Below are 144,179 nucleotides of genomic sequence, written 5' to 3'. Positions count from 1 at the left end.
GTGTGAACTGAGTGAATGGAGGCTGAGGGTGGGCTAAGCTGTCTCCTCAGGACCTGGCTTTCTGCAGGTGCACCTGTCGGTATCACTGAATGTTTCTGTTCCAGCCCTTTCATTGTACTGCGAGACATCAAGCGCAGAGAGCATTTTAGCCACTTAGCTTAGCCACATCAGGCAAACGTCTGTTGTCTCTGCTCTGTCTCACTTCTGCTGTAGCGTACTTTCCACGGGGCACTCGAGGCCACCAATCTCCAGCACATCACTGCACTCCGTGCACATTAACCAATTCCCCAATTTTTCTCCATTCAAATCATAAGTGAATCCAGCTCTCCTCAGATGAACTCTGGATTCTCCGGATTCCCCCTGAGAGAAGCCTGCTCCTCGCTTTCCATCTCTCCCTCGCTGAAACACAACAGCACTGCGCATGGCTCAAGATCTGAAGCAGGGAGAAAATGGGCCAGAATCAGAAAGGTTCAAAAGGGGTGCCTCTGGAACCATGTGTGATGGAGTGTAAAAGCAGGAGGATTTATACGCTGGCAGAATGTTTGTGTTGTCTACCAGTGAGCTCTTCGTGCCAGTAGAGGAGATGATATCTACGACCAGACCTACAGGCTTTTAAAGCTCGCAGAGCTGAAGAAAAATCCAACAATCTGTTCCTTTAAATTAGCTGAAATACTTGTCACTCGTAGTATTTTACTGAGGGCTAGTCTGAAAATAGAACACAAACAGTAGGGCTGTTTAAATCATGCTGTGAAACCTGCACTACATTAAAGCTATGCTGTTAGAGGCACTTCAGCTTCTCAACACAGTTGTGATATGTGTATAACTTGGGTCAGTCTATCAGACAAACATTAAACTGTTAATTATAATTTCATAGAAAATCTCCAGTAAAAATACTGTCCAGTCCAAGACTATACATAATCCTTGTTTTGGAAACCAGCCCTTTCTGTAGGAAGTAAGGCTCTGTTCAGACTGTCAGGCCGAAGCTGATTTGTGGCATATTATAGATTATATGCAGTTTGTTTTTTAACCAGCTAATAGAGAACATTTAGAAAAGGTTCCAGGAAAGTTAGCCTGTAACATTACAGAAATAATGTCCCAGGAACATGTGACTTAAAAATGGTTTGCATCACAATGTTATTATAACGTTTCAGTTCCAGACCAGCAAGTTTGTGGGGCCAAAACAGAACCAACTTTTCTAGCCGAAAACCTGTGATTTTACAGTGTAAAAAGCACAGAATCATTCGGGAACTTGTTCCCGGTGGAATGCCTGTGGAAAAGCGCACACATTAAGAGTAACATTCCCAAAACTAAAAATAAAACACTGATACAATTAAAATTGCAGCAATGTTACCAGAACATTTAAAACGTTCAATATAAAGTTTGTATAGATTGAATGATTGAATGTTTTAAGTTGCGTGGACAGCACAAAAACATCAACATGAAATATGAAGTATTTTTTCAAATTGGATATATTTTGGATCCAAACCACATTTGGAGGTGACTTATTATTCTATTGTAATTAGATTTGTACAAATGCATCCTTGACTCTGACTAAAATGCTGTATCTGTATCTACTGGAGTTTTATTTTATTCTCCAGCTTCCACTTTTACTTCACTACTTATTTTTCAATTAGTTTAATCCTTTTACTTTGATACATTTTTATGTGCTGCATCATTACTTATTACAATTATGAAAAATTTTATTAATTATTCCAAACCGACATTATCACTTAAGCCAGAGCAGTAAATGATCTGCACTGTCACTGGGTTTGATGAAGCTCCTCATCATTGAGTGAATCGATCGATCTAGCTGATCTTGTAAGAAGACGTCGCTGCTCCTTTCCACTGCTTAATAATTACACAACACAGTGCTGTACTTTTACATTCAGTACCTGAGTGGTACAATTTACAATAAACTACATGCAATACTTAAATACAAACAATGTTGAAAACTTTAGTACTTCCACTTAAGTGTGGAGCTTAAATAACATTTCAGCTTCTACTTAAGTCACGTTTTTCATAGAGCACTAACAGTACTTTTATTCAAGTCCGAGTCTCTAGTACTTACTACATCTCTACAAATAATCACATCAATCCAGAATGAGGATTCAAGATGAGACCCAAGGTTTTTAAGTGATGATAGCCTCGTTAACAAAGCAACCAATCTGCAAATTTAACCTTATCACAATTATCTCAACAGATTTGATTTGAAAAACAGATCCAATTTACCTGCAGTCTAAACAGTCTGAACTAATTCCCAAAGTGAACAATAGTAAAAAAAAAAACAATAAAAACAGTGCTTTATTCTTCATCGGTATGAAAAATGTCTTCTTAATACGCAGTTAAACAGTTTTTTACCAAGATTCTGACATTCACCACTGTTTCCCTCAATGGGGTTTGTTCAGTTTACAAGAACAGTGGGATCCATCATTATAAGAGCAGAGCTGCAAACAATTTTGCGGTTTAAAAATAGGTCATGAATCTGACGCAGACTTTGTGCTAGGACCTTTCTCTAAAACAAATATAAGAGAAATCATAGGAAGAATTGGGTGGTGAATCTTCTGAGAGATAAAGTGAGCAGTCTGGAATGAAATAAACTGCCCTGTAACCAGAAGACTTTTTCACCTGTCTCCTTCTTCTCATGCAGTCTTCTGCCAGTTTACCAAGTGAGAAAGACTTACGATGACTGTATTCAGGACACGCAGTAGCCGACCCTGCTGGTTTGGGCCCTAAAAATATTGAATACATAATCCCACCCTGCAAAAGTTCGTTTTAGGAAGGTACCATGCCACCTCCACACCACAAATCATATAGCATTTACTTTATAGTTTTGTTCTGCAACCCTTCTAATATACAGCTCTGGAAAAAAATAAGAGACCTCTTCAGTTTCTGAATCAGTTTATCTGATTTTGCTATTTAAAGGTATATGTTTGACAAAAATAAAAAATAAAAACATTGTTGTTTTATTCTATAAACTATGGACAACGTCCCAAATTCCAAATAAAAATATTGTCATTTAGAGCATTTATATGCAGAAAATGAGAAATGGCTGAAATAACAAATAAAGATGCAGAACTTTCAGACCTTAAATACTGCAAAAACAAGTTCATATTTATTAAGTTGTAAGAGTTCAGAAATCAATATTTGGTAGAATAACCCTGGTTTTTAATCACAGTTTTCATGCATCTTGGCATGTCCTCTTCCACCAGTTTTACACAATGCTTTTGGATAACTTTATGCCATGTTTGTTGGCTTGTAATCATCAATCTTCCTCTTGATTATATTCCAGAGGTTTTCAATTTGAAAAATCAAAAAAACTCATCACTTTTAAGTGGTCTCCTATTTTCTTTTCCAGAGCTGTTTTACTGCAACTCATAGAAACAAAAGCATACAGCATATCCTTCCTTCTATATTTTTTTCATATGCGAGAAATTGTTTTTTTTAATCCAATTCAATTCAATTTTATTTATATAACAGAAGTTGTTACAAAGCAGCTTTACAGAGAAAAACAGGTCCACACCTCTTTTGAGTGAGCACCACAGAGATGCCAATGTGAAACTGTAATTTTTGTGATATTTTCAAGAAATATTTACTAACATTATATTTTAAGATACTATGTTATATAGTTCAACATATGTCATGCTTTCTGTACTTTTTTATAACTTTAAGTAAGTCCACATGAAGTCTGGCTCACTAATCCATAAGGATATTAATAGAGTAGCACAGCCAGCAGCATAGGATATATACGATTAACTATATCAGTGAAAGGATGATCCACTACTGTATTTTTACTTGAACATGCTTTACAGTCATTTACCCACCATGGTAATACAGGCTGGACTAGTGCATTTTTCTGTATTTGCTGTGTTTGAACTCTCTGCCATGGGTCTGCAGAACTACACTGATTCATCATGAAGAGAGACGTTGCCCATGTAGAACACTAGGTCTAGTGAGCAAAGATCAAAGACAGATCGATCAGAATGTGGTGCTCAGTAGACCAATCAGGATGCTCTGTCTGACAGTCTTGCTTGATATGTCTTTCATATGTCTGTCAAAAAGTTCCCAAAAAGTATGCAAGCAGTTTCTGGGAGCTGCTATTAATATGGGTGAGAATCACAGTGGCTGCTGGAGAGGTGGGATGTCTACATACTGTAACTTATTATAAATATTGTATACACTGTATAATAACCTCTCATATGGCTAGATGTTAAATTCTTCAACAGTTACTAAAATATTATCTTATCATATTTTATCTAACTGTTAGACAAGCCTGTTGATGTATGTTTTTTATTTTATTTTATCTTCTTTATCCAGAGCGACTTACAAGGTTTTTCCTATTTCAGAGGTGGGCCAATGTAGTGTTAGGAGTCTTGCCCAAGGACTCTTATTGGTGTAGCACAGCAAAGTCACATAGACCTGGAACTGAACCCCAGTCACATGAGGAAATGCACTAATTTAAATGTTCTTTTCACATACGGATCTCTTTCAAAATGTTTGTTCTTTAGGAAACCAAACTATTTTTTTATTGTGTAGAATTGATTAATGAAGCTAAAAGCACATTTTATTTAAGAGGGTACAGTGAAAACAGAAGGTACAGTTAATAAACTGTATATGGTCATTTTAGCTAAACCAGCATCTTCTGAAATTTGCCATTCTTCTGACAAGAAAATACACAGATGTTGTCCTGCATAGTTGTTCAGCCTGAAATGAGAATCACAAAAAAAGTCTTAAGCAAGCTTTAGCTTTATCTCAGTAATGGTAATAGTAAGACTTTTATAGAGACCATTCTTGAAGATCAGTACTGTCCTAATACATTTGTCCATATAGCAGCTACCAAGAAGCAGGTGCAGACAGGTTATAAGACTCGTATGCGTGTCAGGGTGAGCTCACAGGCCCTCCGTTATGCTCTTCCAGGCAGTCTACTGCAGCATTTGTAGAGCCAAGAAGCAGACCAGACATCAGACACACCAGCTCCTGCATCTTTTTTGACTTTTTGACTTTATGACAATTACAACAGTTTACAATAAACCCTTACCTTTTAAAAAGGTGCTAAAATACATCTGCTTAGCATTTTATGTAAATACAGATTTAAAAGCTTTAAAAACTGTAACATCAGGAAATTGCATGTCAATCTTTCACAATGATTGTTCTTTAGGGAAACTAATAAATTATGGTGTGAAATTGCTCAATAATGCTAAAAACATCTTTTATTTGAGAGGGTACAGTGAAAACAGAAGGTACAGTCAATAAACTGTAGCTTCTGTTCAGTTATATGGACTGGCACCATACATAATTTAAAAGAACAGAAAAAGAGGATAAATGTAGATGGACTAAATACAAGCAGCTTCATACTTGATTGCTAATTCATAGCTTTAGTAGTACATATGGAATGTTGGACTTGGACTAGGTATAATAGCAATGTATACTATATTTACTCAACAGAGTGATGCTATTTCGTCACTGTCTCTTGCTGAATTTTAGTTTACTACACAATTTGAACAAACAAACTGTCCCTTTCACTGTGCCAAAATTGATTGATTGAACGGACCAATAGAAATACTTAAAAATGACCTAAATAAACTCTTTTTACATTGAATTCCATTGAAGGTTTAGAAGGTTCTCTCTTCTATAAAGTTGCTGTTTTGGAGATACTTGGTTTTTATTGGACAGCGGCGATTTGCACTTTTCGGTAATTGACAATGATGTAATGGTAAAAGAGAAAGGCCTCTATGTCACAGTATTGTAAATTCTCTTGATCATCTGGCTGAATATTATTATTATTTCTATCTGAGAGTCTTATAAAGTCATCACTGTCATGTAAAAATATGCTATTTTTATAAAAGCAAAAAAAAAAAAAATTGAGGACGAGATTTTATTACAAGATTTTGGAGCATTTCTATTGGTCCATTCATCTTGACATTTCAACACAATTTTAAGAACAACTGCCAAATTAACATTTTGTCAAAAAGTCAAAAAGAAGCTTTTTGTGGGTCAGCAGTGAAGTTTTCTTGACTAGCCTGGTCAGATCTATTTAGATTCAACTCTTTGAGGGGTGTTAAAAAGTAAAGGTTAATACCCTCTGCATGGCAGACTAGGATATTATCTCTAGGCTAGTCTAGCACACCATGCTGAGAAATCACAATTCTTGGGCATACATTTGTTTATCTTTGCAACATAAACACCTCAGAAATACCTCAAAATAAGTGTTTAATTTTGCTGAACAGGTGAAAAGCTAAATGGTGGTAGGGGACTGCCACCTGCTGTGCAGTCCTGAAAAAGCAGAGATACTAGATCTACAAACACAGGGAAAAATCACAAAAGGTCAGAGCATTTGTTTAATAATCTTGTAATCGTTGATGTAATGATCATGTTATAATCCTTGCTGTCCAATAACAAAAATGTAGCTAAAAATGGTGATTACAGGAGAAGGCAAAAAATGTTCTTGTCTTTGCTGAAAATATTTAGAGCATTTCTACAGGTCTGTTGATACAGTATTATCTGCACACTGTACAAAACAGATACTGGATTCCAACTGATAGAAACAAAACAGAAAATGGACCATTTGAAAAAGACACGCTTTTATTATAAGGATGTACCATGAGAAGGTCAATCTCAGTCAGAAACTCAGTCTCTGCAGCACAAATTGCAACAATTTGTTGGGTTTGGTAACAAAAAAATAAATGAATTTAAGATTTTGCGAAATTAGTGCTTTCCAGCTCATTTCTCCGGTTATCTCTAGAAATAACGTCACAATGATATTCAGCAGACAGATATATTACACAATACTGCCACTTAGTGGATTTAGTGGAACAGGACAAATGCTAGCTAGACTCATCATGCTCTGTTCTGGGTCACTGTAGATTAGACTACATCACAGTGGAAGTATTTGCTTAGTATTAGACTTATTGAGAAGTGAAAAGGCACTGGTGCACCCAAAGGGGAAGGGTGAGTGTTTGATGGGACAGGGGGTTCATGGGGGGCAACCACTCCTGCTCTATTGCCTCCATGCCCTGAAGTACCCTCTATGGTAGCAAAAAAGTGCCCTGCTGGATGCTCTCCTGAATGCCCCCCTTGGAACCCCTTCATGCATTAAATAATGATGGTGTGCCCTCTATCTAAAGAAAATTTGATTGATCCTTAATAAGTGCAGATAATGGTGTCATCCTTATGGTGTCTTCTAAGCCACCGTCTATCTATAGGCTTCTCCTACAGATGAAAAAACGTAGTGCAGTGCCTGGGTAGGTGCCCTTCTAATAGAGAAGTGCCCCACCAGTAAGTCCTATTTTTTATTATTATTTCTAGTAGTTTTAAAGTTACACATTTCAATTGGGGTTTATAGTCTCTCTCTGTTATAAATGTGTATATTTGCATCAGCATTGACCCAGAATTTACTTTCTTGCTGTCTAGTTTTTTTTAGAGTGCAAAACAAAAGCTGGTTTATTGTCAGTAACATTGTTAAAAAACATTCTTAAATAATTTAGTGTGCTTGCTTTCCTGTCTGTATTGGCCTAAACATCAAACACCCCATGCTATTCATCCTACAGTATTCTAGACTAAAGATGGACTGGTAAAATGACACTGGCACAAAGATCTATAGAGGACAAACGTTTGGACCCCCTAGGGTGACATCATATTAAAAAAAAAATGATGCGTGGACATAACTTATTAAGGCATGGGAACGAGATTATAATGTATGGCCACAACTTATCAAGGCATGCGAACAAGATAATTAACTCATAAACAGACAATAATAAAGCTTGCTTTTCTGTAAATGAATGCCCATTAAGAAGACTAAATTTTGCATCAAAGCTCCAATCCAAGGATAATCTTGGTTTCTTTTTTTTTATTTTCATCTTGGTATGAATTATGGTGATATTTTGGAGTCTCTTGCAGTGAGACATGGAATAATTTTAGGTAAAAAACACGTAATTCTCATACTAAAAGCTCACAGATTCGGAGGCAGACAGTATGCAGATCTGCTTACCTTCCTCAGGCAGTCATATTGTGCACAACCCCTGAGAGCTGCTTGCTTTAAAACAAAAGGACCTTGTGGGCATGCTTTAATTGCTATGATTTAATTAACTCGTTCTCATGCCTTAATAAGTTGTGGACACACCTTAATTGTCTTGTTCCCACACCTTAATTATCTCGTTCCCATACATTAGGATCTTGTTTCCATGCCCTAATTATCTCGTTTAGATGCACTAGGTTCTTGCTCCCACACCTTAGGCCATGCCTTAGGATCTCATTCCCACACATTATTGAGTTGTGGCCATGCATATTTTTTTTTAAACATGATGTCCTCTTAGGTACAAACAAGCTATAAATCTAATAAAATTTAAAACAATACTGAGAATCCACATATAGGCCTAAACAATTTAGAACTACATAGAAAATATTATGAGGACACCTACTGATTGTTTCTTTTGAAACCAGGTGTATAAAATGAGCTCATCCTGTTTAAATGGAGTAACTGTTTCTACTCTCCAGAGAAGGTCTTCTACAAGGTTTTGGAGCACTGAGTGACCATTAAAAAAGCTGAATGCATTTATTAGAAAGGGTGTCCATGAACATCTAGACATGGTGTGCTTCTCTAAGGCAGAATGAATGCATGTTTCTCAGTCTACTCTTCTATATACAACTAGTTTTCACTGATGTATTGAACATGAATATTAAAGCTGATGTCTGTAAGTTTTGGGATTTAGGGCCCTCTCTGGTGAGAATGGGTAATAGCACAGAGCTTGTGGAATAATCGTTTTGAACTGGGCAGGTTATGTTTAGTCAGATTCTTCACTTGAATGAGCTACTGAGGTCTGAGTTTTCTCTTCTGAAGTCTCCTTTGCTCCACCAGCTGCTCGCGTTCAATAAAACTGAGCCAGATCCTCATTTAAAGGCTGTACGTGTGATGTAAGTACGTAAAGATGTGTGACGTGGCCAGAAGAACTCTCGCGAAAAGCAATCCAACACGCCAGTTTTTAGAATTAATATGTTAGGCTTAGCAGGGATGGTCGTTCCAGCACACTGATACCATTAAACACAATATTTTGTCCCTTATAAACTGCCCACTTTAAACAATGTGGACGGTCAATGTATTACTATTAACCAGTTATAAGGCTACTGTTGTTGATTAGCAAAACATGTCTTGATGAGCACACACTGCTCCTGCCAACCACAATGATTTTAATACCTGTGGTAACACTTTTTTCTCACTATTTAATCATCCTGTCAGCAACAAAAGATCATGCAAAGCTTAAATTTGAGGATTTTTGTAAGTAATAAAATGTATTTAGATCCAGGCCCCACCAGAGTCTTCCTATTAGGATATTTAATTTGTGATTTTAGGATTTTAGGTTTTGCTGTTGGAGGGATTCTGGCAGAACAGCCACTTTAAAGATGAACTTCTGTCAAGCTCATGTGATTGACTTGTTTTTCCATTAAGGAGCCTATTAAAGAGCATAAGATGTTCACTAGTGTTTTAAATGTTCTTTGTGGCTTGTACATTTGGTCTTTTAGAGCGGTGTGTGTTTTGTCAGTTTGACATTTGTGCTTGCATGTTGACTACATTTTGCTACTCAGCTTTATTCATAAAGAACTAACCACTGTAGCAGCTTCCCCTTGAGTATTTTTTGAAGTTGGAATAAAATCAAAAATACAATTAAAGGGAAAATAATTACCTATAAAAGCAAACCTTTCATGAAAAATGTAAAAGATTAATTTATACACAAGCCAATTATCAATACTTACACTTTGTATTATTGTATTTAATGGTGTATTGGTTTAAAAAACACATCAATCAATCTCAACAAACAAGGAAAAAACACTTGTTGGAAGCTCACCAAAGATAATGAACACCTGTTTATACGCACTAAGAGATTCTATGAAATAAATAAAGCAATATAAACAGAAGTATAAGAAATATTACACAGCTATAAGTCAGTCAGATTCAAATATTCTACTGCCATGTCCCACATTTCATAGTAGAATTTATATTTTGGGTTAAATGAATAGGACACCCATTCCATCAAAGCATTTTACATTAAATGTTTTTTTTTTTTTTCATACAGTTAAAGTGGGTGGCTGTGGCTACTTTCTGTGAAAGTAAAATTGTTTTCTAGCCTATTAATACATAAGATAAAATAATTTTAGCTACTACTTTACTAAGTTTACATACAGAGGTGTCACCTTAAATCATTAGTCTTGGAGAAAGTGGTATATTATTTGTGATTTTAGATAATTGTTCAGTAATATCCAGAAATGTAATACAAATGGGCATGACCATAACATATGGAGAAGTGACCCTTCTTCTTTTTTCACGTCTCCAACACAGATTTGACACATGACGTCCGTAAGCATGTTATTTCTGAGGAGTGTAATGTATTTTATGTAATATTTTAATTTAAATAGATCTTAACTTTATATCAGGAGTAGAACATTTTCTGCTGCTCCATACTAAGTTCTAAGCATTCATCATCTAAGAATTCATGAATATCATTTTTGTATACATTTCTAAGCTTATTATGTGATTTAAAGATTGGTCAATGGTAATCTCTCATTTTTAAATATAATTTGGATACAATGTAGAAAAGACACATTTAGTGGATTTAAGCCAAAAGTCATTATGGAGATGTTTAGTCACTCTGTGTTATGCTCATTTTTTACTTTCAACAGGAAGACTCATATATATTTCTCCATGTCATCGCTGTCCAATGAAAAACATTTATCTCCGAAACAACAACTTTACAGGAGAGAGAAAAGACCATCAATCTTCAATGGAAGTCAACGTAAAAAGAGTTTATTTCAGGTCATTTTAAAGAGTTTCTAATGGTCCATTCATCAAGATTTTTTGGCACAGTGTAAGGGACAGTTTGTCTGTTCACATTATGTAGTAAACTAAAAATCGACAAAAATGGAGATAAGTGTTTTTTATTGGACAGCGACAATATGTTTTCACACAGTATACATTTATGTAGTGCTTCCAACACTTAGTTTAAGAATTACAGTTCATTGGCAGCTCCTGAGCTTCCCTTAAGAATGATGTAACTTTTTTTATGTACGTGTGTATGACCAACAGTGTATGTGTATGTAATAATAATGATGTCCTCATAGGGGCGCTGCAGCATAGACAATGCATTTAAAACTGTTCTTCATTATCACGAATAAGGCAAAGGATATGGGTCCAGTTTCCTTAAAGCATTAAGATGTTAAGGTCATCTTTGTAGAGGGAGTGTTCAGTGTGATGGTTGATTTACCAAAAACAACAATAAATATAATTTCTATAATGCAGGCCTCCCCATCAAAAATACATTTCTTTATTTATTTTTTAATCAGCTGCTTTCTCTTTTTTATCATAAGGCAACCCCTCACTTTTTTTCTGATTTTTGTATTTAATCTACATTCTTATTTGGTTTGATTGGTATTGTTATTTTGTTTCTTTCATTTGGTGATGTTCATATCCCAGTTTATATCCCGCAAATCCTGATTAATATTCCAGCCTTTATGTCCACTCCATACAAAGTTTAAAATATTAATGGGAGACAAGCTTAGAACATTTTATTAGGAGGGAAATTAAGTCCTAATCACTAAAAAAAAAAGGGGGTATGATTAGTATCCCAGGTCATGCTGCTTGCCATCAGCAGCCAGAGTCAGAGAGAGCACAGTTGGCCTTGTTCTCTTTGGGAGAGTAAATATGGCACTCTCTCCCCTCATCACTCCCAGTGTGATGAACAAGCATCTGTTAGCTGCTGTATCAGAGCTGTGTCGCTGTGCTTTCCTCTAAGTGCACTGGCTACCGAGTGATGATACATAAGCATCACTTTCAAAAGAGGCGGTGGCTGATATACTTGCCTTTACGTCCATAAATTCTGGGTATGCTTCAGACCCACCACAACCCTGACCTGAAAAAAGTAATAGGTGGATGGATAGATTTCTTTTAAAAGTTATTTACTTTAAAATCTATTTTAAAAATATGGTTCTTTTAAAACAAGACTACAATTTTAACCATACTCGTACTGGGCACAGATGAATGTGACCTCTGCAATTTAACCTATCTGTGACGTCAACACATACACATACACACCAGTGAGGACACACACACACACATAGTGACATACAGTAAGCACACATGCCTGGAGCGGTGGGCACAATGAAGTTTAAGGGTCCAACAGTGGCAGCTTGTTAACTTGGGTATCGAAACCAAACCCAGGTTTTAAATCCAGCAACATTTATTGCATCACTTATAGAACCCTTTGTAGCACCTTTTATGAAGAGTATAAACAAGCAAAGTTATCAGTGTTTAATTCTCTTTCAACAGAAATACAGTAAGACATCTCTGCCAACTGGCCTGACATCTTTTATAGAAATCTGGAAAAAGAGAGCATTAAAAGGAGGAGTTAATTAAGTAAAATGTGGCAAATATACACATGAACAGACCTGAGGGAACATTGTACTTTAACGTCTTGTTTTTGTTAGGAATTAAAGGTTAATCCACAACTTTAAATATGAGCCACCTTTTTCCAAACCTGATTTTACGAGCAATGATACTGCCGGTATATGTTACCATGAGCAAGCCAGGTATTTTTTCAAAGTGAATCACCTAACAGGGTGACAAGTTTGGCTAGAAAACCCTTTCCCAGGGTTTGGGGTTAATTCCTGTTATTACTTGTTAAAGGATTCCAATAATTTTTATTCATCTTAAACATTACATTTTTATTTTGTCTATTATGTTCTATGAGCTTGATTAATGCTAATAAAAATGTTGACAATGTTTTAAATGGATCAAAAAATACAGAAGAAAAAAAGACGTGCAGAAAATCAAACAGATAGCACTAATCATAATCCTGATAAAGATCTGATAAACTCTACAACATCCACACGCAAAAACAAACTCAAAAAGAACTGATTATACAGCACTTTTCTTTATAATACTGAATTTCAAAGAGATGAAATCACAAGTGCTTTTTTGAGATTTCTTTGAAACTATTTCTGACTAGGCAGAAACCAACTACAAGCAGGAGTCATATGAGACTCCCTGTAATTGTGCAAGAGAACAGAGTTCCCCTCATTCCTCAGAGCCTTCAGTCAAATGGTGACAAAATGGGCGAGTAAGCACTTACTGCACAGCTGTCTAGACGTAGAACCTGTTGATCTTTTCAAAGAATCAAAAGTCAGATACCTTTCTTTACCATAGTTTTCATGTGTTCTTTTCACACTCTATCCAAACTAAGTGGCATTTATTTGCAAAGAACGACAACAAAATATACAAAATACACTGTTTTAAGGGCTCCAGGTGGTCTAGTGGACTCAGTTATGTTATGGTGCTGCCGCTATGATCTGTGGATCTCTGGTTCCAATCTTGGGTCATGCTGCTCACCAAAGGCAGCCAGAGCCTCAGCGAGCTCAACAGGCCTCGCTCTCATGAGGTGGGTAGATGGTGCTTCTAATGTAATGCAATGTCGGTCAGCACAGACCTCTGTTGGTATGGATTGGAGGTGGGCTACTGTACTTTTCTCCGAGTATCCTGGCTACTTGGTGATGGTGCATTAGTGACAGTTTAAAAAGAGGCAGTAGCTGACATCTACTATCAAGTATCGGAGGAGGCATTTCTTAGTCTTTACCCAGCTAGTGTTGGGGAAGGGCTGAAAATCAGGAGGACATTGGGATGTAGTTGGTCTTCCAAATTGGGGGGAAAAAGTTACTTCCCTGCAAACTGGCACATCCATGACTATTCAAAAAATGGTAAAAGCCAGCAGCACTTGTTGACTAGAGAATTTCCGATTTATTAGAGAGACAACAATAACCAATGTGTATCGGCACTCAAGCCTTCATAAGGGTTAAAAGACAAAAATGTATAACATTCCTGCTTTTAAATGATTGCACATGATTGCAAAACAACCAATGAAAACCCTCCAAGTATTGACGGCCACATACCCACCCAATGAGAGGCTGACACCTCAATTCCACATGAAAAGTACTCAAAAAACATATTTATGTAAGTACAGTATATACTATTTATGCAATAAAAGTACTTCTGTTAAAAAAAAACGAATTTATCCATTTTATGAAGAACAAAATTACATTTGCTCAAGAATACACACTGAGGAAAAAAACATAACCAAATTTTTGTCTCTTTAATAAATTAGGAATTCAACTGCAACTGTTTTTTGATCAGGGAATTCATTGCCAGGCACCTTGTTGTGCAGTGAAGTTGCACCAGATCCATCCACATCCATGACTATCTGCAGCTGTGAACAAAGAAATATATCTTGGATCTACTCAAAAAAAATCTACTGAAAAAGAAGGTATTTGAAACACACAGTGGTGAAAATGTTTCACAGAGCTCATGTGCGAGCAGCTAGCCAGACGCTTTTAATTCTGCTGGTATTAGCCACTGGCCTGGTCTGCTGGTCTGTGAGTAATTTGAGAACAACCGTTTTAGCATAGGGGCATTTTTAATAGTGCCTTTTAACTCATGTGCTTCACATTTGCATTCTTCTGGTTTACTTCACTTAGTAAAGTATCCTCATTCACTGCCATTGTGTTGTTGTCTTCAGTGGAAATTCTCTTAAACTCTGCAAATCTTTAGGCACTTTACCACAATTTATCTCAACAGTAACAAAATTTTGCTAGTAAAATATCATGTCACATTAGAAACGATGCCAGTAAATTAAAATACAGTAGAAAGTAACAAGAATTTATCATTTTAAGGAAAGTGATAGATATGTTGTGAGCTAGTTTAATGAATAAAGCCTCTATATTATAGATTTCTCTAGATTTCTTCTTTTTAGCATGTGGATTTATTAGATTCAGTTGTCAGCTCATCTGATATAACACACCTAAACATTAATTTGCCAAATAAGCTGGTAAATAGATGTTAACATATGATAACTATAAACAATAGTAAAATCACAAATCAAGGAGAGTGTCAGGTGTCAGCAGCAAGGGGAGGATGCGGAGAGCAAATGCAAGTAATATTTATTTATGTATATAATCCAAAAACAGGAATTCTGGGTACAAATAGAAACGTAAGCACAACCTGAAACAGATGCAAAGATCGTACGAGAAACACAGGGCTATAAATATATACACAAGGCAGAAAAGGAAACAGGGAACCCCTGGGGGAAGTTAACAAGGGGGCGGAGCTACAGATAAAACACAGGTGAAGGCACCAGATGGGGGTGGAGACACGGAAGAACACACAGCAGAGCACATAAGAGGATAAACAAATAGGAGAGCAGTAAGGACAGACACAGAACAGGGAACAGGGAACAGGGCCAGGACGTGACAGAGAGCTTTGAAAATGTGAGCTTTGAGTCAAGACTGATGGTACCTTAATACCAATACTTTTTTAATTAAGGATTATATTTGCTTATTCAAATATTTATTTTACTGAGTTTATAAACATTACAGCCCAGATAAGATGTGTTTATTACCAATTCGTAAAAAAGGGTAAATATATTAATAACTGACTAGGAACTAGTATCATGTCCTATGGCTTTTGCCATGTTCCATGGAAGCTAAAGAATGCTGCACTGTGGGATGTATAGTATGTGTAGGACCTGCTGTAATGAATGTGGATGTGATTTAGTTAACACACTCTCTTGTGCACTATTCCAGCAGGACCATGCTCATCCACATACCGTTGCCATCTCAAGAGCTTGCCTTGAGGACACAGATGTTATGCCATCTTCTGCTGCATCAAAATCAAAACACTTATCCCTGATTCAATTTGCTGTAAGGGAAAGAGAGAGAGAAAAAAAGAGAGAGATGGAATAAAAGAGCCAAACCACAGTATTTGCTTCCAAACCTTCACCATCAAACATCAGGCCTGAGGGTGACACTGTGAGATTTAGACAGAGAACGTTGTGTTTAGCTGTGGAGCTACAAAACTTCTCTCAGCTCACATTTCATTCCCAACCATCACTAAAGTGTTGACAGTAGTCAAGAGTGATGAGTGCTTAAAACTCAATACAGAGGAACTCAAACATTTGGACCTATCCACTGCTCTGCAAAACCTCACTCACATTCTTCCTTCCAGAAAGATCAGATACGGTGACTGCACACTTGATTCTGACTCAATTTGATAAGTGACAACCCGTGCAGTCCAAGCGAGAAGATGGAAGAAAAAATCTCATCATTTAGCAGCACACAGTAATATTTACTGCCAGCTGTGTGTTTGTGATGAAGTGTTACTCTACTATCAGTTTACACATTTAACCCCACGCCTCTACTACAGACAGACTGTGAATAAAGCTTCACTGGAGCACTATGTCAAGTGGACACCCGGGCTAAATTGAATGCTGACAAAAGGCAAGTGGAAATTATGAGGAAAACTTCTGGAATGCATTGCCTGCATTTACGCTCCTCACCACTGCACTGCATGTCTGGTGCCACGTTTCACACAGGCAACAAACAAAGGTCACATTTCATTTCTCTTCTGCTATTTTTCCTGGGCCACTCATCCTCTTTTTTCCTGTCTTTTGTATGCTGTATATTGCTTGCATCAATCATAGCACTAATGTAACTTCCTATGTTTTTTTGTATAGCAAGTAATATGATGTTGATTCTGTAATATATGTCCGAAACTATGACATACCAAGATAAGGAGGCTCAATAGCAGCCTATGAACCTTTTCAGGAATTGCATTAAAGGTTAACTAAACTCCAAACTCCACATTTTGTCTGACCTTAGCTCAAATTTGAAAAATGCTGAAGAATGGGTGGGGTAGTTTGGGAGGGGCACTGGATCATGTATGGGTTTTCTAGATTTCTAGAAGAGAAACAACTGTTGCAAGCTTTTGGGGCTTCTAAAATAATAGCAAATATGTATCAGATTAAAAATACACAGTACCAGGTAAACATTTTTTTAAATTATTTTAAACTTTTCTGCATTGTAGCTTAATATTAAAGTCATCCAAACTATAATAAAAAAAAAAACCTACGGAACTATTTAGTAAAAAAAATGTTATACAGACCAGAATATGTTTTATATTTTATATTTTTCAAAGTGGACACCTCTTTTTTAGATGACAGCTTTGCAGATCTTGGCTGGATTTTCTCAGTCAGTTTTACGTGGTAGAGTCACCTGGAATGGCTTTCAGTTAACAGCTGTGCTGACCTTAAATTTCTTGCTCTCTTAACGTGTTTGAGAGCATCAGTTTTAAAGTTGTGAAGAGGTAGAGTTACAGGTATACAGTAAAAAACTCAATTTAGGTAATGTTATAATCCATATTACTCTATTATAACTTTAAGGTTACATTATCCAGACATTTTTATCTTTTCAGTTTATCAGGCCCTTCTCTTATTTGCTTAAAAATAAAATGTTTTTTAGCAGAAAGAAGCTTAAATCCTAAAAAGAGATGCACATGGCTTCGAGTGGTCCAGCAGGCTAAGGAGCTGACACATTGATCCAAGGATTGCCGGTTTGAATCCCGGGTCATGCTGCTTGCCATCAGCAGCCAGAGTCCGAGAGAGCACAGAGTGTGCAGGCTGCCCAGTGAAAAAATTACTTCACATATCGTACCGGAAAAGGCATGTGCATATCTTCACCCCTTTACTGTTGGGATAATATAAGTTATAAGGCAATTCCTAATGAGTGTTTGGAGTAATTGGCTTTTTAAATTAGGGAAAAAAGGGATCCAATTAGAAATAATAGAAAAACAGGTCTGCACAGTGAAAAAGGTTAAGATCTTCTGTCATAGAAGAACCGTTTTGGTTCCAAAAAGAATCATAGGCCTTCACCAGCTTTCACCAGCTTATCAAGTGAAGGTTCTTTACAAACAAAAATGGTTCCTTAGCCACAAATCTCTATTATAAACACGGTTCTTATTTATGGCACTGCTCAAATCTACAATTCGTAATAAATTAATCTGGTCTCTTCAAGACTATTCAGTAAATACATTATTTGGTAAATACTGTGAACCTAATATGTATATAATGCAGATATAAGGCTGAACATCTGTGGTGTGGGTCCATATTACACATTACAGATCAGGACACGAGGGGTTAACACTTACAGTAGTGACAGGTGGCTGCATAAGAGACATGAAGTGCTTCAATTATGAAATGACATACATGTCTGGAGCGTATTCACGTCAGCAGTTCCACCGTTCCACATTTTATCACCTTGTCTAAGAGCATAAGAGTAATGACACAGATCAGTGCCCTGATCCTGTTTAATGGCACGCTTACTGTAGGGTTATTGACATAATACAATGCCGTCCAAACTGACTAATCATCGGAGGATTAGTCTAGACATCCGCCCATGAAAGTTTGTCACACAATAAACAACAGCTGTTTGAAGAGTGATAAGATATCTGCTGTGACATCATCACTTCACACAGATACATACAGATTCCTGTTCTGTACTGTTGGGACAAGCACAGCGTGTTGGATCCAAGAACTGCTTAAACAGAACGAGCCTTATCAACATGCCTACTGGAGCTGTGGGTTCCTTGCACATCTATATCTCCTTTTAATGTGTTTTTTTTTTTCTCCACACATTTTTTGGATGGTTACTCCGACTATCAATGAGACTTAAGAACTGCATGCACACCTAAATAGGCCCATGATCTCTCCCCTTAAAACATTAAGTCATAAAAACCCTGTGAAGCACTTCACAGACACGAAAGATGAAAAGATATAAATAAAAACTGGAATGAGGTTTTTTAAGGTTTTTAAGGTTTTTAAATGTTCCTCTCGTGCTGTTTCTAGGAATAAGCTGTAAGAAGGCGACACTCTTAAACTAGTTCAAACACTGAAGTGTGTGAAGCTTAGCGTCTGAAGCTCACATGCTGACACGCATATCAGAATTCAGCAAGGCTCGTGATCCAGCGAATAACTGTGTGCACTATGCTTTTTTGGTATTAGTCTTAAGCTGAAGTACAACCCCAATTCCAGCAGTGGGGTCGCTCGGTAAAATGTAAATAAGCACAATGTGAGATTTGAAAATCTCACACACCCATATTTAAATTTTTTTATTTAAAAAAATGAATACATATCAGATATTGAAAGTGATATATTTAGATTTGAGAAATTTAGATTTTACCGTAGAGCTTGATGGCAGAAACACAAGTCGGAAAAAAAAAATAAAGAGTAAATTTTTGCGTAGGCCAGACATCACTCCGAGAGACTCAAGAAGAAAGCAAAAATAAATCTTTTTACTAAGAAAAATAACAAAAATGTAACAAAGAGTCTAATTACTGGATTGCAAATACTCATTACTGAAAAAAGTGGTTAACGAGCATCACTGCTTGTATTAACCTGTAATTCTCTATTTTCTGTGTTTTTCTGAAGGAACACATGTCTAGAACAACCCAAAACAGCCGGTAGAGTCATTTTGTCCTGCATTTTCCGCTGAGAGAGCAAGTGTCAGCAACAGCACAAGGTCCACAGCTGCTAACAGGCTTGCTAACAATGTCTGCATTAGCTACCAAGCTTAGAATGTCTTCATGTTATGGGCTTAAAGTCTTTAAGCTGTGTGTGTCTATGTGTTTGAACACTGAAAACACTTTTCTCTCCTTTCATGGCTTAATCATGGCTTAATTTCTCATTGGCAAAATGCATTTTGAGGCACGGAATGAAAAGAAGTGTTAAGGCTGTAGACACTGGTGCAGTTATGCCCTTCATTTGGAGATGACACCACATTAGCTTTAACACAGTTATGCTCTCTTTAACTCATTTGCTTGAAGAACGTGGATTCCAGTTTAGAGTTTAAATGAAGCTTCATTTAGCCCACTTCATTATGACGGCTAGACAAGCTTCTGTGCTCTTAACAGCTCAACGCTGTTTACTGCGACTAAAGGACAGGTATGTCATGGCATGTGCTTTGGAATAACATGCATCTGATGCATTCTGACACACTTATTTAAGTTATATCACTGTTGCTGATAAGATGGTGTGCTGCCGTTTGTTACTTGTGGTTTTCAAGCAATGATTGTTTGGTCTTAATGAGCATGAAGTTTTCCCACACCATTACATCATCAGTAATCTGAATCTGATCAAACAAGTGCACACAGAGTTCTAGTACATCTGACACCACTGTTTCACTGAAATAAATAAGCAGCATGTTACTGCAAAGATTAGACCCAAATCACTCTCACCAGGGTGACAAGGCCAGACCATAGTCCAGTGAAGCATACTTTATTTAGACCAGGAGAGAGAGCATGAACGACTGTATTAAACGAGCAGTGGTTCTTTCATTAAATTATATAGCTTGTCAGTGGAGAGGCTTATCCACCCTTCAACCTAACAGCAAGAGTGTTTATAAGGATTCAAGGAGATTTTATTGTCATTCGTATCACATGTGGTACACGAGGTGGAACGAAATTGTGATCTCATTGTTTTATTGTTTTATTGTTTTATTGTTTTATTTGGATCCTCATTAGCTGCTATTGCAATAGCAACTATTCTTCCTGAGGTCCAACTCACATCTCACACATAAATATAAATCACACGTTATAGTTAAATACACATAACAAAAAAAGTTCTATACTAATAAATCAATTTTACAACACAATAAGCAATCAAAACAAAAAGAAAGACGAGTACAACATATATTTGTATACTAGGTGTACACAATTTCATAGACAATACATACACAAAATAATAATAGTAGGATTAAGAAACTTTTTAAGAAAATAAATAACTGATATGACTGATAATTGCTATTTTAAATCTATCCCTTATAGTTCACATTTGGACGGATATTCATGTAGCAGGTTGGGTTTGTTACCCCACCTATACTGCTGGTGAAGCTGTGTGGCTGCTTTAAATTACTGGGCGGCCCCTTTGTACTCTATATATGGGTAGGGGATGACTATTCATGGTGCACTTCCTGTTCGGTTTTAGTGTCCAGATTGTGCTGACTGATTCCAGCCTCCCCACAGTGCTGCTGTTTTGCCTGAGTTTATTTAGTTTTGTTTCATTAATTTTCATTTGCTCCTAGTTATTTTGAGTTTTTGTCTTGCTTTTCTTCATTTCATTTGTTAAATCAGCTTTGATTTGCCTTTAGTTATTTTGATATTTTGTTGTATTGATTTTCTTTTGTCTTTATTTTGAGTTAAGATTTGCTGGAGTTTATTCTTATGTATTTTTTTTCTTTATTGGATTAAAATTATATTTCTGCTTTATTTTTGATTTGCTGGTTTGGACCTTTGAGGTTTATTCTGGCTTATTAATTTGGGATTTGCTTTGACTTAATTTCAGGTTTATTCCTGATTTATTAATTTGGGTTTGCTTTTGATTGATTTCTTTTTGATTTATTTCTGATTTATTTTGTGGAGTTTTTTTATTGGATTAAATTAATATTTTTGCTTTATTTCTGATTTGCTGTTTTGGACCTTTGAGGTTTATTCTGGCTTATTAATTTGGGATTTGCTTTGACTTAATTTCGGGTTTATTCATGATTTACTAATTTGGGTTTGCTTTTGATTTCTTTTTGGTCTATTTCTGATTTATTGTGTGGAGTTGCTTTTTGACCTAACCTTTGTTTATTTAATTTTTTTGCTGAGTTTGCTTCTGATTTAATTTATTTTGCCAGATTGAACTTTCATTTGTCCATTTACTTTAACAAAGTTTAAGTTTGTTTCTGTGTTTTTTTGAATTAACAAAAACAAGAACAGTGGTTGTGGAATTCCCTTCTTGGCTGTGTGTTTGTCTTTTTAGTGTTGGAGTGGTATAAGGTGAGGTTGTAAGAGACCAGGGCCCATAAAAAGATAAGTACATTTCGAGCAATTGTAATTGGTCTCTCTCCCTTCACCGCTGGTAGCTTTTTATAATTGTTTTTTTTCTTTGTGTCTCTTAGTTGGACCGGAGCTGTGGGCCAAAGCGGCGGGTTCGGGGATGTGGAATGCTGTTCACCTTTCCTGTAGTGTAGAGCACGCTGGGTGTTGAAATGTGTGGTTTGTAGTGTTGACTATTTCCTCTTCCTGTACTTTCTTCTGCCGTGGTAAGCCCTCAGCCCAGTTCCTCCCTAAATTTGTTTTTAGTAAAGTAAATTCTACTATTTCTAGTTTTTATACTGTTGTCCAAGAGGGGAGTTTCTGGTCTGCCCTGTGTGTGTGTGGAAATATGTTTTAAAATAATTGTCAATAAATTTTCCTTAACTGATGGTACCCCGTCTCTGGCCTCCGAGTGTGTCGAACCTGGGTGTCTTATTCTCTCTTAGGCCTTAAGTGCCAGCCCTCTTTTCCTAGAGGTGAAATCACCTCTGGGTGGCGTAGTCGTGCATTATCAAAATTACTCCTCTCTGCCACATTTTGGCGTAGTCGGCAGGATCACTTTTGAGAGCCAGAGACGTGTGGTCCTTTAGTGACTAGATATTTTTAGATTAAATAATAGGCAAAACAGCAGCATTTGTTTAAGAGGTTTGTTTAATTGGAGTGCTTGTTTCATTGAGTTTTGTGCAGCTTGCCCTTTGTGGGGATGGAGGAGGAGATGCAGCAGCTTAGAGATCTAGTGTTGCAGCTTAAGGCTGACAATGAGCGGCTGCTTCAGGAAAGGGCTGCTGCTCCAACTAGCTCTGCTATAGGCACTGTTCCAGCTGTTCCTGTTGTGGTAAGTAATGTCCCATCTGCTGCTGCTAGTGCTGTTACAGAACGTCTTGTGGTAATTCCACGAGACCGTAAGTGTCCCTTATTTAATGGCAGAACAGGAATAGGTATAGTGGAATGGATTGAGGAGGTACAGGTTTGTATGCGGGTCCGTCACCTTTCTGCAGTTGATCAAGCTTTCTTTATCTTTGATCATTTAGAAGGGGAAGCCAGGGAAGAGATAAAGTACCGCCCTAGTGCAGAGAGAGGAGACCCAGATAGAATTTTTGCCATTTTAAGAGACCTTTATGGTTGCTCCCAATCTTATGTGACCTTGCAGCAGGCATTTTTTTCCAGAAAGCAACAGGAAGGAGAAACATTGCAGGAGTTTTCTTTGGCTTTAATGGCTATAATGGAGTCAGTTAAGCAGCATGCCCCTGAGGGAATGCTTAATGGGGAGGTTTTACTTAGGGACCAGTTCATAGAGCATGTGATAGATGGTGCTCTTCGAAGAGAGTTAAAGCAGCTTGTCCGTCGGCAGCCTACCGCTACACTGTTGGAGGTACGTGGGGAAGCGCTTCGCTGGGAGAGGGAGGGGTTACCAGGAGGTGCTCGGGGACGTAGTTTTTCCCTACCGTCAGCTTATGGGTTGCAGTATGGGGTACAGGGAAGTTCCTGCCCAGTCCCTTCAGTGGGCTCTCAGCCAGCAGAATTAGGGGAGTTGAAGGATATGCTGAAGCGTCAGCAAGAGCAGCTTAACCAGTTAACACGAACTGTTGCTTCTCTGCAGACTTCCTCTGGACCTAGTCGTCCTTATCAGGGGCGCATAGTTTGTCGACGATGCCAACAGCCAGGTCACTTTGCGAGGGAGTGTGACGGGGAACGTGTTTGTCCCCCTCCTAGGGCTCTGCCTCAGAATGCAGCCCAACCATCTCGCCCGTCTCAGCCGGAAAACTGAAGCCCACTGAGCTGCAGAGCCACAGTTCAGAGGGGGCATTTTTAGGCTCCAGGGCAGGTAATGTGTCTAGATTAATATCATCCTGTCCAGTCATTGATGTTTCAATTGGTGGTGTTATTGTTTCCTGCTTATTAGATACTGGTTCTATGGTATCTACCGTGACTGAGAGCTTCTTTTTGCAGCAGTTTGAACCTTGGGGCCATGACCGTCTTCAGTCCTGTCACTGGTTACAGCTGCGTGCAGCAAACGGGCTTGACATCCCTTATATAGGTTATTTGGAGCTGGAGGTTTTGCTGTGCAATAAAGTGATGCCTCGTTGTGGGATTCTGGTTGTGAAGGATCCCCCTGGTGCTTCTTCTACAGTCCCTGGTGTTTTGGGGATGAATATTATTAGCCGATGTTACCACGAACTGTTTGGGTTACATGGCTCTTCTTTTTTTCAGTTGCCCTCAGTGGCGCATGCTCCCAGCCCGGTTGTTGCAGCTTTGCAGCAGTGCCACCAGTCTGCAGCCCAAGTGCCTAGAGACCCAATGGGTACCGTTAAGGTTAGAGGAACCCGGGCAGTGCGTATACCTGGTGGCGTGATGAAATTAGTTGCCAGCACTTGTGCTGAATTACCATTGGGGCGTTCTGCTTTCTTTGAGCCATTGGAGGTGGGTCTGCCAGCAGGCCTCTTGGCTTCGCCCTGTCTTGTTCAGGTCAATAGAGGCACAGTCTATGTCCCGATAGTTAATGTCGGAATTGCAGAAGTCTTTCTTCATCCACATACTCATCTTGGCTCTCTAAGCATGGTACAGGTCGTAAGTTTACCTACAGGCATTACTGAGGTCCGGTCCACCACTGCCACTGTATCCTCCCAGGTAGTTGCTAGCTCTGCACCAAACGGAGTAGAGGCTGTAGATTTGTCAGCTTTGACAAATCAAGAACAGGGAGTGGTTAGGTCCCTCCTACAGAAGTATAATTCAGTCTTCTCAGCCCATGATGGTGACTTGGGCTGTACAAACCTCATAGAACATGAGATTCCTTTGTTGGATAATATTCCAGTACGGCAGAGGCATAGACGCATTCCTCCATCAGACTATGAACTGGTGAAAGCTCACATTGACCAGCTTCTAGAGGCCCAGGTAGTAAGGGAGAGTAGTAGTCCTTATGCCTCTCCAATCGTTCTTGTAAAAAAAAAAGATGGAAGTCTGCGCATGTGTGTGGATTACCGGTTGCTTAATAGCAAGACACGCAAAGATGCCTTCCCTCTGCCTCGCATTGAGGAAAGCCTGGATGCACTTTCTGGAGCCCGCTGGTTCTCTACTTTAGATCTGGCCAGTGGGTATAACCAGGTTCCAGTGGCTGAACAAGACAAGCCAAAAACTGCTTTTTGTACACCATTTGGCCTCTTCGAATGGAATAGGATGCCATTTGGACTTTGCAATGCTCCAAGTACGTTCCAGCGGTTGATGCAGCGCATGTTCGGGGATCAACAGTATCAGTCACTTCTCCTTTACCTTGATGATATTATTGTTTTCTCATCTTCTGTTTCACAGCACCTTCAACGACTGGAAGTGGTACTTGGACGCCTTCAAAAGGAGGGTCTGAAAGCCAAGTTGAGTAAATGTGTGTTCTTCAAACAGGAAGTTGGCTATTTGGGGCATGTGATCTCCAATAAGGGTGTCTCCACTGATCCAGCTAAGATCGAGGCGGTAGCACAGTGGCAGCGTCCTCGTACGGTATCAGAGCTGCGATCCTTTCTTGGATTTGCCAGTTACTACAGGCGTTTTGTAGAGGGTTTTGCTCAACTAGCAGGGCCCCTGCATAAGTTGGTGGCTGCACTTGTGGGCAGCAAGACCAAGAAGGGTTCAGGACAGGCTCTGGGGATGGCCTGGACTGCTCAGTGTGAGCAGAGTTTTGAGGCTTTGAAGGCAAGGTTGGTTTCCGCGCCAGTCTTGGCCTATGCAGATTTTTCGCTCCCTTTTATTTTGGAGATTGATGCAAGTTACAGTGGTCTCGGGGCTGTCCTCTCTCAAGAACATGACGGTGCTGTTCGGCCTGTAGCCTATGCCAGTCGAGGTCTTCGGCCTCCTGAGCGCAACATGGATAATTATAGTTCCATGAAGTTGGAATTTCTGGCCCTTAAATGGGCCATGACAGAAAAGTTCCGTGAATACCTCTTGGGACACAAGTGTGTGGTATATACGGATAACAATCCACTGAGCTATCTCCAGTCAGCAAAACTGGGGGCAATGGAGCATCGATGGGCTGCACAGCTGGCGGCTTTTGACTTTGAAATAAAGTATCGTTCTGGCCGTAGTAATAAAAATGCAGATGCGCTGTCTCGCCAGTATCAGTTAGGTCCCAGTGTGACAGAGTATGTACCAGGTACCCCAGTTCCGGAGCTAGTCCAACAGGCCTCCCCAGTGGTCCCCGCAACCCAGGCTTTAGTTTCTGTGCTTCCAGGCAGTTCACCCGTTGACATCCATTCTTTGCAGGATGCAGATCCTCTCCTTAGAGAGGTTTTGGTGTTTTGGCGGAAGCAGGTTCAGCCCACTTCTGCAGAAAAACGTCAGGTCTCGAGACCGGCCATGGCACTGCTGCGCCAATGGGACCGGTTGGTGGAAAGAGACGGGGTGTTATACCGCCGGGTGTTTCGGCCAGACGGGGGTGAGGAGAGTTTCCAGCTCCTCCTACCCGCAGTTCTTAAGCCAGAGGTACTGAAACAATTGCACCAGGATCATGGCCACCAGGGTATTGAGCGAACTTCTGAACTGGTAAGGCAGCGTTGCTATTGGCCAGGGATGTTCGCCGACATCAAACAGTGGTGCCGAGAGTGTGAGCGTTGTCAGGTTGCCAAAGACGCAGGACCGGTACCCCATAGTTTTATGGGCCATTTGCTGGCATCTAGGCCAAATGAGATTGTGGCTATTGACTTCACTGTGTTGGAGCCATCCCGTAATGGGTTAGAAAACGTTCTTGTAATGACTGATGTGTTCAGTAAATACACCATAGCAGTCCCCACTCGGGATCAGCGAGCTTCAACAGTGGCCCAGGTTCTGCTGAGGGAATGGTTTTATAAATTTGGCGTCCCTGGTCGTATCCACTCTGATCAGGGTAGAAGCTTTGAGAGCGCTCTCATACAGCAGTTTTGCCATTTATATGGGGTGGAAAGATCTCGGACCACCCCATATCATCCTGCTGGTAATGGGCAGTGTGAGCGCTTCAATAGAACACTTCACAACCTTCTACGTACTTTGCCAACTTCCCGGAAGCAGGACTGGGCATCCAACTTGCCACAGGTCATTTTTTGTTATAACACCACTCCTCATCAGGGCACTGGAGAGTCTCCTTATTATCTAATGTTTGGCCAGGAACCTAGACTCCCTGTAGATTTCCTGCTAGGTCAGGTACAGGAACCGGTACCAGGGGAGGTCCAAGACTGGGTGATTGAGCATCAGGCCAGGCTTAGATTGGCATTTGAAGGGGCTCGTGACCGGTTGCTTGTAGCTGCTGGTCGCCGGAAGGAACGGCATGATCAGCGAGTTAGGGAGGTCCCCCTACAGGAGGGTCAGTTGGTTTATCTCCGGGACCATAGTGCCCGGGGACGCCACAAGATCCAAGATGTTTGGAGCTCGGTAGTCCATCAGGTGCTGAGAACCCCTCCTGGGGAAGGAGCTGTTTATACAGTTGCCCCGGTAAGTGACCTAGGTAAGATCAAGCATGTGCATCGTAATATGTTGAAGGCTCAAGTACAGGTTCAAGGCCCTCTTCTTCCTCCTAGGGATTCCCCTCCACCAGTTCCAGTAGCACCTGTGGACACCTCCAGCGATTGTGATCTATGGCTGTTGGTATCAGAGACTATTTCCCCGGAGGTAGCTGTACCAAGCGGTTCTGGTACCACTGTGCCTCCTACAGTGCAACCAGCACAGGAGGGGATTTTAGATGCCACTACCGTACAAGGAGGGCGTCAGCCCTCGGATTCGTCCTTGTTTTTAACAGGGCAACCCTGCTCTGGTCTGTCCTCTGTGCGTCGCACGGCACGTGCTACAGCTGGCCAGCATTCTAATATTCACCGCCTTCCGCGTTCCGCTGGTAGTGTAGATAACGGGGTAGATGAACCATCAGGGTTAGTCAATACGCAGTCGGCTCTTTTTAGGCCTTGGTGTTGGCCCCCTTAGTTTGGTTCATCGTCGGGGCGACGATGCAAAATGGGGGGGTAGATTGTAGCAGGTTGGGTTTGTTACCCCACCTATACTGCTGGTGAAGCTGTGTGGCTGCTTTAAATTACTGGGCGGCCCCTTTGTACTCTATATATGGGTAGGGGATGACTATTCATGGTGCACTTCCTGTTCCCCCTCCTCATTGCTCCGGGCTCTGACTTCCGTGCCGGCAGCGTTCAGCGTGGAGTTTAGCGCGATTGTTTGGGTTACTTCTCAAGAGTTTCAGGTATCTGGTTACAGTATTATGGCATAATATGACAGTTTGGCTTAATTATTAACTCTCTTTATTCGCTTGTAGTTGCGGGCTCGTGGTGTTATTGCCAGTCCAGCGCGGCTGTGTGTCTCTGACTGTGTCAGTGCAGTTTCACTTTCACTAAGGTATGCCTGCTCCTCTTTGTGTATGTTTTGGCTGTGTATATGGCGTTTAGCTAACTTTTATTTCTTGGGTTGGGGGTTAGTGATGGTGACTGTGCTGCTTTGCTGTAGCCATTGTTCTGCTGGAGCTGCTGTTTGCCCTAGCCATTACCTGCTGCTGTGTGCTGTGGTCATTGTCTGCTATAGCTGCTGGGAGAAACTGATGCTCTATACTGGTTTTAGTGTCCAGATTGTGCTGACTGATTCCAGCCTCCCCACAGTGCTGCTGTTTTGCCTGAGTTTATTTAGTTTTGTTTCATTAATTTTCATTTGCTCCTAGTTATTTTGAGTTTTTGTCTTGCTTTTCTTCATTTCATTTGTTAAATCAGCTTTGATTTGCCTTTAGTTATTTTGATATTTTGTTGTATTGATTTTCTTTTGTCTTTATTTTGAGTTAAGATTTGCTGGAGTTTATTCTTATGTATTTTTTTTCTTTATTGGATTAAAATTATATTTCTGCTTTATTTTTGATTTGCTGGTTTGGACCTTTGAGGTTTATTCTGGCTTATTAATTTGGGATTTGCTTTGACTTAATTTCAGGTTTATTCCTGATTTATTAATTTGGGTTTGCTTTTGATTGATTTCTTTTTGATTTATTTCTGATTTATTTTGTGGAGTTTTTTTTATTGGATTAAATTAATATTTTTGCTTTATTTCTGATTTGCTGTTTTGGACCTTTGAGGTTTATTCTGGCTTATTAATTTGGGATTTGCTTTGACTTAATTTCGGGTTTATTCATGATTTACTAATTTGGGTTTGCTTTTGATTTCTTTTTGGTCTATTTCTGATTTATTGTGTGGAGTTGCTTTTTGACCTAACCTTTGTTTATTTAATTTTTTTGCTGAGTTTGCTTCTGATTTAATTTATTTTGCCAGATTGAACTTTCATTTGTCCATTTACTTTAACAAAGTTTAAGTTTGTTTCTGTGTTTTTTTGAATTAACAAAAACAAGAACAGTGGTTGTGGAATTCCCTTCTTGGCTGTGTGTTTGTCTTTTTAGTGTTGGAGTGGTATAAGGTGAGGTTGTAAGAGACCAGGGCCCATAAAAAGATAAGTACATTTCGAGCAATTGTAATTGGTCTCTCTCCCTTCACCGCTGGTAGCTTTTTATAATTGTTTTTTTTCTTTGTGTCTCTTAGTTGGACCGGAGCTGTGGGCCAAAGCGGCGGGTTCGGGGATGTGGAATGCTGTTCACCTTTCCTGTAGTGTAGAGCACGCTGGGTGTTGAAATGTGTGGTTTGTAGTGTTGACTATTTCCTCTTCCTGTACTTTCTTCTGCCGTGGTAAGCCCTCAGCCCAGTTCCTCCCTAAATTTGTTTTTAGTAAAGTAAATTCTACTATTTCTAGTTTTTATACTGTTGTCCAAGAGGGGAGTTTCTGGTCTGCCCTGTGTGTGTGTGGAAATATGTTTTAAAATAATTGTCAATAAATTTTCCTTAACTGATGGTACCCCGTCTCTGGCCTCCGAGTGTGTCGAACCTGGGTGTCTTATTCTCTCTTAGGCCTTAAGTGCCAGCCCTCTTTTCCTAGAGGTGAAATCACCTCTGGGTGGCGTAGTCGTGCATTATCAAAATTACTCCTCTCTGCCACATTCATATATCGTCCATGTCTTTTAGATAATGTTTTTTAATTCGTTTTTTGAACCTTGTTTTGCTATTAGCGTTCAGTAGTGAATCAGGTAAGCAGTTCCACTCTTTAATGGCTCTGTAAATTACTGTTTTACACATGTAATTGGTTTTAGCTCTTGGTGGTTTAAAGTAATTTTTTGTTGAGTATCTGGTAAGATTAGTTTCTCTCTGTGTTATTTTTTGTAATTGATCATAAAGGCCCACTGGATAGTTTAGATCAATAGTGTTCTTTATGAGTCCCACAAGGTTAGTTTTAAACCTATCTTCAACCTTCAGCCACTTTAGCTCCTTGTGCATTTTGTTTATGTTTGTTCTGTATGGAGACAATAAAGCCATTCTTGCTGCCTTATTCTGCATTATCTGTAATTTTGTTAAATGTTTTTTTGCTGCATTTAACCACACTGCTGCACAGTAATCTAGGTTGGATAAAACTAAGGATTGTATGACTATTTTTAATGTTTTCTTTGTAAAAAAATTGTGCACATCTTCTTATTACTGATACAGTTCTTCCCATTTTTGTTACAATGTTCTCAATTTGTTTTCCCCATGATAGTTTATTGTCTATTATAACTCCTAATAATTTAACATCTTGAACTTGTTCGATTGTTTCTCCATGTATTTTTAAATTTAACTTTGCTTCTCCAACAGATTTATGCCCAAATATAATGTTTTTTTGTTTTTGGTATATTTAGTATTAGTTGATTTTCACTGATTCATCTTGTTACTGATTTTAGTTCTTTATTCAACCTATTATAAAGATCATTAACTGTGGTAGCTGATGCATAAAGAGTAGTATCATCTGCATACATCTGTAGCCTGGCTTCATTCAATACTAAAGGCAAGTCATTTATGTATATCGAAAATAATAATGGCCCAAGACAACTTCCTTGTGGTACTCCCAGATTTACATTTTTACTCTCAGACAAACTTCCATTGTAGTAAACCCTCTGACTCCTATCCGAAAGATAGCTTTTAAACCATGCTATTACAGTTGGATTTATCCCATAACAGGCTAGTTTTTTTAATAGCAAATCGTGATTCAACACATCAAAAGCAGCACTTAGATCTAAAAGAACTGCTCCGACTAATTTTCTTCCTTCCAGTTCTTTTAGCCAATCATCGTTCATCTGAATTAATGCAGTGGCTGTTGAATGTCCTCTTCTATAAGCATGCTGAGAGTTAGTTAATAGGTTGTTCTCACATAAGTAATTTTGAACCCTAGATGTCATTACCTTCTCTAATAATTTGCCCAAGACTGGTAGTAAACGTATAGGTCTGCTGTTGGGTCCATTTAATGAACCTTTGCTGTCTTTAGGTAGAGGAATCACTTTTGCTTCCTTCCACAATGATGGGTATATACCCTTCTGTATACTTAAATTAAAAATATAGCAAACTGGTTTAGTTATGTATTTTATTGCCATTTTTAAAATTTTCCCCTCTAAATTATCAATTCCAAAAGTTCTTTCATTTTGTATCGTACTAATGAGTTTTTTCACCTCTTCCTCGCTTACTTTTCCGTTTTTAAATTGACAATTTTTCTCCTTCATAATTAACTCCCTTATCCTTCTACATGACTGTTCGCCATTTAATTTGCTCATCTTACTTTGAAGGATTTGTGTCTTTTTAATAAAATAGTCATTAAAATAAGTAGCAATTGATTCAGGTTTTGTTATAAATGATCCCTCTACCTCAATAGAAAATGGCGCCAAATTTCCCTTCCTACCCAAAATACTATTCACGGTCTTCCACAGTTCCTTTCCATTGTTGAGTGAAACCCCAATCCTATCTTTATAATATTCCTTTTTCTTTTTCCTATTAAGTTTACACACATAATTTCTCATTTTACAATATTCCTTCCATAAATTAGTACATCCATCTTTAACAGCTTCCTTTTTTGCCTTATTTCTTTGGACTATGATGTTTTTTAATTCTTCATCTATCCATGGGGCCTTTATGTTCTTCACTGTGGACTTTTTTAGTGGTGCATGTTTCTCTACTACTGGCATGAACAATTTCATAAATGTATCAAGTGCTGCATCTGGGTTTTTCTACTTATAGACTTGAGTCCAGCATATGGCTTCTATGTCTTTGATGAAACCGTCTAATATGAATTGTCTGTATCTACGCTTTTTAATCACTTGTGGTGCTGCTTTTGGAACTTTGGTTTTCCTGGTTATTGCCACTAAGTTGTGATCACTACAGCCAACTGGTACTGATATGGCATCTGAAAACTGATTTTTTGTAGAGGTTTTTATTCCCATCCTATTTATAACTGTTCTTGTTGGTACATTTACAACTTGTTTTATATCACATGTTTTTAATGTGTTTAACCACCTCTTTTTAACTGGACAAGACATTGACAGCCAGTCAATGTTTATATCACCAAGAAAATATATTTCCCTTCTTCCGTCTGATGCTCTATCTAACATATCTCCCATCGTACTTAAGTACCTACTCCCAGCACTAGGTGGTCTGTAGCAGCATCCAACAAGCACAGGTTGTATATGTGGTAGTTGAATTTCCAACCATAAGGCTTCTACTTCCCTAAAAGACAAATCAGTTCTGAGTTTTACAGCGATATGTGTTCTGATGTAGACTGCAACTCCACCTCCATATTTGTTTCTGTCTTTTCTATAAATATTAAAGCCTTGTATTGCCAATTCCCCATTATCAAAAGTACTGTCTAGGTGTGATTTTTGATACTGCTAAAACATGTATATCATATCTATCCAATATTTCTGATAATTCATGCACTTTATTTCTTAAACTACATATGTTAAGGTGTGCTATGTTTAGTCCACCTTTTGGTTGTTTAAAAGCATTATATGTTTATTTTCATGCTTGTTTTACATAACATCATGTTACTAGTCTACTTTTATCCATATTTATACCCATTATGTTTATGTTCTTGTGCGTGTACCTCTTGTTCTATGTTCTTTTTTTTCATCGTTTCCTTTTTTAGAGGGGACTGGATGGATTACAAGTCTATCATATCTTAGATATGCCACTTCACCTCTCTCTCTTGCAGCTTTCATGGCTGGAATTAGTTCTTTCCTTTTTTGCCGGACGGCTTCTGTGTAGTCCTCGCTGATGTATATGTTGCTTCCTTTTAGGTTTTTGGAATTTACTAAAGCAGTTGATTTGTCCTTGTATCTTAGAAATTTTACCACTATAGGACGTGATCTAGACATGTTATTTGCTGTTTTTCCTGTGCGATGAGCTCTTTCAATTTCAATCTTAGTGCTGTCCATGTTTAGCTTTTCTGCCATCAGTTTCTTTACTTTGTCTTCTGTTTCTGCCCAGTTCTCATTTGGAGATTCAGAAATGCCCTCTACTACTATATTATTTCTTCTTGACTGACCCTCCAGATAATCAATCTTTCCATTCAATGTCAGCATGGACTCACACATAGTGTTGGGATAGGGAGAAAACCGCTTTCTCGCTCGGCTCAGCCCTATGGCATTTCACGGTGCTTCCGTTCGGATTGTGTAACTCGTCGGCTACTTTTGAGCGTCTTATGGAGCGTGTTTTATGGTGGGTTCCGCGGTCGTGCTGCGTCGTTTATTTGGATGATGTCTTGGCGCACAGAACCGACTTCGACTCCGCACTGTCTCACCTTGAAATGGTGCTCGGTGCGATTCAGGCGACTAACCTGAAGCTCAATCCGGCAAAGTGTAATCTGCTAAGGCAGCGCGTGAGCTTCCTGGGCCATGTAGTGAGCGGTGCTGGCGTGGAAACCGATCCCAAAAAGACGGAGGCGGTCCGTGACTGGCCCACACCGCGAGACGCAAAAATGGTTCGCAGCTGCGTGGGGCTCGCCTCGTATTACAGGCGGTTTATTAGGGGGTTCGCGGACGTGGCAGCGCCGCTTCATGCTCTGACTAAGCCTAGTGTGAAATTCCGCTGGTCTGACGAGGCGGGCATTCGAGGAGCTAAAAAGCCACCTGTCCAATGCTCCGATTCTAGCGTATCCGAAGGTGTCTGAGAGTTTCATTGTGGATACTGATGCGAGCGACCACGGCCTCGGAGCAGTCCTGTCGCAGGTTCAGGACGGCTCTGAGCGCGTAATAGTGTACTATAGCCACCGCCTGGACAAGGCGGAGCGCAACTATTGCCTAACGCACCGGGAACTACTTGCGGTGGTCGAAAGCCTTAAACTTTTCCGAGCGTACGTGTATGGGGTGCCCTTTCTGCTGCGCACTGACCACGCCTCGCTACAGTGGCTCATGCGTTTCCGCGAGCCCGAGGGCCAACTCGCGCACTGGTTATCTAGACTCCAGGAGTTTCGTTTTGAGGTTGTGCACCGCCCGGGCCGTGGCCACAGTAACGCGGATGCTTTGTCGCGCCGGCCGTGTGTGGCCGCCGACTGCAAACATTGTGCTCGTGCTGAGGAGAAATCTGCTGAGACCGCACGCTGCGCTGCAATCTCCGGGGATGTTACTGGCGCTGTCTGGGTGTCTCAGGTGTCCGTAGAGCAGCTCCGCGATGCGCAACGGGCGGATCGCAAATTATCGTGGGCAGTACACGCGCTCAGTGCGAACGTCACACCGTCGTGGGGGGAGGTGGTGCCGCTGGGCCCGATTGCTAAGGCGTTGCGCTCTAACTGGGCTAGTTTTAGTTTGTCCGACGGCGTGCTGTGCCATACCTGGGAGGATCCGGCGAATGGGCGGCGCGCTTTTCAGGTGGTGGTACCGCGGGCGCTTAGGGGATCGGTCCTACGGGGAGTTCATGGGTCACCTGGGGCTGGACACTTTGGTGTCACCAAGACTCTGAAGCGCCTGAGGCAACGCTTCTATTGGCCTGGGTGTAGAACCGACGTGGAACTCTTCGTGCACTGCTGTGACATGTGCGCTGCCAAGAAGGGCCCCTCGAGGGCGCCCCGCAGCCCACTTCACCCTTACCAGTGCGGCAGCACGATGGAGCGGGTGGCCGTGGACGTGCTGGGCCCCTTTCCGGTGACGGACTCTGGAAATCGCTTTGTTCTGGTGGCGATGGACTATTTCACGAAGTGGCCAGAGGCCTACGCGGTGCCGGACCAAGGGGCGGTCACTACTGCGGATATCCTGGTGCGGGAGTTCTTTTGCAGATTCGGGGTTCCGGAAGAACTGCACAGCGACCAGGGGAGAAATTTCGAGTCGGAGGTCATAGCGGAGGTCTGCCGCATCCTGGGAATCCATAAGACCAGGACGACGCCCCTTCATCCGCAGAGTGACGGACTGGTGGAACGTTTTAACCGCACGCTGGCGGCGCAGTTGGCCATGGTGTCGGACAAGAACCAGCGTCACTGGGACAGGCACCTGCCGGTAGTGCTGCTGGCCTGTTGCTCCGCTGTGCAGGAGACGACGGGATTCACGCCGGCTCTGCTTATGTTCGGGCGCGAACTGAGGACGCCGATCTCCCTGGCTTTTGGGGCTGCCTGTAGGCATGTTTCTGTTCTCCTGTGTGCGAGGATGACAGGGGTGGGGCATCTCCCTTGGGAGGGGTTATGCAGAGAGGGTGGGCACCACTCTGGATCTGCCATCTGGGAGACACACAGCTGGGTTGGTGGCCTTGTAACCGCGGCGATGTAACAGCGGCCCTCAGCCGGTCCAGGTGCGAGCAGCGGTGCAGCAGCGGCCCAGGTGCAGAGCGCGAGAGGCGGTGTCTGCTGCTGCCCGAGCGGCGGTGCAGCAGCGGCCCAGGTGCAGAGCGCGAGCGGCGGTGTAACAGCGGCCAGGAGCAATTGTTAACATAGATAAATATAGATAAAATAAAAATAGAACACAATAAAATAGAATAGAACAAAATAGACATCAAGATAGAAACACAAAATACAGAGCAACATAAAGTTCCGAGTGCAAGTTTGCTATAATATATAATAGTGTGAATTAAGAGCATAAAGTGTCTCAGTGCAGTTTAAGGTGACAGTGTTGTAAACAGTAATTTGTCCTTGTAAAGTGACAGGGCAGTGTGTTGTTTAGGAGGAGTTTAGGAGTCTTACAGCTTCTGGAATGAAACTGTTTCTGAGGGTGCTTTTACACCTGCCTGGGGGCTCAAACCACGGTCCGGACCAAAGCACCAGATTTCCTCAGCAACGGGAGCAGAAGAAGAAAAATACCAGGAAAAGCAGGAAAAATGAGACGTGGATACAGTTGCTTCAGGACAAGCATGTTCGTTTGGTGTAAGCTGAATTAACCTAGAGTACTGTGCCTGAAGTTGCTGCTGCTGGTATAAAACCCCAATAGCAGCTCTAATATGGAGACTAAAGGCTTCTCGCCGAATGAACCACCCTGAATTGTCAACACACCAATGTCAGACGCACGTCCTTCTAAAACCAATCAGCGTTAAGTTAAGGAAAACGCATTGATACGTAAGTGATGATGAAAAGATGTAGGAGAATCACACAAAGGTATTTGGTGCGCTCCCTAAACTGCAGTGTGAAAACAAAAATGAACCTTGGTTCGGACCACGGTCCAGACTTTTAGGTGTGAAAGCACCCTGAGTCTGGTTGTTTTGCACTTGATGCTCCGTAGCCTCCTGCCTGAGGGAAGCGGGACAAAAAGTGCATGTGCTGGGTGGGTGGGGTCCTTCCTGAAGCAGGTGACCCTTTTCCTGCATCTGGAGGTGTAAATGTCTGTGGTGATCCGTGGTGCTCTCCATCAGTGAAACCAATCCTAATTACGTTTGCACTCCTAGAGCCATGTGTGTGGTTGCGTGGTTGGTTCATTTTGTCACATGACTGCAGATGTTCCTGCATAGTAAAATGCCATGACTCCAAAAAGCTCTGTTTTTCGCAGAGTGTTTGTTTCCAAGAAAAATAATGTAAAGCAGTAACCAGATGAATTTAGACCCGACCGTTTTGCAAATATGTGCACAAAAAAAAAAGACATTTGAAATTACTCATTCAATCAATAGTTTAATCGTAATTTCTCTATGTAAACAAAAAACTAGCACTAATGAGCCCTTCTCCCTGACAGGCCCAGGATTGACCCTGTCTTGGGTGCAGATATATACTGTGTTCATTTTCGTGGCATCGGAATTAAGTAGAATTCTTGACTGGGAAATTTCTTTTTTATTTGAGCATCCTTCCTTCCTAAATTGAGGTGATCATTTACCTTGTAACAAGATCCTTATGAACCTTATGGTTGTTTATACACACTATTTTAATCTATATTTCAATGTAGTTCTATCAATAGCAAATTCACTGCTAGTGCAGTTTCCCCAAGAAGCATGTAAAAATATGAATCTGGCATCTGCCACGTTTCAAAGAACTCGAACTTGACGTGCCTGTAATTTCCACTTCACAAATGGGAAGTACCATTGTCTGACTAGCACATGAGTGAGGCATTAGTATTCGAGACAAGTGTGAAAACACTTTGAGACCAGGGGTGGCACCAAAGATTTTGCAGGTTTTATGGGGTAGCTTGCCTTTTCATCAAAGGGCATCTATAATATAGGGTCTCTCATTTCTTCATTTACTAGTCAATACTGTTTAATTACTACTGCAACACTCATGGTGTACATTCATGCGCAGTACCCATTCTGCAATGCTTACAATTCCAGTTTATGTTGTTGACAGCACTCATGAGATACTGATGTATGGTTCACAAACCCACAAGTCAGCATACATAAACATATATACTGTATAATTTCACACTGTTATACTATGACCAATGTTTGCACACAAGTAACAAGCAACAGACACGCTGCATGCACATATACACCATATATTATAAAGCCACAAACTCACCCTTCCAGTTATAAACACCATTTCTGATGAAATAACATTATTTTATTCCATAGACCAAATGTTGTCCAATGTGTGCTGCACCCATTCAGATCACCTGTGTTTTGCCCTAAATAACTAGTTAGTTCTGTCAATTAATTTATTTTTACATTATGGTAGTCCCACACCAAAAATAAATGTAATACACAACTCTGGAAAAAATAAGAGACCACTTACAAATTATTTTATCAGATTGAAAACCTTTAGAATACATTCAAGAGAAAGATGGGTGATCGCAAGTCATCAAACCAAGCTGAACTGCTTGAATTTTTGCACCAGGAGTGAGTAGCATAAAGTTATCAAAAAGCAGTGTGTAAGATTGGTGCAGGAGAACATGCCAAGATGCACAAAAACTGTAATTAAAAAGCCAGGGTTATCCACCAAATGTTGGCCGTAGTTCATAGAATAAAACAACAATGTTAATTTTACTCAAACATATACCTATAAATAGCAAAATCAGAGAAAGTTACAGAGTTACAGGCCTTCTTGGCTGTTCTAGGGGTAGCAGCAACATCCCCAATTCCCTTCCTGGTGCTGTTCCTTCTTGAGAGCTTCACATCATTGGTACCATTTGTCTCTTAAACTTGTAAATACATTTGTATTTTTAAAAAGTGGTTTCTTATCAGTTCAGGGATAATGATTGAGAAAGCAAAGCCCATGTACCAGAAAAAACATTTGCACTCTGCACACCAAGGACAAGTGAACAAAATAACAAAATTACAGCTTTAAAATAAAGACATTGTGTTGATATTGGGTGTCTGACAGTAAATGACATGCACATACTAACAAAGTAATGAGTTCAGAGTCCTATTGTTTCCCACCATCACTTCACTGATCACTTCACTGTGTAAGAATGCAGAGCTTTGTTTCCCCCTCCGTGCGGCATTGTCATGGGAACTCACAGACGGGAAGCACTGAATCAAGTGACTGATAATCTGTTTTGTTTCCATCATTTTTGGTGACAGGGAAATTTCGGCTTCTTTCTGGATGTGTGTGAGAAACCGGGATGCTAATTGCAGGCTTCAGTGTTTACCTCAGAAAACTGAGCTGCTACTCAAGAACGAGATGAAAGGAGGACAAAGGTTCTCATGTCCCACTTCTGTCCCAGACTGGTTGGATTTGGATTGGCAAAAGCAAACAAGGTCTTAGTAAAATGGCCCAGTGAATGTCACATAACTGCAGTTGTTCATGTGAATCTGATCAAGCTGGTGCGGACACAGTCCTTAACACTTTCTCTTACATTCCTACAGTTTTGCAGGTGTTTTTTGAAAAATCTAAACTCCCTCAATCCTGGTGGAAGGTAGGATACACCCTGGACAGGACACCAATCAATCACAGTGCAGACAGACAGACAGACAGACAGTTACACCTAGGGACCCCACAAGGAAATCCACACAGACACTAAGAGAACTAACTAAGCAACAGCTCTTTCGCCGCTCAAAGGCGAGCATATCAGACTGCAGCTGGCGCATTTACTGTGTTAAAACAAGCTACGTGGGTCTTACGCTAGCGCTAGCACTTAGCTGTTAATTCTAATGCTGCTGCACCCAGCCTTTGAGGAAATCTGGAACTATAAGCTTACTGTTAAAAAAAATCAAAGCGTTTTACTCCCCTAAATAAGATTTCATGAGAGAAATCTGTGTAGATTAACATCCAGCACTTGTTTGACTTTAAAAGAAAATGTTGTTTTAAAGCTGTAATTACAGCTTTGTTTACTTATCTTAGCTTTACTTAACTTAATTACCCCACCACCACCACCACCACCCAGCAGCGAGACCTGTTGAATTAGAAGGAAAACATCACAACACCCCTGTTCCTTACTAGTGTTGCATAATGCTCCTTATAATCCACTGCGCCTTATGTATAAAAAAACAGCATCCGGTGTGCCTTAAAGTGTGAAAAATATGGTACTAAAATGTATAAAAATAGATAAAAGTAAGATAAAAAAATCTTACTAAAATAAAAAATGTGCATGTGCAGCAGTATGTGTTCAACAGTTTACATGTTTGACTCCTGTATCTACTGTAACTGTAGATTAACTCTTACTCATAAATAGACATTAAACGTTAAAAGGAATCTTAGGGGAATCTTTTATGCTTGAGCAATCAAAGTTTAGAGTTCGATTCTGGCAGGAGGGCAACATTTGGCACGACACCTAGAATGTTGATTTGCCAAATCAGTAACATTTTACAACGTTCTGCAATCATTATACCGTTATACAAGTCTGATTTTCACCTTCACCACTTATGCTCCCTCAACTAAAAACTTTGTTGATTTTTACAGAGTGAATATCATTTCTTTGCTATCGCTTATGTCACTTTTGTGTCTCTTGCTTTGCTGTAGGCAGACCAATTCCAAACACAGTGGGCTTCTGCGTTCAGAACATTCAGGGGAAAAAAAGCTGTGCTATGTGGTCCCATAATGAATCTCTCTAATCTAGTGTTCATGAAATCAATCAGTGTCACAAGAATGTAATCACATCAGGCAAGAACTGCAACACACCACACACAGCCATCTCAACACACACTATGGTGAAATACATACACGGGTGAATGGGTTTCTGGTTGAGGGTCCCCTGCGTACACACACTTGAACGTTATGTCTGACCTGTCAGAAGAAGAATTAGTGCTTGTGTGTGTATGTTTCCTCTCATGGGAGCTTTTGGGCCTCTGAAGGGCCACAGCCTGACATACGCACACTCCGAGACCCTCCCTCCTCCACACAGACACACACACACACACACACACACACACACACCTTTTTCAGTTACTGATGAGCTTTCATGGCCACTTTTACACAAGAACAATCACTCACTTATGTATTTGAAACATTTTAAATGAAGGTCACATGATGTCTGTGGACCATTCGGTGCTGTGCAGTCAAATATTTGATGACACACACACGCACACACTATTCAAAGACGTGTGAAGCTTCTCCCCTTACACTACTTTGGGTCTACTATGGATTTTCCTGAGTGATGATTCAGCGCCCACTCATATGATCCTCACCAGCTCAGTCTTTTTTCCCATAAACCCCGGTGCAGTGAGTGTGCAACTGACCCCCAGTGGATGGGCCATGGACCAGCTCCAGATGCTTCTCCCCCCTCCTCTATTAAACCCTCTCCCACACGCTTCTGCTACTTCCACCAGCACGCCGCATCCCCTCCCCCTCCTCCTGCTCCTTTTCCATTTCCTTTTTTGGTGAAAATGCCGAAAGAAAGAAAGAAAGAAAGAAAGAAGGGGAGGAAGACATCCACCAATGCTGAGACGAGTGAGCGGATCTGGCTGTGTGTTTGTTATGAGCTTTTTGTCTCATCAAGGTGATGAAACAGCATAGTCAGCAGTCCCACACATCTGCATGCATGAAAACACACACACACACACGCACACATTTATGTATCGACTCAACAAACAGAAACCAGTGACAGTACATTTACTATATTTAGTACATTTTATTACAATACATTGCATGTATTTCTAACAATTTAACTTTTTCAAATCTCTTAACTTCTTTTCACCATCATGCAGCTCAGCACAGCACAGCATCTACTTAAATCCACTAAAACCAAGAAAATGCTTCACAAATGCCTGAAAATCCTCTCCACAGAACAACTAAAGCAACCAACAATTATTGTTTTTGTTTTATGTAACTAGTCTTTTATTTTATATCTAGTATTTTTATAGCACTATGATCACAGAAACGCTAACATCACATTGTATTTCAATATGTGTCATTTAAACTTTGTGGTTAAATCCTATCTTAAAATCCTAGAAATTTAAAATCCCATTGGTTTTTGGGACCATCTACAGTATCTGCATACTGGGTGCCTTTCTGTTTACTCATCATTGTTGTGTAGTCATTCCCCCCAGGCTACCATCCCTTATGTGTAAACTTGTAAAATACAGATCTGGAAAAAAAAAAGAGGCCACTTCAGTTTCTGAATCAGTTTCTCTGATTTCTGATTATGTGTATGTTTGTTGTTATATGTATAACATTGTTGTTGTCAGAAAATGAAAAATGGCTGAAAAAACAAAAAGATGCAGAGCTTTCAGACCTCAAATAATGCAAAGAAAACAAGTTCATATTCATAAAGTTTTAGGAGTTCAGAAATCAATATTTGGTGGAATAACCCTGGTTTTTAATCACAGTGTTCATGCATCTTGGCATGTTCTCCTCCACCAGTCTTACACACTGCTTTTGGATAACTTTATGCCACTCCTGGTGCAAATATTCAAGCAGTTCAGCTTGGTTTGATGGCTTGTGATCATCCATCTTCCTCTTGATTATATTTTAGAGGTTTTTAATTTGGTGAAATAAAAAAACTCATAATTTTTAAGTGGTGTCTTATTTTTTCAAGAGCCGTATATTGTGGTACAGCTGCTTGGCTTCAGTGTTAGAGGCTGTAAGAGGAAGTTAACAGTCTCTTTAGACCCTGTTTCCAACTTCAGCTAGAAGTTTCCTGTTTCCAATCCCGGATTTTTTTCTTGCTGGACATAAAGGAACAGATTATGTACAGTAATAGATTGGCCACTTAGTGTCCAGTACTGGATACTGGTGCACATTTAAAGACTGTTTTAAATGTTTTAAAAGGCAGAGGGGTCTAACTGTTCCACACTGGGCTGGTGTGGCTGTAGGTTTTTATTTTAAACAACCAGCAGAAAACTTGATTCCACTTGTTTAATCACCTATGACATGAGCCTCTGCTTGGCTGGAATGTGGACAAGTTGGACACACCTGTTTTAAGGCAATCAATCGCCTTTCTTAATCCATTTGAGTCCAATTAAGTTCTACAGTGTACAGATACAGCCACGCATCCAGCATGCATGACCTGCATTGTGGAGGGACATATGGTCATGTAGTTGGAGGTCATACACCTTCACCTCAATGAAGAAATGAATTCCGCTATGGGGTTGAGAAAGAGAACATAAAGGGCGAGACATAATTAGGAATAAGGAAGTGACATAATTCTTGGATGAGCTGCAAACCATAATGTAACTGCAAGGGAGTGGTGGAATGTCACAATTACTAATGTTTGTACATTTTGCCTCATTTGCCCTGTTTCCTCAGCTCTCGTAATCCTTGGGGTCGTCCAGAAACATTATGAGGTGCTCAGTACTGTATGGTCCAATTTGTGGTTTATGCATCACAAGCCCATCAGAGGATATTGCTGCACACTTATATGTTACATTATCCCCCTCTGACCTGGAATATACACTGCTGCTCATTCCCCAATCACATTCCTTCCTCATCGTTGTGTTTAGGCCAAGTTGAAACCAGCTTCATCCTTAATGATGAATGTATAATGTATTTGGCTGGATTTAAGCTTCATTACTCTCTCAAATAATTAAATATACAAGGAAAAAAATAGATCTACCATTACAGTTTTATGTATTACACCTTAAGCATGGATTAGTCTACTGGGGCCTGCTTGGTTTTGTAAAAGAAAATGTACCTTAATACATTTAAAGTCTAGTGTTAGAAATATATATTTTTTTCAGTGTAAAATAAATATGAGGAAAAAAAATATTAATCCAAATATGCAAAGAAGATGAGAAGAGGTTTTTAAAGAGCTGCATTGGCCAGCATTTAGAACCAGATCATCTGTTTGGAAGATAGCTATGCTAATCACTATACTACCAACTTATGACAATTAAAATTAAACATTTCTGATATTACATAAACAATAATGTCTGTTATTGAAGTGTATGGATACAAATAATGTAACCTTTTTTTCATTATTATCAGTTTTATTAAAAAGGCCTTTAGGTAAAGGTAAGGTAAATCATGAAATGAAAAAATCTTCCTGTGACAGAGAAATTCAATGATTTCACTGAGAAAGATTCACAATATTCATTCATAAAATATTTATTAACAAATAATAACAACAAACAAATCTTTGCATCTGAAAAAGCATTAATACCACACTTCCAATCTCATCAAAAACAAACAAACAAACAAACGACCAAATAAAAAAAAGCATTAGCTAACTCTGACTAGCCAGCATCAAAGCTCAAAGTGAATACATAAACTTACATATATTCTAAAGGTGAAATTTAGCAATATCATCATCGGTATTAGAGAAATAATCAATAAAGCCTGAATAGGACATGAAAAGGTTTGAGAACAGCATGCATACCATCCTGCTGACACTTTCATTTTTAAACATCCATATCTGTGGGACTCGCCCGATCATTCACTCTTAGCAAATATGGCTCAAAGAAAATATAAACAAATGCAAAGCTCTTTAAAGACTACAGAGAAAAAAACACTATGCATGATGAGCAGTGAGGAAGTGTGTTAGACAAAAGATTAGGGAATTAGCAAGCTGATACACACTATGAAAGTAAGGGTGCTACAAAGAGCCATAGAGTTTTTATTAACCCATGTGAAATTTCTCATATAGGGCTCATTTAGGTTAGATGGGTTTGAGTGGGTTTGTATGTGTGTTTTTACTGGGACCCAGTTGAGCTTCCATAATGGTCTCCATCATTACAGCCCACCTTAATCTCACAGGGTTCCATCTAGACCCCATGTGCAGTCTACAGGTGCGGCCCTGGAGTATACTGGAACCCATAGACAAATTTTTTATACTAACATAAAAAAAATTCTTTAAAGTGTTTTGAGAAGCTTCACTTTATTACAGTACTCTTTAAAGGTCTCATTCCGCTAAAATCCACTTTTTCTTGTTCTTTGTGAAATACTATAGGTCTTTTTGAGTTGTATATAATGCTGCATAAGAAACTGTTCCTCAGCCTTCCTTCTGCAGTAGCCAGTAAAAGAAAATCCTCAGAAATACGAGTTGATCAGAGAGACGGGAGGTGTCTACGTCAACCGGTGACTTCATGGCCTCGCCCACCTCGGCTCAGGACCCCACAGGTGGTCTATATAGCCACGGGGATAGTGGCAGTCTGGGGGTGAATCTGATGTTAAGTAAAGTTTAAGGGTTAACTTTACCTAGCACTCAGTGCTATATCTTTAGATAAGGCTGCATCTCTGAAAACATGTTGTCCTTTGAGTTTTAGAGCTGTAACATTAACTGTAGGGGGAAGGCAGGTCGCATTCTCTGCTGCAGTGCTTTTAGCCAATCAGAGGACATATGTTTGCATGTATGAATATTCATGAGCAAGAGCCAAATCCTGTCTTTCTTCAGAGACCTCTAATTCAGTGATCTAAAGCAGGGCTAAATGGAAACACTGGAGCACTTTTTTTTTTGCAAAAAAATTGGCTCACATGGCATTCACTCATACTGGATACCACAACTAGACATTTTAAAATGAATGAAAAACCCCTTTGCAGCACCTTTATCTTTGAGAGTGTAGGTAAATGGTAGAGTGGGTTGTGTTCTGTTTATTTACAGTGTATGCATGCAGTGTAAATCTTTTTTTTTTACTACTGTCTGTGAACAAGATTTCATTTGGAGCCATAGTGCAAATGCATGATTTTTTTGCAAACTTCATTTCCCCACATTTCTGTAAAAGCCACTTTTGGTCTGTTAAACATACAAGCATTTTGACCACTCTATTAGAGTATTGAACCTATTTTGGATTGCAACATTACAATACGCTCAGTAACAAAACAGTGACTTGTATAAATATAAACACTGCATCAAAAGTGCTCACAGACTACAGCATTTCTTTTTGAACTATTCCACTTTTTGTGATTATAATCCAATCACCAATCACATGCAACTTCCTGTAGCCACAATTTTGTCAAATGCTACTACAAAAACAGTCAACTTTAATAACCCTTTGATCTTTGATACTTGTTGATATGTTTATATATCTTGTGTTTAACCTTCTGGATTCGGTAAATGCACCAGCATGTTAAACATTTTTCTCAATATTTCTACCAGTAACTCCTTTGTAGTTGATTTATGGATTTGTGTATCTGTTTATGCTTTGTGTAAAACTGAGGAATGAACACTCATGAAATCACTAATTGATATAATTGATAATTGATTTTAAAATCCAGCCTTCCAATAAAATTGATAAGAATCCCAAGCCATTTTTACAACCTTGTAACTCTGGATCTGCGTCACATATGCTCTTACAATAAGATGCAAGGCAAGGGGAAGACCCTACAAATTCAGATTCAGATAATGTTTAAAATGTAATTATGCACAGTAGTATATTGAAGAAATATTGAACAATTTAAGTAATCAAATTTGACGAGCCCACAATTCAGTGACTCCAGAAGGTTAACTGATACAATTACATAGTCTTAAAAGAGAACTCCGGTGTAAAATGTGTAAAATATGCTATGTGGAGTCTATGTATATATATGTCTATGTTATTTTCAGTTCAGTAATGGCAGCGCTCAGAGCTGAAGCTCGCGTTATAGGATGTAAACAGTTGTTTTTAATAAGCTTCTTGTGCACTTTTTAAGTTATTGTCACACCTAGCCACCGTTCCACTGTCCTGAGATCAGCCTCTCCGGATTACTGAGACTCCGCCCTCACTCACCTGATGCATATTGGCTAATTGCAGTTGTGTATATATATTGGGACTCTAGCTCAGTTTCTCTGCGAGATATTGCCACTCGGTGACTTTATTGAGCGTTATTCATCCTGTGTTTTGGTTTTCTGGATTTTGACTATTTGCCTGTTTTTTTGACTCTGATTTTGCCTCGTGATTTTTGTCATTAAAGCTTCTCTGCATTTGCATCCCATTACCTGGTCTGTGTGTTACAGTTATTAATTCCTCGTTTTAAATATCAGGGCTCTCTGGATTCTAGCAAGGAGGTGTGGAGCTATTTTGAGCCTGGATAATGGTGGAAAAAGCGATTTATGCCTCGTGGCACCCACTCTAAAGGGTGTTTGGACAAACTGTTAAAATGTCTGGAACTCGGAACGCTGTGGGAGAACGGAGGTGTGCTATTCATTAAAGATAATTACTTTTTATCATGTTTTACTACAACAAAAGTCCATTTTACACTGGAGTTCTCCTTTAACTAGTTCTTAGCAACTGCGGTCACCAGTCATGTGCAGGTTCTGCAAAAACAAGGCCAATATATAGAACTATACTGTAAAAAAAAACTTGTGCTCATTTTATTTTTTACAATGTAGTGTTTTTTTTCCTAAAATTTAAAAAAGGTATATTTCTCTCTCATCATTCTCTTATTTCAGGGATGAGACATCCTCATGTGGTTCATGTAAAGTGTGGCTTCAGTAGTGCAGTTCTGCATGTGAAACCTGACTGTGTTTATGTCGTCTATGGAGCACGGCCGGGCTGTCACTGAAGGGAATAAAAACAATGGGCTTCTTTCCACCCAACCAAAGCTAGCTCTGCACCAGCCAACTAAGGAATCTATGAGCTCATCAAGACACTTGAGTCTGACACTTTAAAGGCTTTAAAGGTTTCAAAATGTTCTTTGGCTGGAGCTTTAAAAAAAGGGAAGTAGTTATAAATAACAAAACGAGAAGGAAATTGGCAAAAGTTAATACAAAATGCTAAAAAACACCCAGAGGGTGAGCAATACTCTGGCTCTTAAGGCACAAGTCTGCATAGATTTATTTCTTCCAAGCCTGGTCTTGCATAGAATCCATTGCAAATAGCAATGAACTGCCGCTTTTCTACACAAACAAACCACAAAGGTATCGAGGAACCTCACGCAATATCCCACATACCTCCAATATGTCGTACATGTTGTCAAATGCTGTGTGTCTGTGTCCTGCCTGAGTATCAAATGTGAGTGAGACAGCTTGTATATACAGCAGTGTTTGCTGAGCAGGGTCAGTATGCGTGAAAGCTTGAAGGATTGTGTGGGTCTGTAAGTGTGGAGGCATGCAGGCACGTGTTTGTGTGTGTGTGTATGCGTGTGTGTATGTGTGTTTAGAGTGTGGATGGAGGCTCTATAGGTTGCTGTTGCAGTCACGACACAGGATCTCATCTCTCTCAGGGAAGAATCCCGCCCCGACGAGCGACACCGAGCATCTGCTGCAGGTGAAGCATGTCTGGTGCCACTGCCGTTCCTCGAATGAGATGTACTTCCCTCCACCAAAACCTGAAAACACACATTTTTAAAGGGTCAGACACTTATCCGACATTAACTTAAACTATGCCCTAGACTGAAAGAAATTATGAGTAAAATTTACTTTAAAAAAATTTCGCAACATTCTGCATTTGCTTTTTTTATGTAAATTTAATTTCAGATAAATTTAAGTAACTTCAACTCGGTTTCAAGACTTAAATGTTACATGGAGTAAATAAGTGAACTGAACTTCAGTCAATCCTTTCTTTTAGTAAACTTTACTTAATTTCTTCATACAATATTACCTAATTACAATGACTTAATTTATACAATATTACTCAAATAATTGATGATATTATAATTACTGAAATTAAAATATTTTTAGTTAAAACACACACACATTACACTGTCTTAGTATAATAAAAAGAATGTATTACATGCCATCCATGTGTTGAGACAGTGAGACTTGGTCTGTTTACAAAATAAATATTTGAGATTATGTAAATATTTAAATGTGTGTTTTAACTAAAATTATTTAAATTTCAGGAATTATAATATATTATGTATCATAAATTATTTGAGTATTATTGTATAAATTAAGTAATTGTAATTAGGAAATATTGCATAAAGAAATTAAGTAAAGTTTACTAAAAGAAAGGATTGACTAAAGTTCAGGTCACTTATTTACTCTATGTAACATTTAAGCCTTGAAACCGAGTTGAAGTTACTTAAGTTTATCTGAAATTAAATTTACTTTAAAAAAAGCAAATGCAGAAAGTTGCTAAACTTTTTTTAAAGTAAATTTTATTCATCATCTTTTTCAGTGTACGCAGAGGCATGTTTCTCTACTCTACCTGTGATTGGTTTGCTACACGCCTCACACTTCTTGGCGTAGAGGTTCCCAAAGCACTTGAGGCAGTACGGACTATCATCTCGAGAGGTGAAGTGCTGGCCAGCTAGCTGGACCTTACAGCCCGTACACAAAAAGCACTCCTTATGCCAGGGCTCGTCACGATAGGTCACTCCACCTTTGGCCAAGACCTGAAAGAAGGAGATTGTGTGATTATTCATCACTTACAAACTGTAAATGCACTGTACATATCTCTACCACAGCTTTGTAATGCCTGTTAGTGGGTTTATTAACCACTGAGGCGTGCCTACTGTTTACTCTGACTCTGTCTGGTGGTGGTGGTGTAGTGGATAACACCCTCTTCCCTACCCTCATGGTAAATCAGGGGTTTGATTTCCTAACCAGGCAAGCAGTGGTGGGGTTGGTGTAGTGGATAACACCCTCTTCCCCACCCTCATGGTAAATCAGGGTTTGCTTTCCTAGCCAGGTAAGCACTCCAAATTTCCTCAACGAAGCGTGAGATATACTTGCTTCATTAATTAAAACATGCGTTACTACTTGACATGTAAAACATGTGTAAATCCAAAGTATTAAACAAACACTACATTTACCTGCTACTTCAATGCAAATATTTATTGCTCTGAAAAAAGACTATTAATAAAAACACTCATCTTCATAAAGAAGATTATTTCTCAATGTTTATATTCATTTTGAAATATGAGAAACTTATTTACACAATATACAAAAGAACTGTTCTTTTTTGCTCTTCTTTTAAGGGTGCCAATTATACATTCTTTAAGAGTTAAAGGACCATTAAGGATTATATGTTTTGTATTAATTCAAAACATGACCAGGATGTATCAGCAGATATTAAGGCAACATGCTGAGTTAAAGCACTGGCAGCTCTTTTCAGCAGAGACGATTTTTTTTATTTATTTGAACAGTAAAGTACATCACAGAAATCTGTGAGGGATTTAGCCATAGAACTTTGCCACCGGCATTCTCCCAGTCCCCCCATTTCCACACTCAGGTTTGCCAGGTATAGGTGCCTGGCTATTTTGTGCTGAACAGGTAATCACTGAGCTTCAGTGAGGTTTCTAATTGCCCACCACCACTAGCGACAGGCATTTTAAACACTGAAACGTATATATTCATTTATCAGCTCGCCAACGTTTGTAAATCTGGGGAGGAGCGGGTACAGCAGAAAACTTTATCCAGTGTTGGACTCCTGTAGCCATTTCACACACTCGCTTGCATTTATTACTGACTGTTACTTTAAAGCTGATGTCTTTAAGTGTTGGGATTTGGGGGATTGAGGGCCCTCTTTGGTGAGAATGGGTAATTGCACCGAGCATACGGAAGAATAATTTGAAACTGGACGGGTGTGATGTGGTCTCCTTTTAGAGCGGATGAATACGATTCCAGGTTATGTTCAGTTAGACACTTCACTTCATCTACACACTTTTTTTTTTACTGTGAGTGAATGAGCTACTGAGCTCTGAGTTTCCTCTTCTAAAGTCTCTAATGCTGCACCAGCCGCTCGCGTTCAGTAAAACTGAGCCAGATTCTCTTTCAGAGGCTGTACATGTGGCATAAGTATGTAAAGACGCGTTACGTGGGCAGAAGAACTCCCGCGAAAAGCAACCCAACAGAGCAGTTTTTAGAATAAATATATTAGACTAAGCAGGGATGGTTGTTCCAGCACACTGGTACCATTATACACAATATTTTATCTCTTCTAAACTCAGAAATGCTTCTGCTTTCAGTTTAAAAACTAAATAATACAGACTGCCACTTTAAACACATTATATTGTATCTAAAGCAGCTGTTTGAATCTTTGAAAAATGGTGTGTTGGACTAAATTTAAAACTGATACTCTATATCAAGCGCTGACAAACAGCAAGGACAGTGACGGACAGCAGGAAACAGGAATGGCGTCACAGCTACAGCTTTGAGGAGGAATTTGGCTTTGCAGTGATTAGGAACATATGGGGAAAACGCTAGAAGCCTGGCTGCTGTGTTTAAAACACAGCCACTGACCTGCTTGCATCGAGTGCAGCGAGGGGCAAACTTGTTCTCATAGCAGGGCACACAGTAGTGGTCATCCTTATCTGGGATGAAGGACTTGGAGCCGATGGGCTGCTCACAGCTGTTACAAATGAAACAGCCCTCGTGCCATGTGGAGCCACCGTACTCTAGCTTCCTGGTGCCTGAGAGAAAACAGAGAGAGAGAGAGAGAGAGACAGTGAGACAGAGTGACAGACATGACAGGCAATAAGAAATAGCTGACACATGTTGTAGATGTGTAGAGATAATGAAGGAGTATCAAAGTTCCCATTATAATAAACAGCACAACATGGCATCACAAGGCTCAGGCCAAATCGAAGGTTCTTCAAACAGTTTAAAATGATTTCATTTCTACACTTTCATTCATAGTTTGACGTAAGACAATGTTGGGACAGTACAGAAAATGCAACCAACCATAAAAACAGTGTTTTTTTTTAAATTTACCTCTTCTTCTTTTCATTGCCCACAATATGAACCAAACATATCTTGTGTTTTTCTAAATAAATACGTAAAACTTCAATTTCTGAATCAGTTTCTCTGATTTTGTTATTTATATATGTTTGAGTAAAATGAACATTGTTGTTTTATTCTATAAACTACTGACAACATTTCTCCTAAATAAACAAAAAAAAATGCAGAGCTTTCAAACCTCAAATAATGCACACAAAACAACTTCATATTCATTAGGTTTTAAGAGTTCAGAAATCAATATTTGGTGTAATAACCCTGGATTTTTAATCACAGTTTTGCATGTTCTCCTCCACCAGTCTTACACACTGCTTTTGGATAACTTTATACCACTCCTGGTGCAAAAAATCTAAGCAATTTAGCTTGGTTTTGATGGCTTGTGATCATTCATCTTCCTCTTGATTATATTCCAGAGGATTTCAATTAGGAAAGATCAAAGAAACTCATAATTTTTAAGTGATCTGTTATTTTTTTCTAAAGCTGTACATCCATTCCTGCATTTCCGACCTGAAAAACACATTCCAAAAAAGTTAGGATGGATGCAACTTAGTGCTAGTAATAAAGTAAAAAATCTGAAAAAAAATTAGATTTCCCTTTTTCAAGTGCATGTCTATGGATTTTTCAACAACACAATGCAAAACCACATGCTGCAGATATTACAAAGGGATTGTCATACAGAAGAAGAGGGTATGGGTATTGAACTGCCCTGCCTGCAGTCCAGACCTGTCCCTAAAAGAGAACGTGAAGTGAATATTGATGTGAAAATGTGACAACGACGACCCCGTTTTTATGCATACATTAAGACATATTTTGCAAGTCCTGCAGATCAAAAGGTCAGCTGGGATCTTACTCAGGGAGGCCACATTAAAAGGATCAGTGCAGCTTTACTCTGCAACTGGGAGATAGAGATATAATCCTCTCGCCTTTTTGAAGAAATAGTCTATTACAGCTTGAGGATCTCTTTCAAGTTGGGGACTCCAAGGAGAGACTGTAGAAAAAGTCACTTATGCAGCAACTTATGTAGACAACTTGGAGTTAAAAATCATGTGAAAAAACAACAACATACTTTTGTAGGCAAAGTGTGCTCCAGTGAATTTCTGCAGAACTGAGACTGAGCGAGGTATTGTTTCTGACTTGTCGACTTCACTTCACAATCAGAGGTCCTCACCACTAACTGCGTGTTTTTCTCCCAAATGAAAGCCTTACTGTTAAGCGTACGAGACAAAGCCGTGCTCTGTCGGATCAAAGCGATCTCTTCTGCGTTCACACTGTGGATCATTTCAGCAGAAATGTGTAACACTGAAAGGACTGTTTTGTGCTGTGTGTGACACATAAAAAAATTGCATTTGCGCTTTTACTTAAGACATTTGTTTTACATAAATGAGAGAACAAAAACACATATTCATGCCTGGAATCCTTTGTCATTTTATGGCTCTTTTCTTCTGGCTGATACAGGCCTGCTGAAATAGTTTACAGGCTTATCTCCTCCTCTCATCAGACGCTTGGCAGGCCGCCACGTACAAGGATTTGGCTGGGAGACAGCGAGGATCGGCAAACTGGCAATTACTCTGTCACATCTAGCCTGGGTGCTGACTGCTTAACTTTCTATATCTCTCTCTGTCTCTTTCTTTCTCTCCCTCTGTGGAGCTGTGTAGGCTCAGTCTATGCACTGGCTGCTATTGTCAGGTTTTCACTCCATTCTCCTCTTAGTCATCATGTTTGTTCATGTTTGCAGTAGTGCTGTGTGTTTCCTGAAGACTCGAGGTCTCCTTAGAGGATTTATGGTCTTAGGGCCTGTTTACACGTGATGAAAAAAAATATGAATATGATTATGTATTTTTTTTTTACTGTTAATCTTGGCTTCTCTCTTTGTCTCTTTATCTCCCTCACTCTCTAGCTGTGTTTGTGTGTGTGTATGTTAGTTTGTGTGCTTGCTTGATTAACACATTTTCGAATACATCAAGAGAAATCAAGTGAGTTCCCTTGTGGTTTGAACATTGTCACATTTTTCTGACAGAGCCGTTACGCAAATGTGAGGTGTGTTTATTGTTCTACAGCATGGTAGAACCCCCAACCATTACTCTAAACTGTTCATGATTTCCAGTGTCAATTTTCATCAATTCATCAATTTTGATGAGAAACAATTGTTAACAGGATATACGGTACTAACTGAAAGTTTGGACACACCTTCTCAATCAATGTTTTCCTTGATTTAATTTAATTTCATCATTAACGACATAATAATTGAGGGACACATATAGAATTATGTAGTTTGTCCTCCACAATCCCCTGACCTAAACCTGATCAACTGAGATGGACGATTTGGGATGAGCTGGAGCTTCACAGCATGAAGGAAAAGCAGCAACTATTGTTCAGCACATCCAGAAACTCCTCCAAGATGAGAAAACTATTCCAGGTGACTCTTTCTCATGAAGACACTGAGAATAAAGTATTAAGAGTGTGCAGATCTGTCCTCAAAGCTAAATGTGGCATTTTGAAGAATCTAAACTATATATAAAAAAATAATTCTGCATGTGTTCCTGTATAGCTTCAAAATAGTCTTCAATATCAAATGTACAATGTAAAAAGTCATAAAAAAACTTTTGACTGGTACTGTAAATCAAAAAAAGGTGCAAAAACTGGCTTTTATGCCGAAAAACACATCTCATCTCATCTAAGCATATTAAGACAGTATAAACAGAATCTGCTCAGTATATTTAGATACTATCAGGAACTAAAATGCATTTCTCTCAGCATGCTCTGCAGTCACTATTATTCTTTCTTTGTGGTTATTGTCTGTCTGCTTGTCTTAGTCTTTTATGTGTTTTTAGGTAAATGGGATTTAGTTGTGGTGGTTTAGTTCTGGTGGAGCGTTATTCATCCTCTTGGTGTTGGGTTGGATGGTGGATAAGGTTCTCCACCCAAGAGTGATTGTGTCATGGGAGAACCACTGCTGTTTTTTTTTTTTTTATAATTTTATTTCTAATTTTAATTCCAATTTACACGGCCAACTACCCAACCCACTCATTAGGACTCCTCCTATCACTAGCGATGCCCCAACACAAGGAGGCCTCCCCCGATACATGTGAAGTCAGCCACTGCCTCTTTTCGAGCTGCTGCTGATGCAGCATTGCCGAGCAGCCAGCGCGCTCGTAGGAAAGCGCAGCGGCTCGGCTCCGGTACATAAGCTCACAGACGCCCTGTGCTGTGGACATGAACCTAGGAGTGATGTGGGGAGAGAGCGCCATCTACACACCCGGAGGGAGCAGGGCCAATTTTGCTCCCTCTGAGCACCGGCAGCTTGGTCTGTCTTGTGCTAAATAAAGCATAGATAGGATAAAAATGTAATTTATTCTGGTATAGCTCACATTTTATAATGTGTTATAGATACTCTGGTATATATTTTTGGGTGAAGTTCAGAAAATGTACAAAAATTAACTAATTAAATTGAATTAAACATGTTGAGAGCTGCTATACCCTGTGGGGTGAAATGGGTTAACACTGATGAGAGTTTGAACATAATGATGGGAAAACACTGTGAAGATTTAACTCATGATTCTAGAGGCAGTGCTGAGGTGATGTTCTTCATACCAGGCATGACGGTCTTGTCGCAGGCCACACATTTGGAAGAGAACTCGTTGCAGTAGCAGTCGTTGCAGAGCAGGGCGTCGTCCTGGCTGGTGAAAGGCTCGTCAGCAAGCGAACGGTCACAGCGGAAACACCGGAAACAGTGCTCGTGGTAGTGCCTGTCTTCATAGAACAGCTCCTACACACACACACACACATATATAAAAAAGTCTATAAATAGGCTTTCCTCTAGCTCAGATACGTCTATGTGCACAATGTTAAAGAAGGTACTTTATTATGCACTGACATGCCACAAGTCATGGGACAGGAACTAGTAGTGTCCCATGACTTTTATTATGTCCAATGGAAGCTTACAGAGAATGTAATTTTTGTCAGAGATTCTTGTTTGCTTGCATGGACAATTAAACCACACACTGCACTGCCCACTGTGGGGGGTAATCTTTTCTGTATTCCTGGTTCACATGTGACACTGTGGACATGTGACATGTCTTTTATACATTTAAATACATTTTAAATGAGAATTAGGCCACATAACATAACATAAACCTAACTTTCATTATTAGCAATAAGACTAATGAACTAATTGAAGAGTTCCTCTAGTAACCAAAGACGTTTCTGATGAACACATCAGACAGCCAGAAAATCAGCTCCACATGTGTGATGTCTAATGTGTGTGTGGAGAGGATTATGTAAAAGTAATGAGAGCAAGAGAAAGAATTTATAGCTTGTATGGTTACACAGCCAAGACAAACACTGTTTATTTATCCCTCAGTGTCAATAACTCATCATGCCGCTGTGTGCGTAACCAGAGCGTGATCTGAATCTCCAACATGACTGTAGAGTCATTTCCTGGCTTCTGTTTACTATGGCCTAAAATGATTTGCTTTGGCTGTTTGTACTTTTCATTTAAAGGGGATTAAACATGCCCTCAAATTGGTGGGGGAGGATTAGCGGTTCATTTTGTGAATGCTGAATGCTTTACTCACTTACTTTGCTGTTTTGATTATTTCAATTTGAAGATGTCTTCAATAAAAATACAAACCCTTCATTCGTTTTTGGCCCAGAGACACTCCTGTGTCGCTCATGTGCACTGCTCCATATTCTATTTTATTATTTAGAGCTTAAAGATCAAAAGACTACTATTTCTACAGGCATTTTGATTTACTTACTTTTAAAAGTGTACATTTTATGAATTATTCATATTGTAACTGTACAGGAACCTTTTTTATGGTGCTTTAAGTAACCTCAAGGAAACACTTTTCTTCTAAAAAAAAGATATGAAGAGCAGACGCAAATGCAAGTAATATTTAATAACAACACGAACAAACCATTAAAAACAAAACTGAAACAACACTGAGAAACACTGAGTCAATAAGAAAACACACGCAACGTGAACTGACATATAAACGTACAAGACCCTACAAAAGAAACAGGAAACAGACGGCTATAAATACACACACAAGACGGGAAAGGAAACAGGAAACACCTGGGGTAAGGTAACGAGGGGGTGGAGCTACAGATGAAACACAGGTGAAGGCACTAGACAGGGGCAGAGACACGGAAGAACACACAGCAGAACACAGAGAGAAACAACAGGGAACAGGGCAAGGATATGACATTCTTGAAGGTTTCTCAAAGTTTTAATTAAGAGGTTCCTTCACAGTTCCTGACAGTTCTTAAAAGAAGATTTAACTGTTAACCAATTTTTAACAGTGTGCATGGTATGATTTGGTCTTTAAACTCTTATTGTAGCATGTAACGCTATTGCACTATAGCATGTCAAATGCCATAATGGAAAAGCCACCGGCTATTTTCCATGAAAGAGCAGCTAAATTTAGCACATTTTTACATCAGTAGAAACAACCACAGTGCCTTTCCGCTGCACTGATGACACACAGCAAACTTTCAGCTTTGAGTTTAGTAGAGTCACAGCAAGATATCGCTTGTGGGTCCTCCTCAATTGAATATGGAGATGATTTCTGCCAGAGATGCTTGTCTGGACACATGGACAACTCCAGCCAGATGCCACCGGTCACAATCATTACCACACACTGCACTGTTCACTGTAAGTGGTAATGCCTTTTGTTAAGTGTTCCTAGAACACTCAAGATACTGTGGACCACTGGCTTAGGAACCGGGAGAAATGGGTAGGATGTGTCCCACCCAATATCAGAAATAGGTGGATTTGCCCCTAATCTTTTGAAAGCGCGCTAAAATCTGCACCCGCCATGAAAAGCACCCCCTCTCGGGAGCTTTGTTTCTAAGTAAAGTTAGCTAAAGCAATTATCTTCGCTTTTATCAAAAAGAACTGAAGAAAGGGGGTGCTTTTCCTGCCGGGGGTGCAGATTTAGGGACTACTATGATGCCAAATTCAGCACCCCCCGCCAGGAAAAGCACCCCCTCTCGGAAGCGGCTGCAAGTGACGTTCCTTTTTCCTTATTTCTTACAAGTCAGCGTAACTTAGAAAAGTATTGTCTTAGTAAAGTTAAAGCCAAGAAGACGTAGTTGAGCGCTCCCAAGAGGGGGTGTTATTCCTGGCGGGGTGCTGAATTCAGCACAACAGCGGCATTGACACGTGAGGTCAATGATGAGAGCAATGAATCGCAACAATAACAATATACTGCAATAAAAACGACTTTTGGGTAATGTCTTGTTCTGCTAACAGAGTAGGAGGGTTTGGGTGATCTAACGTTTATATTAACTTCTGCCAAAAATCTCTATAAAACGTAAAGTTACATTCTTTTAATAAAAGGACACTATCGTAAGAAGAGCTTTCAGTAGAAAAAATTAAAAGCACAGGACCCAACGCTACTGAGTTTTTTGTTTAAAAAGAGAAAATGTAAGTATACAACAGAATTGACTGTTATTATATAATTTAAATATTAGGTGACGTGTGTTTAGGTCACATTTGGTTGGATTTACAGAGAAAAAAAGTGACTAACTGTAATTTCACAAAAGTCACTATAGGGTGGGATTTGATTCATTTTTGCAAATGTGTCCCCCCTAACGTCAAACCTGCTCCTACGCCTTTGCTGTGGACTGAGGAATAGTAAATTGAATTAAATTGAATGTTTAGTTTAGCATTATTTTACATGAGTAGCATGAAGCACAGCGCTTGCAAAGCTTTCAGCATTGAGTTTTATATGAAAAACGCTTGCAGTTGTCAGACTCAAAGCTTTGAGTTTATAGTGAGCTGGTTGTGTGTGCTGCATCATTTATCACTCGCGTTCAGCTTTGCCTCCATGCCTCATTGGCTCTTGGTAAAAAAAAACACAAAAAAAAAACAAGATGGCATTGCCTCAGTTGTGATGTTGATGTTTGCTGTGTAATGATGCAGAGTAAGCAGCAGACTAATGGCCTACTGGCTATATAATATAGGCCTTTTCTTTATTAATACCAGTGTAGTATTAAACAAGTTTTTAAAGTATTACATACAGGTCATCCTAACTTTGTCAAGATATAATTTTGCTACTAAAAACTCCTGATGTTAAGTACTGTAACCCATTTACATCTATAGAGCTATATTAATAAATAAAGCTGGTAATAAATATGCCAGTGTTGAATTAACATGTTTAGTATTAAATTATTAAGCTCTGGTAATCCTAATGTAAAGCTCTCTAAAAGCTACGGTTGATCTGTACGTCAGAGATCTGGCTGAGCACTCTGTTTCTGTGTGGTCTGTTTTACAGTAAGGAATTAATGACTCTATAAATATATTCACATACAATAGAATGTAGAGGATTTAGGCATGTAAGCACATTATTTAAAACTATAACTAAGCATTAAGAGTATTTTATGAGTATATTAAGAGTATGTGTAGAAACTACTAATCTGATCATATCAAAACATAAGCATCTAATTTAAACAGAAATACTGTAGAAAGTTTTTTTCAGTTTTACATTTAAGACAATTAATTGTTTGTTTTAGCTGTTTAAATGAATATAATTTTCTGCTTTTATAGCTCTGGAAAAAAATTATGAGACCACATCAGTTTCTGAATCAGTTTCTCTGATTTAGCTACTTATAGGTATATTTTTGAGTAAAATTAATATTGTTGTTTTATTCTATAAACTACGGACAACATTTCAAAGTCATTTAGAGCATTTATTTGCAGAAAATGAGAAATGGCTGAAATAACAAAAAAGATGCAGAGCTTTCAGACCTCAAATAATGCAAATAAAACAAGTCCATATTAATAAAGTTTTAGGAGTTCAAAAATCAATATTTGATGAAATTACCCTGGTTTTTAATCACATTTTTCATGCATCTTGGCATGTTCTCCTCCACCAGTCTTACACACTGCTTTTGGATAACTTTATGTCACTCCTGGTGAAAAAATTCAAGCACTTCAGCTTGGTTTAATGGCTTGTGATCATCCGTCTTCCTCTTGATTATATTCCAGAGGTTTTCAATTTGGTAAAATCAAAGAAACTCATATTTTTTTAAGTGGTCTCTTATTTTTTTTCCAGAGCTGTATATATACTACGCAATGTTAAAAAATGGTAAGTTTAAGAATTCTTATTGAGAGTATGACTTTAGTGAACAGATGTTATGCACAACAATGTACCTGATTAGGTATGAGCTATAACTAATAAAACTCCTGATGCAGTTCGTGTGGCAAGTGTGAAAACAGTAATCACACTTGGATGCGGATCAAAACAACTGCACCAGTGATCTGGCACCAGTGGTCTGTTCTGGTCTCAAACAAACTCCAGAGTGGTTTGTCCTTGGTGAGAATATGATCCGACTTCGATTCAACCCAACTATCAAATATTCTTCTAATATTTGAGCTAAATTGCTGTACAGTTGCAGTTTAACCTGATTTAATACCCAGATAATTACTACAGCTCTAAACAAACTGTCTTTGCTGCTGCTATATACTAAACTGTTTTCATTTGGAATGCCTTGTGAAAAAAAAGTTTGAAAGTGCATTGCCAGTTTTAAATGTTACAGCAGCTTCACACTGCACAAACCTACATGCTAATTGACACAGAACCTTCCTGTGATTAGTTCTTTGCTTAGACAGCTCTGACCAATCAGCGGAGACAACTCCTCATTTGGTTAGTTGTGGCACATTTAGTTTCACTTGCGATTTTTCTTTGTGTGAACAAAGCCAAAACAAACCAAAAGAGAAAATGTTCCACATAATGAACTTATAATTTATTAATAGAATAATTTTCATTTTGGTGTAAAAAAACCCAACAAAAAAACAAAACTAAACTCACCCTCGCATCATGACCAATGAGCTCCTTGCACTCATCGCAGGTGTTTGCGAACAGGCTGTCGTAGCAGGGGATGCAGTATGGATTGTCCTCTGCCTGAATGTACTTCCTGCCATACAGGGACTCCTTGCAGTTGTCACAGTCAAAGCGCTCAGTCATTGTTATTGTCCTGTTTAATCTGTAACAAACAAACAGAGAGACAGGAAAGAACCGTTAGCCACAGTTAGGTGTGTAAAGAATCAGGTGTGAGGAGGGAGAGAGTGACATACTCATAGAGACAAGACAGGTCTTTGATGAGACACCACACAAACTCTCATTATCTTTTATGACAGCTCTTTGATAGCAGGTCAGGGACAGAGAGTGAGAGAGTTATAGAGCTGCTGTTACGAGAGGCACTGCCACTCATTCACTCACTCAAAATGCTCCTTCCAGTAGATCAGGGGTCGGCAATAGGCGACAATCTGGCCCGTGAGGTTGTTTGAACTATAATTAATGACAATGAAAAAAATAAAAATAAAAAATGCCTCACTGGTGCGCTTTTGTTTACATTCCTCCCTTGACTCTCTGTCGCACTCTGCATGAATTTAGTTTCCGCCCTTTCTCGTTTTTGGCATTTGTTCCCAGCCGTGTCCCAATTCACTAGCTAGAGCCGTGAAAGTGTACTGGACGGTGACCCTGACGATACGGGTTCAATCCTGCATTTTTCCTTTTTTATTGGGTTTACCTGCTTCGAAATCAACTGTTCTGCAATAGTCTGTAGCACTCCATTCCATCACACAGCATTATTTTATGGCCTGCCAAGTAATGGCTTGGAAAATATCTGGCTCGCAGCCAAACTTATTTGAAGACACCTGCAGTAGATATACAATAGACAGACAAAAACCTACCGATATGATACATGTAATGATACACACAATTCAGTTTAACATATTGTGATCTATAGTAATAATGGGATTTAAAAATATATATCAAATATTGGCCAAATTGGCTCTGTGGTTTCGATATGTAGTGCATAACAGATTTATAATTATTTAATTATAATAAAGACGTTTAGGTACAGCAAGCTGACAACATTTCATGAAGATTAGATTATTTATTATGTAATAAGTTCAATTTGTCAATCAGTTCTTCTTATCCATCATTTCTTGTGAAGAAAATCGTGATGACAATAAGCTGTACAGAGTTGAGCCAGACTACTTTGAGTGAAAAGTTTCTTTTAAAATCTGCATTTCTTACATTACATGTTAGGGGTGTGCCACACCGTATTGTACACAATAATATAGGCAACTTTTTTGAATATCGTGAACGATATTATACCCTGAAATATCGTGCCACCACACCCCACACATAATTATCACATCAAAGTTCTACTTTGATATACTTTTATATATATATATATATATATATATATATATATATATATATATATATATATATATATATATATATATATATTTATATATATATATATATATATATATATATATGAAACCCTGGTCATAATGATATACTCAGGTCTGGCCAGGATGTGCTGAACAGTGTCATAATTAAGGTGGCTGACTAAGTTTGTTTGGAAATGTTTGTATTTGTCTTCTGTTTCTTTCTCTGAATGTTATTCCTCAATACGTCTACATAGATGCATCTTTTTATGAGGGGATGGTGTAAAGCCCCCCCCCCCCCCTTCTCAATGATTGAAAACGCAATAATAATTGTTATTGCATAACTGAATGCATTCATAACTGAAACCTCAAGAAAATAAAACGGTTCAATAAAACAGCTCCCTGCTGTTGTAAGACTCCACAGCTGTAGGATGGAGAAACATTAGCAGAAATCTGCTGAAAGGACAAATGTTTGCCTGCTGCACCTGTAAATATTTATGCAAGAGATGTTCAAGGCGGGTATGTACAGACCACCTATGGAGAAGATGAGCAGATGAGCATAAGAGTAATGATTGTGTGTGTGTGTGGTTATGTGTGTGTGTGCGTAGAGTCTGTGGAGGTGGTGATGATGGTGATGTGTGAGCAAAGAAGCAGGGAAGGCAGGTTCAGCCTTTTTAATAATAATAATAATAATAATAATAATAATAATAATAATAAACCTTCACAACACACACAACCATTTAAACAACATTATTCATGCTCATAAATGAAAGCAACATAATAACCTGACCTTTAATACAACACTTGTCACTAACTATTGTTCCAGCATCATCGCAGCATCGGATCGTGTTGCAAAAACAGCACAAAGAAGGTGAGAGAAAGCTGTATGTGAAGTGATACGCTCCTCAGGCGAGGCTAACCCAGCATATCTGTTTCCACCACCCAGTAATAAAAATAATAATTACACATGCAATTGAGCAGTCCTCAAATAATTACACGTGCAATGGAGCAATCCTCCAACTCTGTTTGTGCTGCCTGCATTCCACAGGCCCTGAGGGATAGCGTAATCACTGGCTGCAGGATGAAAGAGGGAAACCATGGCTTCTCCTGTTTCCTCGCGCCTTGTCTCGGCTGACAAAAGGCCCGAGCGAGTGCGGGTGTGAGGAGTTCAGATAAAACGCACACCATCCCTCCCCGAGCTTCATAAATAACCAGCTGACATGCTTTTGCTAGAAGGACAAGGCTCACCCTCTCCCGAGAGGCGCTCCGAGCGCTACTTCACAATACATGGGCTCGTAAATTAGTGTTAGCGGCTACCGCGGCTTGCTGCGGCCCTAGGCTGCCCCTGTCTCACATCATTAGAGCCTTGCTAATGAAGGAATCCAAGCCTTTCCCTGCAGGGCCTTCCAGCTACTCTTACACGCTACAGCAAGCTCCCAGCACACTGTGAACACGGCGAGCGCTAACGTCATCATCAATGTGACGAACTCAGTTGCTCAGCGGTAGCCACTGTAATAATAACTGTTTGTATGAGACGAGAGGAAACGTTCAGAAGAGAGTGGGGTCACTGTTCAGACCGGAGCAGCTGGGCCGCACCTGGGCTTCGACCAAACAGCCCATCTGCTCCAGCCATAATGACTCAGCAAAGTTGTGCAGTGGTGAGATATTGTAAGATCAGACTCACACTGCCTTAAATTGAGCATAAAGGAGACAAAACATAAATGCCTAAATAATTCTATTTGTGGTTAAACGGTTCCTAACATGCATTTAATTTTTTTTATATAATTATTTATAATGGTTCTATATAGCATCAAACATTGTCAAAGAGCCCCTACAGAATCTAATTTTATTTATTTATAATTTATTATTACAACATTAACATCCAACTTCACCCAAACCTTGTAGTAGATTAAGTAAGAGATAACAGCAGCCTGTTAGAATAAATGGTTTGAATGTCACTGATGAATCTATTTAACAACTTGTTACTGTATATAGAAGCCCATCAGCTTGTTTAAACCTGTTGAAGCAAGTAGTATAAATGTATAAAGTATAGCAAATGTCTAATTTCACGCTGTACATTAAAGCTTCACACAGGAACAGAGAGACTGACTCTACACTCTAAATAAGCATATTTACAGCCTCAGGATAGAAGCAGACTTCACTCAAAAGATTGCCTAGCACTGAGCTCTATTAATTTTTATACAAAAAAAAATTAAGCCTGTTCTAAATCCAAGCCTGATATTTATAAATGTAAAAGCATGAGATTGTTATTACTGCACTATATTAATGTTTTAAACATTGTACAAGAACAGCTAAGGAAACAAGCCACACAAGAGTGAGCGGACATGAGAAATGGACCAAGAGCAGCTCTTGATTTGTTTCTCAGAAAAGTGGGATGATGTCATCATTGACCTCAGGTCACGACGTGATTGAACCCAGAAGCTGGGAACATGAAATAACCACTCAGGCAGAGTGGCTTGTTTAAGAACTAGGAGGTGGCAGTAAGACTCTATCTTACTATGTAATCAGTACACAGTATTTTCTGACTAAGCAATGGTTGTACTTTAGCTAAAATTATAAGATAAAAGCATTTCAGAATTCTTCATCTACCCCTGTACCTTGCAGAAGTTGGTAGAATCTAAAAACAGTGGTATAAACTCTTATCTAAAAGTGGAAGCGTGTATATAAAACAATGTAGGTGCTAATGAAACATTTTTAGCTATTAGCTGATATTGTTTGCTTTAATTCTTCTTCTTAATTTTCACAGGAACAAAGGTAACTGGGCAATTGACGCTGAGCAGTTTACCGGTTAGGTGTGGCCTGTTTCTTGACTAAAGAGATAAAAGCTCTGGAGTCAAGAGATGCCTTAATGAATTAGAACTAAAATTTGTTTAAAAAAGGATGCCCAGTTCTTTGGATAGATGGAAACAAAAGCAAACAAAGTATGAGCATATGAAGGATTCATGATCCAAAAAGAAATAGTAAGAAGTGTTACATCCAGGGCGTTTATTGTGGTCAATGAAACTGGGCCTATATACTACATCAAGACTTGCATCAATGGCTAGTGTTATAAATTATTGTAGCTATTTTACTGGTGCTTATAGATAATATGACTACTAATAGAAGTAGCAGAATTAATTAGTAGTGTGCTAATTTCTGCTCAGATTTAGTCAAAAGCAAATCTGACGAGACAGTGCTTCAGAGAACAGATGGGCAATGATCAGAAACAGACTATAAAAGCAAGCCAAAAACTTCTAATTGCGAAGAAAATAAATAATCTTATATGGCCAAATCAGTTGCCTGACTTCAGCCATGTTACTGAAGACAAATGTGAACAGAGAGAGGCAAATAAACAAGCAGTGACTGGAGGAAACTGCAGAAAAGACCTGGAAAATCATCTTGGTTTAAGAGGTCCATGGGTTGGTGAGGCCCATAGGTTCCAGATTTTAGGCAGTCACTGTCTGCATCCAAGTATTATCTGTCTTGGCATCCATCCCATGTGGATGATAGCAGGAAGATATGAGTGCTGATAGCATGTCAAAGAGCATTGCACACATTTTAAATTGAAAATAGGCCTGGAATCATTGCAGGCAATAGCATGTGTATGTGTGTCTTCAAGGTAAACACTTGAGACAGCAGCAATATGTGAAAGAACATCATTCTGTTGGAAAGGTGCAACAGAGTGTGTATTCAGAAGGTAGGGGCACTGGTTGCAGGACCTTATTAACACTAGAACACTAACGTTAAAATTAGTAACACCATCACTAACATTGGGTATACACTGTATGACAAGTTTTGGAACCCTTCTTTAATTTTACAACATACAACATCACATAAAATAAAAAAGGTACTATGGATGACCCTATAAAAAGTAGAAAATCTATTGGAAAATCAGGTAATCCTTAACGTCCTAACAAACAATAAAGCTGCTGGGAACTTAGTCTTTGGTCCACCCATTCTTCGAACATGTGAGTGCCTGATTTAAACACACAAACACTAAGATCGGGTAAAATTACACCCATAAAATATGTTACTCTCTATCACTCACGTCGGATGAAAATCACCTAAACGCATGCCTCTTGAAAAAAACATAGATTGAATCAACCATAACATTAATGACATCAGTGGGCGACCTGAAGCAACCCAAAGTCCCATGCAACTCAAACAGCTGTAACACAATGAAAATTAAAAAATGAAAAATGAAAATTGTGTGGGTAAAAATCACCTGGTGTTAGCGTTCAGGGATTAATGTAATGTTGCGCTGCTCAAGTGTTTCTAATGAAGATCATAAATAATTTGGCATTGTACAAAATTGCATCAATAAACTGTTTATCTTGTTTATTCGACCAGAGTGCGCGCCCCCCAAAAAACGATTTATTTGTCAACTTTATTCCTAAGCCTAAGAAAAAAAAGCATTAGCATTAGCTTGAGGGAGGTCAGGATGTTGGATGATCCCACCGCACCTCATCGTGAACTCATCCCAAAGTTATTGAAAGGGGCAAAGGTTAGCTTACATTATCCTGCATTCTTCTGGTTTAGAGTGTGTAATACTACTTCTTCCAAAAATGCAAGACTATGATTATAACGGATCAGCTTGTGGTTAAATACCAAAACTCTGAGGACACTGATCCCCAAGGGCTAAATATGTTCAACTTCCTGTGCAAAACAACGAGCCACAACTGCAGTTCTTCGGGACAAAATTTTCTCATCAAGCCATACTATCCCTTTGAACTGCTATCAAGGAAACATTACTCTGACTGTGGTGAATGAAACTCAAATAATCTTGACTAAAACATCCGCTATCGTTTTCGCCACACTCAGAGATAAAGCCTCAGAGATAACTGAGGAATGTCAAAAGTCAAGGCCAAAAGCACATGTTTGGGAAGGTAAAGGGAGGCTGGGCTAGAGGGGAGCAGGACAGCTTGTTAGTTTAGCCCCAAGTCTTGCTGCAGTGCAGTCCCACAGACAACAGCACTAATCCCCTGCCCAAACTCAGATCACGCTCTGGTTCACTTTAAATAGGTCGACTCTGCTTCCCATTGGGAAACAGACCCTTGGCTCTTCCTGTTCCCGGAGCCGACAAGGATTCAGGCTGTCAAACATCTCCTAGGGCAATACGGGAAAATGGCCTACCAACGTAACCCCCATACTTTAACAACACAGCTGAGTATGATTGAGCTGATATATAGTACTGGTCAGATTTAATAACCTCCAGTCTGTGCAGTGTGTTGGCAGTGTTCAGAGTATACTCTTGGAGTTTTAGTATTTTCTCAACCACCGCACATTTAATTAAATCATGTTAAATATATACATACTACGAAAACATAAAAGAGTACAAAGCTTGTCACTGAAGCTGTACAACAGAGTATCTTTCAGTAAAAATCCTTTTTGTACCCATGTTTTTGTACCAGCAAAGATTAGAAACATTATCATCAACTGAATATGTGTTAAGAACTTGATGATCCAAAACTGTCTGGCTTTTAAATGAAAATGTATAATTAAAGTATATATTGTTTATCAGTACAGTGATACAGAATACCGAATGTAACTTTTGACTGGTTAAATGGTACAAATCTGTACTTCCTGCTGTGAGCAAAGACTTCAGATGGAACATATCAGACCCTGTAAAGACAATATTATATCTTTAAGCGTATAATTATGAAAAGTATACCTTTGAGTACAAGGAAGTACTTATATCGTACCCCTGTTTTGTAGTGAATAGTTTGTTTTTATACAGTTTTGTTTGGCCTTGAATTTTGCATTTTCACGTCCTTTTAACAATGTGGCTTGTTTGTTATTAAGATAATACCAGTTATTTTCCATTTTTCAAACTAACATTACTAGCACTGTTAGCATGCATAATTAGTAACTTTCTTTGACTGAACAATTCTAAAGTACTCCAAGAGCAAGTGCAATTGTATCTTTAAATTTCCCCACCTGTCCAACATAATCTCTCTGGTACAATATAGAGTTACCTGCAAAGTCAGCTATGCTAAAATGGATGGTTTAACTGTTGCATAAGCATGGTGTGTTAAGCCTAGCTGTGATAAAACTATTGGCTACTATACAGTGCAAAACTACTGGCTCTCAGTTACTGGCTTAGCACAATAAACCATGCCTGAAATGACAGACACTGTCCTTATACAGGTACACAAAAAGTAAATATGCTTGAGGTCTTCTCTGTTCTCCCTCCAATTAAAAACAAAATGGTCCATGGATGTACCACAATCAGAAATAAAGATAAAGGCATTGAGACAGAAGAAACCAGGGCTATGCTTTAAATCAAACACTGGGGAGAGTAAAAGGCTGCATTTGGATAAACACACCAATACGCTGTGATCAGTCTGGAGGAAATCCAGACAGCCCAAAGCTCCCTGTCTGATTTATAGAAAGGAGAAAATACAGCTCTAGACTCTTGTGTATATCATTTAAGGCCTGGGAAGCCACACTGAAAATAACATGATACGAAACTGCAAAAGTAAAAAAATTAAATTGTGCTTGAACATGATTTGTATTTTGTTCCTTGTGCCCTTAACCAACTTCAATCATCCTCTTGTTTGAAGTAAAATTTCAGGTGATAGACTTTAAGTGTCCCTTTAAGATTGAATATCTCTGCCACAGAAAAAAAACAAATTGTAAAAAAAATAGCGCCTTCACAGTTTTTTCCAAAAATGGACATAACAAAAAGTATTAAAAGGAGTTTATTCTGCTCGTGATTAAGGTCTTGACGTCTCTAGTCTGTAGTGTCTACTAACAAGAGGAATCTGTCACATGCCCCACACCATCCAAACATAAATTGTTTTTCCAGATCATCTTCAGATCATCTTCCCCTGAATACTGATTAAACCACCTGTGACCTTGTGTGTATATAATCCGTCTGTCCCAATTTTTCCAACTCCTTTTGCTGTATACTGAGCATTTGTGTGTGACTTTCTACTCCATATGCATTTGCCCACGACTGTTTTGTTTGCCTTCTAATTCCTAGCCTTGTTACCACCTGTGAGCTTAGTTGAATTATAAATCCTTTTAACTTTTACATTGGCAGTTAATTTGGTTTGAGGCTTCACTGGATCACTTTTATCTATCACCAATCTGTAAGTATTATTTCATGAGTAGTTTTAACACATGTCATATCAGGCTCAGCATATTAGACCAGAAAATATGTGCACTGGCATGCCCATAGTAAACATGAACACCAACAAATTAATATAAGGCACATATTTAGGCATTTTTAGTGAGGCACATTCATTTTTAAATGACTGAGACTGCATCCCATCACACTGAATCAAGCACACCCCCATATATTTTTTCTTTTAAAACTGAGTTCATTAGTAACATACAATAAAAATGCTTTGCATAGCCTTTCGTTTTTTTACGACCTCATTTTAGACCCTTCATATTATTTTAGTACTTAAGTTATTTAGTATTTAAGTTTAAGGGTCCCTTTTATCAGGTCTAACTTACTCGATAGTTTATGAAGTGCAGGTGCTACAGCTAAGGAGATGACAGATTCCAGAGACAAGATCGGGACACTGTCTACCTGACGACTCTTGTGCTGTTTTTTTCTGAAATCTCAGGTACTTTATCAACGAAACGCAGGGAGAAAAGTGTGTTGAAGGAGCTGTGCGTGTGCACTTGCCACTGCCTCTGGCTTTGGCTCTCACTTCATCAGATAAGGCCAAAAAGGGAGAGGAAAGTGAGGGAGAGAATGAGCCTTATCAGAGGAAGCGAGGAGGCAACTGAGCAGAAAAAGAGCGATAAAGACCTAAAAACAGACCCGAGCATTTACACTAGCTCATTCAAACAACGTCCCAACCAAACCACTGCAACACAACAGCTTTTGTTTAAACTGATCCACACAGTAACTGAGCTACTTCGATGGCTCTCAGTGGGTTAAGCCCTGGCTGAGCAATCTGTGCTGTCCTTGGATGATTGCGAAGCCACACCATGGCCATGCATGGAAGCAAAGCAGTCTGGACCTTGTTTACTCTTCAAGATCTACACGGACTTGGGGCTTGGACACTGTTAGTAAACAATCTCTCTGACTTTGACCTCAGAGCTGACGTCTCCCACATTCTTCTTCCATGCAGAGGAAGGGCTCCCAAGGGGACAGGCTACCTGCAAACTCTATATACACAACACTCACAAATTTTTGTTGCATAAGGCTCTGTTTGGACACTGATGAACTTGAATAAAGAGAAGGGGCTTCTATTTTTCTTTATACTCCCTTCAAAGTATAAATGGTCATACATACATTGTCAAAGAAATAAAGTGTTGGATTGCAATGCTATTTTTAAGAAAGATAGAAGACTGATATGGGAAATATTTATTGAGCTACACCTACAGTAGAGCGTAACCTGTGTGTATATCCATCACAAATAAAGTAGTGTGTAATCAATCCTATCCTGCTTGAATATTCACACAGTTCCTGCAGAATTCATGCAGTGTTGGGGTGGATAGCACCTCCAATAGCACCTCACACAATTTCAGTCGAGGATAGATCTGGTGATTCGCTAGGCCATGGCATAGAATTATCTGTGTTTTCAAAGGCAAGTTCTTGAGACAGCAGCAGTATGTGGATGAGCATTGTCTTGGAGCAATAGTGCAACAAAGCAGGAGGTCAATGGTTGCAGGATCTCATTAAAGTAACGCTGCATCTCACACAATAACACCAGGCTTTCTGGATGTGTAACACGTGACAACAAGCCACAGACCTTTGCAATAGAGCTTCTACACCAGGGTCGGCTAAGGCGGCCAAGGGCCAGATGTGGACTGCAAGCATAAAACATCTGGCCCGTGAGGTTGTTTGAACTATAGTGAACAATAAAGAAAAATATATATATATAAAATGCTTCTCTGGCGAGCTTTTGTGTACATTCCTCCCCTGTCTCTCTGTCGCGCTCGACGTAACTTTCGTTTCCGTCTGTTCTCGTTTTTCCGCCCGCTTTGGGCTCCCTATCTCCTTATAAAGTGTTTTTTTTTTCCCGGCCGTGTCCCAATTCACTAGTTGGGGCAGTGGTAGTATATTGGACTGCAACCATGTGTTTATTTATTTATTTTTTTCCTTTCTTCTTGGGTTTTCCTGCTTTAAATTCAACTGTACTGCAATTGGGTTCAATAACTGTCTGGGCTGGAGAGCTACTAGCTACTAGTAGCACTCCATCCCATTACACTGCATTTTCCAAAACAGAATTCTTTTTTGTGGACCGCCACATAATGGCTTGGAAAATATCTGGCCCGTGGCCAAACCTAATTGCCAACCCCTGTTCTATACACTGTTTTTTTTTGGTCATCTCCACCAAGACAAAAGCAGGATTTGGCACTGAAGAAGCAATTCTGAGTCACCTCCGTTTTTGGTAAGAATAAAAAAAAAACACTAAGAAGCCAGATCGTATTTCAGAACATGCATTCTTAAATATATGTTTTGAAAAAAGTGTACTTAAGTACAACTGAAGGCCCTCTTATGCTACATTTTTCTCAAATACTACTTTTATTTAAGCAGAGGACGGGCTCCCAAGGGGATAGCCTACCTGCAAACCCTATACACAACACTCTCAAAGCCTTGTTGCATAAGGCTCAGCTTGAACACTGTTGAACTTTAGAGAAGCATCACTTCAGACAACATCTGTTCAGTGACTGTTACTCTTTAACTTGACTGTCATCAGTGAAAAAGCTGTGACCCCTCACTGAATGATGGATTGACTAAACACTGTGTCCTGGCACGTCCAACATGAGACTAAACAACAAGTAAACAAAGCAAAAAAAAACTAAAACCTACCCATTAAATTGATTATGGGTTTGCATCCATAAATGATTCCATCACAATACAACCTCATGGGCTTCATTAGCTTTGTTGACAGAGAGGTGCAGCAGGTACGCCTGGCTGAACAGTGTGGGGTCTGTTCTGAGGCCTTGAGTCTGTGCTATTTTAGCCTTTGTGGGATCAGAGCTGGGCAGAGGAACAGACATACACAAGGTCTAACCTGTCATTCTCCTGAGCCATAAAACACACCCTGCTGCTACTGGGGGTGGCACAGTCCACTCCACTGGAGGTAAACCTCGTAAACATCAAGGTCCTCAAATGAGCACTTGCCGAGGGGGCTGTCATTGACAGCTGTGTAATTTGTCGTTTTTCTGGCTTTAAACCAGCAGCAAGGTGTAAAGGTATGCCCCTCATAGCGCCCCACCAAACCACAGGTACTTACAGCAGCGCACTGGAGATTCTCCAGGCCATGAGAGAGCTGTAAGATCTCGTTTCAATGGCATGGCCTTCACTGCCTGTTCAATAAATACGCTCTGGAATGATGCGCTCCTTTTGCTTTATTTCTTTAACTCCTTCTGACCTTACACTGCCCACTGACCAGAGAGCTCTAATTAAACACAGACAGCACAAAAGAAACGGGCAACAATTATTTTTCTTCTTTTTCAAGACAAATTATATATATTAGATACACATTAACAACATATTCCAAGTTAAATATGGCTCAAGGTTCCATTTTTCATATGATTTGCTTCTGGCTTGATTCTAATTACACACTACACTAATCAGTTTGGCTCAAGTAGCCAACATTTATCATTTATCAAAACAGAATCTTTCAGTGCTTGCCTACAAATGATAAAAGCACTAAAAGTGCAGTCCCTATCCACTTCAAAAATGCAATGTATCAGCAACTTCGAAAAAAAAAAGGCTTAGCCATTTGTAAATGGGAGCATGTTAAACATAAGCTCATTTTCTTCCCTTCCCACTTTGCTGTGAAAGGTCTACCTCATTCCTAATCATTAACCTTCCACAGTAGATTCTATGCTGTGACAGATGAATGGTATGAGACGCATATTAATGAAAGCAATAACTGTAAACAAGCATAGACACTCTAGAGTCTCCGAGTGGCTGGTATGATTTGTAGCTCGGCCCATCGTTATATGTTTTTTGTATTTAAATGCTTTTCAAATGTCCAGAACACTGTCCTTTAAATGTGGAAAGTACTGATATTTAGTAAGGAAATGAGTAATCTGTTGTGTTTGGGCACTTTTGGAGATGCAGGCCAAGTTGAGTTTAACTGTGTGAGTGTCCCCAGTGTTTATGTAGGGCTGCAAATGAACAATAAGTCAACCATGAACATCTGGAGTTGACAAAAGTTTATAATCAACATTGTCGATTATATTGACTAATCGTTGCAGCCCTAGATGTTAGCATGAAAGCGGCTGGTGGAGCAATGGAGACTTTAGAAGGGGAACTCAGAGCTCAGTAGCTCATTCACTCATAGTAAAAGCAAAGAAACGAAGGAGTGAAGTATCTGACTGAGCGTGCTCTCTCTCTCTCTCTCTCTCTCTGACTGAACATGACCTGGAATTGTATTCATCTGCTCTGATAGGAAACCACATCACACCCGCCCAGTTTAAAATAATTCTTCTGCATACTCTGTGCAATTATCCATTCTCCCCAGAGAGGGCCCAGACATCAGCTTTAACTCAACTTGCCAATGCTGACTGCACATTTGAAACAGCATGGACTTTCTCTAAAACTACTATTATCTGGCAAATTAGCGTTACAGCAGAATATTTCTTATTGGTTCCGCAAACACTGCTCTGCAGACTCTTTCTACCAGTTAAGATGATCTGAACACTAATACAACTCATTTGTGAAAGTAGCCCCAGGACAGCAATGGTAAAATCAGAGAGCAGTGACCAATAAAAAAGGGGTCAAACTATGCAAAGCTTTCAGGTTGAGGAGCCTTGTAGAAGGCATTAGCTGAGCTAGCTTTGCATGCTGGAGAAGACATTACTTTCCCTCGAGGGCAGTAGCTTTGCTTTTTACAGGAAAATTAAGACTGATTTACAGGTCGTCAGGAAAGATGGCTTACGAAATGGTTAGACTGCATTCCTTTCATACATATGGTGTTTTATTTAATCCACAAAAATGTGTACATTTGGAATATGAAAGGATCGGCACTAGAAACTCTCGAAATATTCCTCTTCTAAATGACTTCTGCTACCACCAAGGTCAATCCTTAAAGTGAAAATAGGTCGAGCTTTATGCTATATATTTTTAACTGTAGAGATGGTCAAGAGAGGCCTTGCCTACATATTTCTGCGAGTCGGGAGAAAACAACTGCCATACATTACAATTTCACATCTGGTTTCCATTGACAGAAGTATGTAGTCGACGCCAGTGTGCCAAAGTAGGTTTTGGAGAGTCACTGCCTGGAGAATGCAGGAAAAGACAGTCTTTTCTACACTCTGCTGTGGTATTTGCCAGTAGAGCTTAGCAGGTGAAGGGAATGCAGAAGGAGTGGAGGGATGGAGAGAAAAGAAGGAGTGAAAAGAAAGAAGACCTGAAGCATGGTGCTTGATGATATGCTATAATGTAGAGCATCTGAAGTGTTGGGAGTAATGCTGAAAAGAGTGGACGAGCTGCGGGAGGCATTTTGGCTGTGGGGTGCTGGAGGGAGTGGAGTGAAGGGGGGTGTTCAGAGGCCGGTGTATGACTGTACGAGAGGCCACGAGGATATTATTCCACCCAGAGTAAACAAACACGATCCAAATCCCATGAGCCCTACACTCTCCTCCCTTTCCCACTGACCGTCCAAAGCAGATTTATGACCAAACATGGCCATTGTCGTCACTGTCCGGGATAGGCCTGAGCTTTCATCTCTACAGTGAAGAACTACAGAGTAACCTACAGACCTGCTGCTTAATGAGGCTGCCTACAAGCTTCTGTATACATAGTGCTGTTTTTCCACCTATAGCTAACCTGTAAAAGCCTGTGAAAGGTCAGGTGTGTTTATGAACCTCTGCCAGAACTATGCTGTTTCAGGGATGAAGTGGAAAAAAATGTTGGCTGTCTAAAGTCTGCAATTATTGATTATTTTGGTAGAAACTTAATATAATGATTAATTGACTAAGAATTAATTGAATTACGTTGATTACTCAACTTCTATCATGCCCTCCACCACTCAAAATGAAAGAAACAGCTAAACATGGAATTTAAATGTGCTTCAAATGGCCAGAATTAGGGGTGTGCCATATCGTATCGTACATGATAATATTGTCAAAATGTTTAAATATTGTGAACGATATTATACCCTAAAATATCGTGCCACATCACCCATCCCATTTCCCATTATATATCTACTAGAGACAGATTATATCTGTTCAGTATCATTTCTTTTACTTTAATCCTGGATATATGGAGATATCTGGAGTGCATTATTATTAGTATCATGACATTCTGGATCATTAACTTCTATTACAAATCTGATAAAATTCTTGTATTTTTTAATATCTCAGTTAGGCATGTGCAATATTATATTGTACGTAATAATAAAATATATTTTTTATTTTCTTGCAGTATATAGTTTATTTTTTAAATAATTAAAAAAAAAAAGTGTTTTGTCACATTGCCAAGAGTATCGTTATCGCAAAAATACCATGAAATATCGTGATATTATTTTAGGGTCATATCGCCCACCCCTAGCCAGAATATTATTAAACGTGGAATTGTGTAAAATTTAGTGAGTACATATGTAAGATGTTGTGTTTTAGCACTTTTAGAGACACAAACAAAGTTGAGTGTGACCAAACTGTGTGAGTGAGCCATTTACTCCTCTCTCACTGCGTTTCTGTCCTCAGCACTGTGTTTAGTGTGGTGTTGTTACAAATGATCGATTATCAGGGTTCATACACTTTTTAACCAAAAAAATTTCACGTTTTTTTCAGGATTTTCCATGCCTTCATTGGCAACTTTTCATGACCATACGATTTTTAAAAACATCAGTGCAGACAGGGACAATAAAGCCAAAAATAAACAAAAACTATAATCAAAAATAATTATAGTAGGCTGATAAAAATGTTGACACACAATCTTTCATAATAAAATGTGTGTCAGGTCCTGGGTGCGCCACTGTTTGAGCTGAGCTGATGTATATGTTAGCTCAAATTGATTTTCTCCATCGATAAACGGAAACACAAAGATTTGTACACCAAATTTCCATGACCTTTCCAAAACTTTCTGGGTATTTTTATTTTTTCAAAACTTATCCAAGCCTGGAAATTGCTATTTTCAAATTCCATGACTTTTCCAAGTTTTTCATGTCCGTACAAACCAACCCTGATTTAGTCAACCCTGAAATTTGATATCAACAAATTTTTTGAATCAACATTGTCAATAATTTTGACTAATTGTTGCGCCCCTAGCTGCTGTGTGATAGTTTAGGTCAGGAATGCTTAGTCATGGTCTTGGAAGTACATATCCCTCTTTCAAGTTCCACAATACCAGTTTTTGAGATTCTGAGATTAGGACTAATTACAAGATTATGTTAGGAGAGTAAGAAAAAAGAATGCGCATATCAAATTGCTTTCTATTATAATTGTGTATTATAAGTGTGTGTGTGTGTGTGTGTGTGTGTGTGTGAGAGAGAGAGAGAGAGAGAGAGAGAGAGAGAGAGAGAGAGAGAGAGAGAGAGCTGATGAAGATAATTATCAAATTACTGTACAATAGATGGACAGGTCCTCAACCAATAAAAGTTCACTGCTTTTCAAACATGTATATTATAATTACATTATTGTGCTGTTGTATAGTATTTATATAGGTGGCACAATGAGGTGATATAGCTGGGACAAATAGTAGTTATTATGACAGGCCTAGAGGAAAATGGCATTATGAGACTTTTTTCTGTCAGAAAACCTGTTATAACTCATTAACTAGATCTTTCTTACTACATATGGCTGAATCTGAGTACTGGTGGTCCAAACAGCCAGCAGATTTGCTACTGGAAGAGCTACTGGAATGGACTGCTAAAGCTCTTCCACCTCAGAGTTTCCAGTGGAACCCCTTGAACTGAGCGCAGCACTGCAGGGGTTTGGCAGCACTATGCATCTTATGTCTGGATCCGTCCTCCTCCAAAGCGGGGCAGAAAATAAGTACACACTGTTGTGGTCTGGCGAATGTGAGGGGCATTTGTACACCATTTCCTGAAGCAAAGGGTGGGCTTCTAAATTTGAGTGGTGGTTCACTACGTAATAATTCAACGAGATTTTGAAGAGGTTTAAACCTAAGAGCACTTGCCTCGGTGGTGCATGTGCTAATGTTGATAGTAGAAATTACGCCTGAACAAAAATACACACAGAGTATTTCAAGAAGCAAGAAAAATAAACAGCAGCAGGGAAAATGAATGATCATGGTAATTGTCTGTGGGAATATCTGAGCTTAGGCCCGGCTTTTAGGGGTGACAATGACCGTAAGCCCAGCATGACAACAGTGGCTTGAACGTGATCCATGTTTAAATTGATAGAACAACAGCCTAATTGCAGGGTCCAAATTCATCCACCCAGTTCAGAACTCCTGGGAAGCACTTCAAGGAAAACATTTTCTCTCTCTCTGCCTGAAGTCTAGAAGAAAACTACCATCATTCAATGTCAAATGCTTCATTATTAGTGGTGTTAAATCATTATTTAGTCAATCTTAGCCAGAGTTAAAACTATGTGCTGACACGCTTAAATTCAGGCGTCTCTAAATTCAGTCAGTTTAGCCCTTTAAGGTACACTGATAAAACTTTTGCTATTTCCCGATAATAATGCCGGCTTGTTATCATTCCTACTTTTTACCAGACATAACAGCTTTGCAAGGCAACAGAGAATGAGCTGTTATGTCTAAATTCTGGTCTGTGGTGTGTAGCTTCACAACAGCAACTAATGTTAATAAATAAGTAGTTTTTTTGTATATAAACCTAAAGAAATACAGCTCTGGACAAACATAAGAGACCACTTTAAAATTATGAGTTTCTATGATTTTACCAAATTGAAAACCTCTGGAATATAATCAAGAGGAAGATGGATGATCACACACACCATCAACCCAAGCAGAACTGTTATAGAAAAGCAGTGTGTAAGACTGGTGGAGGAGAACTTGCCAATATGCATGAAAACTGCAACTAAAAACCAGGATTATTCCACCAAATATTGATTTCTGAACTCGTAAAACTGTATGAATCTGAACTTATTTTTTTATGCATTATTTGAGGTCTGAAAGCTCTCCATATTTTTTGTTATTTCAGTCATTTCTCATTTTCTGCAAAAAAATGCTCTAAATGACAATATTTTTATTTGGAAATTGGGAGAAATGTTGTCCGTCGTTTATAAAATAAAACAACAATATTCATTTCACTTAAACATATACCTATAAATAGCAAAATCAGAGAAACCGATTTCACTTTTAACATAATTTTTACATATTATTTTTTTGGCTATTGTTCAAAGTTCACATCATATTTCATATTATTTGTTCTTCTTTGTTCTCTAACCTTTGGTCATTTGTTACTTCACAGGAGACTAAAAAATCTGAAATTTTATACACTGATATGACACATGTCATGGGACAGGAACTAATTGCGTGCGTATCTCATGATTACTGTGCTACTGACCTTTGGGATATGCTTGTGTTGTCTTCTACAATAAAAGTAGATGTGATTTTGTCGAGAGTCACTTGTATATTCAAGTGCACAACCTTTTCCAGTATTACCTACTGCGTCAATGTCCACTGCGTTTGGTAATGCCTTCAGTGATGTGTTCTAGGTACACATATGACACTGTGGATTCGAGGAATGTTAAATGCCCACACATACATAAATGCATCCATCTGGCACCCACTATTAGAACTTGCACATAAAACGTGCCCAGTGCTGGCTACCTCACAGTGTTCCACCTCACTCACAAGATAGCACCTCACAACTTATACAGGTGTGGCCATTACACTTTACAATCACTTTCTGCTATACTGCTATACCAAATGTGTGAATGCTTAAATATCATTTGATTTGACTAATTGATATTAGAGGCACTGTATAAATGAAATTATAAGGGGAATTATGAGAAATATTTCGTGCAATATTCGTTCATGCCCTTTAATAAAACACTAGGCCACTATAAAGAACATCACATGATGAAAATTTCAAATGTTCAGGCCAAAACTAACTAAGTTCAACCTTGGCAATTTCTGCATGCTACCCAGACGAACACCTGACATTTGCTAATAATAATACTTATTCTAAAAGCCACAGTGCTAAGACTAAGCCACAGGGGCTAAGCAGCTAATTTGGGTTGAAACCAGTGGCCAGTCCCAGATGGGCTAGGTTTGGATTTTGATGTATAAGCACTTAAGTTAGGGAGGATCGTGGACCAATCACGAGCTAGAAGTGCAGCAGTTGCTCAGTCAGCAATTTGCCCATTTGCTGGTGGCCACACGCAATCCCACACCACAACTGCAAGCAATTACTCCTGACACATGGCTGCTGGTAGAGGCTGCGGCTACGGCTATGCCTGACCCTTTGGTTAATGCACCAGAACTGTGGTAAACCTGCATAGGCTCAACTTCATCATCTATTTTTCCTCTCCCACTCGGTCTCTCTCTCTCTCATTCTTTCTCTCTCTCTCTCTCTTTATTTGTGAATGTGTGGCCATACATTTAAACATTAAGATATTTTATGTACATTCTCAACCATGAATGTTTGAGCCCCCTTTTCTTCTCTAGTGATGACACATATTGACACATATCTTATCTATCAGGGACAGTTCAGAGTCTCTGCCAAAACATTCTCTCTCATTCCCTCTCTCACTCTGCTCACGGTAAAGATGAGCTTCTAGAAAGAAAAACAGATAACATTTGCCAGAAAATGTGAAAGGCTTCTGCCAAATGGGAAGTGACTGGGCTGAATAACCATCAGAAGTCATTTCCAGTATTTTCTGCTTCTGCTTTTATGACTCCTCTCCTTAGCAACGTGGAAACAGTGCCCTGCTCCCAAGCGCAATAAAAAGCTGAGTGGTGACGTCTGCCTCCTCCATCCCAGTTCTTAGAGGTCAGAACAGTACACTCTCTCTCTCTCTCTCGCTCTCTCTCTCTTTCTCTCACACACACACACAGACAAATGCACTGACATGGAGTTTAATCAGATTCTTACATGATTGTAAATAAGCTATAAATGTGTTTGAGTTCATTTAACATTAAAGTAAATTTATACAAAAATATTTAAATATAACAAAATAACTGCACTCTATATATGTGTAAAATTACCAGTCATATACACTTGTCATGCCAACAGTAAAGGAAAATCAGTACGTAAATTCATCATGTAGTGTTTGTTACCAAAGGGGACGCCTCGGGAAAGCCCACACCTGTGTAAGTTCTGAGGTGTTATGTCTTGTGAGTGAGGCTAAACACGGTCCAGTGTGCTCATAGCAAGACCATGTGAATTATACATCACAGGCACAATAAGGCATTTCCATGCATAGTGGGCAGCACTCTCAGTGGTAATGATTGTGACTGGTGGCATCTGGCAAGAATTGTCAGAGCAAACAGACAAGAGAATCTTGCAGAAATCTCAGTCTTGTTCAGTAAAGGAGACTCCACACACAGGTCAATCCTGTTCTCACTCACTCACTCATTAGTTTCTCAAGCGGAAAGTCCGGGAAAAATATTTCACACTTCTACTCAGTGATAAAACACTTGCATCTGGATTGCAATAAAAAAAGGAGGACCAGTGAGTTTTTGGCTTTCTCTGAGAAACTAATCCCGTCCGAATAGGGCTATAGTATCAGCTTGAAGAAAAATACTTACATATGAATCAAGTTACACATGTAGTTGAATGTAGTGTTATGAGTCTTGACCAAGGACTCTGGTTGGTGGGGGTGTTGGTGGTGGTATCTTGTGGTATGCTTGACTGGCCAAGTATGTGAATCCTAATCGAACACAGTGAAGGCAATCATGTGAAGGGAATGTAGTGCTGCAAATTAAGGACATATTTGAAGGTCAACAGTCAATCATATATGGTTGTTACAGTATTGCCACAAACACAAAGCTCTGGTGACCCTGTGTGAGCACTGTGAGTGAACGGTAGGTTCAGTAGGTTCAATTTAAAAACACTGTAGTGGATAATGTGGGAATCTGTAGCATGATAAAAGATTTAGAGCTTCAGACTTCCTTTTACCTGAGTGAGCTGTATATCCCTCATCAAATCGTTTTACAGTCCAAAATATTTGGTGGATATTTCCCTTCGTCCAGCCTTTTGAAGTGGAACCAAAAACAGGTCAGCTTCCTGCTGGACAGTGACCTCAGTTTATCTGCCTTAGGTCTACAGAAGCTTGTCACTAAGGTATTTAAATATTATATACTGCACTAATTACACTTTTATCCTGCAACAAATGGCAGAAAATGGCTACTCAAACAGAAAAGAAAACCCCTTCTAATGAATGCATTTAGCTACACTTTGTCTAGTCCCTTTAGAAAAGTACTGCCAATAGAATAGGACCCTCTGAGGTTGATAAACATGAACCTTTTGATACCATGCCTAATGCAGGTGTGAGCAAGAGCGGTATAAAGCCCATTCAGCATTGACCTGTAGCACAATAATACTGAGTTCCCTGGAATGATGGTGATAAATCCAACCCTTTTAAGAGTTGGATTGGGAAGTTGGCGATCAGTTGAGGTTGTGATCATCCAGCATCCTGAATTTCTTAATTTCATTAATTCATTACTAAACGCAGTCAGAAACTCACAGATCTTCATGATCTAGAAGAAAGCCTTTCCTAAGAGAGGAAACTGTAGAGACAGTTATTCCAACAAAAGCAGAATAAGCTCGATTTAATACCCTTGATTACAAAAGAAACAATGACACCTGGTCCTAATACTTTTAGTGATTTTGCATACTATGTGCAGTACTTTAGTTCTACAGTCCAAACAGAAACACAGCCAGGGAAAAACTGATGGTGGCCACATACATGTGCACCCTCAAATACACAAATACACTCATTACCGGGTTGAAAGACATCAAAATAAACACAACAGCAGCAGCGAAAGATCTAAGGGACAATGGAGTAGTTGTTTAGCAAGAGCAGACACGAGAAACAGCTGCTGCACCTCCCACCGTGATCCCCTTTGTTTATTCCTCAATGGCTTTCCACTAAGTCATGCTTAAACGTCCTCAGTACTCTGATTTAAAGAATCTATATGTGTTATGTATATTTTCTGGACTAACTTATGAAATGATCAGGATGTGTCATCAGATATGACTTTCTTTGGCACTTGAACAGAATAATCTGTTATAGAGTGGAAATCTGTTTGTGTATTAGCATCTACATTGGGTATTATTCCATTTCCTAGTACTGTTTCCACACCCCGGGTTGCCAGGTATAAAATACAAACCTATCAACCTCCTTACAAGGCTCCATTGGCTTGGTTGACACTAGTGATGGCAGTAAAGATCTACCTCTGGAATCTGCAAGATAGTAACTCAAGAGTGAAAATGTGTATTTTCAGAGTAGTGGGATTTTTTTTTTAAGGGATTACAGACTTAGCTTTGGCTAATACAGTCAGAAGTGCATCAAGATAGCTAGCTAAAACATTTGTCGGAGTTATATAAAATCCATGAGCTGGTTTGTAATATGCGTACAATTAATCAAAAATGTCACAAACGTATTGCTACATCAGCTGATTAGCTTAAAGTGTACGGCACACTGTCGTCTGCTGTTGCAAAAGTTCTTGAACTCGTTTGTATAGGTTCACTGTCCTCAACTTGGCAACCCATGTGATCTTTGCATCATGCAAATGACTCCCTCCAGTGTTTTAAAATTGGACTGTTCTGCAATTTTACACGCTTGCTGTCATTTAGTACAAATTGTTTCTTTAACATTAGTTTGCTTCACTCGATTCATTCAGTTTGACACAAAAATGACGACCATCGGATGACTGTCATGCAGAATATCGTCAAACTGAAGAAATCTCTTGCCAAAAACAGCCTGTAACTGTTAAAATAACAATTTCTTATTCTTTCAGATCAAATCAATACTAACCATTTGTCTACATGACTAAAAGCGGTGGTATTCAGCCTGTGGTTATCACAGAGTCAGACCTCAGAAACCAGTACAATCCCACATTATTACAGGCTGCAGTTTGAGAAGTTCTATACGAACGGCTAAGCACACATGGTCTGCACACAGTGTATGTGCATCTGCTTCAGAGTGATCTATATCAACTTTTCCATCATAAAAAAAAAAAATCTATTTAACCCAGGGTAAAGTCAAGGCAAAAAAAATGGCCAAATTAAAAGCCCACGAGGCCTTGCATCCATCAAATGCTCTTTTGTTGGCCTTGCATCCGTCACACGCTCTTCCATTTATTTCACTTAGCCAACATGACTGTACACAGGAATGACAGCTAACCACTATTTCAAACACATTAGTGTTCTACACGAACAAATCAATCAGACCTACTGAGGAATGGCATAAATGATTCTGAACACACACACACACACAACCACACTCACCCACATTCACCCACATTCACCCACATACACCCACATACAGCCACACACACCATATAAACACAAGAACTTTTTGTGCTTGTAAAGGATCACTGAAGAAAAGTCCAACTGGGCTTCTCTGCCACTGGCTGCTGGTTTGGGCTTAAACATGTTTTATGACTCAATGGACCCGTCAAAACGAGACCACCTCCCCTCCATTCTGTTTTTTTTTCCTGACACATTTTTTGTTACATTCAAGGAGAGCATAAGGGGGGGAGAAATGTCATATGCAGAAAAATGAGGCCTAAAGTAAAGGCCCTCGCTTCCTGGTTTTATCAGGATGTGAGATATATCCTGATGAATTGCCTCAAACGAAAGAAGTGTACGTATGAATTCGGATGACTGTGAGCGTGGGTGACCCGCGGGGGGCTTTTTTTTCCATCTCTGCGTGCTGGAGAGTACGCCTCAGGCCTGAAACACTGAAGGCAAGCCGTGCGGCTGAAACGAGCCTACTTCAAAGGTGTCTATAAATCAAGCTACCGTACCCCCCCATCCCCCCTTAAACTCTCTCTGTCGTCCTGCAGTCTAAGACTTAGGGCCACGTGTGTGCCAGCGAGGGGAAGAGACATTACCTCATACACACACACACACACACACACACACACCCCACACACACAGAACACTGGCTCCTACTCCCACTGCCTAAGGCTGAACTGTTTTTTCTCCATTCACTGCACTGCATTTACTACTGTCTTCTCAGTACAGTGCTTATTAAGATACTCTCTTTAAAGCAACAGTCTGTAACTTTTGAGGATATGGGGATTTAGAGACATCTCTGGTGAGAATGGGTAATTGCACAAACTAATTTAAATGCAGGTTATTGTGAAAAAAAGGCATGTTATATTTATTTCAGAAATACTGTCAAGTGTAGAGAGCAATCAGCAATTACATACAACAAACCTACCAGACCACTCTTCTTAAATTAAGTTCTTATATGAATTTAAAAGTCCCTACAAGGACACTGCTAGCATTCATTAGAATATTCTGTTCCTCCCCCTGGTAAATATACTTAATTTTACTTTAAACATATTGAGAAATGTCTAAGTATGCTGTAAATATACTAACAGATTTATGTACTTTCTTGAAATATATTAAAAAATGTTTGAAAGTAAACTTTGATCATCCTTTTTAAAAAGTACAATAGACTGCTATGAAGCACACTTTTAGTTTATTTTGTAATTCAGTATACTTCTAAAATACTTATTTCCAAATATACTTTTAGAGACTTTTAGCAAATTGTGTTAAAAACAACTGTTACAGTAGTTCACTTAAAGTACAATGTATCATGTAACTTTTTAGAAAGTAAATTAAATTACTACTACTAATTTACATATCCTAAAGTAAATTTGTAACATGCTAAAAATTGTAGTACAGTATATTAACATATATTTTTATACCCAATGAAGTATATTAGAAGTGTGCTACTTACAAAAGAGGAACAAAAAGCATATTCGTATTCTTATGTAAATACATTAAACATTAATTCTTATTCCATTCCTAATATACCTGGTGTATAATAGTGATACAGTTGTAATATTCATTAAATGCTTTATAATTTTACTGTAAGCATATTTAAAATATAGGGTTACATACATGAAGTAGTATGTTTAAATGTTATTTAAGTACAGTATATTTAAAAAAGTTCCATTTTAGTACAGTTAAGTACACTTAGCACAATTTAAGTAGGACTTTTGTATTATTTGTATACAATTTAAGTATAAAAAAAAGTTGTTCCATTTTAGCACTCTTTAAATATACTATGTAATAATGTGGCTACAAATACACTTTAGAGCACTATAGCATAATAATGCTTAGTATACTTTAATCTACATTTTTTCACTAGGGCCCCCACTCAAGAATACTACTGCTTTCAATTTAAAAGACAAAATCTTGGGGACTGCTGCTTTATGCAAAAGATTGATGACTTCCCAAAAGATAATATCCATCTCTGTGTGTTCCCTTGAAGTAAGACCTTCACATTTGGTTGAAGAGCAAAAGACTGGTTACATCAGCCTCACTGTTCCAGACTACAGGGGTGCTTGGTAGCTTGTCAAACAGCCTGAGGTAAGGTCGTGAAAGAGAGTCAAATATCACTGTGTGAAACGTCTCCACCATTACAATAATTACAGTTATCATACGTAATAGGTGGGACAGCTCTTTAGTTAGAGGTTGAAGGTTGGCATAACTCCTGGCTTTCTGAGGTGGAGCGCAAGTTAAGAAAAACACGTTTGACTTTGTAGAGGAAGAGAAGCTACAATCCATCATGTTGTTATCTCTCTGTGTCACATGGTACACTCTTTATCATGCAGCAATGCAAAACACCATTTGTCTTGGTGCCTAATTCATCGGTGGTGATAAAATGCTAAAGTCTTTTTTTTCCCTCTGTGCGAGGGTGAGGGTAGTTTGGTAAACACAGATAACAAGGGTAAATTATGTAGATGTCCAATCAGATGTTCCGATCTTACAGCTGGTCTAACTCAGCTCCCCCATCTCTAAAGTCATTGCCATGGTTAAACGCTGCTTTAAAATGGACATAAAAGCCCCATTTTCAATTTATTTTGTTCCGCCAAAATTGCACAAAAATGTAGACTAAATTTAAGGCTAAACTAGATCAAATAAATTAAGATTCTCCATTTAATCAAATCCTTTATCAGAACAGGAGAGATGTCTTTTGCACAAAAATGTGCCAATGTGTTTCCAAAGTGTAAGACTATTACTTAATTAAGTGTTCCTGTTTACATGTAATATGAAATAATATTTTATTTTATTTTTACGTCTGTATAGAACATCTGCGTAAAAAAAAAAAACATAATTAATATAATTTATCTTTTTTTTATTTCCAGGATTATATGCAGCTCTGTAAAAAATAAGAGACCACTTAAAAAATATGAGCCATCAAACCAAACTAAACTGCTTGAATGTTTGCACCAGGAGTGGCATTAAGTTATCCAAAAGCAGTGGGTAAGACTAGTGGAGGAAAACATACCAAGATGCATAAAAACCAGGATTATTCCACCAAATATTGATTTCTGAACTTTTAAAACTTTATGAATATGAACTTGTTTTCTTTGCATTATTTAAGGTCTGAAAGTTATGCATCTGCATTTCAGACATTTCTCATTTTCTGCAAATAAATGCTCTAATGCACAAATCTACAAATTTCCAAATCTCATAGACCCATATTTTATTCAAAGAGATATTTCTCAAAAGCTCTATTGAACAAGACACAAGTTTAATATAAATTTACTGTATGTTATTTCTAAAGCCATTAGAAACATTGCAGTATTTAAATCAGCCACAATTGCCTTCTTTCTCTAGTCAAAACAAAACACATTTAAATCATCCTTTAAGCTACTGTATTAATATATTTAAAAGGGATATAGTTACTGCTCTATTTCACTTGGATAATAAGACTTATACAGTAAGAAACAGAAAGAGGAGGTGTTTTGCGTTTTTCAGCGTTTGACTCCACACGGCTGCGTGTATTTCTCTGCTGTTCTGTACCAATGCCCGGTTCTAATTTCCCTCATGCATACCGAATGAAGCGGTATATAGCACTAATATATACAGACATTTTTAACCTCTTTCCATTAAAAAATAGCCTTAGTGATTAATCGTATTAATCGTTTTGTTTGTACTGCAGTAAAGATGATTAACCTTATTCTTGTGTTTTTTGAAGTCACAGTTGCATTAGTCTACAGGATGTGATGGAGACTGATGAGCTGAGGAGGACAAAGTGCAACGTCTTCCTTTAAAAAAAAAAAAAACTAGAGAAGGTTCATGGCTCTTGCTACTCCTCACTACTGTGTCAGATCATATCAGCACCATGAACTCAGAGTGGAGCCTATTTGATTCATATTTTTCAATGTTTATGGGAATGGAAAAGTTACAGTGGTGTGTCAAGTGGTATAAAACCCCCTTTCACCACTTTGTGGACATTGGAACCACAAACAGCTTCATACTTCACAAAGATATGTGCACAGCCTAACAGAAGACGTCCACTCTAGCTTTCGGCAACTACTCTCTACAGAACTGAGTGGGATACCAATGAACTTTTGTCCTGAAGAGGAGAGACACTGTGACTATAAAAAATCAAATGTAGGTGAAGAAGGCTCTGAAAACAACAGTTGTCAGTGTAGGGCTTGCTGAGTGCCAGTAGTAATTTTAGCATTGCATAAAAGCAAGCCAGGAAGCTATCTATTAAAAGTGCATTTCCTCTACTACCGTTGAATAAGGAAAGTTTGGTATATGTAAGCTACAAACCATGAATCTTTTGTTGATTTTTATTCAACTAAATTCTGCATAGCCAACAACAGGTATAGATAACTCAAACATCTTGGCTTGTTATATTCATGCATCCAACATTTACATAATCCCTGTCTACTAGCAAATGCCCTATTCAAAAAAGTTTAAAAGATTAATCCTTAACGTGACAGGAGAATATGGTGTTGTTGATACTGAACAGCAGCAAATAACCACCTGACCAGTTGTGTCTATATGAACAAGAACTCATGACCATGGCATTTTTCCTGTAGCAGTCTCCAGAAGAGGTGCTAAAACCTTGGCATACAATGAACCAAAAGGGCAAAAGGAACTAACAGGAATCCACACTAGGCTACAGCTAAAGCCTAGCTTTTCCATCACTTCTCAACATTGTCTGCTCCCTCGAAATTGTACAAGACCTCAGCAGGAGTTAAACACACATCAAAGAAAGTGTTAATAGTAAGACTTAAGGAAGCCTAGAAAAAAAAACGAAAAACTAACCCATCTTAAAAGCTCTTCAGTTTGCTTAAAGAACATTATTCTGAGTGGACACATTTAGAGGACATTCATAATACTTTAACCACATCTGGTTTGACATTGTTAGCAATGCCAGTTAATAATATCTTAAAAATGTAGTATTTTGAAATTTAACCACCCTAGAAACTACTGCTGATGTGCTGTTCAGCCATCTTGGCTTTTCAACTCAGGGTTGGTGAGGCTCTCTCGACTCCTCGAGTAAGAAACTTTGACTTGTGAAGGTGTTCCAGCTTTCTACTTGGAAATTTCTACTTGGAATTTGGAAAATCCAACATCCAAGTTGAAATGGAACACTATTAGACAAACAGCGGTAAATTGAACAGGTGAAAGTGATCAGTAATCAGATGATGATGATGGACAGGAAAACACAGTAGGATTGGTTGTAGATAGTTTTGTGAGAGTAACATCATGTAGAAGTTATAGTTAGAAAATGTAAGAAACCTGTAAGAGTTAATGTGTAATATGTTAAGTCTCAGGAATAATTACAGATTGTTTAAATTAAGTGTTAAAATGTGAGGCTGTAAATCTGTGAGCTTTAACTAGTGCCTTAAACCAGGAGATTAATGCAAAACCTAATGTTTTTTTGCCTTCCATAATATCAAAATCAGCAAGTTTCATTTTAAGTTAAGATGATAGGGTCATAAGTAGGCATGTAATATTTCTTTGGGGCATTTTAACCAATCCAAAGACACATACTAGAAAGCACATTTTTACACACAAACATTTTAATAATAAATCTAAACAATGAAATTATGCAATTTTTTATAGAATCCTTTTAAGCACTGCTTTAGAGAGGCTAGTGCTGCAGAGTTTAGCAGTCTTTCTCATTAAACACATCTTATTCAACTCAACAGCTAAACACCAAGGCCTTTATGAGCTGAATTAATGAGAAGAGGGAAAACATTTATCTCTGCAGGACCTGAGTTTGACACCTCTTTTATTGAGAGCTTCCCACTGTCTTGACCACTTGTTGATGGATGTAACTTAACACACAGAGATTGTACAATCAAGCTAGTCTTGCCAATATCTGCCTGACAGCACTTCTCTCCCTTTCAGCCATGCCCTTGCAGCCTCTCCTGTCCTGGCACAGAGATCTGTGAAGCCCTCCACTAAGCACTCTCGCAGGCCTTTTGCTCTAAATCAGCACCATCCTCTCGTCCGCAAGCCACCGGCCTTTTATAGACAGGCCAAGGACACTTTCTCCCATTTATGGGCTCCTGTAAGAAGCTCAGCAAGGCCTGAGGAACAGAGAGACTTCTGTCAAGGTGTTCCGACAAAGGAGGCGACAATTACCGCCGCTCTATCTCTCCTCCGTCCAGAGAACATTGACACCCTCTAAAGCCCTTCACGACTCCGTGCCAGCTTGTGCCCCGAGGTTGCCAATAAATATTGGGCAGTGTGTATGTTGGAGAAGATGGGTAGGCTCATGCACTGCTGTTTATGTTCTAGCTGCTGCTCCATAGCCGACACCTCATCCCTCATAGAACAGCTGGCTTGTCTCAGCCCTCTGCCTTTGAAGAACACTCTTCATCTTTTGGGTCAGGCAGCAGAGCGCGATGGCTGGACTGCACGATAACGGGTTACACTGCTAAAGCTTGCCCAGAGCTGCATAATGTACATTTAATAAAAATGTTTTTGAGAGGCTATTGCTTTTACATGAAGTAAATATGCTTGTTAACATGGGTGCACACAGCTCATTTTATTGGCCACTGATTGTTTGGAGCCTAACAGTACCAGTCCAGGGCTTGATGATAAATTCACGTGGTTTATGTTTGGCCACAGCAACCTTGATGAGGAAAACTCACACCTTTCCTATTGGTAAATTGCTAAATTAAGTTTGTTTAAAAGGCTTATTTGGGGTTTCATTAAACGCCCAATGATCAATGCTTGTTGTTTTGCCACCAGACAAATCAGTAGTAAGTATGCGTTTATCTGTACAATTGATCCTTAGTATATTCTTTAGTATTAACACGTAACTCTAAAATGGCAGCTTTACAAGAGGAAGCAAAAAAAATAAAAAAAATAACTTAAGCTTATCTTGGAGTGTTACCATGCATTATTACATTTGGTCCACTAATTATACAGGACGTAATACAGTATCAGTTATATACGTACAGCATTTCTCTTCATGTAAGAATTAGTTAAGTTTAATTAAATGTGTAGCTTTTCTGGCACAGACCCAACTTTTTAGAAAAAAAGTTCACATTTTACAAGACAGAACTAAAGTTAGGTCTTTGAAATGGCCATTTCAAAGGACTAATGTTGGCCTGCTTGATTCATCCCACAACCACCTTTGATGTGTGTTTAGGGTCATTGTCCTGCTGGAACACCCAGTCGTGTTCAGGTTTCAACCATCTGACCAGCTGAAGGTTTAAGGTTACTTTGAAGAATTCTGAGAAAGGTCTTCTTCTTCTTCAATATTTCATCCACTTTGCCTCAGAGTATGTTGCTACCACCACCATGTTTAACCGTTGGTACAGTGCTCTTGCAGTCAAATGTCTCACCCTTATTTTATAGTAACTTATAGTAGTTACAATATATCATACTTGAATGAGTCAATCTGAGAGCAGAGCATTCTTTTCTAGATGGCAGCCTCTCAAAGAAGTTCAGTCTTATTTGCAAAGGGTCAGCAGTGAACTTGATTCCACTTGTTTAATCAATTGATCAGTCTTCAAACAACTGATCATATGTGCTTTTGCTTTGATGGAATCAACCCTGGAGAAACACTGGCCCTTTGTGGATAAGATTGGACCCCCTGCTGTGGCAGTAACACTTGCCTTCCCATTCAGGGTAGGCTTGTGCCTTGGGCCGCATCCCATTTCACCCATTGGCCCTACCACTTACCCCTACCTCTTCTTTTAAAATGTGTACTATAGCAATAGTTTTTATGCTTGTTATAAAGAGTTATACCATAAAATATTTAAATTATACATTAAACTCTCGTAAAATAGTGCTAAGTGTCACTTTGTGTTGCCATCTTACCAGTGATTCTCGCACTTTGTTTTAAGTGTGCCTCTGAAAAATCTCTGTTTTAAGGGCTAACAAGCCATATCTCCTCCCTCTACCCCTCCAGCCTAGTAAGAATCGGGACACCCCTACCCCTTAGGGTAGGACCAAGGGGTGAAATGGGATTGGGCCTAGTGGTTCTTAAGTTTGTTCCTTGCCATCTAAACCGATTTCCTCTCAACGGGGGGCAATGGTTTGGGCCTTCTTCTTTTGGACCTTTGCAAAGGAGCGACACTGACCCATAACTAGTATTTTGGTCCAAATTATTTGAATTGTGTTTGTTTAGAATTGGCTCTACCTTATTAATATGAGCACAGAGAAGATGTAGCCAGTCATGATTACTAACACAAAGTTAAGTTCAGTGTGGTTTGCAATTAGCACAGCCTTAGATGCAGTACTTAATATTGGCATCAAAGCAGAAGTTTTGTTAGCATTATAAATCCTGAACCTGAGCAGTGCTCATAACGCAGCACAAGGGTTCTGCAGAGTTTATATAAAAGAAGGAAGAAGAACATTTGCACACAGCTGTGCACCAAATAAACACTGATATAAATTCAGCAGAGACGAAGAGTCCAAAGCACTAAAGCATCCAAATGAACAACTTGTAACGCGTTCCTCTAAGACAGGCTCTGTGGGTCAGCTGGGGTGAACCCGTCCAATGTGCAGAACTGAGGATTATAACAGGCTGTCTGCCGTTAAAGTCTAGGTTTGTAATAACAAAGCTGAGCCATACGTCAACACACGCAACCACACACTTATACACACGCTTACACACATACACACACACATACCCTCACCCTCTTTTATAAAATGGAAACACGTGCGTCGTTCCCCCGATTACGCCTCATCTCCCATGATGTCACAGTCATTTGCTCTCATGCCATACAGATGTGGAGGTTAATTAAGTGTTGGGAAGTAATCAGCCCTAATAACCAAGTCCTGGCACCCTCTCTAACTGTGCGCGTGCGTGTGTGGGTGTGTGTTGAGGGGGAGGTGGGCAGGCTTCACATGACACAAGGTAGTGATGGCAGCCCTGTGGAAAAAACAGCAGGATCTGTGGGAGTGAATTACACTCTCATAATATGCTGAGACTGTGATTAACGCGTGTTAATGCCTTTTTACAAAATGCCACTGGCACCCTCCACTGACTTTAGGTCCAAAATGAAACACGTATGATCCGGGTTCCCACAAAAAGTCTTGAGAAAATACGCTTTCTCAGAGTTTTATGCCTCAGTGAACTGACAGGAAAGCTGCCGGTCAATGTTCAACCCATTACACTTAAGGTTTATTATTCAGTTCTTAGGGCCTGTGCAAGGCGCGTCACGATGCTTATTCCTATCTTACACCCCGTCAACAGTCTATTTTCACACCTTGCATCTGCTCTATTAAAAAAATAGCTAGACCACTTACTGAAATTAACCTAGACAACAGAATAAAGAAGAATATAACACTGCTGTTCCCTTAAATGAGCTGCTGGCGTACCTTCACATTGTGAATGTGCAGATCAGTATCCTCTGCTGAGAAGCACAAAGCGCCCTGCTGTTAAGATATGAATGTGCAAGAGCTTCTTAAAGGGAATGACAACTGAAACACTGATCGGTTTATTTAATGTTATGGCCAAAACACACCCATGATTAATTAGAAGAATTAGTACATGCTTACACAATTGGCATCTCACTTATAGATGACTGAAATAGGGCCCTTAATCTTCATTGCTCAACTCAGTTATTTGGTAACCTTTTGGTTTACCTGTCTTGTGGAGTCCCACAGGGTTCTATTCTGGGGCTTATTAAACTGATGTTAACTAGGAAAGTAAAGCAGTCATGGGAGTGTACAATATTGGCTTTAAATAAAGGGAATGCAGTGTTTATGTTCTTATCACAGATATTGAGCATTTCCACAGCATGGTAACTACACTAATTACTCAACTCTAACTAGAATATTTTTTTTTTCAGTAGGTACTTTTGACACCTGGTGATTGGAACCAGACACTTTTTTTAGCACCTGCTTGCTCACGGTCAATCAAGTACTAAAAAGTCAAAAGTCAAGTAGAAATAGAAGGATCATAATATGCTTAAGAGAAATGGAGATGGGATTAAAATATGATAATAAACAAAGGACAGTTGCACTCTTTGTGGTATTTCACTTACTCAGCAAACAGAAGGGGATTATGTTGTTTCAGATTGCAAAATAAGGTCTTTGTGCTGCTCCAGTGTTTCTACAACATCTAAGAATGATACTTATTATATATTATAAACATCACCAGCCTGCCTGCACATCTGTCCACAATATATTTTCACTCTCATGCGAAACCTTTTCTTTTTGTAAATGTGAATCTGGACGATATTTTTCACAAGGCTTCTGTATTGCAGCAACAACATACTAAAGGCCAAATACTCTACTCCACACTGCCATTCACATTCTTCCCTCAGTGTAACATATTATCAATAGTGCATCGGTAATCCTGAGTCAATTTGTACTGGATCAGTCCCCATGGTTCTCTTACTCCTTTAAACCTCAATTATTATTTGCTTTGGAGCAGACTTTTATAGCACACTCAACGGTCACCCACATCTATTTCACCCCGAGACTCTAGGAAAATTTTACAGTCTGCTTGACAGCAGTAACTCTGAGAGTGCCAGCCAAGCAAATCTTTTGTGAGTGTTGCAAGTTGGGACCGGCAGGGCATTAGTATCCCAGCACTGTATGCAACGTCACGATCGCGGCTCTAGTCTGCCTCTGTCGCAGTAAAATAACAGGCCATTTCCCCCTGGCTTAACACAGCTCTGTTAGTCATAAGAGGTGGGAGAGCAGCAGACAGAACGTGGCTCACTCTGTGTGACTGAATGTCTTATCCTCCACTCAAGCCATCATCGTAATGAGTGGAGGGGTGAGTCAGAGCCTTGACGTGGGCTCTGGCTGAGTGACGGAGATAGTAGCAGATGTATAACAGGTGTAGAGAATGCTCTGTATCACCATATCATCATTACATGTGCTACAGCCATGTGGTTACTAGTGAGACTATAAAATACATTTAGAAGGTTTCTATAACACATACAGCATTGCATGCAAAAAAAGAGGCAGTGTGGGGGTATGTATTCATCAGAATGTAGTTTTGGACAATATGTAATTGTAACAATATATTAGCCATTTTACAGGTTAGTAAACACACAATAAACACATTAAAACATGTCTTAAGATAGAAGTGGGACAGTCTTTTGAGCACAACTAACTTAATGAAACACAGATCGATAGATGTGTCAATAAACGGTATAATACTTCTGCTTTTACTACTGTGTGTGGTGCAGCCATCTTGAATTTTAAACTTTTAAACCCATATGAATTGTGACAGCTGTATGAATTGCTACTTTTTATGGTCATCTTAATTCTGACCTGAGTTGAATTTCACATCAGGTCTCACTCTGCAAACCATAACTGGATTCTGGAAGCAGATTCAATGCATGTTGTCTTGAAAAACATATAGGATACAATACTAGGGCTGCAAGATATATTGTTTAAGCATCGTCATCAATGTGATGTCACTTAATGCAATTAAATCAAACGTCATGTTGCAATGTTTTGATTCTTGACACAAGAAGAAGATACACAGCGCTGTCTCTGTGTCTGCCGAAAGCTGCGCACCTCAGTCCAGCACAGTTTTGGGCAGATATGTCCAGTTACAGCTGAATTCATGTTTTAAACCTTTTAAAAAGCTATTAAAATGCCTGATTAAAGGGCCGATTACTGTTGTTTTGCTGTTTTCCTTTAGGTTTTCAGTGCTTGGCGCTGACTTAGCTCTTGACTGGATGTGACCGGGTGGTGACGTCATGGGCCCTGCATTGTTTAATTTCACAATAGATATCATCAAAAAAGAACCTTTTTTCCTAGTTTTCCAATATCGTGAAGCCCTATTCAACACTGGCTGAATTCATTAGGGGTAATGGTGTGGGTGGTAATGCACTAAAGTCTTGTATTCCATAGTTCATAATGACTAGTTTCTTATTTAATGACAAATGTAAAAGCATTAAGTTGAAGAGTTTACTGTATCCCACACATGCAGCATCCAACCGCATTGCTTCAATCATGTCATCAAGTTTAGAACAGTCTGGGGTAGGCCTGAAAGACTTGTACAAACAAATGAGCACAACAGCAAAGAGTTAGGCCAAAAAAACAAAACAACCGACTTAAACCAGAAGGGAAGTGGCACGACTCACATTGAGCCAGTGTCCATGTGGACACCACAACTTTCAAGAGGAAGAGAGAAGGAAGAATAAACAAACAGGAGGGCAGTGACTGAGCCTGAGCAGCACACTGCCTCTCAGGGGGCCCTGCTGAAAAGGATCTGATTTCAGACATTCATTCTCCCTCAGCCGGGGAGGAAGCCACCAGCCGCTCGGAGCAGCAGCGCAGCACCTGGAGCCCCACGCAGGAAACCTGAGGTCACTTCCCACCATTCACAGACACACCAGCCGTCCAACCACCAGACACGCGCCCTCCCGTGCTATTTCTGCCAAGTCAGGGGGGATATAGATGAGGAAATGAGGCGGTGGACTACAAAAGATAATGCAACTTGGTTTTTTTTATAACTGAGGTCTAGTCAGCGATCTTAGGTGCACACTGCTTGCTCACGCATCCTCTACAGAATCCTGCAAGCCGACATCAGTCATTTTCTAATGCAAAAACAATAGAAAAGCAACAAACAGCACATTTAGTAGTCTTTTGGATTATTTACTGTTTTCTTTTTTCAGACCTACTTGCTTTAGTAACTGTGGTATAACAAACACTCATTGTATAGGATCATGGTGTGGGGAAGGGCTGCACAATATATCCTTTCAGCATCACCATTGCAATGTGTGCAAGCACACAATAGTCACAATAGTCAGTAGTTGCACTGTCAAATAAGACTAATTTAATCAAACCTATCAGGGTTTTGCTGCTTGATACAAAAGGAAAATGTGCACATTTTATTTTCCATGAGAACTACCAGATTCTACCAGATTCAGTTTATATCTGCACATAACCATTTATTTGACCCTATTTTAGGAAACATAAAGTGCATTATCTAATGCCTTGTCATGTTGGATCATAGAGAAATCAGTAAAAAAAACGCATACACTGGTGCACTATTCCAGAACAGTAATCATTCACTTTATTATTATTTAACTGGCCCCAATTAAAAATGTGTGGAATGGTTTTGCATGTGCTATCAACAATCCACCCCTTCACAAAATCTACATAATCCACAAAATATTCAAGCCTCATGGGACGAATTATTGCAGGACACCATTAGGAATCTCTACAACTCCATACGAAGATGTCTGGAATGTAGCATTACACGTGTTACACATGCGTTACACACTACAGCTCACTGAATATGATTTGGACATATCAGTCTACATACAGTATTTCATCAATTATTGCTCCTGGTAACCTTTGTCTTCCTTCTGAAAAGCATTGCAATCCGACACTTCCTCCTTTTTTCTTTTTTTTTCTGCTGATAAGTGGATTTTAAGACAAAAGTTAAAGCTTTGAACACGCACAAACCCATTAGTCGTCACTTGAGCACTGTTTTGCACAACTACCTCTGAAGTCTGAGCCTACTTGTGTCTCGTGACAACTTGAGGCTTGCATTTGCACTTTTCTGTGGAATTCCTAAATAAAGGACAAGCGGAGAGCAAGTAAACAGACTAAGGCATGAGTAACATGCTTAACGCTAACCATCTTCTTCAGAAATTGAAAGAGATGCTGACAACACTGCGTAACCCAACTCCTCACCACCTGCCAAGCCTCTCGGGTTCTGAGAATTCGAGGGCAAAGAATGTAAAAAAATATATATATAAAAAAGGAAAAGCTTGTGTGCTTAACTCTGCCCTCCCTTTAGAGTCACACTACAGATGGCAGCAGTCCAGAGCTGGAGAGAGGCTAACCTTAGAAAAACATGCTGCTCTAAAAGAATGTGACCATGGTCAAGGCTCACCGGAGTCTCACAGCCTTGACGCTGCGCTGGAGAAGGGGAGAGAGAGGGAGAGAAAATGCAAACAAATGCATTTTCAACCTCCCTCCACTTCTGTCAGGACTGGAATACCAGACACTAAAATTACATGGGGGATGGCGGGATGGAGGTTTTATAGACTCTTGGGCTCATTACCCCAGTACAGAGACAGTTAAATGAGTTAAATGAGAAAACAAAAGGTCCATCATTAAAATAACTGAGTGGTAAACTAGAGGGCACCACAAAATGTTGCAGACTTTTTTTTTTTCTGTGCAAGACGCATTATTATAGTTCAAAAGCGGAGGCCACTTTATGGACTTTATGGAGTCACTTTCCAGACCATTTGTAAGGGACCTACATATTTTTGAATGCAGTGAGACTGCACAATGTATCGTTTCATCATTGGTATCACCAGGTGGGCATGTACAAGAGTCATATCACATCAGCATGGACAATAGGATGTAAGTCAAATTTATTTTATATTATTTAAAATAATTGCTTCTTATCATAACAGAAAAAAATCACAATATATGAATCCGGTGAAACTTGTGAGTGTAAGGAAATACTGATACACTTACAGTATACAGTATTGCAATATTATGTTTGTGATACTGCATCGATAAAAAAATAAACACATACTTTGTAAATAAAGGTACGTCATACTATCAACACAAATACCCACAAACTCCTGGGGTCCTAGTTTACACTAGTTAAGACTAGTGTCAGACTACTGTAACATATTTTGCAGACAAAAAAAATACCATATTGCAACGTCAGTTTTTTTTCCTTCCCAATATTCCACTACCATTTAGAAACCATCTTACCTTTGTTACTGCCAGTGCTCCTGCTTGCTCCAGTGCACAATTACAGACTAGCTCCTGGCAAGTCACATGGCTGGCCACATGCCTACAGTATCAGAATAGGAAGTAACTCCATCCAGCTCACAGACTACTGTTTTTCTTACAACTCACACATTCCAAATGAACATTGTAGATTAATCTATAGACTACGAACAACATTACTGCCAAATTCCAAATAAAATTCTGTCATTTAGAGCATTTATTTGCAGAAAATGAGAAATGGCTGAAATAACAAAAAAGATGCAGAGCTTTCAGACCTCAAATAAGGCAAAGAAAACAAGTTCATATTTATAAAGTTTTAAGAGTTCAGAAAACAATCAACCCTGGTTTTTATTCACTGTTTTCTTGCATGTTCTCCTCCACCGGTTTTACACACTGCTTTTGGATAACTTTATGCCATTCCTGGTGCAAATATTCAAGCAGTTCAATTTGGTTTGACTGCTTGTAATCATCCATCTTCCTCTTGATTATATTCCAGAGGTTTATATTCTTCAAACAAATCGAAAGGACAGAAGATCTGTTTGAAGACAACACACACCACTTTGCAAACAGGGTCTTGGAAGGGAATACACACTCTGACACTCTCAGTTCATTGTGAACGCAGTCATTCTGTGTGATGTACACTGATGATGGCTCAGGAATGTGGTGCCACGTATATGAGAAGGCCAGAGCTTGAGTCACTCTCAAAGGGATGATTTACAGTAGCTTTCCAACAATCACTTCAGAACTCCCTCTTCTTTTCAGAGCAGTGAACGGACTTGAATGAGGTTGGCACAGGAAAGGAATGTCTTCGAGGAATAGGTCTTAAGGTTCCATAGAGTTTTAATGAATATTGTAGTCCACCCCTTAGAGGAGTGCTCTGCCACAAACCAGTAAAACCACCCTTTCAGTGTGTTCTAAAATGGTCTGGCCACGTGTGATGACACAGGATGCCCTTGAATAACGGCCACGCATGGGAGTGTGGCCTGAAGTTTAAACAAAGCCTGAAAACAAGCAGAAAGCCTCACACCTGCTTTTCTTTTACTTGCTTCATTGGTTCTCAGCTAGAGTTAGTTTACAGTTACTGGTGCCCAGGCCTTGCCTCCTGAGACCTGTGCAGTTTCTCTCTGTATGTTAGGTTTTTCTCAGTGCTATAATCGTTACTCTTTTCCACTGTGTGTACAGTCACTGAGAGCCTGCTTCAAGTGAAATCATTAGCATTGTCAAATAATTTACATTATAAGCTCCTGGTGTGAGTTACAATGTAGGCTATCTGATTAAGGAATGTGCAGACTACTGATCTTCATGACTCACAAGTGAGTCAGTAAATGTTCCTATTCAGTTCCAGGTGTGTCCTGATAAATCAGCAAGTGTATGGATCACTTCCGTTTCTTTTTTCGTAGGGCCTTGGAGAAATTTGGGGTGGAGATAAGTTGCATCATAGAATGTGGTGTGTTTTTAATGGGCAGCAATCAAGCCCTGACTTGGATTGTTCTCTGACACAACTCCACAAACACTTCAAAAATGTATCAACAGTCATCGGAACATGGTGAAACATCACCTTTTACAAGAACACAGCAGGATTTTATTGGACCTCTTATTAAATACAAGTACTGGCACCTAAAATGGTTCTTTAGGCAATGCCTTTGCAGTGCAGTGTTTCTTAATTGTGGTCCTGGAGACTGAATTGCACATTTATTGATTTCCTTTCTCTCAACACACAGCTGACAAATTATCAACTAATTTGTTTATCAACATGTCCTTTCAGAGTTGCAGTGAGTGTGTTAAAGCATGGAAACTACTAAAAATATTCAGGGTAGGGTGTCTTAAGGACCAGGATTGAGAAATACTTTAATATAAGAACCAATTTTAAGTAAATAAGATGTGTGAAGAGTGTGAGGACCATTTAAACGGTTCTCTATTTTCTAGTTCCATCATTTTATGCTATTTTTCACTAGTTACATTGTTTGAATCCAGCAGCTGTCCATAACTTCGGGGAAAAGACTACCTGGGCCAATATAAATGATCAAAATTGACTTGGGAAAAAAATCTTACATTGATTTCATGTATTATGCTTCCTATGTGCACATATATATGTACAAGTATATGGAAACCTGCCTAGAAATCTGGCTGTGCATGCTGCCAAAAAGGCTCTGACTTGTCAAGGCATGGACTAAAGGTGTCTCATTCTGTCTGGCACCAAGATGTTAACAACAGCAGATGCTTTAAATCTGCTGTTGTGAGATATGAGGCCTCTATGATTTGAACTTGGTTGTTCACAGGAAAAGGATTGAGAAACACTGCCATAGAAAAAGGACCACATTTTTTTGTGTTTTTTTTTTCATTAGATAGATATTCAAAGGCATTTCACACTCACACATCTCTATCACAAGCATGCTTCTTTGTAGACCAGCAATGGTTCTGCTGTGGAATTGCTTATAAAAAAACATTCTGAAGCACCTTTCTGATGCATTTTTAAGAGTGTAGCTTTATTATTAGAGCTAAATCAGTCTGTGGCTCGAGAATGAGTTTTAAAAGTCCTATAGCTGCAATTACACCAAGGCTAATGGGGCTGTGTGGTGGCACATTTGGTGTAGTAGAAAAAAAAATGGAGGTATTAGTATTATGCTGAATAAACACTAACACTCTAAGACAAAAATGGAATAAAGCTGTCACTTGGGTGGTACCATCAAGAGTATGACTACTTTAACCTTTAGTTAAGTTAGAAACCTGTACTATGGTTCTTTATAATAGTTTTCCTTACTAATATCGCCAACATTTTAAAATATTGTTTATGATATTTTACCTTGGAATATCGTGCTATATCACCCATAATCATCACATCAGTGTACTACTTTTTTGCTCTTTTCAGCAAAAGGAAAGTTCATAATGTTCTCATTTCCCACTATATATCTACTAGAGACAGATTATATCTGTCCAGTATCATTTATTTTACTTCAGTCCTGGATATATGGAGATATTTGGAGTGCATTATTATTAGTATCATAACATTAGGGAGCATTGACTTCTGTTACAAATCTTATTTAATATCTGAGTTGGGGTGTGCCATATCAGTTTTGTATGCAATAATAGGATTACATTTTTATTTTGTTGCAGTAGTGAATTCTTGAAACATTTTTTTCAATGTTTTTTCATGCGCCAAGAGTACCCCTGCTGTACATAAACATTTTTGGCTATACCCCAACAAAACTAAGTTAATAAACAAACAAACAAAAAGGCGTGTCTCCGTAAAATTAGCTGTATAAGGTTATTTATTGGTCTCTCTACCACTGTGCGTGTGTAGATATGAGTGTGTGTGTGTGTGTGTGTGTGTGTGTGTGTAGATATGTGTGTGTGAGTGTGTGTGTTTGTATGGGTGATATGAGGAGAGATGCACAGATCCCGCTGGTAACAGAGGGATGAACAGAATAAATGGGCTGTCAGTAAAAGTCTCACACTGTGAGCAGAGGTGAAGAGATAGAGGGACCTGAGGAAAGAGAAAAGTCAGCGCTTACCTCCAAAAGTAACCCGGTATTCTCTGTCAGGACTACGCTGTTCCCGCGGTGTTTTGGGGTCTTTAGAAGAAGCCGTGGGCTGTGTCCTCCAGTGCCTATTCCCGGTCCTACTTTCTCGGCCGCGGTAGTGCACAGCAGCAGCAGCGCACAGCAGTGAGCCGCGCGCGGTGTTTCTGCTCAGACGGAGAGTGATCCGCGTCCTCCAGCTCCACGCGCTCAGCAAGGAAGTTAGTGAGTCACACACAAGTTCCCGCCCCAGAAAGAAGGAGAGAACATGCCTTTCTCCCCCAGCAGCAGCTGCAGCTCAGCCACAGGGAGAAGTTCAGGAACTGTGACACTGTTAGTGATGGACTAGTACTGGAGGTAAAGTAGAGAAACCCAGTGTAAAATATTGGGCTACTCCAAAAATCTTCCTTTTAGACATTCACCTCATTCACCTCAGTAAAAAATATAAAAGCATCTCCCTTCAAATGTACTTTGAATATTTTACATGACTAAGTCTTTTAACAGACTTAATGAGTTGCACACTTCTGTGTTCTATTATTGTCATAAGCAAAACACACTGAAGGCCAATTCCACCTTTCGTTAGGTAGAACCAACCCTGATAGCAAAGAACACTGAATAAACGTTAACTGTTTAAGGTTAATGATGGGAAACAACCATAATTGTGCATTTCCTAATAGACTAATCTGTTAATGTTGCAATTCTTACATTGAATAAACGTTTATTTAGTTCATTTAAAAGTTTGGAATAAATGGTTGGGGTAAGCTCTTCTACACTCACAATTCATTTAGGTGAAATGTGCTTCCCATAAATTAATATTAATAATTATTATTTAAATGTACATTTCTACACCGCAAGACCACAGTACAGGCTATCATTATAGTCAAATCAAGACGCTTTGTTTCACTCCGTCTGAGGACAAGTACACAGTGCAATGAAATGAAACTGTGTTCCTCCGGAACCATGGTTCAACATGGTACAAACAGTACAATATAGACAACAACACGAATACAGGAACAGAATACAATGAAAAATCCCCTTTTTTCATGTGCCAATGAAAAAATATGTTTAAAAAAGTCTACTTAGATCTAATATTTTAGGTTGTTGTGCTGATATTGAACCGTACATTTAAACTGGGTATCTCTGTCCAACAGGTCAAAGCAGGTTCAAAACAAAGTGGATGCTGTACCCTGGTCAGTGAGCTTATTTTATGCTTCTTTTGTTTTGATATGCCACATTTTTATGCACATATAAACCAAAAGCAACAAGTAAGATATTGAAATGATTTCGAAATGTAGATGAAATTAGTTAAAGAAAAAAGTCAATTAAAATAAATCAAAACAAAACAAATCTTTACTCTGCATATTTCATTTGAGTAGACTATTATTGGCACTCCTCATTGGGGTGAAGGGCCACTACTGTATCATGGCTTTTCTGCAACAGGTCTGTTAGGCAGTAATTGATCTAATGAAATTGTAATTGTATATACCAATTTTAGACCACTAACCTTATATTCTACAGGTCTCTCCTTGTGTTGCCAAAACAGCATAGACTGAAGGTGTCTTTAGGCATAAGGCACTGATATATTAGCAGTAGATGCTTAAAGCCCTGTTGGTTGCAAGATACAGGGCCTTCATGGATTGGACTTGTTTATTCACCACATGTCATGGAGATTTAATCTAAGGTTTTACATTTTGAAAGGAAGAACTTACTGTTTTGAAGAGTGAGGCAAAGAACAAGTAAGTGGAATGTTTTGCCTCAGTTCTTTCAGTTCTTAGAAGAAACAAAATCAAGGGCCACTTCGTCCCTAACCTTTATTAATACACATTATGTTCCCATTGCTTGTTTTTATGAATAAATACAAAGCTTAATGTCTTATTTCACCCATGGGATCCCAACAATAAAATAGATTCTTCTCAATGGGGCATTAGGTAAAGAAATGGCTTCTGCTGAATGATGTGTTTAAGAACCTGACATGAAAACTTTGTGTTTTATTCATAGAGATGGAACATAGAGATGAGTTCATGCTTTTGAACATAAGTCTTACATGAGATTAAGAGTTTGCATGAGTGTGAGTGTGTGAGCAGACTCATAGCCTAATTGTGCCTCTCCCACTCCCTTCCTCAGTCTCTAAATGATAAACTCTAATTATACACACTGCGGTGTAAGCTTCATATGCCTGCTCAACAAATTAGAGGACAAATGTTTCCTTGTTCATCATAAGATGATGAGAAAAGGATAAGATCAACTGTTGCATTTCTATATCTCCCATAACACACAGACCAGTGCCTTCACACTGGCTTGTGATTATACACAAACACAGCAATTTACACTACCTAGAGAAAACATTGTTGAATCAGGGGATGCCAAGAAAATCTTCTGGAGACTAAAATCAACCATAATATAATTTTTCTATTCAAAAGGGGAGTGAATCAAGTTGGTAAATGTTGGCACCATCACACCCTCAGAGAAGTGACCACCTTTTAACACAGTTTGTGTTGCTAACACCTCACAGTCACTGAAGCTAACACCACATACACATTGTGGGGTTTTACTGTAAGTATTCCAATTTACGATACGATAAGACTTTATTGTCCCGACGGAAATTTGTCCTGGACAGACACAAAACATCTGCTGTTACAAATATAGTTTAGAGTTGACACATATACACACTAAGTTCACAGTACAGTATAAACCTTCAACATTCAGAACAGTTACATAGAATGACCTATAATATGATTGTCATTTAAGGCTTTGATGGACAGAGGAACGAAGGAGTTCTTAAAGTGGTTACGCCTGCACTTAGGGACTCTAAAACGTCTACCTGAAGGAAGAAGCTGATACTCGGGGTAAAGAATATGTGATGGATCTGAGATAATTTTTTGAGCCTGCCTAAGGACTGTTTCATCAAAGACAGACTGAAGTGAGATATGCTGCCTGACTCCTATGATTTTCATATCTCACTGTATTAACCTGGTGATCTGGGCTCTCAACTGTACACTCAGGTTTCCAAACCAGGTTGAGATGCCATACCGCAGGATGCTTTCAATTGCGGAGCGATAGAAAAGAAGCAGCACTCTCTGATTAACTCCAAAAACCTTCAGCCTACGAAGAAGGTGCAGTCTCTGCTGTATTTTAGTGCAAACATTTTCTACTTGAACACTATTATTCCACCTTAATATGGCAATGTTATAAAGTATGATTCATCCAAATCATTGTTGCTGTCATGCAAAAATAAAACGAAGAAGCTAACTGGCATCTTCATTGCATATAAAAGATATAGTCCTTTAATCATTGCTGAAAGTCAGACAGAGAATATGAGTAGCTTTACATTCTTAAAGATCCTCAATAACATGTAGAGGAACATATAGAGAACATGCTGGTTACCCACAGCACTGTCTGGTATCACACATTTAACACAGTTGACTAATGGCGTTATTGTGGGTGATGATAATCACCTAAGCCTCTTTACCACACATGCAGGATATTTCCAATAATAGATATCTAAAGGAACTCTATTAGAAAAATCTACTCCACGCCACAGCAGCAGAGTCTTTGTTCTCCTGCCATCTGGCAGTGTTAGGGCCACACTGCCAGACTAAAGACTTACCTTTGACCTGCTGATGACCCCAATAATGTGGTGGCACTCATAGTAGTGAGAACTTCCTGTTCCAATTTTAGACTGTGCTCTCTTTCTTCTATATTGCTTTTTCTTGCATTGAATATTAAAAGAAAAAAACTTTTTATGTTTTGGTTTATGTTCATTTCTGCTATGCATGTGGTGCATTGAATGTGGATGTGATTCCTGCTATAGTCATTTGTCTGTTAGCATGTTCAATTCTAGACAGATGCCACCGATCATGATCATTAGCATCCATTGCACTGTCCACTGTGAGGTGGAAATGCATCTGAGATTACATGTCACACTGTGGATCAAGGAACTGGAACGTCCCATCCAACCGGCACCCATTATTAGGCCTCGATTGAACCCCAATAATTCAAGTGAAGCAAATCAATATGCCGTTCCATTACTTTTGGTATATCAGTGTATAATACATATAATACAATAACATATTTATTAAAGACATGTTATAAAATAATAATCTAATGTTTTAAAAATGAATGCTGCTAAGGTAAATCTAGATATTTTGACAGACAATATAATCACCATCTTATATTTTGTACGTTATACTAATATACAGCTCTGAAAAAAAAATAAGGGACCACTTAAAAACTATGAGTTTCTTTGATAAAATAATCTAAAGGAAGATAGATGATCACAAGAAATAAAACCAAGCTAAAGTGTTTGAATTTTTCCACCAGGAGTGGCATAAAATTATTCAAAAGCAGTGTGTAAGACTGGTGGAGAAGAACATGCCAAGATGCATGAAAACTGTGATTAAAATCCAGGGTTATTCCTCCAAATATTGATTTCTGAACTCTTAAAACTTTATGAATATGAACTAAAGTGGTCTCTTTTTTTCCAGAGCTGTATGTATTTAAATTGCACTAGTTAATATCAGATACTCTAGCTTTGATATGGTCAAAAATCTACCTATTGGTGTCCTCCCAGTGTTTTTTGAAATTAAATCATTATTGTCATCATGAGAGATTGCAAGTAGCCCCAGAGGAGAGGAACCAAATGGCCTGTTTAAAAGAATGTGGTGTAACCTATACTGTGTCCAAAAAAAGAACACATTTTTATCAGTTAATGGAAACACAGCCTGTTGAAAGGGAAAATCCCCTGGAGTCATCTCACTGGTTAGTGTTTGCAATCGGAGACTCCATTTTTTTTCTTTTTTTTTTTACTACAACATCCTTGGCACAGGAGTAAAAATAAGCAAATTTACACCTGAGGAGTCAGAATGCTAGCAGCTTAGTCAGAAGACAATGGTCTGAGTAGGGAGCTGTGGGAGATGGGGCCCATGAGGATGATGATGATCATGATAATGGTCTTACCCTCTGGGTAGGGGGCAGATGGAACATTACTGTGGCCAGAGGAGACATTCCAGTACCCTGAGCTCAGCTACTGCCCAGCAGCATTATGTCATTTGTGTTATTTTCACAGTCTTGTATTAAAGAAACCACACACTAATATATCTATTAAGTGACCTTCCAGCTCCCAAAACCACCATAAACCAGTGACCCCATGCCCTGCCATTTTAGCATTTGCCCCTTGTTAAACACATTGTTTAGCACACCTCTAACCAGCCGTACTCATCTCTGGAAAGACATCAGGGTGATTTAAGACATTTTGGTTAAGTATGTCATTGTAGTTTGGTTATTTTAATAGTCGACAAGATTGCTCGGTTTCATACATCTTGAACAGTATGGCTGATCGTCAGTGTGGAAACCCTACAAACCCCAGGTCAATCAGTTAGACGTAATATGGAAAAAGTGACCAAATTCAGAGGTTTCGTAAACCACAAAACATTCTGCATGCTGTGCAGATCTCACACATACAGTATAAAGCAATTTCTTGGCAGTTATGAGCATTTATCTGGAAAACAGAGCGGAAAACTGATAGATGGGATGTATATGTTCTTTCTTTTGGGCTCATTTGTTTTTGTCTGGTCTGGTCTTTCTCTGTGGATTGGCTGGTGCATTATCTGAACCATTAGAGGAAGGAAGTTAAACAAATGGAAGAAGCTTAAGAGTATCTGGAGATCATTTAATAATCACAGCTAATTATCTGTGTAACCAGTGTGTTGAATTTGTTAACATGCAACAGATGCAATTAAATATCATGAAAAAGTGCAGAACTACTATCATGTCTGCACTTCCTGTGAGATTTGCATGTTGCATAGTTTGCCTGTCTAGCCAGATGCCACTTGTCCCACTCAGTATTCTGTCCACTGTGGGTCATATCGCCTTCAAAGATATATAACCAGGAGACACTATGAAACGGGAATGTAAAATTCAGTTTACAGCTTTTAAAAGTTTGAGCATTCCCAGTCTGTCTACTGAGGTAAATTTTTTGATCAGCAGTTTGAATTCTGGCATGTCAGTGTATATGAGTTTGAGAGAGATATGGCAATTCCCTATGTTTTTCCACTTCAATCTAGGAAGCAGAGTTGGAATAAATGAGTGTAAAGGAGACAATTTTACACATCTATCGTCACCGGGGTTCATCCATGAGGTTTCTCACCATGATATATGCAAGCTGTCCGTCTGGAAGAGAATCAGATTAGGGGGTCTCTAGTGCGGGACACAAAAGAGTCATTTTAGAAACATAAAACCTATTATATGCTAGTGTTAACCTATCTCTTTGGCAGATGTAGGCCGTCATTATTGTGACCAAATCCATTCAAAGTGTCAACACTGCAGCCAAGGCATATAAACTGAGTGGCTCAACACCCTGTGTTTGTTATAGAGCTGTTCCCCGAGATGCAGTTTATGCAACACAGCCGACAAAGTAGATTCCTGTGATGGATACCACTGATCAGATGGCCATATAAAGTGAATGTGCTGGTGTGTGTGCACAGTGTCCTGCAGATGGTTGGAGAGAAGAGAAAGTGCAGCAGCACCAGGATTACATCCAAATTTGTGTCACCGCCAGAAAACTATATATTTTTAAATATACAGTTCTAATTTCCATAGATGGTAGTTGTGATTCAAGCGAGTGAATGTATCTTGGTGTGCTCTCTCTCTCTCTCTCTCTCTCTCTCTCTCTCTCTCTCTCTCTTTCTATCTCTTTAGCCGTGTAATATTTTGTATGGAGGACATTGCTGCCACCTGCTGCTGAGATTATGCAAGTAAATTGTGATGATGAGTGGGATTTAGATACAGCTCTGGATAAAAAACACTTCAGTTTCTGAATTTATAGATATCTATTTATAGGTATATATATATGTATTTAAGTAAAATTAATATTGTTGTTTTATTCTATAAACTACGGGCAATATTTCTCCCAAATTCCAAATAAAAATATTGAGAAATAGCTGAAATAACAAAAAGAAATGAAGAGCTTTCAAACCTCAAATAATGCAAAAAAAATAAATAAATAAATAATAATAATAATAATAATAATAATAATAATAATAAACTAACCCTGTTTTTTTCATAGATATCATGCCTCTTGGCATGTTCTCCTCCACCAGTCTTACACACTGCTTTTGGATAGATTTATGCCACTCCTGGTGCAAAAATTCAAGCAGTTCAGCTTGGTTTGATGGCTTGTGATCATCCATTTTCCTTTTGATTATATGCCAGAGGTTTTCAATTTGGTAAAAACAAAGAAACTCATAATTTTTAAGTGGTCTCTTATATTTTTCCAGAGCTGTATGTTGTGTACCAGAAATTTCCGCAATTTTCTTTAACCCAGAACAGCCCATGTGTGACAATCCCTTTAATTTCTTTAATTGTCATCTTGTTATCTTTTAACAAAGTCTTTTCCATAAAAAAACAAATGGAAAAGAAAAATATGGTAAAAAAAATACTTAATATCCTGCATTATTAAACATAATTTTTGGACGTGTATTTAAACTTATATATTTGATAGATAAATTAATTCTATAATTTTTCCATGTGAATGAATAAATTACATACGTTTTTTTTTCATAATATTTACTCACATTCTAATAACTTGTGAAACGTGTGTCGAATCTGCTGGAGAGAAGCAAAAACTAGTTGTAAAGTTGTAAAGCGGCTCCCACGTGAGTGCTGAAGCATGCGAGTGTGAGAGACTACAGTGCGCAGCAGCTGAGCTCCAACACCCTGAAATAAACCCTGAAACTACAGCAGGAGTGTGTTTTACGGTCGTTTAACCATGTCGTCCTTTAGAAAAGCCCTGAAATCCAAACAGCGGGATCATAAAGAGCGGTCTCAGGTGAGTTAGTGTGTCTATTTGGGTCTGTTTCAGTCTGTTAGCTGACCTAGCTTTAGCTAGCCTGTTTCATTAATAGCCAGTGTAGCGCAGACAGCAGCGTAACCAGCTTAAACAGCTGTAAATCAACACCACAGTGCTAACGGACATTTTTCATTCAGTGCATTTATACAGATAAGCCAGTAATGTTTGCCAGTTCTTTTTTTAGCTGCTGTTAGCTTTGCTTAATGAAGCTGAGGTTATTATTTGAAGAGGTTGGCATATTCTAGCTGGTTAAGTGTAACTGTAGATAAACAACGTAGCTAACGTTTAGCTAGCCCGCAAAACAAATCTGCTGTCTACACTCATTGAAAGATGGATCCACATTAGCTAGATATGTATTCTAGTTTGTTTGTCACTGTGTTATAATATACATTTAAACCTGCCTGAGTGTTTTTCCCTATCAGTGCAATATAGTCAATTTATCCATTTATATCAGTGCACTGGAGAAGTAGCCTAACAGTGCTTCCCTGAATTGTACAGCTTTTTATTGGTGTTATGGTCACACAGTTAAATCAGATTGAATTAAATTTAAATCAAACTGTCCACAGCCATGCACTGTAATTACACTTTGGGCACCTGTTTACACGTCAACACAACAGCCAGTGGAAATGGAGGAGCTACTGAACGCAATGTCGTGTGACCGAGAAAGTAAAAAAAAGCTCACTGGTCCTCCTGTTTTTCAAATTGCAGTCCAAAAGTAAGCGTTTTATCACTGAGTAGAAGTGTGAATTACTTTTCACAGACCTCCCCCTGAGAAACATATCCCGCCCAGATAGGGCTTTACACTGCTAAATATAGCTTTAAGCTTTAAGGAATTGCTAACCCTTGTTTTATTTTTTGCAGCCTGGATTCAGGAACCATTTGGGACTTTTGGAGAAGAAGAAGGACTACAAACTTCGTGCAGAGTAAGGATGATTTTTTTTGTCAACTGGTGTTTTGGTTTATGTTCAACTGATAAATGTTAGTGTTTTGGCGCATATAGAATGTTCAATAATCATATTGTTATCGTAGCTCTGTTGATCAACAACATTTTTCCTAAAGAATCTTGTTTCACTAATTAATTTGTATCTCAGAATGACATTCAGATGGTTCTGGACCTCTAAGCAATCACTCATGTAGTTGGGTACTGTAACCAGTTTTTTTTTTTTAAATAACTGTCTAACAATTCCTGTTTATCTTCAATTTAGTGACTTCCACCGGAAAGAGAACACCATCAATGCCTTACGTAGGAAGGCGATGGACAAGAACCCTGATGAATTTCACTTTAAAATGACACGCACTCAGTTGAAGGTATGGCGTCACCGTTGAACACTTTACATGTAGATGATCAGTGGTGACCAATGTACAATCTACATTTCAAAGCTCTGGTCTTCAGCTAATTTAAATTTCAAATTTTTGTGTGAATGTCAGTGGGTATAAAATGTTAATCAGGTTTCTTTACCACAAACACATCGTCATTTTGTGGACAGTGTCTGGACTGGAAAGTTAAAATTCCAGTTGAAAGTGTCCATGTTAAAGTTTCTGAGATGCCCCTGTGCACACGTTTATTTTTTCTTACTCTACATGTTCAATATTTTGTTATTTAATTTGATTGTGTGTTTTGCTATTAGGATGGAGTTCATTTAGTTGAACAGAAGGAGGAGGAGATGACTGAGGAACAGAAGAAAATTATGAGGACTCAGGACATCAGATACGTGGAAATGAAGAGGGTGGCAGAGGCTAAGGTAGAGGAAATGATCATTGTCAGCTTGTATCAATACAGATGACAGAGATGACGATTTTGTTTTCAAATATTTGGACAAATGCCATTTGTTTTTCTTTTTCAGAAAATTGAACGATTAAAGTCTGAACTGCACCTTCTGGATGCTGAAGGAAAAAAGCAAAATAAACATACCTTTTTTGTTGACACAAAAAAAGAGGGTGAGCTGAAATAATCACTGTCACACAAAAACCTTGTATGTGCAAGATATATAATGGATAAATACATGGTAGGAATATAGATGTTAATGCATTTAAATTTTGATTGTTTTTAACACATTTAGGCTTTTCACTGTTGCACAAAGGTTTCCTAGTCTTTTTTTAATTGTTTTAATATGGCTAGCCAAATGCATCTCTTGTCTCTGTCCTAGTGGATGATTTTGACCTGGCCACACATCTGAACACAGCACCCGAATTGGTGGAAAGAACTTATAACAGACCTACACTGGACACCCTGGCGAACAAGAGCATAATGGGGGCAGTGGATCCAAAGACTGTAAAGGTTAGAATCACATGCTGCATACACAACGCTTCAGCTTTGAGTCCCTTTTGAATGAGGCGCAGTACAGAAAAGCCAGTAGAGCTTATATATAGAGCTCATAAATAGGCAACAACAAAGGGATACAGTGAAATTGGAAAATTATCATTTAGAAATTCCGACCATTTTTGCCACATAATTATATGGTAAAATAAATATGTAAAAATCAGCTTGAATGCTTTTCAGAGTGACAACCTCATACCAACTGCTAAGCATTGTGGTAGTATTGTGTTTTGAGAATCCTGGATTTTAATTGATTAAGAGCACTGTAAATTCTTTATAATGCTGTCAGATCATCTGTTTGTGCAATGAATCAGAGCACCTGAGAAAACAAATTGTTTTGGCAAAATCCTGAGCTAAATATTTTTAAATGTTCTGGTTGGACCTACAAGTGTCCTGCAGGCCTAGAAATGCAACTAAGGCCCGGTATAAGAAGGATTGGTCCAATTTAACTGAGCTGACTAACACTTGTGGGTGGATACATACAGAAAATGTTTCTTAATTAATACTTAATCTGTCACATTTTTTTCAGGTGCATAAAACACATTTTTTGTCATGTTATGTTTGTAAATATGTTTAATCTCTGCAATGTTATATAAGATTTCCCTGTCCACATTTCTGATTCCCACATGTACAGGGGTTGGACAAAGAAACTAAAACACCTGTCATTTTAGTGTGGGAGGTTTCATGGCTAAATTGGAGCAGCCTGGTGGCCAATCTTCATTAATTGCACATTGTACCAGTAAGGGCAGAGTGTGAAGGTTCAAATAGCAGGGTAAGAGCACAGTTTTGCTCAAAATATTGTAATGCACACAACATTATGGGTGACATACCAGGGTTGAAAAGAGGACAAATTGTTTGTGCACTTCTTGCTGGTGCATTTGTGACCAAGACAGCAAGTCTTTGTGATGTATTAAGAGTCACAGTATCCAGGGTAATGTCAGCATACCGTATCCAACAGGATTAACTGTGGATGCAAGAGGAAGCTGTCTGAAAGGGATGTTCGGGTGCTAACCTGGATTGTATCCAAAAAAACATAAAACCACAGCTGCCCAAATCACGGCAGAATTCAATGTGCACCTCAACTCTCCTGTTTCCACCAGAACTGTCCGTCAGGAAAATAAATTATTGTGCTCTAAAACCAGGTGTTTCAGTTTCATTGTCCAACCCGTGTATTTCTGCTTGGAAGTCGTCCTTTTTATATACATTCTCTTAACTAGTCACTAAAGACTGGTACTGTTGATTAAATCTTGTTTATATTGTTTATTATGACACATTCATTATAACATTTATTTTATAGAGACTGGCAAAGCAGCGGAAGTCTCAGTATGAGCTGCTGTCTCAACGTATTGACAGAGAAAAGAAAATGTTCGTAATGACTCAGAAGATCCAGACTCGCAAAGACCTTCAGGTAAGCATTCAAACACACATACATGCATGCAATTTTGTAACTATTATTTGTGTAAATGTTATCTTCCATGGTTTGATCTTTCCTATAAGCTTCTATCCTGTCTTTTTCTCATTTACAGGACAAGAATAAGAAAGTTAGGAAAATGCGTAAGGAGACGCCCAGTGCTCCAGCTGTCTATAAATTTGAGGCCAAGAGAAAAAGATGAAGATCTCTGTTTGTCTAGAGTTGTTACTTCCGGGAAAGATTTATACATGCTTAAAAACAACAGTCCACCCCACTGACCCTTCAAATAAAGCCTAATGTAACACCAGCTCGGGTTCAAACATGGTTTCGATAATCTATTCATATTACTGTATAATCATATCAATAACCTGTTTCACAAAGTTTTGCATTGTGGAAATTCCAGCTGACCGGACTGGAGATTTTTGTACTTTTGTAATCTTAGTTTTGGAAACGCTGCTTTTTATTTTGCCCACCCTCTAAATATATTTTGTGTATATTTAAGTAGAGAGATTGTCTGTGATTAAATTTGTACAAAAATAAATCCCTGTATGATAAAATTATAGTTATTGTGTGTGGTCAGTAGGTGGCAGTAGCATATCTTGCTAGCATATTTAATCTGCATTTCTATTGATGCAGACAAATGAGTAGGGTCAGGTTCTCCCCTAGTTATAATTTTTTGGCTCTGTTGTTTTTAAATACAATGTATATAGATTTAATGTTCAAACCAAAATCTACAAAGTGCTGTTTATATGATTGCCCTTATGCCATAAACACCTCAGTCTGATTTTTTTTAAGTTTTAGAATGTGATTTTAATAGCTTACTTAATTTTTTTCTTAAAGATGGCTGTCCTTAAACAAGTCCTGAATTCATGATGAATTTACACCTGTTCACTTCATGTGATCTGATGTCTGAATAGTGTCCTGATGCAATTTATCCACATGCATTTACACGTGGAAGTCAAATACATAGCCGGTTGATCGGTCTGAAATTTGATGTGTGTGGTGGCGTTTACAAATTTGTTGCCCAGAAATGATTACTGGTGTTTCAGCTGTATAGGGGGAGTTTTGGATGATGAATGAAGTTTGGATAGACTGATTTTTATGCTCCTAATTGCTTTATGGCTCAGATGCGTCTCAGATCACCTCCTAAAGATGGTTTGATTGATTGGATTTGTATCTGTTTTAAATGTGTCTTGAGTGGGTTTACACTTGAATTTTTATGTGGCTTGGCCTTGACCTCCAGATATATGAACTAAACCTTTCTTGTAAGAGACTTAACACAAAAGCAGCAAGACACAGCCATGTATTGATTAAATGATAGCAATTTTAGATTTTGATTAATGTGTTTTGTAACTAGTCTCCCAGTTATTAAAAGAATAGTCGTCTCACTGTAGCGTCCTTGTGCCCTTAACAAATAAACTGCTGCAAATTGCTGCTGATATTTTTGGCTTAAGACTAATTATCAGCTCAATAGTAGCGACTAGAGGATGTGCTGGTCGACTTGTCAACTAGACAGTTAAGTCTATGTGTCTGTAAATAAGTTGCAAGATATAAAGGTCCTGAAGGGTGAAATCCAAGGGGGCTTTGGTTTAAATATATTTTTAGTTTAAAACTGGCCATGGTTAAATAGGCCTTGTCTTTTTCCTTCTTCCTTTTTGTTCTTTTATTTCTCAAAGGAAAGAGAACGGGTGGCATGGTGCCACAGCAAAGAGTGTGTAAGCCACACACAAGCTCCAGGGGACTGGATTGGAGGTTCGATCCTGGCTGTGTCTTGTGTGGCACCCTGTGATGAGCCGATGCCCTGTTTCTGGGATATTCTTGTCTTGCACACAGTCATCCTGGGTAGGCTCCAGACCTGGCGCAACCCTGACCTTGTGGATAAATGGATGGATAACAGTTACTCTATTTTTAGCTGATGTTGCCCAGTGCCAGCCCTGTTACTGTGCTTATTATAAGCCAGTTTTCTTTCAAATATATGGAAGCCCATTTCCGCCACCTGAAGAAAAAAAAAACGTCCTCAACTAAGTCATAATTATGAGATAGAAAAGTCATAATTATGGGATAGTAAGTCATAATTATGAGATACTAAGTCATAATTATGAGATACTAAGTCATAATTATGAGATAGAAAAGTCATAATTATGGGATAGTAAGTCATAATTATGAGATACTAAGTCATAATTATGAGATAAAAAAGTCATAATTATGAGATAGTAAGTCATATTTATGAGATAAAAGGTCATAATTATGAGATACTAAGTCAAAATTATGAGATAGAAAGTCATAATTATGAGATGACGTTTTTTTTTCTTCAGGTGGCGGAAATGGGCTTCCATTCAAATATTTACTATCCTTGTATATATTATATCCTTGTATTTGACGAACAGAAGCCCTATCTACAGGGTATTCTGGGTCAGATTGAGACCCACCGTGACCCTGACCTGAAAGAAGATTTATGCTTCACTGTAATACTATTTTCAATTCATGTTGCCTAGTGCCAGCCCTAACAATGAGTCTAATATAAGCAAGTTTTCCTTAAAATGATTTTAATATCTTTTGCAATTCAGTTTAAAATTTTCACTGTAGCTGTCTCATCCATACACATTTGTGTGTGAGTGCGTGTTTGTATTAGGATGCTCTTGGGCTTGCTCTGTAGGCCACTCTCCTCAGCAGAGCTTGATTGATCATGCTTCTGCCAGCAGCTTCATAAACGGACCCCATCCATCAGCCTCTCCTGGGATGGAGGGGAGGTGCAGGCGAACGACAGGGAAATGTCACCATGCTGAGGTGGAGATGGGATGAGCAGGCCAGGGTGATCTCCCTGCCAGAACTGACCACTAGAAAGGTATGCACGTGTCAAACTGGACAGCATCCGCAAAACTATCGACTGACCCCAACGTGTTCCCTGAAGAACCTTTCGATTTTCAGTTTCAGGTTTAAAATATGAAGTAGAAAAACGTCTTTTAAAAGATTTTTTAAGGGACCAGAAACGGTTCCTCTAAGGTATTTCACAAGAAGCCCTCCTAGCAGCTTTTTAAAAAGACTATAGCGTGCCCAGTGTTGACAAAAAGTCTGGCCCAGTGGTCATAGAGTCATTTGTGTGAATGGAATAATGAATGTTGAAAGTCCTGTGATTGACAGCCAACATTGTTACAACCACAGTGATATTTAGCATAGAGCCCCTCAGTGACGCATTGATATTGGCCTTGTGTGTTTGCACAGTTTTCTGCCCAGAGATAGCAGGACAGCCCCTGTTGCTCATGGCCATGCCTGTGTGAGTGTGTACGTCAGTGTGGTTGTAGTGCGGGCATGGGAGGGGGGTCAGTCAGCCTTGTGCGCAGATCCACAACGCTTCCGCCTGCCGTTACACAGTTGGCTCACTGTTCTGACTGAAGCCTGCCTTTCATTCACGTCAACTCCGAACAGGGAGTCATGAAAGGGGGTCAGGGAGCGGGGTGTGTTGAGGGTGACCCCCAGATTTTAAAGATATAGGTCAGAATCCTCTCATTGTCCCTTAATGTTCTACTCATTTGCGGCTGTGCAAAAAAGGCTTCCTGAAGCCCCTCGGGCCCAGTCCGGAGATTTGTTAAGGGCAGCCACAACGGGAAATAAATGGAAGCTGTTCTTTATGTGCTTTTAAATTGGTCTAATTTACTCTTACATGTTATTGTATGTTCTTCAAATTACACTCATCGTCAAACAAATAGTTGCTAAAATAGTTGTGCCCAGTTTAAAGGTTACGAGTAACAATAAATGATTAAAAATCTAGACTGATATGGGCAACTGTTGGTCATATTTATGAAGCTACACATACTGTACATAAGCAAAGTGTAATAAATGTGTATCGCAACATGCCAGAAATCTTGGCAAGGAGTTGTAGAGCAGGGGTCGGCAATAGGCGGCCCTCGGGCCAGACGTGGGCCGCAAGCATGAAACGTGGCCCGTGAGGTTGTTTGAAGTATAATAAAAAATATATATAAATAAAATGCCTCTCTGGCCAGCCTGATGATCCAGGTTCGACCACAACCCAACCCCCCCACTCACGGCCAAACTTAATTGCTAACCCCTGTTGTTGAGGTTCCTAAGGATTTCCTTCGATAATCCACCCAATGCAGCTTCATTATTAACACAGTTCCTTCATATTTTGCGATAGAAGTGGAATATTGATAGCACATCCAATAGCATCTCACCAAAGACCAGAGAGGTCTGGCAATGTGTCTGGCCATGGCATAGCAATCTGTGTCAAGCTCTTGATATGTGTTATGAGCATTGTCCTGTTGAAATAGTGCACAGGAGTGGGCAACAAAATGCTGGAAGTGCCTGTAATGAAGAACAAAGGTGATCTGGCTTTGTACAAAATTGCACCCCACACACCATGATGCCTTCTGGATGTGTGAATTGTGACAACAAACCATATGTTGTGGAGCTGTTGACACTGTCTCCACTCACTGATCTTCACCAAGAAAAAAACAGGATCATTTCTATCTTGTTGTAATTATTTTTGTTGATGAATGTCTGTTACATAGTTTCCGCTGGCTAAAATATTATGTATATGAACCTACGAGTGACTTTTACTGGCTGCTAAAAGGTGGGAAAAGAGGTTGAGCCAAAAGGGAAGTTCCTAAGCAAGCCCGTTGGGTTAGGAGGTGTAGCCAAATTCCACCCCCTCAGTACTTTTCATCTTTTGGGAGACATTCAGTCAGGATTCACACTCGCGTGCGAATGCGCGAATGTATCCAGAGGGCTGCAGGGTAGAGCGTTCAAGAAAGTAGCAGATCAGTAAAGAAGTAGACTGCTGGAAGAAGCAAAGCTAATAGGTCTTGTCACAACTGACTAGCAGTAGTCCAAAATGGTGCACGTGTGCTGGCTCAGTTCTCCTTAGGGAAAAGGAAATCCTTGATACTTGTCATAATAATAATAATAAAAAAAAACACAACCCTACTTTACACTTTACCCTAAAGTGCATCCTGCACTGCCTGCTAAAACTAGCATGTTCTGGATATGATTAGGGTAACACTAATCAGTGTTGATTGGTTTTAAAACATTTTGCTTATTTATTAATATATAAATAATATGAACATAGACTTAAGCTTTAGGTTTATGGCAATTAATATATACAAAAAGTAGTTTTTTTTTTTTTTTTTACTTTTTGACATGAATATAAATTGCATCAAAATGTTATGATGATTGGACTAGTAGAAATGCTCCAAATTGACTTCATCAAATCTCTTTACATTAGCTTTCATTGAATGGTAAGAACTGTGAGGCTTCAAAACTCCACAAGATCTATAAATCTTAATTAAAAATTATAATTCTTAGAATAATTTGAGACATGGCCTATGGACCCAGTCATCTAGCATTTGCAATTTATCTTTTGTTAAAGTGTCTCAGACCCTTATGGTGCCCATTTTCTTGCTTTTAACATCAACTTTAACAACTATTTACTTTCTGCCTAATGTGTTTCAGCCTTTGACATATGCCACTCAAGACAAAGATAATCTTTTTTTTTTTTTACTGCTGACAGATTAGTTGTGCTGAAGCTGAATTAGGTTAGAAAAATGCAATGTAAAATAGCATGTATTGTTAATTTTCCAAAATGTAATAAGTACCTTTCTATTTCAGTTATAATATGTCAATATATATGAGCTACTTTCACAAGCTGAGGTAGAATTCCTAGAAATTCCACCCACCTATCTGCTCCAAGGCTAGATCACTTGACACCTCCAGTAATTACCTTATCATGTGATCATGAGTGTTGTTAATTAACTGAATTAGACTCACCTGTGCTGAAGTGAGGTTCTCATATGACAGCCATGTGAAGTGATGAGAAGTGGAATGTGCAGTGAAATCATCCAATATAGCTGTCATATCAGAATAAAATGTATTTGTATAACACATTTTACAACTGATGCTGTTGCAGTGCAGCTTCACAGAAATCTGGAAAAAAAAATCAAGCAACACGTAAAATATTAGAAATCAAACAGCCATCATTTAAAAGTGAAAGCATTTTTTTTGTTGTTGTAGTGTTAGATTATACCCTGCTGCATGGGCCAGTAAAAATAGCCCAGAATGCAGTTAGTTGATTACTTTTTTATTATTAAATTATTTCAGCTGTAAAGAAAGCCACATCTGCACCATATATGAATCCAAGGCATTACTGAATTGCTTGGTTTTACAGTATTGGATGTATAAAATGTGGGATTACCAGGAGTAGCAAGAAGTAAAAAACAAAGCACTTAGCATTCAATCCAGATTTGTTTATTTTCAGTGCATTTAAACAGGTATTTTAATTAATAAACAACCATAATTTTTATTTATAATCTTATATTATCTTTTTAGGTGTTGTTTTTTGATGTTTAATATATTTTATATTATCTTTTTTGGTGTTGTATTTTCACTGACCAAACATAAATAAAAAAAACACAACACAAAGAAATGTTGGAACTGAACAATTTTTTTTTTTATGTCCTTGTATAACTACTTGGGGTAACTGACTCTTATATGCAACCCCTCCCCAGATTATGACACCAGCGGTCGGGGCAGTGTGTTGCTCCAGAAAAAAGGAATTAAAATGCTCACCACATGGCCTCTATTCTTGAAATTGTCTATTGTCGGATTCCAAATTGAACCTGGATTGATCACTAAAGACTAAACTGTTTAAATTTGTAGTAGCCCAGTTTTTTTATTAACAATACCATTGCAAGCGAAGATGATGTTGACTGGCTGATAGACCTTCTGGGTGCACCCTCTCTCAAAGTCTGTTCTAACTGGATAAAATTACTTCTAGTGCTAGAAGCCTCTGATACCTCTTTTCCACCAACAAAGTGCTGGTGCCGAAGCCAGAGCCAGAGCCGGTTCCTGCGAACCTTTTAAGAACCGGCCCGTGTTTCCAGTGCTTCAAGGAGACACTCACCACGTATGTAAATGTGGGCATCAACAGAAGTCGGGGGGCGATTTGAAAACAACATGGCGGAACCCAAGCTCCTCTTGAAACTTGTGCTGCTATCCTCGGTGGACCACCGTTGATTCATTTTCATTAATTTAGCTGCTTCTGCTGCTCTTAGCTGTGAATGGAGGTGAGGTTTGTAAATAACTTTGTCCCGGAGACGCGTCAACACCCTGCCGCACCGGCCCCATGCCGATGGAAAAGCGCCTTGAGAGCCTTTTTATAAAGCAGCAGTGGGGAACTGTTTTACTCTCTTTTGTGGCAAGATTGAGTCTAATCAGACCAGATTTGCAATTATTTATGTCTCTGCCTGAGACATAACTGTATGTGTAGTGAACTACACTCTGTTAGATTGTCTTACACTTTTCTGCAGATTTTATTTTTTTTCCCACTCAGTGCATGCTGGGCTGGTTTGTCCACAAACCACAACCCTCATCGACTCTCTGTTCTAACCTTCTTTCAGGCTTGCTGAGGATGAAGGTCTCAGCTGTTGCTCCTGCACCTGAGCCCGCCGGAGCAAAGTGGTTCTACCTTACTCACCTCTGCCGCACCTCAAAAGACTGCCTTTGTCAGAAGGGTTCAGAGCTGTGCTAATCGATTCCCCAATTACAGAGGACAGAGGGTGAAGGAGCATTGGCTCTGAGAGCGAGAACCTCATATCTGGCCCTTTTAGCAGTTGTGTGCTGGTGTGTCACTCGGCTTTTGAAGTAGAACGACTGCAGAGACACCAGGAGGGGGTTTGTGTCTAAGCTGGGGGGAAGATGTTCTGAAGGAAAATCTTTACAACTGTGTGTGTGTGTGTGTGTGTGTAGATGTGTGTGGAAAAAGAGAGAGAGAGAAAGAGTGAGGTGGGATCATAGAACCCCCTTTAAATTGCCACTAATGAGCCAAGAGGCTGCTTGGAAAGAGGCACTTGAATTGATTAAATTTGCATGGGTGTCTAAATCACGGCGAGGCCTCCTCCCCAGCCATGCTTGTTCCTCCTCTGTTCCCCTGATGCGGGGGGTGGGGTGGGTTGGGGGGTGGCACTGTGGGTGAGAGGACAGGACGGGACGGGACGGGGCGTGGCGCTCACCCATCTGCCTGGGTATTACGGTTAGTCCATCACTCTCCTGCGTGGCAGCCACGCGCCCGGGGGACGTGTTCATTACGCTTTAACTACCGGATCTGTCCTTGTCCCCCGGCACAGACACTGTCTGTCTCAGCAGCATCTCACTGTGACTATACACACACACACACATATACACACTAACACACACAAACATTCGCATTCGGTCACAGTTTACAGCACCAAAGGTTCTCTTTATAGTTCCGACTGGGCTGGATTAACAGCTGTCTGGAGTTCGTCTGGGTTGACACAAGATTGTTGTTGATTGTTTGCTGGTGTGATTGTTTACTCTATAATTTTGTCTTTTTGCTCTGTACTTTTTTTATCTTCCCAGCCTTGCTCTCTCTCTCTCTCTCTTTTGCTCTCTCTCCATCTCTCCATCTCTGGGACTGGTCTTAGCGGCTGTGTGATTGCTGTAATCAGATCGCTCTGTTAATCAGAGTGTGTTCGTCAGTGTCCTGATGAGCGGCTCTCGCTGATTGTGATGTGGTGCCTCTGTCTCCTTCTGTACCCCTCCTCTTTGCACACACACTCCTTCCCTCCTTTCTGCCTGCACACCACTCAATGGTGCCACATTCACACCATCCACACCAGAAACATCGCTAAAGGACCTGGAAAAAATGCAGATAGAGGGCAAGAGATAAGTAGTCTTTAGGGCAGAGGAAGGGGGAGGGGCACACTTGAATTCTTTATGGTCTTACGGTCTCTTATGGTCTTATGGAAGGAGTCGTCTTTACGAGATTGACAACAGTTTCCCCCCTCCTCAATTCATTACTTGTAATTTTTTTTATGGGGAGTCCAAAGCGCTAATGCTATGACGGCAGCCTCATCAGGCAAGTCCCTACAAGGGCTGATACAAATTAATTAACCTAATTAGAGGCTGTGATTGCGGGCGTGATTGTGGGGGATTTGAGGAGGGAAAGGAGGGGGCTGTGCTGGCAGCTACGGCTGAGGCTGGAACACGCTGGAAGGTGTGGGAGAGAGGCCAGAGCGCTCTGCATGGCTAATGAGCTCTACACACATCCAGCCCCCCCCACCCCATCCTATCTTCAGTTTTTCTTTTTACTTCTCTCACAGTCCCAGTAAAGCTCTCGCTTTCCTGCTCACAGTTTCCTGGTTTCCTTTATTTCCGCATTGTTTTTTGGGTAAACCAATTTCTGCTTAATATACAGCTCTGGAAAAAATAACCAGTTAAAAATTATGGGTTTCTTTACCAAATTGCAAACCTCCGAAATATAAACAAGAGGAAGATGGATGATCACAAGCCAATCATCAAACCAAGCTGAACTGCTTGAACCTTTGCACCAGGAGTCGCATAAAGTTATCCAAAAGTGTTCTCTTATTGTTTTCCCAGAGCTGTATTCTTAAGATCAGATCAATGTTCCAATGTTGCAGCTACACCTGTAGTTCATTCTCCCTAGTCTGAATCAGTTAACGTGTTCATTAACTTGGAGTATTTTCCTCTTTGTTTTTGTTTGGTTTGGTTTGGCACAAGGAAACAGGACTAGCATGTATTTCAGTGCAATCTAACATGGAGCGATGGCAAAGATGGCATAATTAAATAGCTGTAGTTATAATCTGAACAAATCAGGTTAAACAGCCTTTTAGCACAAACATGATACGTATTTTAGATAAAGTAGATTTTAGATAAAGTCAGATTGCGTTCTCACGTTAATTTGGAGCTAAAAAGAGACCAGGACTACTCGTGTGTGTCGGTGTAGTTGTTTTGGTCCCGCACCCAAGTGCGATTACTGTTTTCACACCTGTCGAATTGAACCGCACCAAGGGTGCAAATGAACCACAGTCTGTTTTAATCAGGCCAAATAGTGCTGGTGTGAAAACACCCATAGAATGCTTTGACAAAATCTCCTGTTCACTCCTGTCATTAAAATGCGTTTTTGGTCACTGGATCAGGTTCTTATTTCATTTGTCCATATGACAAGCTAGGTGTAAACACTTACAAGCAGCACTGTGAACTGAATACAATCCAGAGTCAAACTGCATTTAATGTAGATGTGGTAAGAGACAGATCTTAAAAGTGGTGGTATTTAGCTGTACCACAAGAGACCAAACTTTACTGTTCTTATTTTTCAGTCAAGCACATGAGTTTTTCACTAGACATATTTCCACTTGCCAGGTAGTGTCCAATCACAGAAAACATATTCTGATTACACTGGCATTCCCCCATGATGGGGAAGAAGCAGAAATAAAACTTTTTCCTCAATCTTTCTAGAAACATCAGAGGTATTTACACCACTGACTTACTTCATTACCTCCCCTAAGGTCACCATGTTGATTGTAGTCAGAGATGGATGAAGGTCCAAAGCACACAAACAAACAATATAAATCCCATGCATCTTGCAAAGTATAAAACAAGGCTGATGACCAAATCGTTGTCCAGTACTGAGATCCTTGCATATTGTTTGTTTCTTCTATAATCAAGTGAAGCAAAGCCAAGTTTATTCTGATTTTGTTGAAGTAACAGTCTCTAATGTCTCAGGAATGTTTTCTACTAGAATTTGGAGCACTGCTGTGATAATTTGAGTACATTAGGCAACAAGAGTCTTAGTGATATCAGGATGTTAGATGATCAGCAACTTACATCATCTCCGATTCCACAACTCAACACAATTTCATTGCTCCAAAGCTCAGTTCTGGAGGCTTTATACCCCTCTAGCCCATGACTGGCATTATGTATGGTGCCAAAGATCCATGTTTATCCCTCTGTGTTGTTACCCTCTATGGTACACCAAACACCAAATATGCTTTCAGCATCTCCTTGGGAATACTTTTTTATATTGTGTTGGTTTCAGTCCATTTTTTCATTTTATTATTCCTTTCTAGGTTCTCCCCCATTGCTCCTCTCTTACACCTCTATACTCTCTAATGTTGATCTTGTAGAACCATCCATTCCATTGGGGTGTGCAATACTTATCTTCTGCCTCTAGTGTGTGTGCCCCAGAAGGTCTCTTTATCATGTGCTCGTGTTCATGCGTAGGAAGAGCAATATTTTAATTCCTTGCTATTTGTACTGGAAGCAGAACAAAGATATTCTGGAGAGCGAAGCAAAATGCATTTTCTTGCCTGGATCAGCACTTCCAATGATCTAATGAGTTAGTGGAGAAGAACTGGAAGGGGAATCTTCTAAAAAAAATCTTGAGAAACACCCTTCTCCATACCAGAAGAACCACACCGTTGTGTAGTCACACAATACTTCACAGCAACTCTACTGACTGTTTTATCACCTTAGGCTCCAGCACCTCCGCTCAATTACCTGTTTTTATCTCTTTTACTTTAGATCTAATGCTCTTAAGGCACTCTCTTAAAAGTAAAGGTGCTTCAAAGGGTTTTGTTGAGTGTTGCCATAGAAGAACCACATTTTGGTTCCATAAAGGTGTTTTCACATCTATAGTTCACTTGATCTGGTTTGAATCAGTTAAGAAGTTGTGAATTTCAGGCTTTTTTCACTTGGTTTGGTTTGTTTTCACAGAGTGAAAAACCATTTGCACCAAAATGAGTCCCAATAAACCAAGTTCTCCTAGATTATTGGACAAGCCTGTATGGGGGTGGGACCAAGAAAATACAGTAACTACAAAAAGAAGGTGTGTGTTCTGGACTAGAGCATATTTAACATGGAACAACAACAGAGATGGCAATGTACATTATGTAGCAATTTGCCAGGCAATGTACCAGTTTACCAGTTAATGGGAGATATAAATATAAATATTTATAAATATAGCTCAAACTTGTGGAGTACACCTGATAGTTGGACTTTTTATGCAGCTCTTAGATGAGATGGGTATTTCTTTGTAAAAACTTTGTTGATAACCACATAAATCTTTTTTATGGGGTGCAATAGTGCACACTCATCCACTGCTCTATTAATACACACCATTTTAGATGTACTGTTTTAATGTAGGTCCCTGAGAAAACAAATTAACATGCATTTTGGCTCATACTTGTTTATGTGTAGTTTTGTTTTCAGCCCTTGTTACCCACATTCCCTCCCATTCATTCAGGTTTATTTGCACAACAGCCCCCAAACTGCATGTACTCCTTCAGGGGGCTCCCTCAAACTATATTCCACAGGCCGACTGACCCACACTCATCTATTTGTTGTTTTATCATCCTCATTTCTGCCATTCACTCCCACTCATTTTCACACATGCCCAGGCCATAGAGTTACTGTGTACTGTGTGACGACCCCCTGGGCCCAATTCAGGCGCTAGTTTGCCAGTGCGTGGGAAGGGCTGGACCTGACTGGTCTAATTAGAACATTGGGTGCACCTGTTTAGGTGGTATCGCTTGTAAGGTGGGGTTTTGTCTCTCTCAGTTGGGCATCTCCTTTCTTTGTGGAGGCACGTTTTGTTCTCTTTCTCAGGCTTAGTGATTTTCTGTCTACTGATTTTATCTACGGACCCAAAAATACATCAATTAATTCACTACTATCACTACATTCATACTCTAGACATTTTTATTTATTTATATTTTGTGTTAAATTAGTAATGTATTCATTGGATGAAACTTAAACTCTTGTGTTCTGTCCCCTTTTTGTGTTGCAGGGTGTGGACGAGTCCATGCTGTAACACCTGACAGTTCTTCACTCTATCATAGCAGGTAACTGAGCTCTAAACTGTAGCCTTACAGTAATGTACTTTTCTAGATTTTATACATTCTCATAAGGTTTCATATCCCAGATTTTAAATGTTTTTAAATATCTCCTGTTTTGGAGATATCTAACCAAATTTCTCAGTTCAGCCGTTCTGGCTCAATCACAGTGTTTACTTTTAAAGATGCAATTCAGGTGAAGTTGAGCCCAAAGCCTTTTGAAACAGACCTAGATGAAAAAAGGGTTACAAATTGGTTAGTGGCATTCATTCCTTCACTGTAAACCACTGAACCAATTACCAATGGTTGGTTGCTCAGTAGACTCAATAAACTCAATAGAAACCCAACAGGTGAATTGAAACTGCTTTAGAGGCTTTGTAGGCTACTATTAACCTAATCCAGGAAATAAATCAAATGGTGATCATGATCTCAACGTCTTTAAACACTGGTTTAAGTGTAACAATTATGGGAGGCCTCTTACAGCTTTCATGCTCTCGCTCTCTCTCGCTCTCTCTCTCTTTCTCTGAGATAAGCAGTATCCCGTCAGGAAGAAGGCAAATAAAGCTCTTAAGGATTCTTCTCTCATTTGGCGGTCACACTTAGGCTTTAATTAAGCTGAGAGTGATACCCCAGCAATGAGCCGATGCTATCAGGGGGCCGCTAGGGCGCACAGTGAGATGAGGGGGTGAGATCGGGCCTCGGACCAGTAAGTGCTTACGCCAGAGTCTGCGTGTGTGTATGTGTGTGTGTGTGTAAAGGCCCGGCATCGCTCTCAAAGCTAAACAGCTGTAGAGCGGCCGCTATCAGATATTTATAAGAGGCTCATGAATATGGATGGCTGGCGAGATGGGACTGATGTTTGTCCTCTAAGAGGGGATGAAAGGAGAATGCGTTCTTCTCCCAGAGAGATTCAGTCAGGGCCGCTTGGAGAGGCAGGGGGAGGGGAGCGGAGGGAGGAGGAAGAGCGACGTAGGAACTGGGAGAAGATGCTACTCTAGAGACAAGACAATATTTGTATTTTCCCTCAGACCCAGTAACCTTTATTTGTTTGATTGTATTTGTTTGATTGTATTTTCATCAATGGAGTACACAGATAAAGTTCTCTAAGACAAACACTGTGACATAATCTAGGTTCAATAACTTTGTGTAAATTGAGCACTCCACACTAATTACCTGTACAAGAATTCAAAGATTCAATCACTAATTTCCGTAATAACATGAGGAAAAGTTGTGTCCAGCATGTTAAAATATTATATGCCCTACGAAAAGCCTCTCAGAGGCTAATTTTTTGTAGTGTACCTCTCGGTGAGAAATCATAGATTGCTTGACATGCCTTTATAACGCACTTGTCGAATTCACAGTCTTAAAGAGGTGGCATATTTATTGAAATGCCCACTATCTGGGATGTTCATCAGCCAGCCACCATTATCTTTGTTTGCAGAGTTGTCGTGGAAGAGAAACAAAGACTGAAATGGTATCAACTTTAATGATTAAGTTGCACTTTTTTGCCATTAAAGCTGCACTGACCTGCATGTTGCAAAGAGAGTCCCTGTGTTCTCTTGGTCACACTCCCTCTTTTTCACTGCTTCTTCTTCAATTGAGGCCTCACTTAAAAAGTCCAGAATGTTGTCTCAACAGTACAGTAGGATTCAAACACACTACATAAGTGCTGCTTGACTTATCAGTCCCAGAACCACTGTAATGTCCACTGCAGTGTAAAAAAAATAAGTTGCCACTTCTCTGGAGCATATTGTATGGATATTGTAATCACTTACACACATCATCATTACATTCACATATTACATATACAGTTTCCTTTCACTCCAACAGCTCCTTCTTGGTGTGATAATTTTTCGCCCATGAGTGTGTGTTATGTTGGACTTGATGTTAGTAAATGAGATGAGAGCAGTGAGGTGGCTTGACCGAGCTCAGCATGGTCAGGGTCAATGTAGGTCTGGATAGATGAACCTGAAAATCATGTGACCTGTACCTCTCATCCCTCTGTCATTGGCTAATCCATTATGATTTATTGCCCGGAGCAAAGCTACGTAAACTTGCATTAGGACTCGCCAATTACCATAATTGCAACATATTAATATGGTTAATAGGCTGACATGACCTTGCCCATTAGGTTGGCAGGTACACAGTATGCAAGAGTGGAGCCTTGCAGTGGAGTGGGCATATTTAGAACATTAATGGTAGAGCTCGTAGATTCATGGTGGAGTGGAAATGACGGGAACAAGAGTGGGACCTCAAAAAAATCTGCATTTGTGGCCACCAGACTAAGTGACCGGAACATAAAATAGCAGAGCGCACGGACGTAAACACAAGACAGAGCATCTTCTGTTCGTCTTTATACGAGAACAAAGAAAAACAACATGGCTCTGTGGTTAAGACTTTGACCGTGCAACCTTTGAAATACCTTTGAGCTGACTTTGGCTGCGTAGGAGCTCCGAGGGGATTGCTGCAAAGGACGTCAGCGTGGGCGCAAGAGTGGCAGAGAAGGGGGACAGAATTTGAAAAATGCACCCCGAAACACTGGAGGGGTCAGCGCTTTGGTTTTTGGTTCTTTTGTGGAGTGGACAAATGATCCCCGATGCTGGACAATAATGTTTTTATGGGACTCTAAATTTTGAGATGAAGCGGCCCATTGTGACAGCGTAATGGCCAACACGTGGCAAGGCTTGAACTGCTGTAGCCAAGCGTTGTTTTACAGAGCACAGCAGCAAGATGGGCTTTGGCCTCAGAGCGCTTTGCTCCAACAAGCAGCCACTTTGTTCCTGAGGGACAAGAGCCATTCAGAGAATAAATTACCTAGAGGACAGGGCGGCCTGTGCCAGGCCAGCCTCCCCGCGCCTAGTGCTCTGCCTCTGCTCCCAGAGATAATGTTTCTGCCTCATCTGTGGCTGTCCTCCCACTGTCGGGAACCTTGGGAACAAAGAGCTGCTCAGTGAAGCGCTTTCTTCTTCTTGTTCTCATCCTTCTTCTATTCGTTCTTCTTCTGTCTTAAAAATAAAGGTTCCTCACACCGTATCACTTTACAAACATGGTTCTTTTTGGAACCAAAGGTGGATGTTCTACAGGATCACTTTGTAGCATCTTTATTTTAAAAGATTTGTCTCTTTTCTTATTTTTTGCTCTTCTTCTTTCACCTCTTTAGCTGGTTCTTCTTCTTCATCATCATTATTGTAGTTTTTCTGTTTTTTCTTCTACTACATGTCCTGCTTCATTTCAAGCTTTTTCTTCTTCCTATTCTTCTGCTTTTTCTTGTTCTCTTGCTTCTTGCTTCATATTTTTCATCTTCTGTTACTTCTTGTTCATTTTTTGCATGTCCTGCTTCTATTTATTTATCTTTCTTCTTCTATCTTCTTTTTTCTTCTTATCTTGCTTCTTATATTTCTTTTTTTTTGTTACCTCATGTTCATCTTCTATTTTGTTATTTTTCTTTTATTGTTGTTCTTCTTCTTCTGTTTTTTTTATTTTCTCTTCTTTTTCTTTGCTACTTTATTTTTTTTAACTTCTTATATGCTCATTATTCTTGTCCTTCTTTTCCTCCTCCTTCTACTCCTCTTCCTCCACCTTGTACATTTTTTTCTCCTGTTTTGCTTTTCCATTTGTTTTGCATGCTCGTTCTTCTTGTTCTTCTTGTTCTTCTTGTTCTTGTTCTTGTTCTTCTTCTTCTTCCTCACCACATGATGTGATTAATTATATTGAAGAAACTCATAAAACAGGTTAATCATAAAGAGGGCTGTTCTAATAACATTAAGAACTCTTCTGCAAAAATGATCTTATATTGGAATCTCTGATTTTTATCTATATGTTTCTGATTTCATTTACATTTATGTTTTTTAATCTCTTTAATCTCGACAAGTTCAGTTCCTATCTCCTATTATATCTTTTCAAAGAAGATGAATGAGAAGACATTGCTAGAGAAGAGCAGTCAGAATTCTCTAAAGACCACGTGGCTTTAGACTGCGGTCCCTGTTGGTCTGTGTGATACTTAATGTGCTAATTAAACCAGGTTCTCATTGAAACATGAGAGAGTCTTTGATTATAGGCTTTGAGAACAAATGCTGTGAAATGTGTTTTTTTTAACGTTGCTTTTGTAGCATAAAACCCAATATAAACATTTTTTCTTTTGGATTTGTACAAAAAAAAGGACAAAAAATAGATAAATCATGTACAATAGACCAAAAATAGCACATATATATGGTTTAAACAGTTGCACAATCTGCAGATTATTCCTTTTTGAAACCATGTTACTGCAAAATCATATAATTGCTGTCCAATGAAAACCATGTATCTCCAGCATGTATTTACAGCAACTCAACTACAGGACAGAGAAAAAAAACTTAACTTTCAATGGAAGTCAGTGTAAAAAGAGTTAATGTCATGTAATTTGGAGAAATTCGAATGGTCAATTCATCAAGAATTGTTGACAAGTTCAAATTATATAGTACCCCAAAAATCCACCAAAAAACCTAGATTTGGACAGCAAAGAACGAAGAAGCATTAAGTATGAAGTTATGACACACAATTCTACTAGATAAAGAGGCAGAAGTCAACCCTGAAGAGAAATTTTAATTTAATCTAATTAACCTAAGTAATCTAATCTAAAATTTTAATTTAATCTAATTAACCTAATTAATTTAGTTTTTGCTCATCTAAATATGTAAAGTTATCTGTAGCTATAATTTTGATCTATGTATTTTCTAAAGAACTATGTTATATTAAGTTTTGATGATGTCTGACCTGCAAATGTAACGGAGGAGAAGTTTTATTTTTTAGTCACTATTCTAATAAAGTATTTTATTGAACTTTTTAAAATTATATTATGGAAGAATATTTGCTTCACCTGTGCTTTCCAGTTTAAAAATACTTGCCGATTGAAAATGTTGCGGGCTGCCCTAGTACATTTTTTATGGTTGGAACTTGGCTTAGTTTCGAGAATCTTTGAAGCAAGTTTGTTCAAAAGTATGTACCAGATGTGGGATGAGAAGACTCTATGCTGTGATCAGAATTTCTTTGATGTGTATCCTTGCGCATTGTAGCGGATTCTGTTCTCTCCTGCTGGTGTCAATGGGAGAGGGGCATCATGGACCACTGCTTGTTTGGTTCACGTCCCCTGAGTAACGCCATATGTGTCCTGTTAACAAGGACAGGCTCGCTGGACACATAATCAATAGATCAATCATAAAATTACGGCCTGTAATCAATCATCCTGCGCTATTGGTTTTGACGTCCTCTCAGAGTCGCACGGAGCACTTCCCTTGTCATATTCAAGTTTTCGCTTTAAAAATGCAGTGTGTGTTTGACAGTATCGGGAAACGAGAGAAAGAAGAGTTGCTGGAACAGAGAGTTGGAACAATGCAGAGGAAGATCAGAGGAGGAACAGCACCCTGTTCAGACGTTCTTCATCTCTCCAGTCCCACCAACTTCGTCATAAAATATCCATCGCACCCTATGATTTACAGCACATCTGAAGGTCTCTCAGTAGTAATGAGCTGGAATGGGAATGCCTGATATCCGTGCGTACCAAAGAGCCCAGGATAGGTCTCCGTCACAATGAAAATGCCACATGGGAAGCCGGAGAGCAAAGAGAATGGGGAACAGAATAATGAAAAGCCAATGTGAGGGATAGAGAGCGAGCGGGTGAGCGAGAGAAGAAGAGAGAGAAAGAGAGGGCATTGTTTTGGGCGTGCACGCTCAGCTTGTCCATCCAGCCATCTTGAATTCCATCCATTCAGATGGCAGGCCTGCGTAGGCCTGGCCTCCAACGCGTTTCCCCCGCTGCTCTCACAACAGGCGCATTCAAACTGCGCTACCGCGGGACATCTGCACCCGATCGCTCGCCACCTCACCCCCCCCCCCCCTCCTTACAACACACTCATACATCTCACCCTTTGTGTTTTCACCCAGGCACTTGGGTTCTGTGAAAAACAAACGCAGGGGCTTCTGAGATGCCACCAGCGTGCGTATGCCCAAACCTTGGGTAGAGATTTAAGCAGGGTGGAGAGATGTGCAGGGTGCAGATGGGGGTGTGATAGGACCAAGGTTTAGACACTGACCCCCAGCATTCCTCAGACTCTCCTCACTGCAGGGTGACGTGGGTGGCCCATGTGGCCTCTGAACCCCAGGGGCGCTCATGTGCGCCCATTGTTCTGGAGGTGCACTATCAATTTAGGGAATCTGCTGCACCCAAATACTGTGTAACTGATATAATGGCTCTTTGACGTCTGCGTACGCACTTCAGCCTGTCAGCAAAATGGTATAATATTTGATGGTTTGCCGATGGGTGTTTTGACATGAATTGTGCATTATAGGCGGTGAAATTACTGGTCTAGCTATTGGTATTATTAAAGACATGCGTTTTTATTTTTTTCAATGTTTTACAGTAATTGACACATTATTTTCCAAAAAGTTTGAAATAACAGTTCTTTTAATAATATGAAACCGATTTGATTTCAGATAAATACATGAGATTAATTCAGTGTTAGCTAGTCCAGGTTAATTTTCATAACTTTCAAATAGAAAGTAGCAAACTAAACAAATGTAATGATTTAATATTGTATATTTTATAGCAAATTACACAAATATGTGATTAATATCTCTAAATAGTACTATCATAATCTATGTGCCTCCTTCTTATTTTCTTTTACTACTGTATTTATCACAGTGAATAATTTAAAAAAAGATATAAATTTAAACAAGTAGAACCTTATCAAACGCAAAATATTTTAGATTTTTTTCCCTTTTTATGTAAGAAGAAAGAAATTGCTGTAAGCAAATCAAGAGTAGGAAATTTGTGCACATTCTTGATGCACTAAGTTATATGTTTTTAGGTGTGAACTGCTAATGAACTGCTAATTCACAGCGACTCTTTTGATTTCAAGTCAAGAGTCAATTAATTAACTTCATAACATTCAGTTTTTTTTATTTGATATTTTTATTTGTGAAATTTTAATCTTTCAGGAAAAAAAAAACACTTTTGTGCCCTAAAGTGACACAGGTCTGATTCTTTCAGGACTGTGTGGACACATCAAACATGGTTCTTTTGATATTACCCTTCATATGTGGTTTTAAATCAGATTTTTATCCGATTTGCATGCCTACGTTTTCAGCACTAGTGTTGTGCTGAATTCTGACTCTCCACCAGACTTCCCTTAGGTGATATTCTGTTGATCGTTGTAAATGACTTAATTCTAATTGTTATATATGAGCAGAAACAGAAGGCAATATATTTTGCCCATACTGTTGAAAAGAGTAGAAATTTTCAATCAGAAAGGATCATAATATAAATATTCCACCAAAGTATAATAACTGATAACCAAACAGTGCACTTATAAGAATACGTTGAAACATAATTTATAGTTTCCTTAATTGTATTAACTTCTCGTGAAGCATCAAAGCATTTTTAGACCATCGCACTACCACCACCATGTTTGAGTGTTGACTTTTGAAACTATTCTTTCCATAGAACATTAGCAAAATAAAATGTGTGGATTTTTATACATTGACTTTTATACATTAACAATCACTTTAGCTGAGGTAAGAGAGATTGGCAGTACCCTGGATGTTCTGGGGCTTCCTGGATGATCTTTGGACGCTTGTAAAACCCATCTTGTTCTTTGAGTTGTCTTTGATTTGTAGATAGTGTCTCTCTCTGTGGTTCAGTGAATATATATTTCTTGTAGCTCCTGCCATACTGAGGTTTTTCAACAGATTCCTCCTCAGGATTTGTATAATCTCTGAAAACTGTCAATATGAGAGAATTTGAAATACAAGTTCTAAGATGAAAGAATACTCGAAGCATCCTTTGAGGTTCTCTAGCTTGCCACACTGACAGAACCCTTAAGGGAGCCTCCAGGAACCCTTTTGAGGAGGGGGGATTTATGAGAAGCCTAGGGCAAGGTAGCTTGTGGAACCTTTTTTTAGTGTGGCCTGAAATTGTCTTAAAGGAAACATTTATAAGATATTATGTGCTTACTTGGCTAAATCTGATTATCAGTTTAATTTAGTTATTTTATTACTTTAGAAACTAACACAAGGTTCACTCTACAAGATTTTAGTTCGGAATTCTGTGTTCTTGAGTTGGCAACGATTTTTGAGATCACCAACAAAAGCCTCAGGTCAGAGGCAAATTGGTGTTCACTTGCCACTGAACTGGTAGATCTGCTTTGGGTGAACTGCTGAAATATGTGATCTGAGAGCTCAACAAGTGATGGCTGATGCCTTTCAAGCCCTTGACAGATATCTGACAGGTATAATGTCTGGTCCTGTCAGCAATTGTAAATCTGTTAGTGTAAAAAAAGTGTTGTAAATAGAAGTTAATGCAGCAATTGCTACAGCTAATTGACACAGGGCAATCTAATATCTCATGTCTTACCAAACATCGTTTTTTTCTGTTTTTTTTTTCCCATTTTTCCCCAATTTACACGGCCAATTACCCAACCCACTCATTAGGACTTCCCCAACACCAGGAGGGTAAAGAATAACACATACCTCCTCCGATACATCTGAAGTCAACCACAGCCTCTTTTTGTCCTGCTGCTGATGCAGCATTGTTGAGTAGCATCACAGTGCACTCGGAGGAAAGCGCAGCGTCTCGGTTCCGATACATCAGCACACAGATGCCTTGTGCTGCGAACATCACCCTTTGGAGTGATGTGGGGAGAGAGCAAGACCAATTGTGCCCTCTCAGGGTCCTGGTAGCCAATGGCAAGCTACATGAACAGGATTCAAACTGGCGATCTCTTGACCATAGCATGCTCATGCAGCCCTTAGCCCGCTGGACAGCAAAACAAAATAGAAATTGTGTCTCACGCATGCCAATGCATCAGTCTTTGTGTGTGTTTTCATGAGAGAACAAGTTTTTGGAGAGCTGAGAGACTTTCTGTCGGTTCCTCCTAGTGAAAGAGGAAAGCGTGTAAGTTGTGACCTTGTTTTGCTCTTCAATCATGCACAGGACAATTACAGGACAACAAGTTGTATAGTGTAGAGCACCAGAGTATAACAATGTGATGAATTTGAAAGTCATGTAGATTTTATTTTATTTTTTTTTTTAAATATGCAAAACTATACAAAGGAAATCTGCTTTTCCATAGGACTCTACATATTAAGTTATAGTAAATATAAGATCATGCATTAAAAGAACACAAGAACGCAATGTTTGATATGCCACCTGCTCTTTCAAAAGGCCATCAGGGTTGTCACTTTCCTCTGATTGGTCCCTTTTGGGCTTTCCTGGCCTTTTGCGTCGTAGTGGAGAGCCGGAGCAGAGGAGGGTGTTGAAAAGCCACTCATCTGTTGAGCGTGGCAGGATTGATGGATGGAAAAGGGGGGGTGGAGGCAAATGGAGACCGGGCATGTAGTCGGATGAGAAGATTTTGCTGGACTGGCCTGAGCAAGTGCAATGTGTGTGAGGGCGGGCATCGACAGCCACGTCAGAGCTGAGTTATAGTGCCGGTGTTCCAGCGCGGTGGGCGGTTAGGCAGCCACTGTGATAGATGGAGCCCTGTTGGGGACCTCCTCACTTGGCCTGGCTGTCTAGGACTGAGGTGTGGGAGGCAGGGCGGTGTCTGGATCTTCATGCTCTGCTTGTTTAGAAGCAGTTCCGTGTGAAACAGCTGCTAGGGGTTGGGTCAGTCCACCCGTAAACACTCATAGTAACACTCATAGTTATAATTACAGGGACTGCGATTAACATAGCATCCATAGCAGTGCATTAAAGCACACAGGTGATCTAAGAGAATGTCTCGGATCATTGATGAATTAATTGATGATTAAAAGACAGTAGTTCATATTTTGTGCTGTATCTGTATCTCCTGAACGTAAACTAAGTACTCTCCAGTCCAATTTCTGTTTGCTGGATGGCCTCCACTCGATGGCCTTTTGAAGACCACTTGAAGAGCTCTCTGAGAGCGCAAACGCTGGCCCCAAGTCAAGCCCCTCTGGTGTGTTAGCAGGGCTAGGTGGTTGAAAGGGCCTTTAGCCTACCTCCTCCACAATCTGTTTATCCTGGGAGGCACACACAGCCCCCCAGAGAGGACCCACGGATAACCTGGCTGCCGTCTTATCCCAACCTTCAAACGCTGAGCCAGACTGAGGGAGCCAGTGCCACAGCAACAAAGGCACATGTGAGAAAGAGCTGGGCCCTTAGAAGCAAAAGCTCACTAATTGAAGGCTTGAGGGAGTGGGAGCGAAAGAGAGAAAGAGAAGGAGAGAGAGAGAGAATGTGAGAGCTGTCAACCCACCCCCACAAAACTTTTCCTCCCGGCACATGCACACTTAAAACGCACGCTGTCTTTTTTTATTCAGGGTGTATTTGTTTCTTTTTTTCTCCTCCCCAAATAAGTAGACCCAGTAGGCCGCTGAAGGCTCCGTTTTACTCAGCTGGTCTAGTTCCTCTCCATTGGACCCAGATGTCAGCTTAACCCCCTGCACACACACTGATCCACTGTCACTCACTCGCTCCAACCCTCTGACTAAAGCCGGGGTTACACCACACAATTTTAGCCCTGATTTTAGCCCTGATTCTCAGTCTGGCTGAATCTGCGCTAGTTGACTCTACTCTAGTTGAGTCTACAGATTTATGGATAGAGAATCAAGTATAATGTAAGGGGCACAGACTGATTGTCATCATCTAAAACATGATGGTCAAATTTTTTTCTCTCATCAACAGCAAAAAGAAGCCAATAATAGTTTTATTTACTTTTTGTTTACTTTTCTTGCTCAAATCGGTACAAACATAAAAAAAAATCCTCTCCCATTTCTTCCCCAATTTGAAAGGCCAATTACTCCACTCACTCTTTAAGAAACCCATTATCACTGGTACTAAGATGCAAGGAGGTGGTAGGCTAACACATGCCTCCTCTGATACATGTGAAGCCATCTTTTTGAACTGCATCTGACGCAGCATCGCTGTTGTCCTGAAGGAAAGTGCAGCAACCCAGCTCCAGTACCCCAGCTAACAGATGCCTATTTTGACCAACATTACACTAGAAGTGATGTGGGAAAGATCACCATCAATCCGCTCGGCCAGTTGAGCATGGCCAATTGAGCTCTCTCAGACTCTGGCTGCTGATGGCCAAGCAGTATGAACTAGGATCGACCTCCAATCCTCAGATCATAGTGGCAGTGCTTTAGTCTGCTGGTCCACTTGGAGTCCTGTGGGTTCGAATCTTCTCAGGTACTACTGTATAAATCTGAAGTTGGCTTCTTATTATGCAGTTTCTTAATTTAATTTTATGTTCCACCTTAATTGAGGTAGCAGCTACACTCTGATACTAGAACATGTCTTATACTGCTGCACTATTTAAGGTGGAATGAAAATCAAAATAGGCTAGATGTCTTGCACGTAGGGTAACCTTTATTCTTTAATTTTTTGGTCTGTGCGAATGACACACAAATGATGAAAGAAACAAGTTATTGTGCTTTAGGTCATATATTGTATGATTCCAAGTCGTTTAGTGTGTGCTATACATTTTTTTCTTTCTTCAAAATAAAACTGGAAAACTCCAGAAAGTATAAGATTCTCAGTCTGTTTATAATCTGCTCTTACTGTTTGGTCATGTAGTGTATTGTATCCAGAGCACTAAGTCATATGCATGCTCAGCATATACTGTATACTTACCTTCGCAGTGCAACCCAATTTGCAGAGAGATAACCATATGCACTTATGGATGCTCAGGGCCTAGGGCCACCAATTAATTGCTGTGGTCAAACGTTTCAAAGAAGGGGCAAAACAGTCACTTCTGTTGGCCGAAGCACGGCTGGTGTTCTGCCCCACTGGGCCGTGGCTGTGGTGTGATGGGGTTTAGGGGGACAAGTGATGCTTCTTGCTCAGGGGCTGGATAGCAAACCTCTGCTCCCAGAGTCTGTTGCATGCATTTGCTTTCATTAGTCACAGTGTACAACACAGCCCTGTCTTACACTTCCAATACCCTGCATGTATTGTGAGATTACAATAATTAACCAAGTACAAGCACATGCTTAGAAATGATAATGACAATGTGTTTAATGGGTTGGAATAGAATTAGATTCAATTAACGACAACAGATTGTTATTATGGTTGTTAAAGGGTTTTACTAATGAATTAATAAATATATATGTGACTATTAAAGGCAGTAATGATTCAATTGTGGACTTTGTTTCACATTGTAATGTTCACTATATAAAAAAGATACTTTAATTGCTTTTAGTAATATTTTAGAACATTTATTTGTTTTCACAAATTACCATTTCTGTATTAGAGATGTGTAAATGAAGAACATTTTAATACTCTAAAGAACCTTCACTTCACTTAAGAGCTGTTCACACCAAATGTAAAATATTGAGAACCTCTGTGATCCGTGAGTCAGTAGTCAGTATCAACTGTAAATAAAAAAATCTTTAAAGCAGCATTTTTTTTTGCAATCCTCATTTTAAATCACAGCTTATTGTGATGTGCCACTTGTGACTTGAAATAGGGAGAATCACTATCATTGCCACACTGCTAACTGCACTTAGAAAGGGCTTCAAGAAGCATCATGTAACTTAAGTAATATTTGTGTAAAATCCTATATTAATACTAATCTTGGGTGAATCTGAAAAGAAACATTAAATCAGCAACTTATGAAATGTGTATTAATTTTTACTGCATTTATGTTTATTTCCGTTTAATTTAACTTGCTAAAAGGCAACAGTGTGCTTTTGTGACTATACTTTTGCATAGTAATATAAATCTATATCTGCTCTAAGGGTCATTACAGGAAATACTGTGTTTTGGCCCTTAAAAACATAATATTTTTCACTCTTTAGACTATTTATTTACTTATCATTTTTTAAAGACTTAGTCATTTTCTATTACCTTCTATTATTACAGAGTGGACACCTTAAGCTTTAGCTCAGCAAAATATGTGGACAATATGGGAAATATTCAGTAAAATTAATCAAATTAAATTAAAAAGATATAATGTCACTCAAAAATCAAAATTACTTGTAAGGGGCATTATTTCCAAAATAACAGGTGGAACAGATAATAATACTTTTGAAAATAGCCAAGTGACAGTTTGATGTACATTAATTATAAAAAGAATATAATAAAAAAAATATATATATATTTTTTAATAATGAAATTGTTATTCAGCCACTAAAAGTAATCATTCTTCTTGACCAGGCAACACTGTGGACATGACAAGAAATCAACTCCCACATTATATAGAAAACTGTATAAAATATACAAAAAGTAATTTAAAGTGAAGGTAAATATTCACTTTTATTTTAATAATGTGTTAATTCAGAGTAAAAAACTATTACACACTGATCTTGTTTGAAATTTATACAGCTATGCTGCAGACACAAAGACACGCTATATTGATATTGACCCTTGTATAGTATGGCAGCGAACCATCAAACAACAATAACGACACAAGCACAAATGCACAGCAGGCAGCGTTGGGGTGCTGACATCTGGCCAATGTGTGAAGCGTGTTAAAAAAACAGCCTTGATGTAAAGTTTGCTGCAGTCATATATGCAGTATGTTTCTGTTCAGCTACAGTGTATTATCATATATCCCCATATGATGGCTAATAGTGGTGATTTTAATTTTACTGCCTACTGATTCATACTGCTATTTTACTGATATGTCAGACTGACTGATTCATATACTCTTCTTAACATGTAAGAGCTCAGACTCACTTCTGAATATTTACATATATATATATATATATATACTAGCTTCTTTTAAATTTGCATCTTTAGCTTCCACAGGTTTGTTCCAACCATTTAGACAATTTAAATGTTTTAACTATTTTTTTTTCCTATTCAATATAACTAATTATTACCTTAACATATTTAAAGACGTGCCTGTATATATATATATATATATATATATATATATATATATATATATATATATATATATATATATATATACAGGCACGTCTTTAAATATGTTAAGGTAATAATTAGTTATATTGAATAGGAAAAAAAAATAGTTAAAACATTTAAATTGTCTAAATGGTTGGAACAAACCTGTGGAAGCTAAAGATGCAAATTTAAAAGAAGCTAGTTTATGGTCCAGCACTCCTTCATTCTTTTAAATAAGATCAAATAAGATGATCACATATTCACACACTGTCCTGTGATGCACTCAGGGTGTTCAGTAGTGTATGTCACTTCTGAGTTAACACTTTAACATCCACACTAAGAAATAAACTATTTTAAGGTTTGTGTTAATTGTATTTATTTGTTTAGGGGAATAATTGTAAAGACCCCACAGTTTATTATTATTTTTTAATATACACCTTTATGAAAAATTGAGATAACACTTGTTGTGATAATGACAGAACAGTTACAAAATAATAATAATAATAATAATAATAATAATAATAATAATAATAATAATACTACAAAGTTACATATTTATGCTGTCATTTTATAATACTAATTTACATTTTTAAATTATGTGTGATGACTGATTTATGCATGGGATGCAAAAAGTCATATTATTGAAAGACACAGTGATTTATTTTTGATCTGATTAGCCTAACATTCGTCTGTCAGGTAGTAGAGATGGCACAATCAGGTTAAGTTCAGAGTTAAGTTCAGTACCATCTTCAATAAGCTATAGTGACTTAAATGTGCTTTACCAAACGGTTGAGCAAAAGTTGAAGTTGAAGAGTTGAAGGATGAGTTCTGTATGGATTTTTTTCATATCTTTTAAAGGGTCTGTGGCATATACTTTGTTACTATGGGCTCTTTTGAGTTAAATGACTCTTCACTTCATCACTTCTTCACTTCCTGCCTGTCATGCTACTGCTGTTCTCTCTCTCGGACTCTCTCTTGCCTGTGCTGTCGACTTGTGAGTGAGATTAGGAGCTTTAATTAGGAGAGATTAGGGAAGAAAGTGACTGTCACACACAAACACACACCCATCTCTCAGAGAGGGACGCAGCTCCCGCTGACCTTTGTTCTGATTTAAAAATCAAACGAGTGGCAGCAGTGGGCCAGGGGAGCAGCGGGCATGGGGGCGTGTGGGTGACCTCTGACCCCCGAGGGCGTGCTGAGGGGGAACGGCGGGCCTGTGGCCCTGAATGTCAGCCCCCTGGGCGGCAGACACCGCAGGCCCTGTAATGATTTATGGGGCAGAAGTGCCATCGATGGCTGCTCAGCCCTGGGGAGGGACCTAAATGGTAGTTCTGACACCACTGATCGTAGAGGTTAAAGGTGATCAATAACAAGGCTGAGGAAGAGATTGAGAGAGAGAGAGAGTGAGAAAGAAAGAGAGAGATAGAGGGAAGAAGAAGAAGAAGGAGGGAGGAGGAGGAGAAGAAGGACTCCTGGTGTTTTTTTAATTGCTGTGCTCATTATTGGCCTCTTTGTGTCTGCTCTCTTCTTTTGTGCATCAGTAAGTCGGGAGCGGAGCGTGGCCCCTTTCACTGGGTGAGAAGGTGGGCGACCGCAAGTTTGTTTGCACCGGGCCTCTTCTTTGTGTGTTCTTTTTTAGGGACACACATTTTCACAACTGTCCCCTCAAGCTTTACAAGAGTTTTACAGCAAAATGTCTTTACATGCTTGTACAGCTGTATCTCACTCCAAATAGTAACTTAAAACTTATTCTGATCCTCTGATTTAAGTCACATGTGTATTTAGTCTATAGTGACTCTCATGCAAGAACCTTGTACCTCTGTTGTTGCCATTTGCTTGTTTAAATAACTCAAATATTGTACATAAATTATACATTGTTTCAAAATTTCTAAATAATTGGACCAACAGAAATGTTTCAAAATCATTTGGACTTCACTGTATTACATTAACCTAAAAGAAAGCATTGAAATTAAGATTTGTCCATTCTCATTCAATTGGAGACACAAGGTTTTTGCATTACACCGACATTATGTATGCAGTTAAGGACAACAATTTGCACAGAGAAAGGCATACAGTAAAGAACACAACGATTTTCCAGCAAAAAAACGTGTCTTGCGAATGTACATAAAGAATCCTGTGCCAAACCCTTAGAAAACAAGAGCTTTAACTGTTAAGTGTTATATGTATATAATGGGTGGTTAATAGGACGAAATTTACTTTAAGGGAAAAAAATGAGAGACCACTTAAATATGAGTTTTTTCCCAAATTGAAAACCTCTGGAATATAATCAAGAGGAAGATGGATGATTACAATCAAACCAGGCTGAACTGCTTGAATTTTTGTACCAGGAGTTATCCAAAGTTATCCAAAATCAGTGTGTAAGACTGGTGGAGGACAACATGCCAAGATGCATGAAAACTGCGATTAAAAACCAGGATTATTCCACCAAATATTGATTTCTGAGCTTGATTAAAAGTATATGAATATGAACTTGTTTTATTTGCATTATTCGAGGTCTGAAAGCTCTGCATCTCTTTTGTTATTTCAGCCATTTCTCATTTTCTGCAAATAAATGCTTTAAATGACAGAATTTTAATTCGGAATTTGTGAGAAATGCTGTCCATAGTTTGTAGAATAAAACAATAATGTTCATTTTACATACACCTATAAATAGCAAAATCAGAAAAAGTGATTCAGAAACTGAAGTGGTCTCTTATAAAAAAAAAACATTTAAAGTATGCATCTTTTTACAGGGTAAATAGTGTATCGTTTTAATTTGAGCAGCCTAGAGCCCAACTATCATCACTGACAAAAGACAACTGAAATATTAACATTACAGTAAATAATAAATCTCCTCTATCTGAATGTCGTGTTCACACACATAAATAGATTAAAAAGGTTTTTTTTTGTCGTTTTTTTTAGCAGCCATAATGTTAAAAAAAAAAAAAAAACGAAACATATAAAATACAAAAAGTAAATATAGTTATTTTAAGTGATCATATAAATGTAAGTCTATTTCTGATATTGACTATGTTTTTTTAGGGAATTTGTGTTCAGATGACTCTTGTGTTCAGGTGCATTTGATCCACCAATCAGAGGCTTTTCCAAAAACTTGAACCAGTGCCAGCTCAAGTTCACACTGTCACTAAAGAAAAAAGCGGACATACTAAATACTAAGATGATCTGAAAATCATGTGAATATTTAAAACAATCTAACTTCACTCGAATGATTATGCTGTTAATATAGTTTGTAATGAGACTTGCAAAAAATATCAGGCTCCTCCAGAAACAAACATCTAAAAAACAAAGCTTCTGCAATCTATCTAAAATAAATAATAAGTACAAATAAAAAATGACATTTTAAATATGTTTTCTGTGTCCCATGATCTTTGGGGAAATTATATGTATTTGTTCTTAACCTTCCTTTACATCTGTCTGTCTGCGTTCATACCACTTCCTCTGTCTTTCTGAGTCTTTCAGCATGTTTTAAGAGGGTGGAGTTGTTGCCCCCCCCCCACCCCATACACACACACACACACACACACACACACACATATTCACTCCCACCCCCTGTGTCTATGAGGAGCTCTCAGAAGTGAGCTGATTAAGATTAAGACTGGGCTGCTTTCCCTAATCACATCTCCGCATCTAAATCATCTGTGTACATTTCTAATTACGCAGTCGCGCGCCACGTCCTTGAGCTCAGCGGCAGGTCTCCATTTCATCTCGCGCCGTCTCTCTTTCCCTCTCTCTCCCTCCTTCTCTTTCCTTCGTTTCATCTTCCTTATTTATTTCTTTTTTTGTTGATGTTGTTATTTTGGCTGTTGTGAGTTGAAGGGCTCATTTACACTTGTCTCTTCTCTCCAGTGACAGTATTGCAGAGGGCAGGGCAGGCAGCCCGGGCTCGAACCGCTTCACACACAGAGATCATAGGGACTGGAGAGATCACTTTTGCATGTGCAATGTCTTATTTAAGACACCAGAGACAAGTTTATATGTCATTTGCTCTTCGCCAATTCAGAATCATATCAGTGTCTGCAGATAACTATTAAAACAATATATAATCATTTGTATCATTTATGTAGTGCCGCTCTCAAACTCAAGGGCACTTGTGTATTAGCAACAAAAACACAATCAACAAAAAACAAGAACAGTCATAACACACTTCAGTTCACCAGCAGACACGGGCTACTTCATTTTTATTTAACTGTAAATTTAAATAGACTGTGTAAAGTTAAATAGTCTTTATGAATGGGACAAAAGGATGGCCTCAGTTGACGTATTGTTGCTTCATTTCCTTCAAAGCTCCCAGTACAGCTTGCAGCTTGTATTGTTTAATGTTTAATATAGAAACCTAGTTACTGAATATTAGGCTATATCAAAGATAGGCTTTAAACGTCTCTGAAATAAATACTTGATAACAATAAGCATTTGATCATTGTAATGTGTATATACAGTATATACAATAACAAAAAAAGGTGCAGAGCTTTCAGACCTCAAATGATGCAAAGAAAACAAGTTCATGCTCTCTAAAAAACAGAGGTACGATATGAGTAGAGGTACACTCTTCATAATTGTACCCTCAATGGTACAATATTGGACTTTACAGGGTCAGATTGGTTCCCTTTGAAGTACAAAGTCATTCCTAACAGCAATAAGTACAGATTTGTACCATTTAACCAGCCAAAAGCTACATTCAGGATTTGGTATCATTGTACTGATAAACAATATATATATATATTAATTATACATTTTTCATTTAAAAGCCAGACAATTTTGGATCAAGTTCTTGACACATATTCAGTTGATTATAATGTTTATAATGTTTATAATCTTTACTGGCACAAAAATATGGGTACAAAAAAGGACTTTCACTGAAAGGTACTTTTTTGTACCTCAATATAAGGTACAGCCCCAGCGACAGGCTTTGTACTCTTTTAGGTACAAATCTGTACTTACTTTTCTTAGTGTGTTTATAAAGTTTTAAGTGTTCAGAAATCAATATTTGGTGGAATAACCCTGGTTTTTAATCACAGTTTTCATGCATCCTGGCATGTTCTCCTCCACCAGTCTTACACACTGCTTTTGGATACCTTTATGCCACTCCTGGTGCAAAACATTCAAGTGGTTCAGCTTGGTTTGATGGCTTGTGATCATCCATCTTTTCCTCTGGATTTTATTATTTTAGTAAAATCTAGGAAACTCATCATTTTTAGTGGTCTGTTATTTTCTTTCCAGAGCTGTAGATACAGTAATATGATTACTGACACTGCCAGACCAGGAAACATCCCAGCCACAACAATGTACATTACAGTCACTCTGGTCGTGGACCACACAAATACTTATTTTGCAAGGAAAAATTGCTCCAATGGCTGGCCTGGGAAAACATCCAATGTCGCAATGTATAGTTGTTTAAGCAGTAGTTCTGGAAATGCACCTGAGCCTTGATGAGTTACTCCAGTAGTAGCCGAAGAAAACCATGCAAAATTCAATGTATGTTCACTGCAGCCTTGGAACACATCCAAGTCATGATGTAGGGTCATTCCAGAGT

At 39.1% G+C, this 144,179-nt stretch overlaps 3 protein-coding genes across 3 annotated transcripts; 2 read left to right on the top strand and 1 right to left on the bottom strand.

Annotated features, from left to right (window-relative positions):
• Nucleotides 1-23,584: 23,584 nt before the first annotated feature.
• LOC125802533 (uncharacterized) lies at nucleotides 23,585-35,120 on the top strand (the record flags this gene model as incomplete). Its single annotated transcript, XM_049480916.1, has 4 exons — nucleotides 23,585-27,645; nucleotides 29,103-29,112; nucleotides 29,242-29,304; nucleotides 34,683-35,120. Coding segments are annotated over exons 1-4 (4,527 nt in total), but the record flags the coding sequence as incomplete, so codon positions are not given.
• Nucleotides 35,121-43,344: 8,224 nt separating this feature from the next.
• On the bottom strand, nucleotides 43,345-100,761 carry fhl3a (four and a half LIM domains 3a). Its single transcript, XM_007251794.4, has 6 exons — nucleotides 100,538-100,761; nucleotides 59,663-59,837; nucleotides 54,441-54,615; nucleotides 50,355-50,524; nucleotides 48,319-48,505; nucleotides 43,345-47,497 (listed from the first exon to the last, which is right to left on the bottom strand). Exons 2-6 carry the CDS (start codon nucleotides 59,816-59,818, stop codon nucleotides 47,346-47,348), a joined length of 840 nt encoding a protein of 279 aa, XP_007251856.1. The 5' UTR covers nucleotides 59,819-59,837; nucleotides 100,538-100,761; the 3' UTR covers nucleotides 43,345-47,345.
• Nucleotides 100,762-108,180: 7,419 nt separating this feature from the next.
• Nucleotides 108,181-112,674, top strand: utp11 (UTP11 small subunit processome component). Its single transcript, XM_022673708.2, has 8 exons — nucleotides 108,181-108,368; nucleotides 109,251-109,312; nucleotides 109,595-109,697; nucleotides 110,018-110,131; nucleotides 110,234-110,327; nucleotides 110,537-110,667; nucleotides 112,004-112,114; nucleotides 112,233-112,674. The coding sequence occupies exons 1-8, from the start codon at nucleotides 108,309-108,311 to the stop codon at nucleotides 112,317-112,319; spliced, it is 762 nt and encodes a 253-aa protein (XP_022529429.2). The 5' UTR covers nucleotides 108,181-108,308; the 3' UTR covers nucleotides 112,320-112,674.
• Nucleotides 112,675-144,179: the final 31,505 nt, after the last annotated feature.

This window comes from Astyanax mexicanus, chromosome 6 (genome assembly GCF_023375975.1).
Source record: "Astyanax mexicanus isolate ESR-SI-001 chromosome 6, AstMex3_surface, whole genome shotgun sequence".
Lineage (NCBI taxonomy): Eukaryota > Metazoa > Chordata > Actinopteri > Characiformes > Acestrorhamphidae > Astyanax > Astyanax mexicanus.
This window is presented reverse-complemented; position numbering and strand designations above follow the sequence as displayed.

What these genes read in the sequence shown, in the direction of transcription:
- fhl3a (XM_007251794.4), bottom strand. Translation starts at nt 59,818, where the DNA reads ATGACTGAGCGCTTTGACTGTGACAACTGCAAGGAGTCCCTGTATGGC. An exon ending in CGACAAGACCGTCATGCCTG is followed by an intron (nt 50,525 to 54,440) that starts GTATGAAGAACA and finishes GTTTTCTCTCAG; the next exon opens with GCACCAGGAAGCTAGAGTAC. An exon ending in GCTGCACTCGATGCAAGCAG is followed by an intron (nt 48,506 to 50,354) that starts GTCAGTGGCTGT and finishes TCCTTCTTTCAG; the next exon opens with GTCTTGGCCAAAGGTGGAGT.
- utp11 (XM_022673708.2), top strand. Translation starts at nt 108,309, where the DNA reads ATGTCGTCCTTTAGAAAAGCCCTGAAATCCAAACAGCGGGATCATAAA. An exon ending in GACTACAAACTTCGTGCAGA is followed by an intron (nt 109,313 to 109,594) that starts GTAAGGATGATT and finishes TCTTCAATTTAG; the next exon opens with TGACTTCCACCGGAAAGAGA. An exon ending in TGGATCCAAAGACTGTAAAG is followed by an intron (nt 110,668 to 112,003) that starts GTTAGAATCACA and finishes TTTATTTTATAG; the next exon opens with AGACTGGCAAAGCAGCGGAA.